The following is a 106,698-nucleotide window of genomic DNA, read 5'->3' on the forward strand; positions in this document are numbered from 1 at the left end:
CCTCCCCTGCAGAGCAGAAAATCCCCTCTCTTTGTGAGTCCATGTGAAGGCGAATGGAGCGCTTCTGTCATTAAAAGAGATTGAAAACATAGTAAACAACCGCAGACCACTGGCTTGTGACTTTCCCTGGCAGCAGAGGGACATCCCTCTGCACCAGGAATTCTGCTTCACTGGCTCATCATCAGATGTCCTTGAGAGCCACTCCATCACATACATCTCCTCAGGGCACAGTGTTTTAAGACAGTATGCAACAGTGCCTGCACTGATTGGATTCATCACATGTGGACCTCCAGTGTGTGCTGAGTGTTAGAGAGTGATTTTGAACAAATCCCACTTAGTTCCACTCACCTGCTAAGTTCACATTTTTAGTGTCACAAAACCTGGATCTTCTTTTTGTCGTTTTGGCCATAGTGTCATTCCTATTGGTGGTTTAAGGGGAATGTGCACACGCAATGACCTGCAGCTGCACCCTTGTGTTTGTGGGATCTGTTTGTTTGTACACTTCGTAGGATTTATTTTTGCCAGTTTTCATTGTTGTGTTTCTTTCTGAAATCATTCTGTTTCTCTCACTGTTAAACACAAAAATGTACCAAATAAGGTGGTAAATCACTGATAACAAAAAAAGTCTGTTCTGTATGAGAAACAGTTGAGAAAATATAATCCACGCCCTACTTCCAGAGTCTCAGATCTCATCATCTGGCTTCCTATTATCTTAAACTAAGATATAAAAACTCTGTTTTACCTTCTGCAGTCTATCTGCTGAACTCTGTGAGGAAAAGGTAACATGAGCTCACACAGTGTACCTGACCTATTTTCTTAAAGCAGCTGTGGTCAATGTTTTTGTAATAACGGGTGATAATGTTGTGCCGTAACTGTTGAACGTGTAAATAAGCATCTGTTATGAATGTAATGGTGTGTGTGGGCTGTTTTTTCTTAAGTAAGAATGCAGATGTTGCAATGAACAACCCCAATTATTATGATCTGTTTCCAGGATGACAATACCCACTTTTCAATTTTTTTTTTTGTGGAACATTACTCCACTGAAAATGCCTGAACTTATGTTTAGATTTAGCATACTAGCAGGGAATAAGACACATGAACCTCCATTTAATAGAGGCCAAAGGTAATAAGGGATTTAATTCAGTGGAGACTAAATCAATCGCTTTTAAATCACTTTCATCTTGAAGGGACTTTCATGTCTTCTGCCCGAGTCTCCCACACAGCACACTTTGTTACAGTAAGAAGTCGTAGTAGTAAGTAGGTAACGCTAACGCTCACTGATTTTGTTTATGCAGAGATATTTTTAATATCAGGAATCAGGATTTAAAGGGAGTTTTGTGATGGAGTTTGAGTCACCATAAATTTTGACACTGAAGTATAAATGGTTTTAAATATTAGTACTTATTAGTTAATTATTGTCTCCTTGATTACTAATAATCAGTATTGATTGAACCCTGTTGTGCCCACATCTTGTTTCTGCTGACCTCGAAATTCAGTTATTATTTCTCGCTTAATGCTTTATGGTTTCATATTTTTACTTGGTAATTTAACTTTTCTTTTGTGCTCACAGTTTGTCACTCATTTCTTCTTTCTCTGTATTTATATATGTGTTTATGTGCTTTGTGTTTTAACCTGTGTCACTGCTGCACAGTGGCCCTTTGGGGGACAAATAAAGTGACAGATGGATTAATAGATCTTGTACTCATGACGCTGAGATCTGGGACTTGACAGCATCATTAAAAAGTTAAACCTATTTAGAAGAGAAAACATCCCAAGTTTGTCTGTTGTAGACATTTATCACTGTCCCTGGTTCAACTTTTACCTACTGTACTTGCTGTAGCAGTTTTTTTGCACCATGAGGGATTAATACTGACATTTTTGGTGCTCTCACTTTTTGGTGCTGCCATAAAATAAAGTTTAGGCTCGTTTCCAACCTGTGTGAGCATCAGACTGCTCTTGTTTCTTACCCTGTCTGACTTTGTTTATGTGATGTCATGTTTCCGGATCTCAACAATTAACTTGTGTAACATGAGTAAAATGTTGTTACTACCAATTTGAAACTACATAGATAAGACCCAAGCTGTAATAAATCTGAATTTCCCTTTTTAGTCCCCCGAGCTTGCCCCTGAGGGACACAACTGGAATTTTTTTTGGCCATGTTGGAGGAATTTTCCAATTTGATTCTTTTTTTCTGTTTCAGATTTTAACGTATAAGAAAATGAGCTCCTGTCTTTACTTCTTCTTTTTCAACTGAGAACAGAATAATTTTTCACTAACTACTGTTTTCTATGGCTTAAACAATCCTATTCTTCCTGTCTCCTCTTCTTTCGTTCCCTCAATCTGTTATTGTATGAATGTCGTGCCAGCACACGATGCAGTAACCAGGTCTGCAGCTGCACCAACCTTCCACTGTTTGACATGAAGACAAATAGATGAAAACCCTACAGACACACATGTTGAGAGTTATATATATCTCCTGTGAGGTCAAACAAGGACTGCTGTGTGTCCATATAGTGCCTCTTACTTCATCATCCATCACATCTGAATTTACTTTGGTTTGTATCCAGCCAAATTCCTCATTGGAAGAGCCCTTTTTTTCTACTGTACAATCCAGATTGTTTTAACAGATAAATGAAGGGATAGAAAAATAATTTACTGTAAACTGTGGTGTTCGTATTCTGTTCGGTAAGTGTGAAATTATGTGATGATGTGATGTGGGGTGGATGATTATTTTCCGCAGTACAGTGCACTGGCATCCGTTGTGTTTTCACCTACTGCGCTGGGCTGTGCTAAATACACCCAGTTCTCTCCTGTCTTCCTCCGTTCTCTCTTCCAGGACCTGTCTTAGTTTGATCCCACGGTTTATTTGTCTTAATCACCCAGAGGAACAAAGACGGAGCTGAGACCCAAGAAGGCTTTAGTACAATCAATATCACCAAGCCAGGAAAACAAACTCACTTCAATCAGTGGTTTTGTCTCCTTTTTTGTTCTGTCTGTCTGCCTCTCTCCCAAGCGCTGAACCTCCTTCTGATAATTTATTTTCCCCGTCGTGTAGTGACAGGCATTACAAAATTTCAAGATGGCTCCGCACAAGCTTCACATGGGGGGGCCATATGTCACTGAGATTGAAAGAAAACATTAAAAATACATTAAACTTACATTTTGCCGCCACAAGCATTCACTCATCATCCAAAATTTTTTTCTGGGTGAAACAACACATACTATAGCTGTTGTACTAACGTCATCTCGCAGTGTTTGTTTTATTTCTCAAGACAAAGGTGCAGCTTTAACTTTCACGGTAACACAAACGATGAAGTGCAGGTTAGCAATGAAGCGTGTGCGGCGTACAAACAGGTCTAAACTGTCTATCCGTTGGCTTCTGAAGGCCTCCTGTGTTTGCTCCGCCGTGTGTGTGCACACTGACCCACTCACAGGACTCATGTACAGTACAAGGCTGCCCTCTGATAGCCCGCCAATGTTCCACCATGAAACATTATTTCATGAATGTGTCTGAACTTTAAAACTACAGTAAATATGGTGCCGGATTTTTACTCCAAAGAAGGCAGAGTTGAGTGTTTTTCAGTGTGTCAGGGTCTGAAAACGACTTTAGCATGATGTGCATCTGCTATGTGATTTTAGTCGTAAATGTGTTGCATAAAGCATCACTGTTTTAACTATTGTCAAGGATGCTCTCGCTTCCCTGTTTGACTAGCCTGTGTTTTGCATTTGGATGCTTAATGGACTGGTGGAATCGTGGAGAATGCAGTCCATATTATAATATATGATGGTTGAGTGGCTAATAACACACCTCATTGTTATGTTGGTTCTTCCTTTATGCATATTTTTCCTCTTATTCACAGAGAACCAATAGTTTTCTGCTTCAGCTTGAATAACCTTTGGTCCCTGTCAAATGAATAGTTAAAATTTTGGGGAAAAAGCTTCTTTGCTTTCTTGCCAAGAATTAGATTAAAACGTTTATACCGCTCTCATCTGTGTTAAATATGAAGCTGCAGCCAGTAGCCGGTTATCTTAGCTTAGCATAAACAGGGTAAATGGGGGAAACAAAGCTCCCTTCCAAGGGTAAAGGTAGGTTAGTACACACAATCAGAAAAAAACTTACCACAGGTGAAGTGAAGAGACTGCACACTGAACTTGCAAACATATACTCTATGATCTTTGTAGTTCAATGACAGGAATTTAGAGGTGCTCAGGTAGTGTACAGAGGGTTTATCAGAGCTTTTTTGCTCCCAACAGCTGCCTGCTGCATCTGAAAATGATTCTGGTCAGAGCAGTGAAGCTGCTCTGATCTGTAGAGCTGAGGGGAGCTGCAGAGAGATGATAATTCTCTGTGGATTCATCACCCTTTCATATGCAAGCAGTTATGTGATCCATTGTTGATTAGCTGCTTTAACACATAGACATGGAAGTGGTGTTATCCTCATTTCCCAAAAACTTTTTTTTTTTTTTTTGAATGAGGGAAAGAGAGAATGTGTACAGAGGACAAACTGCATCTACAGGACATGTGCAGTAGCAGAGAAAAAGGTTTGGGGCTTTTATAATGCCGACGTCCCTGTGCTGTTGTGTTGCCATATCAGAGCCAGATTCTTACTTTATGCCTGTGGATTTGTCTAGTATTCTATCTGCTGTCAGCCCTAAGCTGCAGGCCTGATCCTCCCATGTAATGTGGTTATTTATCTTTCAGATGGAGGATCCATCCTGACAAGCGCACTCACATACGTCACGTATGCACACTTGCACAGGCACAGTGAGTGTGCGCATGTATACACACAAACAAAGGCACACAAAATGAGAACCACATTGAGCTTTTGGTCTCTCTCTTCTGCTCTCTGAGACAAATTTAGAGTGGATGAATTATATTTGTCTCTTTTCTCTGTCCTCTAGTCCCCCTAAATCCTTCTGCTTCATCATCCCCATCATTGTTGTCCCCCATGGCTTTCCAGAAAAAAAGATTTACTGATTGCCACATGGCAGTTGGCAATAACACTAGACTGTCTATCAAACGTCATCACATTGTGGTTGCGGGTCTCATTTTCAGAAATGCTCTGGCCTGTGGTGTAAATGTGAACGTTTTGAACATACCGATCAAGAATTGCCTGTTATGTAGGTTTTTGAGTTTTGAGAGATCTTCGACAGATGTGGGAAGACACACATATGTTGTTCACCTGTTTTCCTTGTGAGTGTTTGTGTGTGTGTGTGGGAGTATGTGAAGTTTTAACACTGAGTAGTTGTTGAGCAACAACCACAACTGTTACAGTAATCAGCAATGAAGTAATTCTCCGCGTGGGTCCAGGTACTGCTGTGATTTTGAAATTTATGACTTAATATTATTATCAGCAACATGACGGCGTGATCTGATAGACTGCTGTTATCTACACATACAGAAAGAGTGTGTGTGTCTGTGTGCGCGCACACATACTGTATGCATAAGTGAAAGCGAATGAGGCTTTGACCTCTGAGGAACTGCGAATAGTCGGAAGAATATTCCATACATCATATTTTCCACTTTGCTACAGAATGCAGAGCGGAGCCCATTTCGTTTATCTGGCAGGAAAACCAGACTTACTGCGCTACCACACATCCTGACAGGAGCATACTAAAATTACAAAAATGGAGCGGGGTCAGAAGTCAGGGGCATTCTGTCAATAAGTTTATTGATATAGAGGTTATGATATATAGAGACGTGGTGAAATAATGACGGCAGGAAAGTCAGATTTCCGTGGTGTGGCATGAAGTGGAGTATGAGAAGTATGAATGTGTATCTTATAATGTCTGCAGCATTTTCAGCCTCAAACTGCTCTGACCTGGTATGGAACGCTGTAACTTAATAAGGGACTCCAGTCATGGCATCAGCAGATCGGAAAAAGTGAGTGGAAAAAAAAAATCTAAATTATTGTCTTTTTCCATACTCAAAATCACAACCAGTCCAAGTGAGGAAACTTGCACACTCGACTGAGCTGTGAAAGACCTTCTGCTCTTGGCCACGGCAGCAAACATTTTCCAATCGGCTGCACCTACTGGAACGAAGAAATTGAGGAGGATGCAGAAAAGGAAAAAAAAAAAAAAGTCATGATCTTAAAATTTCAACATGTCAGTTTTGTAATGGGACGGATTTTGGTGAGGCCTTCGCTGAGTGGTTTTCCACCTGAGTAAAGGTAATTCCTCTTCAGGGAGCATGGTGGCTATTATCTTCTGGATGAGAAGGAGAAAATCCTACTCTTTCTATCAGTTTCATCAGCCTTATGGAAACTGATGTACACATAAGCTAAGGTGCGAGTGTGTTTTTGGTACCCATCCCTGACACACTTTTGCGGCTGCGTGGCGCACGTTGGCAGGTGGGGCTGATGATGTGTTGAAAAGCTGTAAAATGAAGAAAAGGAATGACAAATCTGTGATGACAAAAGCAGAGCGAGGACAGAATGCCTGACCCATTCTCCTCTATCCTTGGCATCCTTCACAAACCCCAAGGGAAGAAAGAAGAGCCGGAAAAGGAATATGGTCGCAAAAAGAGAATAAAAGATAGCAGAGTAAGAAAAGGAGGATGACATTGATTAATGACAAAGTGAGTGAGAGACAGATTTAATGATTTCCAAAAAATTTGTGGTTCTTCATGGCATGATAAATTGTTTTTTTTTTTTTTTTTTTTTTTTTTAAACAAAGTGTTGAAAAGAACTGTAACATTAAAGTATCTTAGATTATCTTAAATCACTATATAAAAATAAGAAATGTACATTAAAAGTTAGTAAAGTTATAAACACACAATATTCTCCTCTCCTTCAGTCGAAGAGCAAAGCAAGGCTGCACTCTGGTAAGAAGTAGTACTAGACCAATAAATAGGCCAAGCTTATATATCGACTGATATCAGGTTATATCAGCATAGGTGTACATGTTGGCCTACGAGTACCGAGAAATTGCAATACAGAAATTTGCAAAGATTTTTTTTTTTAACTGTAAAATGTCCCTCCCTCTACTAAAAAAGAAAAAACAATCTAAGGGATCTGCATCGAGATCATTTGTTATTGTTTGTGATAAAGAAGAAAAGATTAAAACATGCTGCGCCGTTTTCTGCCCATTCACCTCAAAGTCCCCCGTCTGATCTGCTGATGGCGTATCAGCGTTCCTTGCTACCTGAGATGGTTTCTTTTGTGAGACAACCACTAGGAAGCATGAGTGTTGGAAATTTTCAAACCCTACATGTTGTGGTTTTAATTTAAATTTTTTTTGTACACGTGAGCCTTTTTGTCTTGAAATAAATCTGCAAGAGTTTCTGTCTCACCTATATGACTGTTTCTTTCTCTTTGTACAGGTAACTATTTTAGTAAAACAGAAGAGAGGGAGTAAAACAGTTATGTGGTACAAACACGGTGGACAGGTTCAAAGGAAAATGAAATCGTGAATTCCTGTACACTGTCACCGCTGATTTTATTAGGGACACAACGTTTCGGCCATGGCCCTTCGTCAGGCAAGTGTCTGACAGTGTTTGGGGATTGAAACCTTCTTTTTTTTTTTTTGTACAAATTAAAACAGACTGTCACAATATTCAGACTGAGTGATGGATCATCTGGCTGTAGAAGAGGGCCAAAAGGCAAGAGGCAGAAGGCTGAAGGCTGAAATACAGTTTCAATAAACTATCCAAACTACACAAGCATCAGAGAACATTCTTTCTAAATCTGTTAATAATTGATTTTGGATTACAAAACTGACAAACAGCAATAAAATCCTGTTCATTAGGGGGGAAATCAAAGTGGACCTTTGGCTGCTAAAAATATTACTTCCTGCCACAATAAGACACAAGCGGGAACATATCCTAACAAAAATTAAATTTAACCTCATAGAAAGACTGGGAGAGGGAGATAGGGACTGAGAGACAGCATTCAGAGGGCATCACACCTGGTAACACAAATTAGGTCGATCGGAGCGGTAGAGGACAATTATGTGAACAAGTAGATTCTACTATTGATAGAAACCAGGCTGCATTCCACAGGGAGAGAGAGTGAGATCCAAGAGGAGGAGGTGGCAGTACAGGCAAGTGACAGCAGGGGTGACAAGGTGAGGATGGTGGTGGTGGAGAAGGAAAAAGATACAAAGGAAAGGAACAGTTTTGTCAATGATGAAAAAACACTGGTTGAAAGTAACGAGGTACATTTATTCAAGTACTGTACTCTAAGTACAGTTTTGAGATACTTGAGTGTTTCTATTTTATGATACTTTGTTCTTCTACTCCACTAAATTTTAGGGGGAAATATTATCCTTCTCACTCCATTATATTTATCTGACAAATATCAGTACTAGTTACAAAATAATATTTTAACAACATCTTGTTTGCTTGTGTCTAGGGCAGAGGTGTCAAACCTGTTCCACAAAGGGCCGGTGTGGCTGCAGGTTTTTGTTCCAACCAAGCAGCAGCACACCAGACTTGACTCATTTAATCAACTGATCTCAGTCTTCAGACAGTTGATTGGTCAAACTGTGTGCTCTTCATTGGTTGGAACAAAAACCTGCAGCCACACCGGGCCTTTGTGGAACAGTTTGACACCCCTGGTCTAGGGCTTCTTGTTACACTAATGAGACATTTACCCTCTGAGCTGTGTGAGGCCCAGTGAACGAAAACTGTCAAATATTTTACAAAAAACCAAAGATTAGAGAAAAGTGTGAATAAGTACTATAAATCTTGTAGCAGAATTTGTTTTGTCATCTCTGGACACCTGACCCCAACCCCAGTGTTGGGAACCACTGGACTAATGGTCACAGCTGGCCCCATCTCAAGCAACTACAACAGTATGTATGCATTGATGGAGCAGTTTTAAACTACTAATATAATATTGAATTTAATATTTAGTATGGTCTTTGGCTAGACCATTTTATAGCCGAAAGAGCCGGTACTTTTACTGCTGATACCTTAGTATCACTGGCTATAACCAATCTGCAGCTCTTCTCTGCTTCATGGAGTTTTATAACGATGTTCAGCCGTTTGATCCCTAGATTCACTGGTCATTTTCTGCCGCACATGGCAGCTATTTTCAATAGGAAAGGCTCTGAAAACCCACTGTGCACCACCTGCTCAACACGAAACAGCAGACAGACACAGTTCACAACTAGCTGGTGAACTTAGTGGAGGATTTAGCAGCCAAAGAGCCAGATATTTCCCTAAGGAGTTGATAAACAAAGCTAAGAAACAGTGATTATTGAACTTGCTTGAGCCAAGTGGCCAAAACATGACTCCAAATGGATCCTAATCTTACTTCATAACTGCTACTAGATGTATAAATAAGCAACTGTTTGCTAACAGGTTTGCCTTAGTAACCTAAAAGGTGTTAATATGCCAATGCTGTGTTCCCAACTTGAATCTGCTGCCTCCAAGTGGCCAAAAACGTGACTGCAGATTTAAATAGATTTTGCATATTTACACTTAAGTTCTTTTACCATTTTGAATGCAGGCATTTTATTTTTAATGGAAATAATGGCTTTTTAAATGAATGTATTGGTACTTCTGCTAAGTCAAGGATCTGAGTACTTTATCCACAATGGAAAAAGAAAGATTGGGCGTTGTTTATGTGGTTGTCTTTATCTGCCATGCTTTCCTGCAGTCCAGTGTTATTGTGACCTCATAGACAAACAGATCCCATCAGTGAAATAGGATAAGTCAAAGTGGTTACGGCTCTTTTATCATTTTCATTCTGTGCACTGATTCATGCCGTGTTTATTGGGTTCTGGCGTGATGAAAGCTGGGGTTCCACTGCAACAGTCTGTTGGGGGACTTCCTCGGGAGGCACACCTCCTCTGACGCACGACATCATTTCCTGTCTCGTGTGATGACATGTGGGACATAATCAGCTGCACTGGAGGGTGGAGATGTTGAAATACGCACACTAACACACATACACGTGTGAGCGGACATGTGTGAGCCTTGCACAAACACACACACTCCTTGTCCTTGAGGCCCAGTTCTGGCAGAAAGTCTTGGCTGACCAGGATTAAAATTGGCTCGAAGAAACCCACAAACAGGTTCAAAAACTGAACTCAGTGGCTGTAAACAATGATATACTGTGAGTTTGACTTCAAAGAAAGCTCCTAATGCTACGCTGTCATCGTGTGTTTGTGATGGTCCAGAAAGTCTTGTCTGAATGTGTGGCACATGGCTGCAAATGACATGTTTTTATCAGCTGGACTGTGGCGCATGTGATGTTAATGTGTTTTCTGTTATTGGCAGAAAATATATTTATAGATAGGATGATGAGAGACATTGTTTCCATGGAATATAATGGCTTCTTTTTGGATACACACGGCTTTTGTGACTCGTCCAATTGCCGTTCAAAATATCTTGACTGAAGTGAGTGTCTTCCTTTCAGGGATTAGGCTTGGTTGAAGGGTTGAGGCTAGGGTCAGGTTTAACTTGATGCTGAGGTATACAACAGCGCACACTTTAGGCTTGCATTACAGTTAGTAAAGCAGTGCAATATGTTTTAACTACAGCAGTACCTACAGCAGTGTCCAAAGTCAGAAAGTTCAGAAAAGAGAAAGTTGTTGACATGTCAAGTAACAGTTTTTCATGTTATTATCTGTGTCCAATGCCAGCACTGGCACACCCAGTACATTTTGAGGCGGAAAGTAAGAGTGAAAGTCAGGGTGATGGGTGAGCTATATCTGTGGCGCTGTAACTGTAGAGAAGTAGTATGTCTGATATTCATTCTGACTTTTTGGTTGTAATATTTAAAAGTATTACCTTTCAAAGGAAACTAGGGTTGTGGCCAAATAACCTTTTTATTGTGAGTACATTGTTTTCGGGCTTGTGCACAGAAATGTGGTTGTTGGGGTAACGGGTTGAGTATTTTAGTTGCCTAACCCCTAACCATAAACATATTGTATTTGCCATCATCACAATATCTTCCTAACATCAACCATATCATGTTATGTGTAGCAGAATCGTCCATTATTGATGCATTGTGTAGAGCCACGCATACATGGATAATTCTCAAGATCCATGCAAACATCATATTCTGATGATGATAGAAACCAGTATATTAGAGTGCTTGTAAACTCCTTTTCTTAGAGAAACAAAGAAAAGGAGAGAGAGTGAGTGAAAAGGAACAAATAAAAGTGTCAAAGGCCTCTGCAGATGGAAAGCAGGATTGGTGGGGACACACCAGACTGAGCAGAGAAAAAAAAGGGAACAGGAAAAAAAAAAAGGTTGAGGAGGGCGGGAAGCTTGGAGCAAAAATTTCAGTCCTTTTCCAGAGAAATAGGGTGTGAGATGGAGAGTGAAAGCAAAGGAGAAATGGGGGAGGAAAAGGAGAGTGGGTGTGTCTGACTCTGTGTGTCCCCTCCCTCCATTATAGAGGTATAGATGGTGCAGGAGCAGCTTGCTGCGTCCAGAAGTTCAGTCCAGTGTGCTGCACTAGTCCTGAGAGCCACCCGCTCAGAGAAGTAGTCCAGCCACTCCACAAACATCCAGTCTGACTCCTGCAGCTGCAGCACACACTACACTCAACCTGTTACCAAAGATTTACTCAATCAGCGACGTAACGCTTAGTGACCGCTTAGTATTTTTGTGTCTGTGTTATTGTGAGATCAGATCACAGCAGCGTGTTGCACCTGAGGCTCCGAGCCGGCCACAGCAGAGATGATGATGAAGATGCAGCAGCACTCGCGCAGCTTTCTGGTCCTTCTCCTCGTGGTCTCCATCGCTGGGATTGTTCTGTCTGGTCCCTCGACTCCCCGCAGGAGCAGAGGTAGGTGATACTGCATTCTGTACTGAAACATCCCCATCACGAAACATTTTTATCACATGTGAAGCGATGCATTTGTTGCGTTTGGTCATCATGGTCTTCTCTGTTTGTGGGTGCCCTCTCACAAGATCCATGCAAGTGGAAGTGAACATCAGTGTGACTGTCCTAAGCTCTGTGATGCTCTGATTGCTTTTCCATTGTCCGTTCTCTACCTTCTGCCACATGCATGCTGAGATAGGCCTGGATAAACAATATGTCACAGTTAGTATGATGAATATTTGTTTCAAAGATAAATGGCCTGAGTGACAAGAGTAAGGGCTTTTTAGCCATTTACCATTTAGCAGTTTATTGCAATGTATACTGAGTGATGGATGCTACTTAACAAATTTTATTTCTAGCATCATAAAGAAAGTTGGAAGTGCCTTGCTTGCGAAAATGAAAATGTTTTTAGCAATTCTTGATTTCCTGAAATCCCCAAATGCACAAGCGGAACAAAAGTGGATGAAATTTTCAGATAAATCAATGCAACAGGTTTTGAGCTGAGTGCTCTTCCTCAGCCAACATTCTTCCTCCTTTTATACTGATATCTGCTGACATACCATTATTACTAGATGAAACTCTGATTACCACATTTGGATTTAATGTAGCTCTACCCTGTGTTTTCTGCACAGGCACAATCTTGTTCTCTCTTTGTCCAGAAAACAAAGAAAGCTGTGCCTTATTGTTGTGGAACACAAACATCTTTAATGTTGTGCACCTGTATATTGAAACTGAGGGCTCAAGGGGTGTAGAGCTAATTCCTGATTTCATTGTGGATCCTTCATTTTAATTTGTTGAATCTCAAGTGTAGAGTCATAGTTGTGAAATATAAAGTTATTCTTACATTTTATGATGTGGTTGTTGGAATTATTTAGCTACTGGACTGAGAGAATAAAGATAACACATGTCTCACCAAAACAAGACACTTAAATGGACTCATTTGGGGATTTGAAAGGATTCACATACAGTAAGTGGTTTTGATACAGGCTTCTGTTTCAGTAAAATGCCGTTGAACCCCAACTTAAAAAGGGAAAAATCAGCTTTCCTCTCTTGAACCACCTGTAAGACTTTCAAACAGCCTTGATTAGAAACTGTGAGCACTGTTTTTACAGCCCCTGCGTTTTGGTTCAAACTTTCCCTGAAATGAGGAGAGCAGGCAGACACAGTGAAATAGGTCAGTTAGTGCTCACGGGTTTTTAATAAAAACTGTTTCCAGGTTGGGGGTCAGAGGTTAGGCTTGTAGACAACCTGATGGGATGGCTTTCCTGGAACTGTGCCCATCAAGCAGCAGACAGTGTGATGAGTTTATAAGTTTGGAAATTGTTTTCATCCGTTGCTTCAGGCAAAAGATTATTTTATTGTTTAAAACATATTACAGCTCTCATTAATCATTTTTATCAAACCACTTGAAGAGAGTCTTTAAAATTAAACACAGGCTGTGCAGTAGACATCAGATCTGGCCAGGTCAAAGTGGATGTTGTCACATTTTCTTTGCATTATATAAAGACCAAATCACTAGGTGTTTTTTTTTTTTAATAAATACATTTTTTCTCTTCCAACATGCCATAGACAGGAAAGGAGAAAAACAAGACTCATTTAAATAAGTAGATTACAGTGTATTCAGTCTCCTCTGTCTAATTAGGATTCTCACGACATTCTTGGAAAACAGCAAATGTTCCATAAACATTTTCCATATTTTCTCATTATCCCACTGCTGTGTCAGTGCATACACACACACACACACACACACACACACACACACACACACACACACACACACACACACACACACACACACACACACACACACACACACACACACACACACACACAAACACTCTTCTGCTTTCCATCTCTGAGTCTATGCTTTGCAGCCATGCTCTGTTTTGGGAGTTACACTTAGACACCCTTTGAAGACTTTGATGGCAGTAAAAGTGATTTGAGGTGAGCAGACTGGAGTCAGTATAAAGAGGTAAGCACAGTGGAAAAGGCTGATTCCACTGCATAACTTGCTGGCTGAAGTTGGCTTGCAGACAAATCACAATGTGCAGCTTTGGGAGCTAGATGAAAGAGGCTGTGTGTGTTTTTGTTTTGGGAGGAGAGTTAAAAGTCCGTGACTCTGTTCTGCTTGGATCATTCCCATGGTTTTAGAATGAAACGTGATGCAAAAAGGTTTCTGGAGGTGTCAGAGTTGACAGGTCTGTGCAGTGTTAGATTAGTTGGGTGTATTGTAAGGCTGTTAATGTGTTTGTGCTCTAAAACATTTTAAAACATTTAAACTAAGACAAGTAAATATATATGGGACTGTATGAGAATGTATATCTATATACAAATTAGTTGAATCTCTTGTAATTTCAAGAAATTATTTGCCACAACTTACTTCAGGACAACATAGGGGCTGGAAACTTCAGCTGAGCCAGACAGAACATGGCCTCATGTCATGTACACATTAATGAAAGGGAAATATGGAAGGAAAGAGCAAAGTAGATTAGATTAGAAGACAAGACAGATGAATTCAAAGCACTTTAGGACACTGAAAGAAGATCTGGTTGATGGAAAGGTGGCCGCTGACACATATAGGACGACAAAGATGGAATGAAGGGGAAGAAGGATGGGATGGAGCAATGCCACGGGGGAAGGGAAAACAGCTGTTGCTCCGTTGAATCTGTCAGGGGGGATATATAGTGTGAGACCGGCGAGACCTGCATCGAAGCAGCCAAGGTGGGTGGGGAGGGGATGTGGGAGTACTATCCCAGGCACAGCTCTTTCCTGCTAGGCCACAAGGTGAGGCCTCTTGTGAGCTCAAGAGATGTGATTGTTCGAGAGAAGGCTGGGATCAAAGAGGCCCCGGGTGGATTATAGTAGATATTCACAAGGGTGAGTTACCCCATCCTCCAGTTAGAGCCAATATAGGTCACCACCTAAATTATTTCAGTCCCTCGTTGCTCAGGCTGGCACGAGGCTCAGAGAGATTTTCACACCTCATTGACTTAAATGAAGGTGACTATTTTACCAAGGGCCATAAAACATCTGTCCCTGTCTCTGTGATGCAGGAAGCCAGGTCCGTCTCTCCTCTCTTCCAGGATAGTAACCTGAGAGGCTGAAATACTGTACGCCAGAGCTGTGTAAAATGACTCTGAGACTCAGGGCACACATTATGTGTGAATGTAAGTGTGGTGGGAAGGGTGTCTGCAGTCAATTTAATTAATTCTATGGGTTTGTAGAGCAATATATTGCACCAGTATAAAGTATTTATACCCTCATCTGGTCAGGGGGATTTACAGTCTGTAGAGCTCTGCTGTGATGTTTAGCTGCTCAAGACAAACTGTCATGACTTCATTACTCTGTCACTTCCATCCACCAAAATTACCAGATTTAATTTCAACAAAGAGCGGAAAAATTCTTTTCCATTGCATATCGTGAAAACAAAACAAGCCTCGTAGTTCGATGCCAAGTTTTTTTTTTGGTTGTTTCTTTTTTTTGAGGTTTTGCTTTGGATATTTATAGTTCATTAGTTCACACATCAGCCTCAACGGAAAAGTCTTGTGATGATCTCAGAGCGTTTGCTCTGCAGTGCTCCTCCTCATCTGAACCAGGAGAGGGGAGAGAGCTGCCAGTGGTAAAAGTCTGTGGTTTGATAATGTCAGACAGTAAATCAGGACATGTTGATGCCAAAACTACACATACTGTGCACATGCACGGTTGAATATTTATTTTCAAACACCAAACACATATAAAAATATCGTGTTGCACTGCAGTTGAAAGTGAAGAGAGTGTGTTATTCTGACAACCCCATTAACCTAGTCCCTTTCCCGGAGGATCATCCATCACTGCTGATGATCCGAGATAGCCCCTGTGCTGAGCCAAGACTGAGTTTCCAGTTTCAGGGTGTTTCTGTTTTGCAGGCCAGGAAGATTACATTGTCTGGCTATTTGTTTAACAACAGGATGAATACAATGGTGAAAAGTTTCCTGGATGATGTGGCATTAATTATTGCATAATGTGATGTGTTGATTGGTCGACTCCCAGCATTATGATGGATTTGCTTGTACCATAATTATTTAGGCATTGGTTATAGTCTCTGCACGAGGGGGACAGACAGACTGTGTATTTCATGATGTTTTAATTGAAGAGATTAGTTTTCACTTTGAGATTTACAGTATATTATATAATAGATTGTCACCCTCATCATGAGTGCTAATGTTTTTGTGATTCTGTCTCCACAATCTGTCACACAGACTCACACACAGATTTATTGTTGTCTTTATGGCATAGTAACATTTTTTTCTGCTGCTTTAAATATTTCCTAATGATACATGATGATAGTTATTAACCTGGGTAGATTGTGAGGCTATGGGCACCTGGGCAGAGACATGTAAAAGGCCCCCCTATCCCTTCTATATGAGAGCATGACACTAGATTGAGACAGGCGCGAAAGGACTACAAACCTTTTTGTGTCTCTTTGTAGCTGTTTTGTGTTACTTAGTAGTTGTTTGAGTCTCTGTGTTGTTGTTTTAAGGCTTTTTTCAGGCGTTTTGCATCTCTGTGCTCAGCGTGCATCTGTTTGTGTCTTTGATGTCTCTTTGTGTTTGCTTTGTGTGTATGTTGTGTGTGTTTATGGTAGTTTTGCGTCTCCTTTTGCTTCCCGTTTTGTGTATCTTTGTTTTGTGTTTTTTGTGTCTTTGTTGTTTTGCATCTCTTTCCAATAAGAAACCTTAACAGTCACTTCAAACGAAGGCTTGGCGCTGCCTAGTCTGTTTGGTCATCCATCCATTGCTATTGAGGGTAAGGTTGTGGATTTAATTATACTGTAGTTACATGTTTTTCAGTGAGGTTGTAAATCTTCAGTGATCTTGTGTTTGACAGGGTCAGAGTCACCAGCAGAGCTGCCCTCAGGAGAAATTTAAATTCAAATACTACTGTTATTATTTTCTTCACATTTCATCCACACAAACACACACAACGTGACTTTGTGGCTTAGCAGTTTTTTCCTGGTTAGCTAAACGGCAGTCATTTTCCTTTGTTACTGTAGTTGATTGATTACCAGGACTGTGACTGGATCTGTTCCTGAAGTTATATTCATTAAACTGATAAGTCTTAACAGTCTTTTAAGTGGTGTGTGGGCCAAATGGCCGGGCTTTGGATGCGCTGTTGTGGGGACCGAGCCAGTGTTTGCTTGTACTGGAGTTTTAAAACGTGTTGCCAAAAGTTTCCTAATGTTACATACACTCTGAGCCCCTCTCCCTCCGAGCCAGTCTCACTTGTGTTTTATCGGAAATATTGATGAGGGAATCAAAACAAATTCAGTTTTGATAGGAAACACACAGCTGGAAAAGCATGAGGGTATTTTTCAAATCCAGGGCTTCCCCCTCTTTCACTGTCAGTGTCTGTTTTGGCATCTGGCAGCTGCTGGCATCATTCCTTCTGCAAAGCTCCCGTATTTCATTTAAATCTATGAAGCGTTAATATGAGCCAAGGACATGTGGTGTGGAGAAATGTAGTACAAGTCATAATCCAGGCAGAAAGTCCATTGTTCTAAGCCTTGATGACTATGAGAGGTAGAGGTTTAAGCCCCCATAGACTCATTTTCAATTTCCACTGTGGAATAAAAATGATTGAAACAGGGGAGATGGAAATATAATTGAGTTTATTGATGTGCTCTTAATTCTAAAAGACAGAATCACAACTGAGTAAAAACAGGCCTCATTTGACAAACCTGTATATCTTTCTATCACTAATGCTCATCATTCATCATTCAAGCCCTCGCTGGTCTTTTTTTTTTCTTTTCTTTTTTAACACGTGCACCAGCCAACTCTCTGTGACTCTTTTGACCCAGCTGCACTCATCTGACTTTTCTAATACATGCATGCCTGTTACAAATTGGCTAATTGTTAGCATGCCCAATTCTTGGCTAGTTTCAGGGGCCACATGGCAGGGGCAAGTAACAAGAGAAAAAAATAAACAGATTCGTTCATGCACAGTGCTTCCAGAGACTTAGTGTTGCTTGTCTGTTCACCAGTTCATGGTGTGCTTCACTATCATGCATACTGACTTTACGTATATATGAAAAAGATGAATTCAGTTTAGCTATAAATACTGGCAAGAATGTTTGAGTTTGTTTGGTTGGCAACAACTGAAGTGCATCACTTAAATGGCAAACATAGCTGCGATGAAGACTGTCATCCCCCAGCCCGCCCTCTGCAGAGATACTGCAGAACTTGAGTAATGAGAGAAATGTTTAAATCCAAACTTCACCAAAATCTTAACATGCTGTGTGCTCCCACCATGAGAGACTGCGAGCTGATATCCCTACGGTTTCACTAACTTACCTACCTCTTCTTTTACTGAATTAAAAAAAAATATCAATCAATACTTTTCAGGATTACAAAGCCAGTATGTAAGCCAGAAATGACTGTTGTTTGTTTGTTTAATAAAAAATGTTCAGTCACTCTTGAGCTGTTTTGAGCTTCAGAGTGAGTTCATCAGTGCAATTGGATTTGTGAGCTGATCACTTACAGAAGACATTACAACCCGCCCTTTGACGCCTGGCCTCATCTGGTCTCTGTCCCCAAGCTCTGCTGATTAGCACTGTATTCTGTAGAAGTCACTTCTGGCAGAAAATGTGCAGTTTCCTGTAAAGTGACGTCAGTGTGTGTGTGTGCGAGAGAGAAAAAAACTGACTGTGTGCATGTGTATTATCTCATACCTTTTTCTTGTGAACTCAACACTAGCTCAACCTTGCCTTACTGACCACAAGTTTTAATAACACGTGTTCACAGATTCTAATTTACAATAACAGGACATCCATTTCAAAAGCCACTTCAGAGAACTGACACATATCTCGCACCCACTAACAGCTCATATAGAAGCTGCAATGTATGCAGTTTATGGTGCTTGTAAGTGGCAGATCCTTAATGTTTGGACTCTCTATAAAAGCCATATTCTGTCCCAGAACATAGAAACCTCTCCATAAAAAGTGCTATTATGTACTTCTCTTTATGTTGTGCTTGCTTAATAAAACCACCATTATTAGCTTTCCAGTAAAACCTACACCTCAGCAACTTAAACCAGCAGTAAATCCACTTTTACTGAACGACTGCCAGTGAAGTGATGAAGAACAGACTGAGAAGTGATGAATCTTCTGTAACTTAGGAACAACAATATTAAACTGTGTTTCCCATGTATACTTGGATGGAAAAGCACAGGTGTGCTGTATTTGATGTCATTAGAAGCTTTGAGACTTCTCCTGACACACATTTGCACCCATGAAGGCCTGCAACCACTGAAAACTCGGTTTTATCATTGAATTCTTGTGCTGGACCTCAGTGGGCAGAGCCTCCTTTTCTCCAAAAACAAAACAAGACTATCAGAACATATTTGGACATGAATTACAACAGCTGTGTCTTCTTGTGCCTCTCCAGTGCGACGTCAGAACATGAAAGTTCGCATCAGCACTACAGGAGACACCATAGTGATGAGGTTTTTGCGTCCCAACGCTGACACCAAGCTTGAGGGCTACATCCTGGGCTACGGCAGCAGCATGTTCTCCAAACAATTTATTCAGCTGCCTGAGAATGGGCAGCCGTATGAGACTGAATTTGGTAAGAAAGGTTATTGATTTGTGAGTTTTGCATTTTTTCAACGCGGATGACAGACGAGGAACATGTGAACTGTATTTTGATCTTTTCAGTCATGGCTAAAAGCGAGACAGGTGTGTGCAGGCTCCCAATATAACTTACCTCTTTTACGTTCCTCTGTTTTTAGATGCCGAGCCCAAGTACCTTATCGCTGTCCAGCCCATCCCGACCAATGAGGTGAAAAAGCAGTGCACAGGTAATGTACAATTTTACAGGGAAAAAAATTTGCTATCAAGGTAACATGGTGAAAGTGACATTCATTTGCATGGACATACGTTAAAGTAAGATGTGTTCATTTGTTCTCAGGTAAAGTGGAATTGGAGAAGCCACTACACTTAGTCATTGGGTCGGTAACACCCACTTCAGTGCTCCTGTCCTGGGGTACGCTGCTGAAAACCCCTTATGAAGGCAACGTTATGAATGACTGTCTCGAGGATGGGTGAGCTTACACACACACACACACACACACACACACACACACACACACACACACACACACACACACACACACACACACACACATTCAGCCGTTTTACTTCACTGGCTGTATATTAAATTTGTAAAGCACACAAACAGATGGTGAAAAGGTGAAGTCTCTCTCTCTCTCTTTCTCTCTCTCTCTCTCTCTCTCTCTCTCTCTCTCTCTCTCTCTCTCTCTCTCTCTCTCTCTGTCACTGTCTCTCTGTTTTCCTTCTCTGAAATAAATCGCTGTCTTAAAACTTTACACAATAAAACGTTTTGGAAGCATTTGATGCAAAACTTGGTCCCACTCCTCCTTGCGGAATAAATCTCTTCTTGGTTTTATGTCTAACATAGTTTCATATATGTTCTCTGAATGAAGAAACAGAAGGATTCACTGCTCCTTTTGTGGGGAAAAAAATCATTATACAGTAACTGGGGTTCACATTGTGGCAGTAATTTACACTGCACAACACAAAAACATTAGATATTTTGTCTTCAAAACAAAAACAGCAAACCTGTTTTCCTTTTACCTCTTGTACTTCCAGATGTTCTGCCATCGCAATGACTGAGCTTCTTCATAGACATAGTATTTAAGGTTTATGTACATCAGTATGTTCTGTTGTCCTTTGTCTTTCTCTCAGACACTATACAGTGCGTTATCGTGAGAGGAACAGGAAGTGGAACTACCAGACCTGCCCAACCACTGACACGGTCATTGACAATCTGAAGCCCAACACAGTCTATGAGTTTGGCGTCCAGTCCAATTCTAAGGATGTCACTGGAGTGTGGAGCAAGCCGGTCAAGCACAACATCAGCATGGCAGGCACTGAGGATATGTTTTATGTCACTTGCCTGCAGACAAAAAATATTTTGCATTTTTTTTGCATGTTTCAATGTGAAAACCCTAAACTTTCTCGTTGACTGTTACAGTCAATGAGAAAGTTGTCTAGTTTTGACCATCTAAACATTTCTGCATCATTTTTTCTGTGTATTTGTTCAGTCATTTAGGGAACAGCCTTTTTGCTCATTTAGTTTGCTTTTCATCTGAATACATAATGGCAAAAGCCAACTAAGTGTCCACCGATTAACTGTGAGTGACCATGGTGACGTAATGCAGTATGCTGTATAATGCAGGAGACACTGAGATACTGGACGGTGTTACAGAATCAAAACCACCTTGTGGTTTATAATCAAACCACTGCTAAGGAGCTCTCTCTTTCAATTACCTAAGATTAAACACATCTTGAGCAAAGCATGTTTGAAATGTGGTTTTATTTAGTTCCCTTGCTCTCTGTTCCACTTTGCTGACTTCTTTACTTATTTTTCTCTCGTGTTTCTAGAGGAGGCCATCCCAAGAATCTTTAACCGGCCCGTCAGTTCTCCGGTATGTATTGGACATGCTTTCTAAAATATCTCGGTAAAGCATTACTACTAATATTATAACATTTTGTCATGTTAGAATCTCATTGTATCAATATGTGAATACAGGGAGTGAAAGTTGGTGAATATGATAAGTGAAGTAACTGTAAGAAGTGAGAGAAGTGAGAGTGCACAGGGACACTTCCTCAAAATAAATATTTTTGGGGACAGGGTGTGTATTTGGAACAGGCTATATACTTCTGTGTCTGTGTTGTGCACTTAAGGGTAAGTTTATGCTATTCTCAGGGTTGTTTGCCTCATTAATTTTCCATCCAACTTCTCAGTGGAAACAGCATCAGTGCAGCCAGGGCCAACCAAGCCAAGAGAGCAGTGTGTAGCTAGCTAACTTCTGGAGTAGAATAAAAGAGAGAGAAAAAAAGAAAGGGAGGTTAGATGGAGGGGCAGGGGAGGCAGGATAACGGTGTGGAAATGAGTTGAGAGTGGAAAGGTGGTATTGATTTTCTGACAGTGCAGGGCTGCAGTGTCATTAGCTCTTGGCCCTGAATCCATAAAACATCACAGCTGTTGAGAATCAGCTCCGACACTTGCTCTTCTAGAGGGAAACTTTGAATAACAAGCCTCTCAACAGGGACTTTACCAATTTGACATGGAGTAGAGGGCCTTAGATTTAGGCAACAGGCTACAGAGAAAAAAGGCAGAAAAAGAGATGGCGTTGGGGGTAAATGCTGATGCTTGCTGTGATCATTACAAAGACTAATGACCAGTTCTTCCCCTTGTCTCCTTGTCTTTCACCCACCAGAAACCTTTTACACCAGGTCCACACTCCTTCCCTTTTGCTCCTCGCCATGGTAAGCCAATAGAGACATGCTGCTTTTGGTCAAACCCACTGAACCCTTTTTAATACAGCAGCAGAATTTTTATAACATACTATGATTTATCGCTGTTCAGAAATGTCTGTTTCAGCCCTTCTTACTGACCCCTGCTTTAAGACTCAGCACTGGAAGAATTTTAACTAGAACTTTGATTTATTGTTTTACAGACAGAGTCTCATCTCATTTTCACTTCTCACTTTTTTAAATTTACAGTTTTATGTTGTGGGTTTATTGCAGATGCTAAGTACAGTAAAGCTGTTTTTAAAATGTGTGTCCATGATGGCAGACTTAGCATAAAATATCATGTTAAAAAAAATCAAGATTTGTTTCATGTAGAATTATTAAATGAAGGCCAGTATGCAAACATAAAGTATATAACCAATAAACATAACCCAGTCAACCCAGGCCAAATCCAAATCCAGTTTTGGAGTCATTGTAGGGCTACAGATGTCCTCCGTGGTCACAGAGGGCTCATCTTTGGTGGGGTGTATTTCCAGGAGCTTCATGTTGTTGTGCTGTCGTAGTAGGTGTTTTAGGAGGTTTGAGGTCAGGTTTTTTGAAATGGAAAGAGCCTTACCTACACACTATTTACATTTAACAATGATGTCATCTTTCCTCCCTGACAAAATCAAAAATAATGGAAATATTTCCAGCCACTGAATGGAAACCTTTCCATCTTGAAAACTTGGCTATGTGCAGCGATTACAAAAATGAATCCAGGGATGTGATTGGATTGTTGGATTTCTACATTGCTCCATAACTGCTGGATGTATTAATAGGCAACTCCGATCATGTACTGGACCATTTTTGGAGTTGTTTTAACAGCTTGTTTCTGCTGCCCCGAAGTGGCAGATTATTGCAGATTTAACCCCATTGTTCCTTAGGTGCCTGATGTGGTTATGGTAAGAATAAACAGTTGATAAACCCTGGCAGTGAATATGTTGAAGTAAACATTGCCACCCTGATAATATTGAAGAAAACTATTGTCCGAATGATATAATGTTTTGTCCAAAACACATTTTGTTATTGTGAAATGCATACTTGAACATAATTTCTGTACATACTCTTTTTTTTTTTAGGTCTATGAGGGCATCTTAAGTGTTGACTCCTTGACTGTAATCTCTCCTCCTTTGTCCTTGTCAGTTCAGGATAGCAAGACCCAGGGCAGACTGCCCCTCTCCCAGAACATAGCCTCAAAGACAACTCTTGGTAATGACTTTTCTGGCCTAAAACGGAGTTCAGTGGTCAGAAAAAAAAACCACTTGACCTTACGTCTGACCATTCTACTTGACTTTTCTATCACTGTCCTACTGTACATACACCATTTTTTTGTACATTTTACAGGACTTGCAGTAATAACTTTTCTCCAAGGTCTACTAATACACACTATATTTCTCAGCTCCAACTACAACTACTAGGCAGGAATCTCTGTCGACCCCGGGACCCACACTGCCTGTGGTCACCAATCGGCCAATCGGTAAACAGTGAATAATAGTTCTCTTTGAAAAAGCTTCATGGCTCTTATCCCTGCTGCAGTCAGACTTGGCGAACTGTAACTGAGAGGCTTTCTGCGCTTTACAGTGTTCTTTGTAGTTAGCTGCATGGGCAAGAGAGGCATGTTGTGAGTAAGTAAGTACAGTAGCTCAGCCCTCCCTGTGGAAAAAAGCTGATAAGGTCAGCTGTAATTGGGTTGCAATCAGCATAAGGTAGGTGGCCTTGGCTGCATGGCATTTTAGTAAAACAGCAAAGCGTGAAAGGATTCTTAGTGATATTTTAAGGATCTTCATGAAATTTTACCATGACTGATGATGCATGATGCATTCTTCACAATTTAACCACAGGACATGACTTGGATTGGAAATTTGTTGGACAGGCCAGTGCTGAAGAGCACCGTTGATTCCCAGTCCTTTCAGACAGTCATATCTCAAATATACCCATTGTATTTCTTAATTTTCCTTTGCCACTTCTAAATACATCGTATTTCTTTTAGTATTTACAGTATGATTATTCTTCATGATTTTTGCTGATCACAAACCTGAGGCTTTTGCTTTCAATGCAACGCAGGTGATGGAGTCTGCATGACAAAACTGCATGTACCAGACATTCCTCTCTCTCCAACAGGAACTTCAGCACAATATTTATTATCTTCTTCTTTTCTTGAACTTGTTTTACCCGGTTGTCCTGTGTCCCCTTCTCCAACAGTTTTCTGTTATTATATTTGCAAGTAACATCAGTTCTTATCAAACAGTGCAAGAGTTTTGCCATAAAAATGCTATGTCCTGATCCAGGGCCTGGATACAGCTGATTGTAACTAAACAGGCCTGTTCAATTCCAAAGCCTCCTTCAAATACAGCCTGACTTTGAAGGACGCAACTATTTTATTCTTTGCAACCCTTATTATCCCACAGTCCAAATTGGACTGGTGATGGTGGACAGGTGATCTTTGTCAACTCATTATGAAAAAAATATATATAATTGGTTCAGACGTTTACCAGGCATTTAGATTCAGGCAGTCCATCTTGTGTTGAGATGAAATACCAATTTGGTATTTTGTGGTGCTTTTTTGGGCCCTTGAGGGTGACTCCCTTGCGATGGAGTTGAAAATTATTGACTTGAGAATGAAGAAGGATTACCTCCACCATGGTTTTGTCTTAATTTTGGAAGAGCCTCAGGCACGGTCTGGCCCTCAGGTTCTCTGAAGGACCCATTTAACAGTGTTTGCAGGATCCAGTCCCTGAATACAGACACAGCTTTAGTCTCCATTTTGTTTTAATATTAAAGGGGCAGTTCCAGGAAATATTCAGTTGGCCAGTATTGTGATCCCTGTTTTTGGTTTGTTGGCTAATTACACTAAATTAACCAACAACCCCAAAAACAGAGGTGTTTTAGGCATCAGATGTCAGGTGAGTCGAATAGAGGCACTAAATCCTTGGAATGTTATGTTATCTACAGCTTGCTTTGCCTTCTTACTGTATTTTTCTCTCTCTTTCTTATTTTTTGACTTCCTGTCTTTTTCCCTGTCATTCTCTCTCACTGAGGTGAAAACCTGATCAGATTGAACAGTCAGTTTAGAATGGTCCACAAAATTCCCACAGCAAGCAATCAATCAGCAACTATTAAACCCTCATGTGTCATAGCATCTTAGAGGCACAGCTAATGGATTTGGATGGCTGTCACTCACAGGCGTCCTGGCCCTGGTATCTGAGTCTGTCTGTAGTAACACGGCTGTTACATTGCAAATACCTCCATATGGTCTGTCTACCTTTGAAATTGGACCCCCTCTATCAGACTCTTGCCAGTCCCGAGTTATTGTGTAACCTGTGCTTTAGTCCAAGATCAGCTCTGTGAGTTCTTGGGCCAGTAGCCGTTGGCACTTCTGCTGATCTAAATTTCAGCTGTTCCCGAACTGTCTTTATGTCTTGCTTTCATCATTTTCTAGATAATAAAGTAATGTTTTGTTTTATTTCATTTCATAAAGGATCCTTTCCTACAGAGTATTATATTTGAAATTATATTTTACAGCGTGGTATTGTGGCTTGATGGCCATATGTTCTCTCCCTTAGACAACCCAGGAGAAGGAGAAGACCTCTCCAGATCTGTCTTGCCTTTCTTGGAAGTACCATTAGCCCCCAAGCTCCGTCCTCCACAACACATTACACCCACCATGGCATCTGTGACAGTATCTCAGACAAATGTGCATAAACATGGAGGGCAGCCTCTGATTCAGCCACAACAAAAGCCCCTCTCACAGCCTTTACCAAACCCACACCTCCAGCCGCAGTATCGACCAACACCACAACCAAAGGGCCAACCCCAACAACCTCAGCGAAAGCCCCATGCGAAAGCCCCATGCAAAAATTCAGCCTCTACTGAAACCCAGCCCCAGTCCACATCCCAGCCCACATCCCAGCCCACATCCCAGACTCATCCACAATCTGAACCAAAATCTCAGCCCATACCCAGGACCAAACCACTACTCAAACCAACATTTGAGCTCGTGCCCCAGACCCACCCACACCCACAACCCCAGTCAACATCTCAGCCAGCACCCCAGACCCAACCACAAACCAAACCAGCATCTCAACTTATACCCCAGTCCCAACCACAACTGCAACCAGCATCAAAGCTCATACCCAAGACTCAACCTCACCCACAACCCCATCCAACATCTCAGCCCATACCACACACACTAAGTCAAACACAACCACAGCCCAAACTCCACACCCAGCCTCAATCACAATCTCAGCCAAATCCACATTTCAAATCACAGCCTCAAACCACAACCCAGCTCCAGGTAGATCTACAACCTCAACCAACACCCTCACCCAAACACCAGGCCCAGCATCAAATACAACCTCAACTAAAGACCCAGTCCCAGCTTCAACCGCAAGTTCAACCAAATCCTCAGTCCACACCTGTGGCACATCCTCACACACCTCAATTAACACCCCAGCACATACTTCATACCCAACAAGCACTACCAAAGATTCACACCCAGCGCAGACCTCAAGCACAGTCTCAATCTACAGCTCAGCCACAAACCCAAACACAACTTCAACCAAAGACCAGCTCACGGCCTCAGATGAACACTGCGCAGCAGTCTAAGGCCCAGGTGACCGCTAAACCAAAGATCAGTTTTTTACAACCCAAGGCCAAGACACAGCCTCAACCAAAGAGCAAACCTAAGCCACTGCCATCACCTCAGCCAAAAATGCAGCCAAAGTCTCAACCAAAACCTCACCCAAAGCCCCAAACCATGGACCAACAACAAACCCAGCCAAAAATACAGCTACAACCCCAATCACAACCTCCAGCAAAGACCCAGACACAACCTAGACCTCTTTCTCAACCCATTCCCCAGCCACATTCTCCTCTTAAGACTAAGACTCAGCCCCAACCTGAATCTCTACCCAAGCCACACCCTGCATCTAGGCCCCAACCACAACCTCAACCTGGGCCTCCGATTCAGCCTCAGACCAGGACCTACTCTGATCTCACCAAGGTTACCCCAAGGCAGACAGTCCCTACGGGTAAAGATCCCACTTTCTGCCATTAGTAAAACACAATTAAGAATTAAGACCTTATCTCAAGTTGTATTTTAAAAGGGGCATATTGATTGAAATTTTAGTTGTATTTGTACTGAGTTTTTAGAGAAAACAACAACATACATACATTGAATACATATTATCATAGATAAAAAAGTGAGTTCTCTTTCATACAGCTCCTAGTCCACCAGAAGAGGGCAAACCTCTACCAAGACCTGCCCTGGCTACAGAGAAAGCCGGTAGTTACAATCATGGTAAACACCATGACATGTTTGTTGCATCACCATCTCTGCTTTTTCGTCAAGCCACGTGGAACCCAGTGCTTTCAGTTGTATTTCAACCCACTGGATGATGTCACTGCTTCCCCATCTCCATCTCCATCCTGCCACCCAACACACCCCATGCCATCATTATCCCTGCCTCCATGTGTGCCTCCATTTTCAGTCCAGCACAGTCACCTCACCCCTGTCCACTCTCAACCAGAGCAGTCTGGCTAGCTTTTGATCTCATTTATGCCTCTCTGTCATTTCATTCATTGTCTACTCCTCTACATTCTTTTTCACTGATGTGCTCTATCATTTATTCCATTTAGGTAAGGCTGGCAAGCTCAGAGGTGGATCATCTCTAACTTCCCCAATTGCCTTTCTCCACATGTAGGTCTTGGCATCCTCAGATCATCTGTTGCTGAAGTCCCTCGTTCTCCCATTAGCTCATCAGTTCCTACAGCAAGAAGAAACACCACGCTGCTTCGCAACCGGGTTTCTTCTCACTCCACTCGCACTGGTGTCAGACAAATATCTTCATCCAAGACATTCACCTCTTCTCACAGCTCCAGCACACCTAGGGGTAATGGAGTACTCACTTCCCTTCCTCTTATTCCCTCTTCCCAAGCAACTACCTCAGGTTATCCTCTGCTGTCAACACTCTCTCACGCTCTCTTCTGCAGCTGTGCATCTACAGGAGAAGACAAAATCATGGCTCTTGATTTAGCACATAATCCATGTTTGATTACATACAATAGACATTTGAATGCTTGTTCCTTTTTCTATCTCTAGCTCTATCTTCTGCTTCACTTCTTCTCACAGTCCATGTGTTCGCCATGTTGTGGCACGGTGTCTATTTCACACCTTCACCATGAGCAGTAGTGGTGTCTCTGGGGTCAGGATCGTTAACATGATTTACAGTCCCCTCATGTTGGCCGGGTGGGAAGTTTGGCCACAGCACTGGCCAGGACACACCACATTTTACACCAACCATGCCAAGCCAAGCACTGTGCCAAAAGTACAGCCGCCACAGCCAGTCTCTTCTCTTTCTTTCTCTCACTGTGGCTTTCCCTCTCTCAAATGCACTCGCAAACTCCCCAAAGACTTATAAAAGAACAGAAAGCGGGAAATGTCAAGAGATAAGTTCCATTTGTATTTCCAGAACATCTGTAAAGCCACGTTGAAAACACAAACAAGCCTCAAGCTGTATTGTCACTAACACTGGAGAGTAAGAAAAGTAAGAAAAGGCTTTCTTTCTCACATGGTGAGAAAGAAAGACAAAAAAACATTTTTTTTCTTTCTGATTTTCTTCTGACACCAAACATTTTATAACAGACCTTTTTCTCCCTCCAGCACCTGATGGAGTGCATCATAGGGACAATGCTCTCCCTAAACCTGTGGTGAGGTCCAAAGAAAACCCTGGTAACGACAAACCAAGATGATCACCTTTCAGTGTTCCTCATTCACTAACCTAAGAGGCACTGTTTTGTCCTGTCCCACACAGTCACATTGATGTGTGCTTTTGTCACAATCCTCTGATGCTCTCTGATTTTCAACTTGTCTGTCACTGTGACGTTTTGTGTCTGTTGTGGTTTGTGCTGTCCAACACGTTTTGTCCCAGTAGCTTATACTTGACTGAGACTGAAGCCATATATGATTCTAATTAAGGTATATACCTGCCCTCTCCATGTTATTTAGTCTACTGCACATACAGACCTGTAATCAGGAAATGGTTTGAAGTAGTTTGAGAATAGCTTTAGCCTGAACGTGGTTTGCCCCTTTTTTGGTCAATCACATTGTTTCCATTCTGCCAGGCAGGCTCGGTTAATTAGAGTAATCAAATCCATCTCAAGTCATAATGCAAACCACCACATGTATTAATTGTGGCGCTCCACTCGTTCCTTGTTGTTTGGAGTTGTGAAGACAGGTTGTGCTTCAGTCCCATGTCACAGCTGGTGTGTGTTATTTCTGGAAACTTGGATAGTTTCAGAGGTCTTCAAGGAGTCGCAAGGCTCTCTGGAAGCAGCTCTACAGAAAAAGAATAGTTGTTTTGCCTGCCGCCCCGCACACACATGCAAGTACAAAGCTCCAAGTGACTGTTACCTTTTTAAAAAGATGTAATCGTCACGTAGGTCACTTACTACCTCCACGAAGTAAATGACGTGCAACAAAATTATTACTTCTCATCCCAAACAGACTTTATATTGTACACAAAAGGTGGTACGGAGTGTGCTTTTGGCGAAATTGTGGATCACAACGTGTCCCCAACAGTTTTATAGACCTCTGCTTCACACTGTCATTTCAACTTGAAATTGTTTCAAAGCTCTTGCAGTGGACTGCAGGTGTGAAATGTACAGTGTTCAGCTCTGAAATCTCAGTGCATTTTGCAAATGCAGCAGCCATAGTGTTGTGAGACAGTGGTATGTATTCAGTGGGAATATTTTTCTAGACTGAACATAAATCTCTGTTTTGAGTCTGAGGCCTTTGGCACAGCAGAGGCCTGACCTGCAGTTTGAGTTGTTTATTGTGAGAAACGCAACCTCTGTAGAAACTGTAGAACACTGACCACATTGTATTATGTACACTGTAGCCACATATTGTTGATATTGCATCGACCGGTAATCAAATTAGTATGTTTTCTTTGACCATGACACCACCATTTTGAGCTGTCAGTTTTCCATACTTCACCTTGTCTTATGTGTTTGAATCATTTGTGACTGGTGCATCAACGTATTGTATGACTTTATGTGTGAGCATATGTTTGCCATTAGCTGTCAGTTATGCCATGTGTGAGTCAGAGGCTCTACTTGAGTGGAGATCAGTGAGACTTGTTGGCAGATGTTGTTTCGGTTTATCTTGATAGCCTCATCTCTTTTCTGTCTTTTCTGTATGGAGGAGATGCCAGAGATGGCTGATTTATGCAGACCAGGGGGAGGTCAGCTCCAGGGAGGAGGAAACAAATCCAAGAGAAATGTTTTTGGGGTGTTTCGGCCCTGACAATCGGACAATTACAGAATCTTGTCAACAGAATGACCATTGATGAATCTCTGAGATAAGAAAATGACAAATGTTGAAGGGAGCAGATGCTTTGGAAATGAACTTTGCTAGAATGGTCTCTAAGCAATGAAACGTGTATCAGTAATTTCATGTGTCAAGTCTTCCAGAGCTTCTCCAGCTCCTCTAAGATATCACAAACAAAGATTTAGGAAGATTATGCTTGTTTAACAAGATTAAATCATGGCAGATCTCACATTAATAAATATGAGTTTTATGGTTTGTAGCAAAGGTGTTTTCATCACAAAAGTCCTGCTCTTTCTTATGACTGCTTATCAAGTTGACTAAAGCCAATTCATTTCTCATGTTCATTCTAGCAGTTTAGAGTGAAAGTGATCTGGTCTTTATTTCCTAGCTTTATTTTATTGTATTTTCTGTGGTGGAAGGATTTTCTGGATAATTTGGTGGTGAAATTTCATCAAATCCAAAAGAAAGTTCATAGAAGGGAGTCAGAATCATACAAAAAGACTTACTGGACCTGATACCTCAGTTTCCTGATCAAGATTTACTAAGCATTTTTAAGTCCCTCAGTTTTTCTTCTGGGGATTTTAGAACGAGTGGCTAAAGCAGTGGTTTATTGTTTCAAGGTTATCAAATACTGACTGGCTTTCATTAGTTAAAGGCCATGGCAGTGCTTCACAAAGTGACTTCAGCATTTCACATGCAATCTGCCTGTTGTTATGTGCTTTATTGTCGCTTATGTTATGCCTGTGTTTGAACACTCATTTTTGTAGTGTTACTGCAGTCCTCTGCCCTGTGTTTCCCTCTTTGTGAATCTATAAATCTGACATCCTTTCATTATTATTGCTCCATTAAAATAACCAACAGCACTTGTTTTCAGTTTTTGTATTTGTTCTTCAGTGCCAACCGCCTGTTCTTCTGTTTCAGTTGGGATTTTTAATCTGAAATCTGAAACAAACTCTTGTTTCCCATGATCCCCTGCAGTTCTGCATTCCCCTATTCCTGTCAACAAGAGACTCAACCTGGTGGGGAAACCCAGTGACTATGGTGAGGGCAACAGTGATGGATGTACTGACCACTGAACACTGCTGCAGCTTGTCCTGTGCACTGTAATTATACACACAACAGCAAGCTTAGGGGGAGACTTGACTTAAGCTGCTTCTTGAGCTAGTGGCTCTCAAACTTCTTCTTTCATCCACACTAAACCAATTTAATTTTTGTCAACCATTTACCATCTTGGTGATAGAAGAAACAAGCCAAGCCAAGTTGTAACTTTATTGAAATAATATCAAGAACGTTATCAAGGATTTTTGATTGGTTTCACAGGTGGAAATTATGCAAGTTAAAGGGATAGCTTGACATTTTGGAAAATAACTTTATTTGCTTTCCTGCCAAGAGTTAGATGAGAAGATTGATACCACTTTCATGTCTGTTTGTTCAACTACAGCTAATAGCTGGTTAGCCCAGCTTAGAACAAAGACTGAAAACAGGGAGTGTGCCCCGGCCAATGAATAGACCTTTGTGACACCCACTTTTTATCACTTTGTATTTGTGCAGATTAACAAGTAAACATTTATTTGTTTAATTAGTGAGCTGTGGAGATGCTCATAGATGTACTTTGCTTTTTTATTTTCTTGAATTCTCTGACATGACTGCTTGATGAGCATCTCTGGCTCTCCTCTTTGTCGTCCAAATTAAACTCTTTCTACCTTTACAGCCTTGCTAGTGTGTAAGAGCCCTTGTTTATTAGTCCCACATGAATCCAATTTATTCAACTTTAGTTTCACCACACACTTTTCCATAAGTCTTATAAAAATAAAATCCTTCACAGTCTGAGAACCCCAGTCTTAAGTTGTTGTCTGCAAAAACAAACAAAAAAAAGCTTACAACTCTCTGAACAGCTTGCAATGTGTTCTAATGCACAAAACAACATTTTTTCTGAACAGTACGGCTCATCTTGGTGGCCTTGTTGCTAAAGCCTTTTTTTCTGGACTGTGCTTCACTCACTTTTGTTTTCACTTCACTTCACTCACTTTCACTGTTCATGTGCTTGAATATGTGCATGGTTCTGAGCATCTGGGCATCCTTGGTCTCAGCAGATGTATTCTGGCAGACCCTTTTCCCACCTTTAAAAAGCACAAGAGATATTACTCAAAAAACAATCTCTGATCTTTCAGCAGCCAGGAAAAGGCCACCGAGTTGCTCAGTGAAGTTGGCCAGAGCAGATGGACGACAACTGTGTGTGACTGTGAATCAGATGATGAGGGTGAAGAACTCATCTGTTCTCCTCTTTGTCCTCAGATAAATCCATGAAACAAGGAGACAAGGAGGCTATCTTCAAGCCATTCACTCTGGTCACAGCCAAGCCCAAACAAGAGCGCAGACAGCAGACAACCACCTCCGCCCCGGCAGTAAACAGTATGATTAACACAACTTTTTATGTGTCTTAGGAGGAGCAGCTTTGCTTGCGTACATCCATGAGTGTGAGAATATAAGTGACCGAAAAAGCTATGAGTCAGTCCATGCATGTTTATAATAATCGGGATATATTGGTGATGCAGCTTGCAGGTGCATTAAGCAAAAGAAAAAGAACATTTTTACTGTTAAGAGACAAAAAGCCTGGGTGGAGGCCATAGCAGGTGCTGAGCGGGCTGGTGGTTGCCCAGGGCCAGAGCTGTAAAAATGAGAACAGAGAGAGCTGCCAGGAACTACTGGCACATCTAACTAACCCTAACTCTTCTCTCCTGTTTCCTTTCAGGCAGCCATTTTGACATATATGAAAACTCCTCCATATTCAGGCCCCTGCCTGCGTCAGAGGTGGACATCATGGGCAAGAAGCGCTTTGTAGGTAAGAAATCCTCATCTTTACAGCTCCACTGCAGGTTTAAAGCCTTCATTGTTGAAATAATAAGCTCTTTAACAATGCTGCTCACTACTGAACAGTGAATAAATAAAATAGTAAAAAAGAAAAAGAAAAAGAAAAAAGAGCATGCATAAATCAATCACTGCTGTTTTTATTGTGCCTGTCTACAGCTCCCCATGTGATCTACAAGACAGATAAGAAGCCAGATGAGCCATGCTCTATCACCTCCTCCCTTGCTTATTTTCCTAGTGAGGAAGGCAGTGATCAGAATGTGACGGGCCCTCCCCGCATACCACCATCCAACCTCACTGTGGTTACTGTGGAGGGCTGCCCATCTTTTGTCATTCTTGACTGGCAGAAATCCGACAATGAGACCAAAGGTAGAGTATGGGCAAACAAAAGGCTAATATTTTTAAACGGTTCACGTTGCATTGGGGTGCTTGGATGATGTTATCCTTGCTTTCAAGTCTAGTTTTGTTTTCAAAATTGAGTACTTCCTTGCAGAGTCAGTTAATCTCTTGAAAAGATGTTTTTATGGGTGACAAAGTGATGGTCATGGATCACAGTTATCCATGTGTTATAAAGTGTTGTAATTAACCAATCGATTGGGAATTTTCGTTTTCATCACGTAACAAAATAACAAGGTTAAGTAATTTGCGGCTGCTCAAAGCTGAAAGGTAAAATTGTGTTATTAAAAGCACCCTCAAGATTCTTCTGCCTCCTTTTCTCAGAGTATGAAGTCAGTACCACCACTAAAGGGCCGAATGGACAGGAAGTGTCCATACTGACGACCAACCAGACACATACAGCCGTGGAGAATCTCAAACCGGAGAGCAGGTATGTGACATGTTGAACAAATCATGTCAAAGAAAAACAGGAAGGAGGCTGCCTTTACAGTTTCTTCCTTTAGTCTTCCAGTAGGTCAGGTACCCTAACTGCACACCTCAGGAACACCCACAAGGTTTACATTATTGTAAGTTTGTCTATATAAACCCTATGCTTAATAAATACTGCATGCTGGAACTACTGGCTGATCAGTATGGTTCACTGTAGCCCAAGAGAGACAAGTATTAAATTGCAGTGAAGGGCTGTTAGTGAGCTGCTTTTAGAAGTTTGGTCAGCTTCATTTATACTCTTGCAGCTCATGCAGTGAATCACGTTTGGTTTTGCAGACAGGAAATGGCCAAAGTGACACAAAAGCTGAGGAAATATGGGTGGAGTGGGTCTCTGAGTTTTTAATTAGATCTCAGCATCTGGAGTCTCAAAACTCACCAAAACCCACCCCTGGGCCGGGTTTGCTGTCCCCGATTTTGCCAGGACATCTGAATGCAGCACGTGGAATAACCATCAGCTTGTGTGTGTGTGTGTGTGTGTGTGTGTGTGTGTGTGTGTGTGTGTGTGTGTGTGTGTGTGTGTGTGAGTGTGAGTGTGAGAGTGAGAGAGAGCGTGTGACCCATACTTAGCTGTCAAAGGCATGAAAATGTGTGTCCCAGTTCTGGAGATGGGAAGGATTTGGATGAAAAAGTTTGGTTTATTTCTTTTTGTGTGTGTATATAACTCATATTTCTTGTTCTTAATATTTGTTTTGTTTCAGTTATGAATTCAAAGTAACACCAAAGAACGAGATGGGAACAGGACCCTCCACTGATCCTGTATCGTTTAGCACAGAATCAGGCAAGTTTTACAAACCATCTAATCCACTAGCGGAAAACTCAGATTTGTTTGCTCTGACAGAAGAGACTGATTTGTTGCATGTAAATGCCACTGTACATGTTGCTAACTATCAGGCAGCGATTAGCATTGCTTTGAATCTCTGAGTATGGGCTGTTTGGCAGTTGTTAGTCTAATGATTTCAACATGGCACTGAGGTGTGACTGATTAAGACTCTAGAGTCTTGTCAGCTCCGTAGATGTCTTGGAGGCTCATTTCTAACAGACATAAATTGTGCACCTGGTGATCAGAGTGCTATGAACAAAGTTAATTTTGCAGCAACCATAAAGTGAGTTGATCAAACGTGTTTTTAAACTCAGAATGACAGCACGCAAGGGGAATGCTTTTCTTAATTGGCCTCTTGCCCTGATGTGATCAAAGTCCAGCCTTTTGGATTTGAACATTGTAGATACTATGGCCAATTAGCTCTGATACAAGTCTGGCTTTGTCTAACACAATACTTCAAGAGGCCTCATGACTGTGTGTTACTGCTAAGTTGTTCTGATGTTCTTTATTGGAACTTTCTCTCACATTTGTAGCGGATCCACGTGTGAGTGAATATGCTTCAGGTGAATATTGTCTTTTTTCTTCCTCTCATTCGTGTGTTCCAGTAAAGTCAAGCTGTTTTATTGAACCTTGTATAGTTTTTGGATTGTTTACACAGATGACTTACAATAGATAAAGCCTTTTCTTCTAAATGATTTCCTCTCAGGCAAAGATGCCATCTGGACTCAGTTCCCATTTAAAGCTGATGCCTACTCTGAATGCAATGGAAAGCAGTATGTGAAGAGAACTTGGTACCGGAAATTTGTAGGGATCCAGCTCTGCAACTCGCTGAGATACAAGATCTACCTGAGTGACTCGCTCAATGGTAATTACACTGAAATGTAGGGTATCGAATTCAATACTTCCTAAGGTATCGACCGAATTGCCTTGATACTATTGGGTTTTCAAAAGTCATTTAGTTCGATAACCTAATGGGTTAATCTCATCAACGTCAGTGATTCAATAAGCTTGAGGCATGTTTGACGTGCCAAGCTCAAAAGTGCTGGTGATTGGCTGTGTCCAGTCATCCAGGAAAAACAAAATCGACAAAAAAAAGTAACACTTTTTTGTGGCCTAAAAATGTCATAAAAATAGTCAAACCGTCATAGTATAGTATGCCGTTTTTTTCGGGCAAAAAAAGTCAAAACTTTTTTTGATCTCAAAATGTCATAAAAAACGTCATACGGCCGTAAGGCGTCAAAAAATGACAAAAAAAGTCAAAATTTTTTTGACCTCAAAATGTCATGAAAAACGTCATAGTATACTAAGACGTCAAAAAATGACAAAAAAAAGTCAAAATTTTTTTTGACCTCAAAATGTCATAAAAAACGTCACACGGCCGTAAGGCATCAAAAAATGCCAAAAAAAGTCGAAATTTTTTTTTACCTCAAAATGTCATGAAAAACGTCATAGTATACTAAGACGTCAAAAAATGACAAAAAAAAGTCAAAAAATTTTTTGACCTCAAAATGTCATGAAAAACGTCATATAGCCATAAGGCATCAAAAAATGACAAAAAAAGTCAAAATTTTTTTTGACCTCAAAATGTCATGAAAAACGTCATAGTATACTAAGACGTAAAAAAATGACAAAAAAAGTCAAAAAAATTTTTGACATCAAAATGTCATGAAAAACGTCATAAGGCGTCAAAAAATGCCAAAAAAAGTTGAAATTTTTTTTTTACCTTAAAATGTCATGAAAAACGTCATAGTATAGTAAGGCGTCAAAAAAAGTCAAAAAATTTTTTGACCTCAAAATTTCATGAAAAATGTCATAGTATACTAAGACGTCAAAAAATGCCAAAAAAAGTTGAAATTTTTTTTGACCTCAAAATGTCATAAAAAACGTCATACAGCCGTAAGGCATCAAAAAAAGTCGAAATTTTTTCTGACCTCAAAATGTCATGAAAAACGTCATAGTATACTAAGACGTCAAAAAACGCCAAAAAAAGTCAAAAAATTTTTTTTGACCTCAAAATGTCATGAAAAACGTCATTGTATACTAAGACGTCAAAAAATGCCAAAAAAAGTCAAAAAATTTTTTGGACCTCAAAATGTCATAAAAAATGTCATACGGCCGTAAAGCCTGAAAAAATGCCAAAAAAGGTCAAAAATTTTTTTGGACCTCAAAATGTCATAAAAAATGTCATACGGCCGTAAGGCATCAAAAAAAGTCGAATTTTTTTTTTACCTCAAAATGTCATGAAAAGCGTAATAGTATAGTAAGGCGTCAAAATCGGCCAAAAAAAGTCGAAATTTTTTTTGACCTCAAAATGTCATGAAAAACGTCATAGTATACTAAGACGTCAAAAAACGCCAAAAAAAGTCAAAAAAATTTTTTTGACCTCAAAATGTCATGAAAAACGTCATTGTATACTAAGACGTCAAAAAATGCCAAAAAAAGTCAAAAATTTTTTTGGACCTCAAAATGTCATAAAAAACGTCATACGGCCGTAAGGCCTGAAAAAATGCCAAAAAAGGTCAAAAATTTTTTTGGACCTCAAAATGTCATAAAAAATGTCATACGGCCGTAAGGCATCAAAAAAAGTCGAATTTTTTTTTTACCTCAAAATGTCATGAAAAGCGTAATAGTATAGTAAGGCGTCAAAATCGGCCAAAAAAAGTCGAAATTTTTTTTGACCTCAAAATGTCATGAAAAACGTCATAGTATACTAAGACATCAAAAAATGACAAAAAAAAGTCAAAAAAATTTTTGACCTCAAAATGTCATGAAAAACGTCATAGTATAGTAAGGCGTCAAAATCGGCCAAAAAAAGTCGAAATTTTTTTTGACCTCAAAATGTCATGAAAGACGTCATAGTATAGTAAGGCGTGAAAAAATAACAAAAAAAGTCAAAAAAATTTTTGACCTCAAAATGTCATGAAAAACGTCATAGTATAGTAAGGCGTCAAAATCGGCCAAAAAAAGTCGAAATTTTTTTGGCCTCAAAATGTCATAAAAAACGTCATACGGCCGTAAGGCATCAAAAAATGACAAAAAAAATCAAAAATTTTTTTGACCTCAAAATGTCATGAAAAACGTCATAGTATAGTAAGGCGTCAAAATCGGCCAAAAAAAGTCGAAATTTTTTTCGACCTCAAAATGTCATAAAAAACGTCATAGTATAGTAAGACGTCAAAAAATGACAAAAAAAGTCGAAATTTTTTTTGACCTCAAAATGTCATGAAAGACGTCATAGTATAGTAAGGCGTGAAAAAATGACAAAAAAAAGTCAAAAATTTTTTTTACCTCAAAATGTCATGAAAAACGTCATACGGTCGTAAGGCATCAAAAAAAGACAAAAAAAGTCAAAAATTTTTTTGACCTCAAAATGTCATGAAAAACGTCATACGGCCGTAAGGCGTCAAAAAATGCCAAAAAAAGTCGAAATTTTTTTTGGACCTCAAAATGTCATAAAAAACGTCATACGGCCGTAAGGCCTGAAAAAATGCCAAAAAAGGTCAAAAATTTTTTTGGACCTCAAAATGTCATAAAAAATGTCATATGGCCGTAAGGCATCAAAAAAAGTCGAATTTTTTTTTTTACCTCAAAATGTCATGAAAAGCGTAATAGTATAGTAAGGCGTCAAAATCGGCCAAAAAAAGTCGAAATTTTTTTTGACCTCAAAATGTCATGAAAAACGTCATAGTATACTAAGGCGTCAAAAAATGACAAAAAAAGTCGAAATTTTTTTTGACCTCAAAATGTCATGAAAAACATCATAGTATAGTAAGGCGTCAAAATCGGCCAAAAAAAGTCGAAATTTTTTTCGACCTCAAAATGTCATAAAAAACGTCATAGTATAGTAAGACGTCAAAAAATGACAAAAAAAGTCGAAATTTTTTTTGACCTCAAAATGTCATGAAAGACGTCATACGGCCGTAAGGCATCAAAAAATGCCAAAAAAAGTCAAAAATTTTTTTTACCTCAAAATGTCATGAAAAACGTCATAGTATACTAAGACGTCAAAAAAATGCCAAAAAAAGTCAAATATTTTTTTGACCTCAAAATGTCATAAAAAACGTCATAGTATAGTAAGGCGTTTTTTTCAGGCAAAGAAAGTCAACATTTTTTTCGATCTCAAAATTTCATAAAAAACATCATAGTATAGTAAGGCGTTTTTTTCAGGCAAAAAAAGTCAACATTTTTTTCGACCTCAGAATGTCATAAAAAACGTCATAGTATAGTAAGGCTTCAAAATCGGACAAAAAAAGTCAAAATTTTTTTTGACCTCAAAATGTCATAAAAAACGTCATAGTATAGTAAGGCGTCAAAATCAGACGAAAAAAGTCAAAAAAATTTTCGACCTCAAAATGTCTTAAAAAATGTCATACGGCCGTAAGGCGTCAAAAAATGACAAAAAAAGTCAAAAATTTTTTTAACCTCAAAATGTCATTAAAAAACGTCATAGTATAGTAAGGCGTCAAAATCGGACAAAAAAAGTCAAAATTTTTTTTGACCTCAAAATTTTATAAAAAACGTCATAGTATAGTAAGGCGTTTTTTTCGGGCAAAAAAAGTCAAAAATTTTTTCGACCTCAGAATGTCATAAAAAACGTCATAGTATAGTAAGGCGTTTTTTTTCAGGCAAAAAAAGTCAAAAATTTTTTTGACCTCAAAATTTGATAAAAAACGTCATAGTATAGTATGGCGTTTTTTTCGGGCAAAAAAAGTCAAAATTTTTTTCGACCTCAAAATGTCATAAAAAACGTCATAGTATAGTATGCCGTTTTTTTCGGACAAAAAAAGTCAAAATTTTTTTCGACCTCAAAGTGTCATAAAAAACGTCATAGTATAGTAAGGCGTCAAAATCGGACAAAAAAAGTCAAAATTTTTTTTGACCTCAAAATGTCATAAAAAACGTCATACGGCCGTAAGGCGTCAAAAAATGACAAAAAAAGTCAACATTTTTTTTAACCTCAAAATGTCATAAAAAACGTCATAGTATAGTAAGGCGTCAAAATCGGACAAAAAAAGTCAAAATTTTTATTGACCTCAAAATTTGATAAAAAACGTCATAGTATAGTATGGCGTTTTTTTCGGGCAAAAAAAGTCAAAAATTTTTTCGACCTCAAAATGTCATAAAAAACGTCATAGTATAGTAAGGCGTTTTTTTCAGACAAAAAAAGTCAAAATTTTTTTTGACCTCAAAATTTTATAAAAAACGTCATAATATAGTAAGTCTTTCAAATCGGGCAAAAAAAGTCAAAATTTTTATTGACCTCAAAATTTGATAAAAAACGTCTTAGTATAGTATGGCGTTTTTTTCGGGCAAAAAAAGTCAAAATTTTTTTCGACCTCAAAATTTCATTAAAAACGTCATAGTATAGTAAGTCTTCAAAATCGGACAAAAAAAGTCAAAATTTTTTTTGACCTCAAAATGTCATAAAAAACGTCATACGGCCGTAAGGCGTCAAAAAATGACAAAAAAAGTCAAAATTTTTTTTAACCTCAAAATGTCATAAAAAACGTCATAGTATAGTAAGGCGTCAAAATCGGACAAAAAAAGTCAAAATTTTTATTGACCTCAAAATTTGATAAAAAACGTCATAGTATAGTATGGCGTTTTTTTCGGACAAAAAAAGTCAAAATTTTTATTGACCTCAAAATTTGATAAAAAACGTCTTAGTATAGTAAGGCGTTTTTTTCAGGCAAAAAAAGTCAAAATTTTTTTTGACCTCAAAATTTTATAAAAAACGTCATAGTATAGTAAGGCGTTTTTTTCAGGCAAAAAAAGTCAAAAATTTTTTCGACCTCAGAATGTCATAAAAAACGTCATAGTATAGTAAGGCGTCAAAATCGGACAAAAAAAGTCAAAATTTTTTTTGACCTCAAAATGTCATAAAAAATGTTATACGGCCGTAAGGCGTCAAAAAATGACAAAAAAAGTCAAAAATTTTTTTAACCTCAAAATGTCATAAAAAACGTCATAGTATAGTAAGGCGTCAAAATCGGACAAAAAAAGTCAAAATTTTTATTGACCTCAAAATTTGATAAAAACGTCATAGTATAGTATGCCGTTTTTTTCGGACAAAAAAAGTCAAAATTTTTTTCGACCTCAAAGTGTCATAAAAAACGTCATAGTATAGTAAGGCGTCAAAATCGGACAAAAAAAGTCAAAATTTTTTTTGACCTCAAAATGTCATAAAAAACGTCATACGGCCGTAAGGCGTCAAAAAATGACAAAAAAAGTCAACATTTTTTTTAACCTCAAAATGTCATAAAAAACGTCATAGTATAGTAAGGCGTCAAAATCGGACAAAAAAAGTCAAAATTTTTATTGACCTCAAAATTTGATAAAAAACGTCATAGTATAGTATGGCGTTTTTTTCGGGCAAAAAAAGTCAAAAAATTTTTCGACCTCAAAATGTCATAAAAAACGTCATAGTATAGTAAGGCGTTTTTTTCAGACAAAAAAAGTCAAAATTTTTTTTGACCTCAAAATTTTATAAAAAACGTCATAATATAGTAAGTCTTCAAAATCGGGCAAAAAAAGTCAAAATTTTTTTCGATCTGAAAATTTCATAAAAAACATCATAGTATAGTAAGGCGTTTTTTTCAGGCAAAAAAAGTCAAAAATTTTTTTGACCTCAAAATTTTATAAAAAACGTCATAGTATAGTAAGGCGTTTTTTTCGGGCAAAAAAAGTCAAAAAAATTTTCGACCTCAAAATGTCATTAAAAACGTCATAATATAGTAAGTCTTCAAAATCGGGCAAAAAAAGTCAAAATTTTTTTCGATCTGAAAATTTCATAAAAAACATCATAGTATAGTAAGGCGTTTTTTTCAGGCAAAAAAAGTCAAAATTTTTTTTGATCTCAAAATTTTATAAAAAACGTCATAGTATAGTAAGGCGTTTTTTTCGGGCAAAAAAAGTCAAAAAAATTTTCGACCTCAGAATGTCATAAAAAACGTCATAGTATAGTAAGGCGTTTTTTTCAGGCAAAAAAAGTCAAAATTTTTTTTGACCTCAAAATTTGATAAAAAACGTCATAGTATAGTATGGCCTTTTTTTCGGGCAAAAAAAGTCAAAAATTTTTTCGACCTCAAAATGTCATAAAAAACGTCAAAGTATAGTAAGGCGTTTTTTTCAGGCAAAAAAAGTCAAAAATTTTTTTGACCTCAAAATTTTATAAAAAAGGTCATAGTATAGTAAGGCGTTTTTTTCGGGCAAAAAAAGTAAAAAATTTTTTCGACCTCAGAATGTCATAAAAAACGTCATAGTATAGTAAGGCGTCAAAATCGGACAAAAAAAGTCAAAATTTTTTTTGACCTCAAAATGTCATAAAAAACGTTATACGGCCGTAAGGCGTCAAAAATGACAAAAAAAGTCAAAATTTTTTTTAACCTCAAAATGTCATAAAAAACGTCATAGTATAGTAAGGCGTCAAAATCGGACAAAAAAAGTCAAAATTTTTATTGACCTCAAAATTTGATAAAAAACGTCATAGTATAGTAAGGCGTTTTTTTCAGGCAAAAAAAGTCAAAATTTTTTTTGACCTCAAAATTTTATAAAAAACGTCATAGTATAGTAAGGCGTTTTTTTCGGGCAAAAAAAGTCAAAATTTTTTTTGACCTCAAAATTTGATAAAAAACGTCATAGTATAGTAAGGCGTTTTTTTCGGGCAAAAAAAGTCAAAAATTTTTTCGACCTCAAAATGTCATAAAAAACGTCATAGTATAGTAAGGCGTTTTTTTCAGGCAAAAAAAGTCAAAATTTTTTTCGACCTCAAAATGTCATAAAAACGTCATAGTTTAGTATGCCGTTTTTTTCGGGCAAAAAAAGTCAAAATTTTTTTCGACCTCAGAATGTCATAAAAAACGTCATAGTATAGTAAGGCGTCAAAATCAGACGAAAAAAGTCAAAAAAATTTTCGACCTCAAAATGTCATAGAAAATGTCATACGGCCGTAAGGCGTCAAAAAATGACAAAAAAAGTCAAAAAATTTTTTTAACCTCAAAATGTCATAAAAAACGTCATAGTATAGTAAGGCATCAAAACCCGGACAAAAAAAGTCAAAATTTTTATTGACCTCAAAATTTGATAAAAAACGTCTTAGTATAGTATGGCGTTTTTTTCGGGCAAAAAAAGTCAAAATTTTTTTCGACCTCAAAATTTCATTAAAAACGTCATAGTATAGTAAGTCTTCAAAATCGGACAAAAAAAGTCAAAATTTTTTTTGACCTCAAAATGTCATAAAAAACGTCATACGGCCGTAAGGCGTCAAAAAATGACAAAAAAAGTCAAAATTTTTTTTAACCTCAAAATGTCATAAAAAACGTCATAGTATAGTAAGGCGTCAAAATCGGACAAAAAAAGTCAAAATTTTTATTGACCTCAAAATTTGATAAAAAACGTCATAGTATAGTATGGCGTTTTTTTCGGACAAAAAAAGTCAAAATTTTTTTTGACCTCAAAATGTCATAAAAAACGTCATAGTATAGTAAGGCGTTTTTTTCAGGCAAAAAAAGTCAAAATTTTTTTTGACCTAAAAATTTTATAAAAAACGTCATAGTATAGTAAGGCGTTTTTTTCGGGCAAAAAAAGTCAAAAATTTTTTCGACCTCAGAATGTCATAAAAAACATCATAGTATAGTAAGGCGTCAAAATCGGACAAAAAAAGTCAAAATTTTTTTTGACCTCAAAATGTCATAAAAAACGTTATACGGCCGTAAGGCGTCAAAAAATGACAAAAAAAGTCAAAATTTTTTTTAACCTCAAAATGTCATAAAAAACGTCATAGTATAGTAAGGCGTCAAAATCGGACAAAAAAAGTAAAAATTTTTATTGACCTCAAAATTTGATAAAAACGTCATAGTATAGTATGCCGTTTTTTCGGACAAAAAAAGTCAAAATTTTTTTCGACCTCAAAGTGTCATAAAAAACGTCATAGTATAGTAAGGCGTCAAAATCGGACAAAAAAAGTCAAAATTTTTTTTGACCTCAAAATGTCATAAAAAACGTCATACGGCCGTAAGGCGTCAAAAAATGACAAAAAAAGTCAACATTTTTTTTAACCTCAAAATGTCATAAAAAACGTCATAGTATAGTAAGGCGTCAAAATCGGACAAAAAAAGTCAAAATTTTTATTGACCTCAAAATTTGATAAAAAACGTCATAGTATAGTATGGCGTTTTTTTTCGGGCAAAAAAAGTCAAAAATTTTTTCGACCTCAAAATGTCATAAAAAACGTCATAGTATAGTAAGGCGTTTTTTTCAGACAAAAAAAGTCAAAATTTTTTTTGACCTCAAAATTTTATAAAAAACGTCATAGTATAGTAAGGCGTTTTTTTCGGGCAAAAAAAGTAAAACATTTTTTCGACCTCAAAATGTCATAAAAAACATCATAGTATAGTAAGGGGTCAAAATCGGACAAAAAAAGTCAAAATTTTTTTTGACCTCAAAATGTCATAAAAAACGTCATACGGCCGTAAGGCGTCAAAAAATGACAAAAAAAGTCAAAAATTTTTTTAACCTCAAAATGTCATAAAAAACGTCATAGTATAGTAAGGCGTCAAAATCGGGAAAAAAAAGTCAAAATTTTTATTGACCTCAAAATTTTATAAAAAACGTCATAGTATAGTAAGGCGTTTTTTTCGGACAAAAAAAGTCAAAATTTTTTTTAACCTCAAAATGTCATAAAAAACGTCATAGTATAGTAAGGCGTCAAAATCGGACAAAAAAAGTCAAAATTTTTATTGACCTCAAAATTTTATGAAAAACGTCATAGTATAGTAAGGCGTTTTTTTCAGGCAAAAAAAGTCAAAATTTTTTTTGACCTCAAAATTTTATAAAAAACGTCATAGTATAGTAAGGCGTTTTTTTTCGGGCAAAAAAAGTCAAAAAAATTTTCGACCTCAGAATGTCATAAAAAACATCATAGTATAGTAAGGCGTTTTTTTCAGGCAAAAAAAGTCAAAATTTTTTTTGACCTCAAAATTTGATAAAAAACGTCATAGTATAGTATGGCGTTTTTTTCGGGCAAAAAAAGTCAAAATTTTTTTCGACCTCAGAATGTCATAAAAAACGTCATAGTATAGTAAGGCGTCAAAATCGGACAAAAAAGTCAAAATTTTTTTTGACCTCAAAATGTCATAAAAAACGTTATACGGCCGTAAGGCGTCAAAAAATGACAAAAAAAGTCAAAAATTTTTTTAACCTCAAAATGTCATAAAAAACGTCATAGTATAGTAAGGCGTTTTTTTCAGGCAAAAAAAGTCAAAAATTTTTTTGACCTCAAAATTTGATAAAAAATGTCATAGTATAGTAAGGCGTTTTTTCGGGCAAAAAAAGTAAAAAATTTTTTCGACCTCAGAATGTCATAAAAAACGTCATAGTATAGTAAGGCGTCAAAATCGGACAAAAAAAGTCAAAATTTTTTTTGACCTCAAAATGTCATAAAAAACGTTATACGGCCGTAAGGCGTCAAAAAATGACAAAAAAAGTCAAAATTTTTTTTAACCTCAAAATGTCATAAAAAACGTCATAGTATAGTAAGGCGTCAAAATCGGACAAAAAAAGTCTAAATTTTTTTTGACCTCAAAATGTCATAAAAAACGTCATAGTATAGTAAGGCGTCAAAATCGGACAAAAAAAGTCAAAATTTTTTTTGACCTCAAAATGTCATAAAAAACGTCATACGGCCGTAAGGCGTCAAAAAATGACAAAAAAAGTCAAAAATTTTTTTAACCTCAAAATGTCATAAAAAACGTCATAGTATAGTAAGGCGTCAAAACCCGGACAAAAAAAGTCAAAATTTTTATTGACCTCAAAATTTGATAAAAAACGTCTTAGTATAGTATGGCGTTTTTTTCGGGCAAAAAAAGTCAAAATTTTTTTCGACCTCAAAATGTCATTAAAAACGTCATAGTATAGTAAGTCTTCAAAATCGGGCAAAAAAAGTCAAAATTTTTTTCGATCTCAAAATTTCATAAAAAACATCATAGTATAGTAAGGCGTTTTTTTCAGGCAAAAAAAGTCAAAATTTTTTTCGACCTCAAAATGTCATAAAAAACGTCATAGTATAGTAAGGCGTTTTTTTCAGGCAAAAAAAGTCAAAATTTTTTTTGACCTCAAAATTTTATAAAAAACGTCATAGTATAGTAAGGCGTTTTTTTCGGGCAAAAAAAGTCAAAAATTTTTTCGACCTCAAAATGTCATAAAAAACGTCATAGTATAGTAAGGGGTCAAAATCGGACAAAAAAAGTCCAAATTTTTTTTGACCTCAAAATGTCATAGAAAATGTCATACGGCCGTAAGGCGTCAAAAAATGACAAAAAAAGTCAAAATTTTTTTTAACCTCAAAATGTCATAAAAAACGTCATAGTATAGTAAGGCGTCAAAATCGGACAAAAAAAGTCAAAAATTTTTTTGACCTCAAAATGTCATAAAAAACGTCATAGTATAGTAAGGCGTCAAAATCGGACAAAAAAAGTCAAAAAATTTTTCGACCTCAAAATGTCATAAAAAACGTCATAGTATAGTAAGGCGTCAAAATCGGACAAAAAAAGTCAAAATTTTTTTTGACCTCAAAATGTCATAAAAAACGTTATACGGCCGTAAGGCGTCAAAAAATGACAAAAAAAGTCAAAATTTTTTTTAACCTCAAAATGTCATAAAAAACGTCATAGTATAGTAAGGCGTCAAAATCGGACAAAAAAAGTCTAAATTTTTTTTGACCTCAAAATGTCATAAAAAACGTCATAGTATAGTAAGGCGTCAAAATCGGACAAAAAAAGTCAAAATTTTTTTTGACCTCAAAATGTCATAAAAAACGTCATACGGCCGTAAGGCGTCAAAAAATGACAAAAAAAGTCAAAAATTTTTTTAACCTCAAAATGTCATAAAAAACGTCATAGTATAGTAAGGCGTCAAAACCCGGACAAAAAAAGTCAAAATTTTTATTGACCTCAAAATTTGATAAAAAACGTCTTAGTATAGTATGGCGTTTTTTTCGGGCAAAAAAAGTCAAAATTTTTTTCGACCTCAAAATGTCATTAAAAACGTCATAGTATAGTAAGTCTTCAAAATCGGGCAAAAAAAGTCAAAATTTTTTTCGATCTCAAAATTTCATAAAAAACATCATAGTATAGTAAGGCGTTTTTTTCAGGCAAAAAAAGTCAAAATTTTTTTCGACCTCAAAATGTCATAAAAAACGTCATAGTATAGTAAGGCGTTTTTTTCAGGCAAAAAAAGTCAAAATTTTTTTTGACCTCAAAATTTTATAAAAAACGTCATAGTATAGTAAGGCGTTTTTTTCGGGCAAAAAAAGTCAAAAATTTTTTCGACCTCAAAATGTCATAAAAAACGTCATAGTATAGTAAGGGGTCAAAATCGGACAAAAAAAGTCCAAATTTTTTTTGACCTCAAAATGTCATAGAAAATGTCATACGGCCGTAAGGCGTCAAAAAATGACAAAAAAAGTCAAAATTTTTTTTAACCTCAAAATGTCATAAAAAACGTCATAGTATAGTAAGGCGTCAAAATCGGACAAAAAAAGTCAAAAATTTTTTTGACCTCAAAATGTCATAAAAAACGTCATAGTATAGTAAGGCGTCAAAATCGGACAAAAAAAGTCAAAAAATTTTTCGACCTCAAAATGTCATAAAAAACGTCATAGTATAGTAAGGCGTCAAAATCGGACAAAAAAAGTCAAAATTTTTTTTGACCTCAAAATTTTATAAAAAACGTCATAGTATAGTAAGGCGTTTTTTTCGGGCAAAAAAAGTCAAAAATTTTTTCGACCTCAAAATGTCATAAAAAACGTCATAGTATAGTAATGGGTCAAAATCGGACAAAAAAAGTCCAAATTTTTTTTGACCTCAAAATGTCATAGAAAATGTCATACGGCCGTAAGGCGTCAAAATCGGACAAAAAAAGTCAAAATTTTTTTTAACCTCAAAATGTCATAAAAAACGTCATAGTATAGTAAGGCGTCAAAATCGGACAAAAAAAGTCAAAATTTTTTTTAACCTCAAAATGTCATAAAAAACGTCATAGTTTAGTATGCCGTTTTTTTCGGACAAAAAAAGTCAAAATTTTTTTCGACCTCAAAATGTCATAAAAAACGTCATAGTATAGTAAGGCGTCAAAATCAGACGAAAAAAGTCAAAAAATTTTTCGACCTCAAAATGTCATAGAAAACGTCATACGACCGTAAGGCGTCAAAAAATGACAAAAAAAGTCAAAAAAATTTTTTAACCTCAAAATGTCATAAAAAACGTCATAGTATAGTAAGGCGTCAAAACCCGGACAAAAAAAGTCAAAATTTTTATTGACCTCAAAATTTGATAAAAAACGTCTTAGTATAGTATGGCGTTTTTTTCGGGCAAAAAAAGTCAAAATTTTTTTCGACCTCAAAATGTCATTAAAAACGTCATAGTATAGTAAGTCTTCAAAATCGGACAAAAAAAGTCAAAATTTTTTTTGACCTCAAAATGTCATAAAAAACGTCATACGGCCGTAAGGCGTCAAAAAATGACAAAAAAAGTCAAAATTTTTTTTAACCTCAAAATGTCATAAAAAACGTCATAGTATAGTAAGGCGTCAAAATCGGACAAAAAAAGTCAAAATTTTTATTGACCTCAAAATTTGATAAAAAACGTCATAGTATAGTATGGCGTTTTTTTCGGACAAAAAAAGTCAAAAAATTTTTCGACCTCAAAATGTCATAAAAAACGTCATAGTATAGTAAGGCGTTTTTTTCAGGCAAAAAAAGTCAAAATTTTTTTCGACCTCAAAATGTCATAAAAACGTCATAGTCTAGTATGCCGTTTTTTTCGGACAAAAAAAGTCAAAAATTTTTTCGACCTCAGAATGTCATAAAAAACGTCATAGTATAGTAAGGCGTCAAAATCAGACGAAAAAAGTCAAAAAAATTTTCGACCTCAAAATGTCATAGAAAACGTCATACGGCCGTAAGGCGTCAAAAAATGACAAAAAAAGTCAAAAAAATTTTTTAACCTCAAAATGTCATAAAAAACGTCATAGTATAGTAAGGCATCAAAACCCGGACAAAAAAAGTCAAAATTTTTATTGACCTCAAAATTTGATAAAAAACGTCTTAGTATAGTATGGCGTTTTTTTCGGGCAAAAAAAGTCAAAATTTTTTTCGACCTCAAAATTTCATTAAAAACGTCATAGTATAGTAAGTCTTCAAAATCGGACAAAAAAAGTCAAAATTTTTTTTGACCTCAAAATGTCATAAAAAACGTCATACGGCCGTAAGGCGTCAAAAAATGACAAAAAAAGTCAAAATTTTTTTTAACCTCAAAATGTCATAAAAAACGTCATAGTATAGTAAGGCGTCAAAATCGGACAAAAAAAGTCAAAATTTTTATTGACCTCAAAATTTGATAAAAAACGTCATAGTATAGTATGGCGTTTTTTTCGGACAAAAAAAGTCAAAATTTTTTTTGACCTCAAAATGTCATAAAAAACGTCATAGTATAGTAAGGCGTTTTTTTCAGGCAAAAAAAGTCAAAATTTTTTTTGACCTCAAAATTTTATAAAAAACGTCATAGTATAGTAAAGCGTTTTTTTCGGGCAAAAAAAGTCAAAAATTTTTTCGACCTCAGAATGTCATAAAAAACATCATAGTATAGTAAGGCGTCAAAATCGGACAAAAAAAGTCAAAATTTTTTTTGACCTCAAAATGTCATAAAAAACGTTATACGGCCGTAAGGCATCAAAAAATGACAAAAAAAGTCAACATTTTTTTTAACCTCAAAATGTCATAAAAAACGTCATAGTATAGTAAGGCGTCAAAATCGGACAAAAAAAGTCAAAATTTTTATTGACCTCAAAATTTGATAAAAACGTCATAGTATAGTATGCCGTTTTTTTCGGACAAAAAAAGTCAAAATTTTTTTCGACCTCAAAGTGTCATAAAAAACGTCATAGTATAGTAAGGCGTCAAAATCGGACAAAAAAAGTCAAAATTTTTTTTGACATCAAAATGTCATAAAAAACGTCATACGGCCGTAAGGCGTCAAAAAATGACAAAAAAAGTCAACATTTTTTTTAACCTCAAAATGTCATAAAAAACGTCATAGTATAGTAAGGCGTCAAAATCGGACAAAAAAAGTCAAAATTTTTATTGACCTCAAAATTTGATAAAAAACGTCATAGTATAGTATGGCGTTTTTTTCGGGCAAAAAAAGTCAAAAATTTTTTCGACCTCAAAATGTCATAAAAAACGTCATAGTATAGTAAGGCGTGTTTTTCAGACAAAAAAAGTCAAAATTTTTTTTGACCTCAAAATTTTATAAAAAACGTCATAGTATAGTAAGGCGTTTTTTTCGGGCAAAAAAAGTAAAAAATTTTTTCGACCTCAAAATGTCATAAAAAAACATCATAGTATAGTAAGGGGTCAAAATCGGACAAAAAAAGTCAAAATTTTTTTTGACCTCAAAATGTCATAGAAAATGTCATACGGCCGTAAGGCGTCAAAAAATGACAAAAAAAGTCAAAATTTTTTTCGACCTCAAAATGTCATAAAAAACGTCATAGTATAGTAAGGCGTCAAAATCGGACAAAAAAAGTCAAAATTTTTTTTTACCTCAAAATGTCATAAAAAACGTCATACGGCCGTAAGGCGTCAAAAAATGACAAAAAAAGTCAAAAATTTTTTTAACCTCAAAATGTCATAAAAAACGTCATAGTATAGTAAGGCGTCAAAATCGGGAAAAAAAAGTCAAAATTTTTATTGACCTCAAAATTTTATAAAAAACGTCATAGTATAGTAAGGCATTTTTTTCGGACAAAAAAAGTCAAAAATTTTTTCGACCTCAGAATGTCATAAAAAACGTCATAGTATAGTAAGGCGTCAAAATCGGACAAAAAAAGTCAAAAAATTTTTTAACCTCAAAATGTCATAAAAAACGTCATAGTATAGTAAGGCGTCAAAATCGGACAAAAAAAGTAAAAATTTTTATTGACCTCAAAATTTTATAAAAAACGTCATAGTATAGTAAGGCGTTTTTTTCAGGCAAAAAAAGTCAAAATTTTTTTTGACCTCAAAATTTTATAAAAAACGTCATAGTATAGTAAGGCGTTTTTTTTCGGGCAAAAAAAGTCAAAAAAATTTTCGACCTCAGAATGTCATAAAAAACGTCATAGTATAGTAAGGCGTTTTTTTCAGGCAAAAAAAGTCAAAATTTTTTTTGACCTCAAAATTTGATAAAAAACGTCATAGTATAGTATGGCGTTTTTTTCGGGCAAAAAAAGTCAAAATTTTTTTCGACCTCAGAATGTCATAAAAAACGTCATAGTATAGTAAGGCGTCAAAATCGGACAAAAAAAGTCAAAATTTTTTTTGACCTCAAAATGTCATAAAAAACGTTATACGGCCGTAAGGCGTCAAAAAATGACAAAAAAAGTCAAAAATTTTTTTAACCTCAAAATGTCATAAAAAACGTCATAGTATAGTAAGGCGTTTTTTTCAGGCAAAAAAAGTCAAAAATTTTTTTGACCTCAAAATTTGATAAAAAATGTCATAGTATAGTAAGGCGTTTTTTTCGGGCAAAAAAAGTAAAAAATTTTTTCGACCTCAGAATGTCATAAAAAACGTCATAGTATAGTAAGGCGTCAAAATCGGACAAAAAAAGTCAAAATTTTTTTTGACCTCAAAATGTCATAAAAAACGTTATACGGCCGTAAGGCGTCAAAAAATGACAAAAAAAGTCAAAATTTTTTTTAACCTCAAAATGTCATAAAAAACGTCATAGTATAGTAAGGCGTCAAAACCCGGACAAAAAAAGTCAAAATTTTTATTGACCTCAAAATTTGATAAAAAACGTCTTAGTATAGTATGGCGTTTTTTTCGGGCAAAAAAAGTCAAAATTTTTTTCGACCTCAAAATGTCATTAAAAACGTCATAATATAGTAAGTCTTCAAAATCGGGCAAAAAAAGTCAAAATTTTTTTCGATCTGAAAATTTCATAAAAAACATCATAGTATAGTAAGGCGTTTTTTTCAGGCAAAAAAAGTCAAAATTTTTTTTGACCTCAAAATTTTATAAAAAACGTCATAGTATAGTAAGGCGTTTTTTTCGGGCAAAAAAAGTCAAAAAAATTTTCGACCTCAGAATGTCATAAAAAACGTCATAGTATAGTAAGGCGTTTTTTTCAGGCAAAAAAAGTCAAAATTTTTTTTGACCTCAAAATTTGATAAAAAACGTCATAGTATAGTATGGCCTTTTTTTCGGGCAAAAAAAGTCAAAAATTTTTTCGACCTCAAAATGTCATAAAAAACGTCAAAGTATAGTAAGGCGTTTTTTTCAGGCAAAAAAAGTCAAAAATTTTTTTGACCTCAAAATTTTATAAAAAATGTCATAGTATAGTAAGGCGTTTTTTTCGGGCAAAAAAAAAGTAAAAAATTTTTTCGACCTCAGAATGTCATAAAAAACGTCATAGTATAGTAAGGCGTCAAAATCGGACAAAAAAAGTCAAAATTTTTTTTGACCTCAAAATGTCATAAAAAATGTTATACGGCCGTAAGGCGTCAAAAAATGACAAAAAAAGTCAAAATTTTTTTTAACCTCAAAATGTCATAAAAAACGTCATAGTATAGTAAGGCGTCAAAATCGGACAAAAAAAGTCAAAATTTTTATTGACCTCAAAATTTGATAAAAAACGTCATAGTATAGTAAGGCGTTTTTTTCAGGCAAAAAAAGTCAAAATTTTTTTTGACCTCAAAATTTTATAAAAAACGTCATAGTATAGTAAGGCGTTTTTTTCAGGCAAAAAAAGTCAAAATTTTTTTTGACCTCAAAATTTGATAAAAAACGTCATAGTATAGTAAGGCGTTTTTTTCGGGCAAAAAAAGTCAAAAATTTTTTCGACCTCAAAATGTCATAAAAAACGTCATAGTATAGTAAGGCGTTTTTTTCAGGCAAAAAAAGTCAAAATTTTTTTCGACCTCAAAATGTCATAAAAACGTCATAGTCTAGTATGCCGTTTTTTTCGGACAAAAAAAGTCAAAATTTTTTTCGACCTCAGAATGTCATAAAAAACGTCATAGTATAGTAAGGCGTCAAAATCGGACGAAAAAAGTCAAAAAAATTTTCGACCTCAAAATGTCATAGAAAACGTCATACGGCCGTAAGGCGTCAAAAAATGACAAAAAAAGTCAAAAAAATTTTTTAACCTCAAAATGTCATAAAAAACGTCATAGTATAGTAAGGCATCAAAACCCGGACAAAAAAAGTCAAAATTTTTATTGACCTCAAAATTTGATAAAAAACGTCTTAGTATAGTATGGCGTTTTTTTCGGGCAAAAAAAGTCAAAATTTTTTTCGACCTCAAAATTTCATTAAAAACGTCATAGTATAGTAAGTCTTCAAAATCGGACAAAAAAAGTCAAAATTTTTTTTGACCTCAAAATGTCATAAAAAACGTCATACGGCCGTAAGGCGTCAAAAAATGACAAAAAAAGTCAAAATTTTTTTTAACCTCAAAATGTCATAAAAAACGTCATAGTATAGTAAGGCGTCAAAATCGGACAAAAAAAGTCAAAATTTTTATTGACCTCAAAATTTGATAAAAAACGTCATAGTATAGTATGGCGTTTTTTTCGGACAAAAAAAGTCAAAATTTTTTTTGACCTCAAAATGTCATAAAAAACGTCATAGTATAGTAAGGCGTTTTTTTCAGGCAAAAAAAGTCAAAATTTTTTTTGACCTCAAAATTTTATAAAAAACGTCATAGTATAGTAAAGCGTTTTTTTCGGGCAAAAAAAGTCAAAAATTTTTTCGACCTCAGAATGTCATAAAAAACATCATAGTATAGTAAGGCGTCAAAATCGGACAAAAAAAGTCAAAATTTTTTTTGACCTCAAAATGTCATAAAAAACGTTATACGGCCGTAAGGCATCAAAAAATGACAAAAAAAGTCAACATTTTTTTTAACCTCAAAATGTCATAAAAAACGTCATAGTATAGTAAGGCGTCAAAATCGGACAAAAAAAGTCAAAATTTTTATTGACCTCAAAATTTGATAAAAACGTCATAGTATAGTATGCCGTTTTTTTCGGACAAAAAAAGTCAAAATTTTTTTCGACCTCAAAGTGTCATAAAAAACGTCATAGTATAGTAAGGCGTCAAAATCGGACAAAAAAAGTCAAAATTTTTTTTGACATCAAAATGTCATAAAAAACGTCATACGGCCGTAAGGCGTCAAAAAATGACAAAAAAAGTCAACATTTTTTTTAACCTCAAAATGTCATAAAAAACGTCATAGTATAGTAAGGCGTCAAAATCGGACAAAAAAAGTCAAAATTTTTATTGACCTCAAAATTTGATAAAAAACGTCATAGTATAGTATGGCGTTTTTTTCGGGCAAAAAAAGTCAAAAATTTTTTCGACCTCAAAATGTCATAAAAAACGTCATAGTATAGTAAGGCGTGTTTTTCAGACAAAAAAAGTCAAAATTTTTTTTGACCTCAAAATTTTATAAAAAACGTCATAGTATAGTAAGGCGTTTTTTTCGGGCAAAAAAAGTAAAAAATTTTTTCGACCTCAAAATGTCATAAAAAAACATCATAGTATAGTAAGGGGTCAAAATCGGACAAAAAAAGTCAAAAATTTTTTTGACCTCAAAATGTCATAGAAAATGTCATACGGCCGTAAGGCGTCAAAAAATGACAAAAAAAGTCAAAATTTTTTTCGACCTCAAAATGTCATAAAAAACGTCATAGTATAGTAAGGCGTCAAAATCGGACAAAAAAAGTCAAAATTTTTTTTTACCCCAAAATGTCATAAAAAACGTCATACGGCCGTAAGGCGTCAAAAAATGACAAAAAAAGTCAAAAATTTTTTTAACCTCAAAATGTCATAAAAAACGTCATAGTATAGTAAGGCGTCAAAATCGGGAAAAAAAAGTCAAAATTTTTATTGACCTCAAAATTTTATAAAAAACGTCATAGTATAGTAAGGCATTTTTTTCGGACAAAAAAAGTCAAAAATTTTTTCGACCTCAGAATGTCATAAAAAACGTCATAGTATAGTAAGGCGTCAAAATCGGACAAAAAAAGTCAAAAATTTTTTTAACCTCAAAATGTCATAAAAAACGTCATAGTATAGTAAGGCGTCAAAATCGGACAAAAAAAGTAAAAATTTTTATTGACCTCAAAATTTTATAAAAAACGTCATAGTATAGTAAGGCGTTTTTTTCAGGCAAAAAAAGTCAAAATTTTTTTTGACCTCAAAATTTTATAAAAAACGTCATAGTATAGTAAGGCGTTTTTTTTCGGGCAAAAAAAGTCAAAAAAATTTTCGACCTCAGAATGTCATAAAAAACGTCATAGTATAGTAAGGCGTTTTTTTCAGGCAAAAAAAGTCAAAATTTTTTTTGACCTCAAAATTTGATAAAAAACGTCATAGTATAGTATGGCGTTTTTTTCGGGCAAAAAAAGTCAAAATTTTTTTCGACCTCAGAATGTCATAAAAAACGTCATAGTATAGTAAGGCGTCAAAATCGGACAAAAAAAGTCAAAATTTTTTTTGACCTCAAAATGTCATAAAAAACGTTATACGGCCGTAAGGCGTCAAAAAATGACAAAAAAAGTCAAAAATTTTTTTAACCTCAAAATGTCATAAAAAACGTCATAGTATAGTAAGGCGTTTTTTTCAGGCAAAAAAAGTCAAAAATTTTTTTGACCTCAAAATTTGATAAAAAATGTCATAGTATAGTAAGGCGTTTTTTTCGGGCAAAAAAAGTAAAAAATTTTTTCGACCTCAGAATGTCATAAAAAACGTCATAGTATAGTAAGGCGTCAAAATCGGACAAAAAAAGTCAAAAATTTTTTTGACCTCAAAATGTCATAAAAAACGTTATACGGCCGTAAGGCGTCAAAAAATGACAAAAAAAGTCAAAATTTTTTTTAACCTCAAAATGTCATAAAAAACGTCATAGTATAGTAAGGCGTCAAAATCCGGACAAAAAAAGTCAAAATTTTTATTGACCTCAAAATTTGATAAAAAACGTCTTAGTATAGTATGGCGTTTTTTTCGGGCAAAAAAAGTCAAAATTTTTTTCGACCTCAAAATTTCATTAAAAACGTCATAGTATAGTAAGTCTTCAAAATCGGACAAAAAAAGTCAAAATTTTTTTTGACCTCAAAATGTCATAAAAAACGTCATACGGCCGTAAGGCGTCAAAAAATGACAAAAAAAGTCAAAATTTTTTTTAACCTCAAAATGTCATAAAAAACGTCATAGTATAGTAAGGCGTCAAAATCGGACAAAAAAAGTCAAAATTTTTATTGACCTCAAAATTTGATAAAAAACGTCATAGTATAGTATGGCGTTTTTTTCGGACAAAAAAAGTCAAAATTTTTTTTAACCTCAAAATGTCATAAAAAACGTCATAGTATAGTAAGGCGTCAAAATCGGACAAAAAAAGTCTAAATTTTTTTTGACCTCAAAATGTCATAAAAAACGTCATAGTTTAGTATGCCGTTTTTTTCGGACAAAAAAAGTCAAAATTTTTTTTAACCTCAAAATGTCATAAAAAACGTCATAGTATAGTAAGGCGTCAAAATCGGACAAAAAAAGTCAAAATTTTTTTTGACCTCAAAATGTCATAAAAAACGTCATACGGCCGTAAGGCGTCAAAAAATGACAAAAAAAGTCAAAAATTTTTTTAACCTCAAAATGTCATAAAAAACGTCATAGTATAGTAAGGCGTCAAAACCCGGACAAAAAAAGTCAAAATTTTTATTGACCTCAAAATTTGATAAAAAACGTCTTAGTATAGTATGGCGTTTTTTTCGGGCAAAAAAAGTCAAAATTTTTTTCGACCTCAAAATGTCATTAAAAACGTCATAGTATAGTAAGTCTTCAAAATCGGGCAAAAAAAGTCAAAATTTTTTTCGATCTCAAAATTTCATAAAAAACATCATAGTATAGTAAGGCGTTTTTTTCAGGCAAAAAAAGTCAAAATTTTTTTCGACCTCAAAATGTCATAAAAAACGTCATAGTATAGTAAGGCGTTTTTTTCAGGCAAAAAAAGTCAAAATTTTTTTTGACCTCAAAATTTTATAAAAAACGTCATAGTATAGTAAGGCGTTTTTTTCGGGCAAAAAAAGTCAAAAATTTTTTCGACCTCAAAATGTCATAAAAAACGTCATAGTATAGTAAGGGGTCAAAATCGGACAAAAAAAGTCCAAATTTTTTTTGACCTCAAAATGTCATAGAAAATGTCATACGGCCGTAAGGCGTCAAAAAATGACAAAAAAAGTCAAAATTTTTTTTAACCTCAAAATGTCATAAAAAACGTCATAGTATAGTAAGGCGTCAAAATCGGACAAAAAAAGTCAAAAATTTTTTTGACCTCAAAATGTCATAAAAAACGTCATAGTATAGTAAGGCGTCAAAATCGGACAAAAAAAGTCAAAAAATTTTTCGACCTCAAAATGTCATAAAAAACGTCATAGTATAGTAAGGCGTCAAAATCGGACAAAAAAAGTCAAAATTTTTTTTGACCTCAAAATGTCATAAAAAACGTCATAGTATAGTAAGGCGTCAAAACCCGGACAAAAAAAGTCAAAATTTTTATTGACCTCAAAATTTGATAAAAAACGTCTTAGTATAGTATGGCGTTTTTTTCGGGCAAAAAAAGTCAAAATTTTTTTCGACCTCAAAATGTCATTAAAAACGTCATAGTATAGTAAGTCTTCAAAATCGGGCAAAAAAAGTCAAAATTTTTTTCGATCTCAAAATTTCATAAAAAACATCATAGTATAGTAAGGCGTTTTTTTCAGGCAAAAAAAGTCAAAATTTTTTTCGACCTCAAAATGTCATAAAAAACGTCATAGTATAGTAAGGCGTTTTTTTCAGGCAAAAAAAGTCAAAATTTTTTTTGACCTCAAAATTTTATAAAAAACGTCATAGTATAGTAAGGCGTTTTTTTCGGGCAAAAAAAGTCAAAAATTTTTTCGACCTCAAAATGTCATAAAAAACGTCATAGTATAGTAAGGGGTCAAAATCGGACAAAAAAAGTCCAAATTTTTTTTGACCTCAAAATGTCATAGAAAATGTCATACGGCCGTAAGGCGTCAAAAAATGACAAAAAAAGTCAAAATTTTTTTTAACCTCAAAATGTCATAAAAAACGTCATAGTATAGTAAGGCGTCAAAATCGGACAAAAAAAGTCAAAAATTTTTTTGACCTCAAAATGTCATAAAAAACGTCATAGTATAGTAAGGCGTCAAAATCGGACAAAAAAAGTCAAAAAATTTTTCGACCTCAAAATGTCATAAAAAACGTCATAGTATAGTAAGGCGTCAAAATCGGACAAAAAAAGTCAAAATTTTTTTTGACCTCAAAATTTTATAAAAAACGTCATAGTATAGTAAGGCGTTTTTTTCGGGCAAAAAAAGTCAAAAATTTTTTCGACCTCAAAATGTCATAAAAAACGTCATAGTATAGTAATGGGTCAAAATCGGACAAAAAAAGTCCAAATTTTTTTTGACCTCAAAATGTCATAGAAAATGTCATACGGCCGTAAGGCGTCAAAATCGGACAAAAAAAGTCAAAAATTTTTTTAACCTCAAAATGTCATAAAAAACGTCATAGTATAGTAAGGCGTCAAAATCGGACAAAAAAAGTCAAAATTTTTTTTAACCTCAAAATGTCATAAAAAACGTCATAGTTTAGTATGCCGTTTTTTTCGGACAAAAAAAGTCAAAATTTTTTTCGACCTCAAAATGTCATAAAAAACGTCATAGTATAGTAAGGCGTCAAAATCAGACGAAAAAAGTCAAAAAATTTTTCGACCTCAAAATGTCATAGAAAACGTCATACGACCGTAAGGCGTCAAAAAATGACAAAAAAAGTCAAAAAAATTTTTTAACCTCAAAATGTCATAAAAAACGTCATAGTATAGTAAGGCGTCAAAACCCGGACAAAAAAAGTCAAAATTTTTATTGACCTCAAAATTTGATAAAAAACGTCTTAGTATAGTATGGCGTTTTTTTCGGGCAAAAAAAGTCAAAATTTTTTTCGACCTCAAAATGTCATTAAAAACGTCATAGTATAGTAAGTCTTCAAAATCGGGCAAAAAAAGTCAAAATTTTTTTCGATCTCAAAATTTCATAAAAAACATCATAGTATAGTAAGGCGTCAAAATCGGACAAAAAAAGTCCAAATTTTTATTGACCTCAAAATTTGATAAAAAACGTCATAGTATAGTATAGCGTTTTTTTGGGCAAAAAAAGTCAAAAATTTTTTCGACCTCAAAATGTCATAAAAAACGTCATAGTATAGTAAGGCGTTTTTTTCGGGCAAAAAAAGTCAAAATTTTTTTTGACCTCAAAATTTTATAAAAAACGTCATAGTATAGTAAGGCGTTTTTTTCGGGCAAAAAAAGTCAAAAATTTTTTCGACCTCAGAATGTCATAAAAAACGTCATAGTATAGTAAGGCGTCAAAAAATGCCAAAAAAAGTCAAAATTTTTTGACCTCAAAATTTCATAAAAAACGTCATAGTATAGTAAGGCGTCAAAAAATGCCAAAAAAAGTCAAAAATTTTTTTGACCTCAAAATGTCATGAAAAACGTCATACGTCCGTAAGGCATCAAAAAATGCCAAAAAAAGTCGAACTTTTTCTGACCTCAAAATGTCATGAAAAATGTCATAGTATAGTAAGGCGTTAAAATCGGCCAAAAAAAGTTGAACTTTTTTTTGACCTCAAAATATATAAAAGTCAAAAAAAATTTTCGCCTCAAAATGTCATGCACGTATGAATGGAAAAAGTGCAGAAAGTGAAAAATAAAACTAAAGTTTTTCAAAGTTAAGTGTAATGTAGATTTTCTAGAGTAGATTTTTTTTATTTGGTATTGCAAAAAGTATCTGGAATCGATATCAGAGGCAAAGTATCAGTATCAGTATCAAAAAATTTTGAATGATACCTAGCCCTACTGAAATGTGAGCGAACCAAGCAGCTACTGAGGGGCCGCTAGCAAATTACAGGTCACTTTGGAAAGCGCTGCAAAAAATTGCAAAACGTCAGCTGTTCTGGAACTTTGTTGTTTCAGTTGCATAACAGTGCATTTTTGGCATCGATATCTAAAAGGTTTCCTGAATGGTTCAACTTGATATAACCGAGTGAGGAACATTTAAGTGACAAATATGGCAAATCAGTTTGAAATCAAAACCCATTTAGTATCTACTTTCAGCTGTATCATACAATATCCATCAGCAGATGGAGAATGCTTAAGGTCCTGCCTCTTCCATCTCTGTAGGGAAATTCTACAACATTGGAGATCAGACGGGGCACGGTGAGGATCACTGTCAATTTGTAGACTCCTTCCTGGATGGCCGGACCGGCACCCAGATGTTGCCTGACCAGCTACCAAGCAGGCCAGGTATTTTGGTTTGTACTAACAAGTGATACGATCATTTATCTTTTTTATTGTGTAGACTGCAATTGACAAAAATAAATAAATTAATAAATAAATAAACATATTGCAGCCTAAGCAGTCAGGATTTATATCATTCCACAGCAGTATTAAATTCTCAGGGACACTTCAGAGAGTACAACTTACTTTCCCTGTTCATACTCTTCAGGGTTTTCAAATTGAAACTGCTGAGTGTTATAAGTACTTGGGAATAATAATATATAGAATATAAAACAGACTCCTCTTTTCTTTGTACCAGGATTCTACAGAGCAATGAGACAGGAACCTGTCAGCTTTGGAGAACTTGGAGGAAAGTCACATGTTACCTATGTAGGCTGGTACGAGTGTGGCACACCCATACCTGGGAAGTGGTAAAGCCCCATAGAGCTGTCCAGGAGGAAGACTTCCTAGGTGGTGAGGAAGAAGAAGACACCTGTCTAGGCCTGAAGGGAGGTGGGCCTTTCTTTCATGTTACCATGGACACTGTGGATGGGTCTGTCTGTTTGAACTCAGCCTACTCTCCCAGGTGTGAACTATTAGGTGTCACAAAACTCTTTGTAACATTGGTCTTAATCTTTCTATTTATCAAAAAATGTCACGAGGGACAAAAGAATGCAGGAGTTTAAGTGACCCAAAATGTCGAATATACGGTAATCACAGAGAAAATGTTGGGAAGCTGGCTCCCAAAGTGTAATAACGTGTATGATATTATTTATCAAGGGTTTGTTTTTGAATATTCTGTGTGCTCGAGCTTTTGAGATAAGAAAGTAAAAAACTTGCACGTCAGTGAGCACACGCATCGGTCATTTGTATACAGAAAGGTGCCAACCATAATTTCATTGTACATTTGGACTATGTAAAACACAAGTACAAGCAGACATGCAGAATTGACCTTCTGCTGGCCCTAAGGGATTATTATTAGCAGATGCAGTTTGCACAGTATTAACTTTTTGTTCATATATGTATATGGTGTGAGATACAGTACGCATACCGCTGATCACAGAAAGTTTGATACATTGATCTGTTGTAAGAAAACCAAAAGTTTGAGCTCAGAGTTTCTATGGAGTTGGTTGGAAACAAAATAATTTTGTATTTTTAACACCTGTGCAGTCCTATATTTTATAAAAGAATAAAAAAAAAAAAAAAAAAAAAAAAAATATATATATATATATATATATATATATATATATATATATATATATATATGTAAAAATAGAAAACTGAGCTTCAATGTGGAATTGACATAAGCAAATGACATGATTTGTTTTTGTGTTCAAACTTGCTACAAAGTGTACATAAAACTTTAAATCATCGGAGAGAAATTGCAAGGGTTTTTAAACGTCATGACAGCAGTTGTTTTTTTGATGCACCATGTATGTTTCCAGCAATAAATCTTGTTTTTATATTTAGTAATATTCATTTTCCATTTGACCTCATTGTTTTTTATGGTAAAGGAAGGAAGGTTTTGCATTTTGGGAAATACCCTTATTTGCTTTCTTCCTAAGAGTTAGATGAGATGATGCGTTCTTTCGTGTCCCTAACATTGTGCAAACTGTATAGATAGTGCAGACCATTTACAGTCCACAACCTCATTGAAAAAGAGTGATTTCAATTTGGCACAGACGAGATGCAGAGTAACTAAACACATTTCTCTGAATTATCTTTAATAAACCCTGTGCACGTAATCCCTCGCACTCAGTGAGATGATTTGACATGAAAGACCAACCACATACTCCCATGCCACATGTCCCAGCCAACCACATCCCACAGGCAGGAAAAAAAAAACAAAATAGGAATACCAGCATTACCACAGTTTTCCAAATTCAAGTCACGGAGAAAGGAAGAGCGAAGCCAAACCTAACAGAGACATGAACTCAGAAACCACAAAGAGAGTGTGTTAAGAGGCAGACTGCAAGACAATAGTGCCAAGAGCAACACAAAACAAAATATAAGGGACTCCAGCTAGGTCTCAATTATTTATTAGGTTCAAGAAAAAAAATGTTACAGTTTATACATAAACAACTAATCTCACTTGAAGGTGGAATTTGATTTGATATATTAGTAAAAACCAGTGATAAGAGAAAAAGAGAGAGGAATAGCAAGCTTTACTGGAGGTGATATGACAAGCTAAACAAAAGAGGCCTTCTTCATTACACTGGGGATCTACACCTCCCACAAGCCATCACTTAGCTAGTGTTCCCAACACGGGGCAATACCGACATGGTGGTAAAATTGATCAAATAAAGACAAAAAAAACCTAAAAACAAAAAAGGGGTAGGACAAAGGGGTAACTTTTCATTTAGATAGTGTCTTATAACTGCATCTATGCTCAGTAAACTCAACACAATCGGTTGAGATTTTTGTCACTGACATGTAGACACAAATGCAGAATGTGGATGCTGATCTCACACGCAAAATGAAGTGTTACCATGGAAAGGGCGATAATCAGTTTGTGAAACAGCCTGTTTTGGTCTCCCTGGTGTGTGCATACAGACTGGTTACATGTTTAAAATGACAGGTACAAGAGGGCAGAGCGGAGAGTGGTGGCAACAGGGGAAGAAGAAGGAGATGTACAGCAGGGCCAGAACAGAATGGTGTGTTGAAGAGACAGCATACAAACACTAACCATCAGACTGGGGCGAGGGGGTTGCTTGTTTATTATTTGGGCTTAATATTTGTACGAGAGGGAGAGGGGTGGGTGATATAGAGCAGTAAAACAATGTTTCCTGCACCCACTCCAAATAGCTGGAGCCACACAGAGGGTAGGGGTTTGGGGGTGTATGAGGATCAGTAACATCAGCTGTCCTCCTCTTTTACCGGTATCCAGGGCCTGGCTGAGTGTAGCCCTGGCCGTAAGGGGGGCGGTTGCGGGCATATGGGTTAGCAGCTCCCGGTGGAGGGGTGACAGTGCTGCCTGGAGGCGGGGTGTATCCCGGGCGGGGCTGGTATGCTGGGCCGGGCTGGGAGCTGGGCGGCAGGCTGTAATTAGCGGGCTGGGAGGCCTGGGAGGTATAGTTTTGGGGCGGGAAGGCTCCTGGTGGATATTGCTGGGCTCCCTGAGGTGGATGGGCCTGCTGCTGGCCACCTTGGAAACCCGGAGCTGGGGTTGGGCCAGGGGCAGGAGCCTGGGAGGAGGGAGGTGCGTAGTTCTGGAACTGCTGCTGCTGTGGTTGTGGTGGGCCAGGCTGAGGGGCTCCAGGCTGAGGGCTGTATCCTGCTGAAAAAGGGATGGAGAGAGGGAGTCTCTTTAATTCACCGTAGTGAGGACAGAGGACCACCTTGCTTCACAGCACAGCAGCTACCTTTTTCCTTCTTAAACCCACTCATTTTTACTCTTACCAGGGTACTGCATACTGTACTGCTGCTGCGGTGGGGCACCTGGCTGCTGAGGCGGGTATCCACCTGGAGCCTGGTACTGCTGGTACACCTGACCTGAAGAGACAAGGACAAGCATTATCAGTACACAAGAACTGAAAATGCAATAAATAAAGGGGGTGGTGGTTGAAGCCTGAAGCTGTTTGGTAACTGCCATTAATACACCAGAAGAAAAAGTACTTGCATTTTGTTGTTGTTAAGTTACAATCAACAGTTAGCAATTAACAGCTACTTACTAACTTACCACTTATTAACATAGTTAGAGTTGGGAGTAAAGACTATGCATGTGTCTTGGAGAAACAGATCCCTTTACCCTATTTCAACATTTGACAGGAATGCAGTCGAATAGCAAATTCATCTTGAAAGCTTTTTGGTTGCATTTACTTAGCTCTTTTTGAGATCAGATAGCTATCCAGTCCACCCAGGACACATGAAGTGACAAAATGTAAAGCACGGTGTGTGTTTTCACAGAAACACCTGTGCATCTGGACAGAATAACACACAACTGCTTCAGTGAAAACAGCTGCAAGCGCTCTGATAAGACCATTTGTTGCCAATAGCCCCGTGCCAACAGAAATCTCTACGGCAAGTTACAGTAAGAATTGGCTCTGAGCTACCGAGCAGCATGCAGGTGCCTCAGCAGATGTAAACACACATATAAAGAGAAGGAGGCAATTCTCCTTACGCTGTGGCTGACAGATGGATCCACTATTGAGGTGATTTAGGCCGAGAGACAGTCGTAACTCAGGCAAATTTCCCTGCATCAGGACAAGAGCTTGACCTCTGCAGCACCAGACGTGTCTACATCTGCAGACAATGACTTCCTTTCGCACTGCTTTAACTATGATTTCACCAGTCCACTCTGCCTACGTGCTAATGTGAAGGACAATCATCATCTTCTCTACAACTTCAGTCATCTCAGTGATGTGCCTTAAACAGTATTTCTTTAAAAAAGGCCTGTGAATATCCAAAGAAGCCTGAAGTGCATGGTTAAACATGCTAACCACATCGTAACAGCATGACTGTAATCAATACTCTTTTGCTTGACTGATGCCATTGCACATCTATTTTTATGTCTCAGGAACACAGAACCTTATTTTCCTTATTTTCATTTGCTCATCAAGTTTTCCATTGAACGCCTGGATGTTCAGCAAACATGCAAAGACTTGGCAAACCGGTGTTCTTCCTTAACGAGGCCGAAATCTTACTCCCAAATCTCCTGCCTGGCAAATAAATTGGAGTGACGACACAGGAAAAGCACAAAGAGAGGAGGTATAATGAAAGAGGGCTGCACTGGGGTTCACTGGTTTTTCAAGTGCTGGTAAAACTGGTGCTGATTTTCCACTCTTTGGGAGGGCTGATATTGTGGCAACCTTCACTTCTTGAGTGTCTACAATTACGCAAAGCTGGAAGGAGACTATGAACTTATCTTAGATTATTCTGCCTTGTCACAGAGCCTCAAGAAGGACTCAAAAAACAATCCTTGTTCTGTATCAGATAATTCATTATTCAAATCATTCCTGCGGCACATACAAGAAAATTCACTTTATGTTGGCACATTTAAATAAATACACTCTGAAGTCACAGATGAAGAGAATAACGCTGACTATCTCATAGGAACAGTCCATGTCAAGGTCTGTGATATATTAGACCGTAGGGGAACAATTGGTTCTCATAGTCGATGTGTTGGATACGGTACAAATGAGCAGGTGCAAAGACCAAAGGTCAGCTCGTTATGGTCGAATGACTGGCTGGGAGCATCTCCGCAAGAACAAGGCTCATGGGGTGCTCCCGCTCAGAAGTGCTAACAATGATCCAAGGACAGACAAACTATGAATTGGCAACAGGGTGTTGAGGGATACGCTGCAGTCCATGGCAGCTCCACCTCGCAGCTTTCAGGACTTTAGGGATTTGCTGTCCCTGCCTTGATGGGTCAGAGCTGTTTTGGCAACACGCGAAGGACCAAGAGCCTATTACGCAGCGGTGGTCATAATATTTTGGCTCACCAGTGTATTTTCCGTATAGTCTGAGCAGCTAAGGCCCATTGTACTGACAGAAAACAAGTCATATTACTTTGCACTGGTCAGGGAAACACTTGACAACTAAATATAAAGCTAAAACAGCATACCTCTTTGGTGTCTTTTTATAAGCATTGAAGTGACGTGGCAAACATCTGTTATCTCACTGACAGCAGCTTTAACATGAACACCACATTCTTTAAGGCATGTGTGTGAAATTGGCTTCTTCTCCTGTTCTCCCCAGTCTGTAATCCATCATGACTGTTATGTAAGAGCAACAGAAGGATGCATGGTTGTTAGACACCTTTAGCCTGGGAGTTCATTTCACTCCAGTGTAGCCAAGAGGTCAGCTGTCAGGGACAAAAACATAACCGGCGGCTCGCTGAAGACAGCGCAGCGTTGCTTCAGGAGAAAAACCCCAAGTTAGGGAAAATTATTCTCACTGGAACAAAGAAGTGTTTGGCTGTAGTTCTGCTGATCTCCATGCATGCCTTGAGAAGGAGTCATGAGAACACAGGCCTATTTTTAAATAAACATTTCACACCAAACGCACATCGGCCCATCTGATAAAGAGCCTTGAGCAAATGTCTGACCCGCTGATGGATGTGCACGTTTACAGTTTTGTTCTTGCACAGATGTAAACTATTGCCAAGGGTCCATCAGCATCTGAGAGACAACAGGTTGAAATCTTTACCATCTGCTTATGGCTCTTGTTAGTGGGATTCTTACGGTAACAAGCAATCTAAGTTTGCTCTAAAAGCTTAAGGCTACCTTTAAAAGGCCACACATGCTCAGCTGAGGTATATAACAACCTGCCATAAGATTACAAGATGGACGTGTGCAGTAACAATACTTGACTGATGTCAGAGGGTATATTATCTTTTTACTTATCGCCCCAAAAAAGAGGTAAAAGTTCAGCTTTGGGTACAGAACAACTCCCCTGGAGATGGTAGGAAAACTGGCTGAACTTCATTGGGGTTATTACTTAACACTCAGGTGCTTCAGTAGAAGTTGGATGGTCAACAACAACAATGGTCAGCAACTTGAAACTATTACTCAACAATAACAATTCCACAAAAACATGCCCAGTCATTCCCTGCAGTAAGCTAAGCAGGGCTGCCAATTTTACACCCATGCAGAGCTTGGACCGATTGTCAGACCTCCATGATGACATCCCCGCATCACCACATCATATCAGAATCAAACATCAAATCAGCAAGAACAAGTCACTGATTAGATTATTATTATTATCATTATTAGTCTGTTATTTATCTGCCTGTCCTTGAGAAAAGGAAGGGAAAAATAACCTTGAGCAGCTTTCTGTTGAGCTGGCTGTTTGTATGGTGTGTCTCTGGCTAACCCTGTGACTGCGTAACTCTTCCTTCTGGATCAAAAACTCTTATTGAGCCCTATGGATAGACCCTGCAATGCTAACCAGGCCAAACCACAAACCACCAGTTAAATGGAAGTAGTCATGTTGCAGGTGTGACTGCTCTGAGAGCAAGTTACAGCTCTCACAGGGTGTAACATGAGGCGTCTTTTTTTGCTCCAGTGGCCTCCATGTTGATCTGTTCCAAACTATTGGCTGAAAACAATCCAATCTGCTCACTGCAAAGTGGTAAACAATACAAACTGCTTCACCTTAATGGCTGCACCTGCTTGAGCCTTTCTTCACAAGAAGAGGGGGAAAAAAAGCAAGAGAATCCCCTACAGTTAAGCAAGAAGCTGGGGTAAGGAGAAAAAAAAAACATGGGACACTGGCAAAGAAGATCATTAAGTAAAATAAGTCATTTGTTTTTTTCAACATACTGCATGATCCTTTGTTCATTTATCTTTATCTAAGGCTTTGGTCGGGATCCAACACATCCGTGTTAAAAATCGCACACAGGGGAGAGCTGTGATAAGGCCTCTTCTGAGCAAGATAAATGCTAATTTCATTGATACTCCTGTTTACATAATGTTGATTACAGCTCCACCACGGTGAGACTCAGGGACAATTTCTCACTCACTGAAACTTGTTGCGTCAGCTACACAATGGATTTGATTACCAAAAAAGGTAATAACCTTACAGTACATGCAACTGGGAATCTGCAGGCTACAAACAATCCATTAACAAAGACCCTGGATGTATATTGTTCATCCCATGAAAGATTTAACCTCAGTTTGTTCTTTTGTCCTTTTATTTGCCGCATTTGCTCAAGTTCTGTGTTAGTTCTTCTCACTTCAAATATAATTCCACTATCTGGTCTGTAAACCAAATAAGACCCACTAATAGTTATCATGGGATATTTTTCCAGGCTTCCTGCTCCAACTGCTCTTTTGGAAACCAAATAATCCTGGATGAGTATTTCAGAACATTCAGAATATTCAATATGTCTTGCTCAACAGGGGGTCATATTTAATGAGGCTACTTTGGAGGTAATGTTGGATAAACACCCCATGTAACAGCAAAACTGTAAAACATCTGTCACTGTTTAACCACCCACACTGCACAGTCTGTGACTCCCTGTGGTCATTAGGACATTACGCCATTTTACATACTTTCTTACAAACACATACCTGCTTCAGAGTGTGCGCAAGTTTTAAATATAAGGAGCACATGCAGGCTTTCTTGGGGGTATCTGTATGTGCATGTGTCTTACCATCCATGCCTGCTGGGTGTGCCTGCTGTACTCCAGAATAGGGAGCCTGCGGTTGGGGGGGCACTCCTGGCTGAGGGGCCGCAGATGAGGAGGAGGCAATGCTGTCAGGGGTTCCTGAGCGCTCCTCTGGTGCAACTGCTGGGGGGGCTACTCAGGTAGCACAGAGGGAAACAAACATGAAGTGTAGGTATGAGCACCTTACATGATAGCACCAACACAAAACAAATAGTCATGTGGAAAAAAACAAGTACATCCCATGGAAATGGTCTTTTTCAACATATCTACAGTACAGTATATACAGTGCCTACAGATAAAGGTGAAATGGTTCAAGAAAATCACAAGGAAATTTTGCTTTTTCAATCATTTATTCAACCAAAATATCAATAGCTGTAATTTTCTTCTGTGGACAAGGACACCGCTGGTGTCAGACGCTAGTATTTCCCCTTTTAGCAGAAATAACTTCTTGTTGGAATTTGGCATAACTGTCCACCAGTGTCTGACATCAGCTAGTTGGAATTTCTGTCCATGAAAATTTTTTTCAACTGCAAGATGGTTGAGGGTTTTCTTTCATGTAATGCCTGTTTCAAATCACTCCATCACGTTTCAATGGGATTTATTCATTGAATTGGCTGTTCCATAACCCTCCATTTCTTCTGTTTGAGCCATTCCTTATTAGTGTGCTTAGATCATTGTCCAGTTAAAAGGTTAATTTCTGGTTCAACCTCAGCTTTCAGACAGATGGCCTAACATTATCTTTAAGCACTCTTTGGCATGATGCAGATGTCAAAGCTCAATCGATGACTGTAACATTTCCCACCAACATACTTCACAGTTGGAATGATGTTCTTCTCCTGAAAAGCTGCCTTTGGTCTTCGCTAAACATGTCTGCTCCTATTGTGGCCAAACACCTCTGTCTTTGATTCGTCTGTCCAGAGAAAACATTATTCCAAATGTCCTGGTCTTTGCCTATATGTTCATTGGCAAACTGTAGTCTTGCTCTGATAGTCTTTTTGGACAGAAAAGCTTTTCCTGGCACACCTCCCATGCAGGTCAAATTTGTGCAACCTCTTTCTGATTGTAGAGAAACACACTTTGACACCAACAGTTGCAAGAGTTACCTGCAGATCCTGTAATGAAATTTTGAGGTTCTTAGTGACTTTATTTTGCATCAGTCTGCTCTTGGGCTCAATTTGCTAGGGCAGCCAGTCCTGGAAAAAAATGATGCTTTGAAATTTATGCCACTTGTAGATGATTTTCTTTACAGTGGAATGATTTATTTAAAATATTTTGGAGATGTTTTTAAATGCCTTGCCAGAATCATAGGCATCCACAACCTTTTTTCTGAAGGTCTTAAGAGAGTTCCTTAGATCTTGGCATGGTTACACCACACACTTCAACAGTAAAGAGAACACCGGGTCCTAGATGTCAGTGCTTTAAATAAGACAGGTCCCACCTGCACTCCCTGAGGAGGTTCTAATCATTGGCATCTAATCTGGAACACCTGGTTCTAATTTTATTTGAAGGTGTGATTAATGTATGGGTCTACTTACTTCTTCTTTGTGACTGATCTCTTTTTTGTTTATTTACATGACTGCAAAATGTTCTTGTTAAAATATGTTGAAAAAGCCACATACTTCCATGGGACGTACTTCATTTTTCACATGATTGTACTTTAAGTTAGCACCTTTAATTTCTGCTTTTAGATGGCGTGCAATACCTTGGACGTGGTCCTCGCTCAGGCCAAAAGCAGAGATGACATTCTTGTTGACCTCGTCCTGGTTTTTCAGTGGGTCGAAGGCTGACATGCTGGCTGCACTGACTGGAGTGGCCTGTTTCACTGTGGGATCTGCTGCCACAACCTTGCCTTCGCGTCCATCCACTGATTCTAAAAAAAAAAAAAACAAACATGTTTAAAGACCAAAGAAGAACAGAAAATGTGGCAATAATGAAATGCATATAAGAAAAAAAACAGCTTAATACAGTACCCTACAATCATGCTGTAATATGACGGCACATGTTCCTCATATAAATGCTTTGGTCAGTTACAATGACAAGGGAAGGGCGTATTTTTGCTTGAGCCATGCGTAAGTGTGTGGGTGAGAAACCACAATCAAACTGGACTGAACTGGTATTGTAAGCAGTAAATAATTAGTTACAAATGTAGAGTATAATTCCATACAAATCTTCATATGGAATAAAAAAAAGTTATTAAAACATGACAAACAATGACTGAGTCTTATAAACTGTCTCAGTCTAGTGCCAGTGTCCATTTGGGATACAGATCTTACGAGTATGGAAGTGAGCACGTGGAATATGAACAAGTGGTACTTGTTAATGAGGCCTGCAGTCCCCATCATCTGGATTAAGAGGCCTAACACAAGTTTTGTGATTAATAAGAAAAAGAAGAAAAAAAAAAGAAGTCAAATCATGTTTGGCTGTGTGTGTATACATCTGCCAGTGCCTAATGGAGTATAATGCTTGTTGTGGATCCAGCAGGTTTACCGTATCTGGTGTATTGCACATATGCAACTGTTAGGGCTATAAACTTGTTTTCTACATAAATCTTATTTTTATGCAAAAGTATTTTTGGGTGCCTCTCATCAATAGGCAGAAGCTGCGAGTTTTCATGTTAAAACAATTCAAAGAGCAGATGTGCACACACACACAGCAGAAAAGACTGTAAATAATGCAAGAAACTGCGGTGTGTTCTTCTAGAACAGTCCGACAGATACTGGATTTTGGTGGTTGATGCTGAAGTTAGACTTTTAATGGTTTTAAAAAATGAATATAAAATGTTTTTTTTAAATCACATATCAATATAATGGGCAATAGTAATTTGTTTTCACATAAAAGATTAACAAAAAACCAACATCTTGATATGAATCCCTTACATTTGTCTTTTAAGGAATTATGACCAAGACACAAGCTAACCAGGACAAAAAAATATCAACTTGTCAGTTCTCTCTGGTTGAAAAAACTATGTGATAGAGATACTGTTTCTAAATTTAAAAAAACCTAGTGTGGCATTGCTGTACTGTGGTTTCTTGTTATATACTGGTCAACTTATGCACTAATATTGATCTCTCTGCAATAAGCTGCGGTAGGCTGGTGTAGCACTAACTGTACAAGCAGTAATAAGTATGTGCGTTTGTATATCGGAGTACTTGCCACTGTCCAGTGCTGTAGCAGCCAGGCCAGGCTCTGTGGGGGGCTCCAGGCTATCCAGGAGGTTGTTGACTTTATTCCTGAGCTCAATGAGCTCCCTGCGCAGGTACTTCACCTGACTGGACTCCAAAGGCCGCGGCTGACCATTCACTGCAGACATTAAGAAGAAGAGAGAGGATGCAAGTGAGCAAATAAAAAAAAACAAACCTTGATTTCTATTTGGGAAACGTGGCTGAGCAAAGACGTCCAAAGACGAACATTTCTCCATCTCAGCACAGCCAATACTGACTTGGACCGCTCGTTGACATAGATTGTGGTCTCAAACTAATTTACAACCATAAGCTCCAAAGAATATCTGGGTCAGACTGTAAAGAAATGCGTCAACAGCCTAGCATATGGTAAACTAAAAAAAATGCGGCAAGAATATCAAGCAGCATAACCTCACACTCCAATAAACTCTTTGAGTACTGTACATATAAACTGATGATGCAGGTAAATTTTTTTATAAACAGTAAATTTGAAAATTCATTGGTCTGGAAAAGCTGTTAATTCTATATTAAGTATGTGCACATTGTGATTGACATTATGATCTGTCCAAATTCTGTTAGCTCCACATTCTGAGTGCCTGGGATTACAGGGATCATCTATCACACGGTTGATTTCACAAAGCCTTTCACAGCAGCAGCCAGAATGACAGAGGGACAGAGTGAACTTCATCATCATCATCATCACCACCAGCATGCCCTGCCAGCTAGGCATTTAACTAACAATGGAGCAGGGAACACTAGGCATGAGGATGCTGGTTTGTTGTCCAGCTTGTCTGTCAGCTTACAGTTTACAAGGAAACATACTTAAGTGCCTGTTTGAACTTTCTGTGTTTACTTAGTAAAATAAACTTAAAACAACCAAAACAAGACAAAGTTCTTCACAGTCTCCAGCCCAAGGTCACCTGCACCACATAGGTCGCTCTGACTACTGTGTACCTTTATTTTCCCATTCCAAATTGGCTGAGGAGTGAAATTACTATTGGTGAGGAATGAATGTAAGAGTAGAGATTGCCAGACATTCTTTTCTCACACAAGTTTCTCTGTTTGAGTGGACAATGCTCAACAGAGATGCATGGGGTCATGAGGTACTCGGCTGAAACACTGGCTTCCATGAGAACCCAGCTACTCTTGCTCTCTTTGAATCTCGACACATGTCTGATGGTATCATTTCCACGTGAGGTCATGCCATGTGATGACGAGCCAGGACTCATCTTTGTTAAAGTAAAATATTTTCTTAAGAAGAAGAAGAAACTAATATGTTTCAGCTCCCTGGCTAATAATAGCAGCAACAGGAGGCCAGACTGGCCTGAAGCTAAGCACAGGAAACAATATCATGTTGTCATTACAAATTAGATAATAAATTTGCATGATGCCATGGTGTGTTATGGTTTTCAGATATGTTTTTTTTTTTTATAGTTGACAGCAATATTCTGTAGACTCAAGTTAACTTAAAGTTTGACTTAATTTATGTATGTATTCCCATACTGGTAAATCTCTACAACAATTTCCTTTCCTGGCAGGAAGGAAAAAAACCCTGAAACACCATTTACCGTAGACTACCCAACAACTAAACACTGGGGCACATTACTGCCTTTAAATTAATGAACATTTACAGGAAAGAGAATAATTCATGAGCATTAGCAAAAACACATGCAATGTAGAAATGGCCTTCCAGAAGATGTCATCGGTGAAAACCTCAAGTTGTATTTTGACATGTACCGATTCCAGTCATGAGGTATATGGCTATGTATGAGCACATATTTTTACAGTGGCTGAAAGAAAACATTCCTAGATGGCATCTGATTAGTACAATTAAATTAATGAAAAGAAACACTACACTCCTCAACATTAACTTTGCATGAGTATCTGCCTTCTTTAATTTCATGCCCAAATTTTCAGTTAAAACTTTTCATCCTCGGATCAGCTTTTGACAAAACAGACTAATTCAGTAATAGCTTATATTCTAACATAACTGGCGTATGCCATATTGTTGCTGGGCTCCTGTTAACGATTAACAATCATAATCAGACATTATCGTACAAGTAATGTACTATATGTAGTCTGGTCCTGAATTTTCAAAACAATTTTATTCAACATGTTATTACTGATAAAAACAAGAAATGTAATTAATTCTTCTATGACATGAACCTGAAGTCACATTGCCACAGAATAAATGTGGACTTAGCTGGGCTGGCTCATATTTAAAAGATATTTAAAATTAAGACCTAGTATAACTTGCACAAAGGGCTTTTGTGAGTATATCTACCACCTGTCAGTGTTTGTTTGCTGAACCAGTGGTAAGAGACACACAAACATTCCACCCAAAATTAGTCAGAACGGAGTGCAGACAACTTTCACTTTGACAGTGGAGAGCTGAGGTTTGTTGTGTGAAACATTAACTGGACTGCCCTCCAGTGACTGGTTGCTGCAACAGCCGATGTGGTTTATAGTTTATCATGACAACATCATCATATGATCAAAGACTTTCTACATCAACAGACCAGAAGTTTGGACTCCTCATGGCAAAATTCACTTGCACAGTTGTGTTTGTCTATGAAGGGGCAACAGAAAGGAAATGATTTAATATGCTTACCAAACAAAGTCAGTTTGAGTATTCTACTGCACTGAATGGCGAAGGAGAGGTCAGAGCTGTCGAAGATAGTGATGAGGTCGTCATCTACAAAAAAACAGAAAAGAGAGACCAGATGATTCACTGAATGGCAAATATGTCTACCACAAAAAACAACAATTTAATTCCCTTATTGGACTTACATTGTCAAATGTTCACATAACCTGGTCAAGTATCATAAACTATACACTAGTTCACAATAAATAAGCTGGACAGTGGAAAACTAATTGTCAACTTTTACACTTGAGACCAATTAGAACAAAGGGCCTGTGTCCTAACTCACCTTCATCCTTGTATTTGATGGTAACCTCATCGTTACTCTGCAGCTTGCCCCTGAAGACACGCTGCATCATCAGCACCAGCTCATCGTAAGTGATGTCTTCATTGTGGATAGGTATACGTCTGATGTCGTCACCCAACTGGGCTTTGATAATCAGCTTCCCGCTCAGGTCCAGCTGGCCGTTCATGGTGCCGTCCGACCTGTTCTGCTCCCACCACTTAACAGAGTTAGAGGAGGGGTGATATTAAAAACATCGATCTAAACAAAAAGTCTATTGCCCCAGCTTCCCTTCTGTCTTTGTCAATGTCAGTTAGATGAAATTTCAGTTTTAGTGCTGAAGTATAACAACTACATTTCACTATATGCTGATTAACGCAGAAAAATTAAACAAATGAATGCAAATAGAAACCAGATGGTTATTAGTTAAAAAATTATTAAATTTTAAAATTTTCTACTTCTTCACCCCAAACATTGCAGGCTGCAATAACAGTGAAAAGCTGCATGACTTTTTACTGGCATTAGACTGAAAGATTATAAAATAAGAAAATGCCAATCACCCTGCTCGATACTGAAAGTTGTCAATTATTTACCATTATATGTACATCAACCTTTAAGAGTACAATACATTGTCATTGTGGTATTCTAATAATATCCAAGGCACAGGACAGGATGGCACAAAACAGCATTTACATTTACATTGCTGATGAACTATTCTTTAGGAAAAAGCAAGGAAAATGATACTGTATTGTTATATATTAAACTTTGAGATCATTAGGAAAAGTAACTGTAGATGCAGTATTACTTTACCCACAGCTGCTAATGAGTAGATATGTGGTTATCCTGGTCTGCCTTCATACTTTACATTGAAAAATAAGCCTACAGTTCATGCACTCTAAGAGCCAGGCTTATCCATCCAAGTGTGCTGCATCATCACACAATACTAAAATAATAACAACAACACATATTTGTCATTATAGCCAAATTGAAACTTGGTCTGTGCCAGTACATTAACAGGTGGGGGGAAGTGGTTACTGTGAGGGTCATCATTTATGACTAAAAGGTGGTTGTTTCTTTAACAAGGACAAGGTACACTTGACAATTACAAAGACAAGAGAGCTGCCCTTTAACTCTAAGGATTTGATCAGGCTTCCTCAGTAACAGCATCACACAGTTTCACTTTAACTGCCGAGTCTAAGGGTCAAACATCACTGGGTGAGGTGGCAAAGACTCTTCTGTGCTATTGTAAATGTCCTTACAGACTTTGACCCAAAATATCAGCAGGTTAGATAAGAGAATCAAAGCCTTCTACTGAGTTTAGTGGTTCTTTTAGAAAAATATAATGAAATAATTTGAATGCTAGATAAGTGAAACCCACAGGTTTTGTTTGATATTCAATCCTACACCTACATTATTAGTGTGTAATAAATGAACGTCTCTCACTGATTGTGTGTAGTCACTCCTGGATTAACTACCACGCTACCTACTCATGATCTAGGCAAGACAATTCACTACAGTGAATTTAATTCCAGAAATGCTGCGGCTTTGCCCGTCCTAGCCAGATGAATAATTAGCTGGATGCTAGGGATTTCGTGGTAGCTAACGTTTAGCATACATTTATATTAAATGAGGACAACAACAAACTAGTATATACCGATACTGACTCTAACACACCAAACGTTTAAAATGTCATTCAAGTGTCGCTTAACTAACCCTGATTGTAAAAGACGCTCAATCGCAGAGTCATCTGTCAGTGGCCCATTAACAGGAGTCCTCTACTAACTGCTAGCGTTTGCTAGGCCATTCTGCCACTACAGTGTCAACAGTCACAACATAAACCAGGTGCGCTGAGCAAAAAGCAATAATATTTTTAATATCTCATTGTGTGGTGACATGAAGCAGAGTAAAACTGTACGCCTTAATTTCACTTCTAAGAAATAGGTCGGCAAAAAGTGGTTTCCTGTATCAATTGTAACAGTAGCAGCTGCCTTTAATAGCCATTCAGAGCTAGGTAAGACAGCACATTCTTAACTAAGTAATGTTTAAACTTATCATTCCTTTAAGTAACAGCAGATTAGTTGGGGTTCTTTTTGAAAGTAACTTCACACAAATCCGTCTCGACACCTGTTTGGGCGAGCTAGCTTAGCTTTAGCTCACTACTTTAGCCAAGTAACGCTAGCTAGTTAGCTTGCTAGTTAGCAACATACCAGTCAAACAGTGATACCACATAAACTGATGTATGGTTAAAACTAAACTACAATACAAACTGGACCCCAAACCCAAGAAAGTCATTCACCTGAATCAGACGACTTGACCACGCTGTATTTCACAGGTTTCAGCAAACCGTGAAAATCAAATTTGTTAGTTAGCCTAGCAAGACCCGGGCCAGCATCAGGAAGCGTCTTCCACACTGTCAACGTCAGCCAGTACGTGGCATTCACTCTGCGCAGCCGCACACCATCTGGACATAGTGCATTGTGACTGAATTACCTCATTAAAAAGATAATAAAACATCAGATTTAAAGTTGAAGAGCATTCATTTATTTTTATTTGGTTTACAGTGCATATTGTATTCATGTGCACAGGCTGAATAGTATGAATAGCTGGCTTTTTGATGCTGAATGAAAATACCTGAAAATATGACGGTACAGGTAGCTACTGTTGTTACCACCCTTTTTAATGACTGAAATGCATTCTTGAAAAAAAAAAGAGCTATTGTAACAGGTAGACTAAATGAAGGAGAATCAGAGAACATTAGCACACCTGCAACTAAAACAAATGACTTCCTTTAACATATACAGCGGCATTTTCTATGCAAACTGTACAGAGCTGTGCAAGAACTTTAGGCATTAAAACTAAAGTTAGGATGCTTTCAAAACAACTTTGTAGACATGGTAGATGGTACTGCATGATGGATAAAAATCTAAAGATCTAAAGGGCTTAAAATTTTTGCAGAGGACTGTATATGGTGGAATAGTTCATGCCCTAACTCTGTTGTATGAGTATGAACACCTCTATAACTATTCTGTTCAAATCATGACAGCATTTTTATAGAGATGACAACAATGTCCTGATCTTCATCATCTTTCTCTGTTTGGGGCAAAGCAGCAGTCCAGACTCAGTGATGAAGAGGGTGCACTGTGATTGAATCTTATCATCAATAATGGTGACAAAATAAAAAGCAAAAAACAGGTTTCAGCATAAATTGTACATCATACTTTATCTTACATATCTTTTCTGTGTCAAACTCATCTGTAAATTAAGATAAAAACACAGTTTTGCCCAGTCACAACTTTTTTCCCTCCATTATTTCTTCTTCTTCTCCTCAGTGGCACTGAACCATGAGTCTAACAGTTTTTTCATGTAATATAACTGCCAGGCGTGCACCTGAACAGCAACTACCATTATGACGTACATAACAGTCACTGCAGAGAAGCCAAAAATGAAGCGGTAGGCCTTTCCATGGCGATAGAGCTGCTGTGCGACAGGAAACATCTCCATTCCACCATAAATAAGTGGGGCCACAGTGAACAGCCCTGCGCTGATCATGGATATAACCAGGTAACTGATATTGTTCTTTGGGAGTGACAGACCGCTGCAGACCAGAGGGAGGACGCTGAGCAGGTAGGGGTACTCCCACTGGTACGGCATGGACACCGTGTCATGTGACACCAAGTTGAAGTGGCTGACAATCACCTGTGCAGCAATCAGCAGCCAAATCAGAAGGTGGACCAAGTTCAACTTCCGCACCTCTGACTTCAGGGAAGCACTGCAAAATAGAAAGCAGAATATCAGGATATGTTAGAAATCCTTTTAGATATTATTGCTATTTGGAGATAACTTTGACATTTAATGGGCAACATCACAAATAGATATAGTAGAATCTACTTGCCTCATTTGGTAGTGTGGGGCAATCCTTTCTTTGTGTTTAAAGTCACTTCCATTGGTACCAGCACTTCTAGGACCTGTGCGTGATGTCATGTTGAGAGAAACCTGCTAACACGCAAAACACATCCTATTTCAGAAGCCAAAACCTGACAAAACTAGAGCTGCAACTAACAATTATTTTTATTTAATTGTCTTGTCTAAAAGATGTCAGGAAACTTGGTGCATTTATCATTTCTCAAAATAGTTGCCAGTTATTTTTATGTTTGTCAGTTCATTAATAGTTTCAGCTATAGACAAAACATTTGACACTTTTAACCTGCTCGTGTCACAAAATGAGAGCACGGACACAACCATGGATCAGGAGTAAGAACACCAAAAAGACGCAATCAGAGGCGAGAAAAAAAATCAAATAAACAATTGCATGAAATCAGCCATAATAAGCCAGAAACTGATTAAACCCGAAACCGAAAATGATTCATTTCAGGCAGACTATTTGGGCCGCTACATCGATTTTTAGGTTAGTGCGTTAGCTTTTGTTGCTAACTAACCTAATTTAGCATTACGTTTGACCAGATACGTTCTTTATATTAGGACTCGTTTAACATACAGAACGTATCGTCGTTTTATCATCGGCAATGACAACAGAGAGCAGCAGACACCGTGTAAAATTTAGCTTACAAACAACGCTTACCTCTGCTTAGTCCCTTGCGTCTGGTCGAGCTCGCTGTTCGTTAAATTTGCACCAACAAAAGATGGGTTTGGATGTATGTATGTTTGCAACAGCTGTGCGCATGCGCACAATCTCAGACTTCAACCGAAAGACCTCCCACCGCAGCATCAGCATCTGTCCTCTCATCACGATGTAAGCTGCGCACTGCAAGGTTTCCCGAATGTTCCTGTTCCACCCTTTCAGGTGCTTTTAACTGGCTGATCTTAACATTTCTGCCTTCATATATATAGTTGTATTTCTTCTGAACAGGTGTGAACACGCTATGGGACTCTATTATTCCACTATGTTTCTCACTCGGTGTACAGTGTGTAACGTTTTTCTGTGATTTGTCATTTGCCATATTTGCAGTGGGTGAGGGTGAGAGTATGTAGACAGCTGTGATAGCTCCACATATCCGCATCTCTGATAAACTCAGATGTGTTTACAGTGTTTCCCTCAAACACATATTGACCTCTGAAGACTTAAACAAGGTAAAAAAATTTTGTCATTTGCAACTTTGAGCAAACTTAAGGTTATAGAGCCCCCAGTGAATTAACGAAACTGGATTGAAAGTATGCAAGGTGTACACTACAGTGACAGTGCCCCTTGTTCTGTCAGTTAATATTGTGCTTCAGCTTTGCCAAACAAATTCTGAATTAAATTAGGACAAACCAGCAGACACATAGTAGGCCTGCAGTTGTCTGGGCCCCTTGAGTTATGTGGTCCTTGGCAGTTGCCTACTATGTCCATCTTTCTTGGAAGGTGAAAAATCAGCAACCGACCAGGTTACTTGAACATGAGAGTATCACTTTTCAGTGGAAGTGTGTGTCAGCCAGGACAGATGGAACCTGCCAATCCTACAATCAACAGTTTTTTTAATTAAACAATTTTTATTTAGAAAAAAACAACTTAGACAATAATAAACATTAAACTTTAAGACATAAATTCATTGGTTACACTGAAAATGTTAGCACCATAGTTAAATGGAGAAATATATATGTACTTTTCCTTTAAAACTGTGCATGCTTGATGTCCATTTCATAGCATGGAGGTGATCACCAGATAAAATAATAAATTATTGACATAATTCTTGTTATGAATTGCTGCAGCATTGAATACTTCAGTCTGTTAATTGTAATGCATATTTATATGTGTTCTCCACAAACCTCTCAGCACAACATACTGGATGGGGCACGCCAAGGATACTGTGGAACCTAATTTAGTCATCTCACTTCTAAACAAATCACACCAGAGGAACTGGTTAAATACAAAGTCCCACTGTTGAAGAGTTTCATTTCAAAAGTATAATCCATAAATTTTTTTCCACATATTACACCCTCTTATGTATTATTATATGCCATTACAAGTATAAAAGGATTATGTATGAAATTATTCTAATTTAAAATCATGGCTTACAAAAGAGTCACAGAATATTAACAGTTGAATTTTAAATTAAAATGAAAAAATGAAACTAGTCAAATGCAGAGTCATTAGAAAAATGTTCATTTGTTTACTTCAAACAACAGGACTGAGTGGAACACTGTTTGATCCCTGCTGAATATTAAATTGTAGTAATATCTGTATAATTTAACATCATTCAGAGATCTATGCTTTTCTCATTACCAGCTGCCACTCACACCTGCATAATACTATGGTTTAGTTGGGGACACAGAACTGCTGCATGGTGTTGTTTTTTTTTTTTCTTCTGTATATGGTGGTGTTAATAGAATGATAGGAGTGGTTTTCATAGTTCAGGGCAAAATGGTGTGTTTGTTTGACCTTTACATTTTTGCACAAACATTGTTTCTTTACAGAACTACACCTAGATGCAAATAAACCTATATGCAAACATTAAAACATAACATTAATTAATATTACATTCTTACACTTCTTTCTTACTCACTCATGGAAGCAATTGTCAGTCATCAACACGCTTGCTCAGGTAACATTACATGCGTGTGATTTTATAATTTTGACCATTTTTGTGTGCTCCCACAAATGAGCACATTAATTACCATGGCTGGTCAAACTCCAAAGACAGTTGTCCCTATTTTATGTAATGTCTTCACACACCTACAGTGAAAGTTACTTAGGTTGCTCCCACACTGTATTTTTCAAATTTATGTCTTTTGGTAATTCAGCACAGAGCTTGAGAGATTGATCCTTATCAGAATCCTTATCAAATATCAGAATTAAAGTCTATACAATTAACATTTTCCCAAAACTCAGTCATTTGCAGGTTACACAATGAAATGCATTTACCTCTGAAACATATACAAAATGATGTGATGCAAACCTTTTAATGCTCTGTGCTGTTGTTCTCAAGAGGTCGTTTTACATGCTTGCTGTCATCAGTTGAGAGACTGTATTTTTTCTTACAAAGGTTTGCATTCAAAAATAGAAATTTCTTACCAGAATGTCCTTGTGTTTTCTACTCTATTTCACATTCTTGCCACATGGGGTAGCTGCCAGTTTTGAGGTGCAGGGGCAAAATCTGACACTGTTTCAACAGTGCAACTAGAACTGTTCTGTTTACGGTTTCATTTTCTTTTGTATGCATAATTAATTATTAACACACTCTCTTCATGATTTTGTACCTAATAACAAATTGCACTCTTGTGGTTTTTGTCACTCACATGCAAGAAAATACACTTGGAACCATTTTAGGTGTCCTTTAAATGCCTTTTACTCCTTTCTTTTTGACTTCAATGCTGTAAAATAATAAATCTTTGCTCTCCCAGTTAAACAGCTACAAGGGTTTACAGTATAAAAGCTGCTGTATATACAGAGCATCATACTTAACTTTTTCCTTGAAATATTTTGTCTTGTCCTCTCATCTCTGTTGATGATCAACAGCTTGTTAACTTTACATTAAAAGACTGCTCAGTTTAAGGTAATATATAATCATGCTTTGTATTTTACAAAAATATGCTCCTATTTTGTTCTCACTAAAGCCTCTCTCACCCTGCAGTTTGTGGTTTTACATAGGATACAACAAGTACCCTGAAAAGGAGGAGTGCACATATTGCCCAGCATAAAGTCCTGAAGCCTGATCTGAGGGCAGCTGAATATACACAGTGTCTCCAGGTTGTAGAGGTAACACCGCACTCCCTGATGCTTGGTCTAGGAAACCCTTTTTGTATTCGTCATATGTATACATCACTGGCTCATTGTTTCTCATCAAAGCCACCCACACGTTGGCTCCTTTGCAGTGGATGTGGTAGGCAAAGTAATAAATGCCAGGGATGTCACAGGTGAAAATTCCGGTCTGGGGATTGTAGTTTTGGCGACCATTGTACAAGAGCTTGTCAAAGACAACTGGAGTGCCCACTGGTGGAAAGGGAGTTGTTACTAGAGCTGTGAATGCTGGCATTTCCAACCCACTGGCACCCATTACTTCTGCCCCATTGCCTCCATACTTGCCCTTCTTACCATAACTACCAGCCTTAACACCATCTAGTCCAGGGCCCATTTCAGAGAGTACTCCAGCCATGTCAGGAGACAGACCAGGTGCTCCAGGTGGGCCTGGTGGTCCAGGAGGGCCAGGCTGACCTGGTTGCCCTGTGGGTCCTGATGGGCCCTCTTTTCCTGGAGGTCCTATGGGACCAGGAAGACCTGGACTCCCCTCACCTGTATTACCTGGTAGACCAGGTGGGCCACTATCTCCTTTTGGCCCAGGAAGACCAGGAGGCCCAATTGGTCCTCCTGCACCATCCATGCCTGGGATTCCTTTAGGGCCCTGAGGTCCCACTTCACCAGGTAATCCACTTTGTCCTTTTGGCCCTGGAAGTCCTGGAGGACCAGGAATACCAGGCAAACCCTTATGTCCACCATCTCCTTTGGCACCACTCGGTCCTGGGAGACCTCTTGGCCCTGGGTCTCCACGGTCTCCAGGTAGACCATCCTTACCAGGTATTCCAGGAGGACCAGGGTCACCCTGGGCTCCATCAAGCCCTTTAGGTCCTCCTTCTCCACAGTCTCCTTTAGGACCAGGTGCACCTAAACCTCCTGGGGGTCCCATAACACCTGGAGGACCTGGTGGACCATTTGGTCCTGGGGGTCCAAGCATACCAGGCAGTCCTCTGTGGCCCTTATCTCCTTTTGGTCCTGGAGATCCAAGTGGCCCACCCATACCTTTGTCACCCTTTGGTCCTGGGAGCCCTGGTTTACCAAATCCAGGCAGTCCTGGCTTTCCTGGCAAACCTGGTGGTCCTGGATGACCTTTTGCACCTGGTGCGCCTGGCTGTCCTGGCAGGCCATTTTGACCTGGCTTTCCTTGACCAGGAAGTCCTGGTGGGCCAGGCTGTCCTCCTTCACCAGGTGGCCCAGCTGGTCCTTGCTCTCCAGGATGTCCTTTTTCTCCAGGTGGTCCTTGTGGGCCTGGTGTCCCATTCAACCCAGGTTTTGCAAAACCAGGAAGTCCTCTTGGGCCAGCTGGTCCTGGGGGTCCTGGGAGCCCTTTGTGACCAGGTTGTCCTGGTTGGCCCATTCCTTTATCTCCTTTGGGTCCTGGTAATCCAGGTAGTCCTGGCAGACCTTTGTGACCTGGCTCTCCTTTTGGCCCTGGTTGGCCTGGTAGTCCCTGCACCCCTGATTTACCTATTCCTGGCAGCCCAGGAGGTCCTGGAGGACCCTGAGGCCCTGGCTGTCCAGGTGGCCCTTGCTCACCCCTGGGACCCATTTCTCCTTGTGGCCCAGCCTCACCATTTCCTCCTGGCTTGCCTGGCAGTCCTGGCATACCTGGTTTGCCCACTCCAGGCAGTCCTGGTGGACCAGGAGGTCCAGGCCGTCCCACAGGTCCTGGCTGTCCATTCCCTGGAGGTCCAGGAGGCCCTGGAGGTCCCTCTGGTCCAGGTGGCCCAGCTGGGCCTGGCTCTCCTTGAGGAATTCCCTCAGCACCACTGGGGATTGTCTGACCTGTGAAGAATGAGAAACAGAACCAGAATCTATTACATTAAATTGACAAAATTTTGGTTATCAATTGCCAAAAGGAAGAGCACAAACATGGGCACACAACTGACACTCAGATGGGTGAATAAAATACTTTTTAAAATAAACAATTCTTTTCTGGCACTTGAAGAAACAACAAATGGAAACAAATTGTTTGCTTAACGCTGTTAAAAATAACAAAATGTTTGTGGCTTTGTCATGTTTTAGCAGGTCATGTAGCATTTGTGATCTGAATTTATGTGTTCTTGGAAGATTGCTGTTTAGTGTCTGTTGAAAATATTGAACTTTCTCACCTTTGTCTTGACCACCATTGTATCCACCCCCTTTACGAGCATTTTCTTTGCCCTTGACCATGGGCATCTGTGGTAGCTCCTTCCTGTAAGGGGGATACTGCATATAGGGCACCTCTTTGCCAAGGTACTGTTGCTGAGGAAAGCCTTCTTTGCCAATGCCCATGTGCTGGAGGTGCTGCACTGGCTGATATGGCTGAGGGTGTTGCTTGTGTCCATAGTATGCCCCACCACTCACATAAGTGAGTACTACAAGCTGTAGCAGTGTTGGGAACAGGGGGGCAGGGAGGGGAGGCATGGCCGAGGCCTGAATAGGTAGAAAAGAGAGGATATGAGACAGTGATGCATCTCTTTTTAAGTCCTGTATGTAAGTGAGCAGATCAATTGGATTGGTGTGGTAATGGGTTAGAACTTCTGGCAAAATCACAAGTGTCCTCAAATAAGTCCAGCAGACAACCCTGTTTGCAAAGTGCAGTTGCAGGCCATACTCTATCTCCCTCTGCTGGCTATACATTGGAACTACACATTGGTCTTGTGAACACTTGTGCTGTGCTCACAGTGTGTTTTTCACCTATGTAATATGGTTATAGAGAAGGATCAGAAAGTTGGTCATTTCTTTTTTATTTTTGCTCAGCTCTGTTCAGCATACATAAATACAAAAAGAAGAGATTAAAAGTGTAACTTGGGTGTTTAAGTGTATGCCATTTGCAACTGAGTGAATTTTAAATAATTATTCTATGGTTGTATAAAACCACTATAAATAGTATCACTTACTGGAAACCATTAACAATTTACATTAACCAAAACTGCTGTTAATGTTTCAAAGTCTAAATAACATTCATTTTTTTCAGGCCACTTGACTTCATTGTTGTTTCCCTAAGGTGAAATGTGTATACTGAGTGTCACTCTCACAGGCTGGACTTGGTGCACTTCCTTCAGTTGTCCACAGGAGGGTGCCACACCAAATGTCACAAAGATTATTATTTTCAATTTCCCACTGATGTTCACATGTTGGGCTGAAAGTTTTATTTCAAGCAAATGGATCATTGTTTTCAATCTGAACAGAAAAATCAATGCCTTTGGATAATCTTGTGCCATGTTCAATAATTTCTCACATTTGAGTTGCCAACAAGGGATTGCACCTTTACAGAGGTAAGGTGTACAGTCCTGTGGATGTAACATATTGATGTGCACATTATTAAAAGGTATACAGACACATTTGTCTAAAGACAGTGAGGGCAATGTACATGTTAAACAGGATATCCTTAGTCTGAATTTTAAATTAACAAATTGCATGGTGACATTAGAATGAGGACATTTGTATGAACATGCATTCATTGCTTGACACTTAAGCTTTTCTATTTTTTTTTTTTTTTAACAAGTGTGTGAAGCATTTCCACCACCTCCTAGCTAACTCACTGGTGTGTGCACCATTTCCACTGGTATTAATGAGAGCATTCTTGTCGTTCCTACAATACTGGAATGAATTTAATGAGCCAGAAAAAATATCTCAAGATAATGACAATCCTCATTAATGACATAAGTAAAGTGAGAAGATGATACAGGAAGGTGTACAGTGGGAGTGAGTATTTCAGTAAGAAAGTCAGAACTAGAAGTAACACACATCCACCCATAAACCTCAAAACAAGATTTTTTATCTTAGCTCAAAACTAGAGAGGAAGAACCCATTCATGTGAAGGTGCCTGCCTGACGTCCTTTTTCTCTTTTTGGCCAGCATTCAGAAATCTGCTCTAAAAAGTACATTTCTGAGAAAACAGAGGTGCCATCCTGCTGAGCAGTCAGACCTGCTATTCATTTCTCAGTGCCATCACTTAACCCCTGATCTTTCTGGTTTAAATGGTCAGAAATGGAGCAAGGCAATGTTTTCTTTGGCTCATGGATAAGACTCTCAGATACTCCTCTGAGTGTGTGCTACTCTTATTCAGCCATTCTTTACAACTACCATCTCCATCTCAGTCTTAGTTGACTCATCTCCTGCCATGCTCCCAGCCCAGGTTCAACTGCAATCCCAGTCCCAGATTTACTACAACCAATTCATCTGTAGCTTTCCTAATTCACATCCTAAACCACATGCTTATTGTCCACTCCATCACTGGCTCTTTGGATCTTTTCTGCCCCTTCACCTTTTCTCAGTCGACTGGTGATTTTGACATGGCCGTGCCACTGTCTCCCCCAATGAGAGCTAGCCTTTGAAGGGAGCCCACCTAGTTTCCACGGCGACAGAGGCCAGACATGCCAAAGACTCCAAAGGAATGCCACCGATTTTTCCCAACAAGAACTGGAGCCTATTTTTGACAACTGGGCGGAAGCTGTGGCCTGGGTCTCCTAATCAGCTCTATGAATCTGTGCGATTTGCAGCCAATACACAGAAGTGGAGGACTGGCCAATAAAGTTGATCTCTGACTGTGACACAGGCGAACCTGAGTATTGAGCTTTTCCTATTGTGTGTTTGTGAGGCTGCATTAAAATTCCCAGGCTGCTCAAATGGACACTATGCAGTGTCCATGTATGTGACACTGTGAAGCTGTATGCACTGTATATTGTAGGTTACAGTAAATGAAAGACTTCGAAGAGGCAGGGGCTGGATGTGTGGGTTAGAAGAAAGAGGTGCATTGATCCTGGGACATTTTTCAGGATAAAATAATCAGACTTTTGCCAACAAATTCTCAGAGTCAAGAACTCCAGAAGTGTTTCATCCAAGAGTTTTTTTTTTTAAGTTTTTGTGAACAACGTTCAAACTTTCATCCACTATCTAATGGCTAATGGCATGCCAGAAAAAAAGTTGCTCTTCTCTACTTCCCACAACAGAAGAGAGAAACTTTTTTGGCACAAAAAGCCAAACACAGCAGCATTATTTTTAATGCATCAAATCTTATAGTCTATATCTTAATAAGAGAATGACTTTATGATTTAAAAAAATATATATATTCATGGTAAATTAACAGCGTTAATAAAAGCCCAGGCTTGGTCACAGACATTTTACCCACTGACAGGAACTGTAGTTTATGTTTTTAAATGTCCTGTGGATATCATAGATGAAATTATGGCCATAAACTTAAGCAGCATCTTAATGAATTTTTAAGTCTGGAGAAATGAGATGACAAAACCAGCTCTGTGTGTTCACTGACTTACATAACACATTACAGACAGTGTAAATGATATTCAAATGTAATGTGATGACAGTTTATTGCATATTTTTTGATTTTAGCTAATTAAAGAGATGACAAGATTCTTAGTGTTGTGATTATTGTGATATACAAAGTATGATGAGATATATAATGTATTTGCCAAAAGGTGACCATGTAAATACACATAAAAAGGTTTAAGAAAATAAACGTGACAGTTTTACAACCTCTGAGGAACGTCCCAGCTCAGTGTTGGTATGTGTGTGTGTATAGGTGTTTTTAAAGGGGTGGAAACAGTCTAACAAAACTTGCAACTACAGATCAGAGGCAACCATACAGCGAGGGTCTGTTCGGCATCACATAGCAACACCATGACATTGTCATGGCAACCTCAGGGTGATGGAAACGCCTTCTGTCTTTACTTGGTGTGCTTTTCACCAACACATTATTCTACACAAGTGTTGCCTCCCGAGTGACTTGTTCATACAGTAGAGCCACTTTCAGACTCTGACATAAACATTAACCAGCAATTTCCACGTTTTAACTTGTTATTAAAGAAAACAGAAAAAGAGAAGGGTGCAGTCGATGTAAAGACGTGTATTATACCCATTGCATTTATTTTCAAGTGCTAGTGTTAGCCCTCCATCTGTAATCATGGCTGACATGAAGTCACATACAAATGTGCGACAGCTGTGAGAAGTTCTCACTTTTGTAAATTTCACAATTTAATTTTTCACACACTGGTGTAAAACAATTTGGCTCCCTCAATGATGACTTTCTGACAAGCAGTGATTTGTAACAGTGACTAAACAAGAAGAGCAACCATGTTCTACATTTTCATACCAGGCAGATTTCACCAGTGTGTCATTCAGTTCACACACTTTCCATACTAGTTTGTTTATGAGACAACAAAAGACACGCATGCAACTGTAGACAAATGCACAAACAAGCACAACAGCCTCAGCAATGGACACACGTTTTTGTAAAAACAGATCACAACTGGGATCATTTTAAAAACAAGCTGACGTGTGAAGTGTTCATGACTAATCAAGTGACTTTCCCTAAATTAATGGTACATTTGTCAATTTCTATTGTCAGATAATAACTTGTGCTGTGTAGGATTGCATGTTTTGTTGCACTGCAAATCTGACCCAGCACATTTAACATTTGACAACTGCCCCTAATTTTTTAACATCTGCTGCCAGAATCATGTGTGGCTGGTCATACACCACTGAGCTCTCAGCATGTCCTGCCCGGCCCAGACAGCCTCAAAAATAAGCAAACCTCAGAGTAGTCTGCATCGTATGTCTATGTGTCGCGTGTGTATGAATGTGTATGTGTGTGCCTCTGTTTCCTCAACTACTTCCAGATGTCCATCTTTTTGACATATTACATAAACAAAACACAGTAAATTGTCCATCAGGTGGGCGATGTGAGAGGACTCATAGGCATCATGTGTCTCTAAGCTGTTGTTTTTGCTGAGTCAACCTTCGCCCAGCGGAAGCTGAGGTGTTACTGCCGTTTATACGAGCTGCGATCTCCATAATGTCATTAAAACCGCAGCAGCTGTGCCACCCCCTGGACTAATGTGTAAAGAAAGAATAAGGCTATCAAAACTACAGTATGTCCAAATGAACACCAGCTTTCTTAGTCCTTGTGATTTACCACTACAGGAAGGTAGTTAGGATACACTGAAAACAGAAATTTCCATTAGGCAGCCTCAAACATCATGGAAGAGTGCATTTTTAAATTTAGCTCATCACAAAAAGAAAAAAACTATAACTGCATTGGTATTCAGGAAAGCAACTGAAGTAAAGTTTATTTGCTTTGGAATCACTTCTCAGTGCGTGTACTGTCAGGACAACCACTGAACACAATATTTGGGAGGTAATGACACTATATAGGTATGACTTCAAACTGTGTAATGTTGAGCTCTGTAGTGTAGCATCATAATAAAAAACTGAACAATTTCATCTATTTCTGTAAGAAACACTGAGAAAAAATAATAATTAAGCCTAGAATATTTACACTATAAGAGGCTTGTTATGCTTTAATGCTCTACATACTGTAAATAATGCAAATGCTGTTAATGTCTTTTTAACTTGGTGTAGTTTGCACAACACACGTCAGCTCCCAAAGATTTAGCTCAGGAAGGAGAGAGAAGATACAGATGATGATTGAGGGTGACTTCTGGCTGATTCTTCACTCAGGAAACACACCTGTGTCTGGTGTCCTGGATTTCTATTGCTCACACACACACACACACACACACACACACACACACACACACACACACACACACACACACACACACACACACACACACACACACACATGCAGTGACACATACAGTGACACAGCTCAGCTGTCAGGATAGGACTGCCAAATGCACACAGCTAAGCAGAGTGCCACATCCATCTTCAAAAGCACTTTTTAACCTCTCCTCCCATGCATTAGACCAAGAGAGAAATATTAGCTGTGTCAACCGTCCTCGTGTCTCCAGACACATCTGTCTATTCTCTCTGCTCTGTCACATACAGACAACTCTCTTCTCACCGTCTCCCTTTCTTCCTGTGTCTCTGTGTGAACAGAGCCATGTCTGTTCTTCACCATTTTCACCCTCTGCCTCATTTCTCTCCTCTCTGTGTCCATCTGTCTGTTTGCCCTCACTGGCCTTTTTTCTCGCTTTGGAAACACGCCGGTTCAGTGACCTGGAGCCACCCAGTGACCTTGCCAATTACCGTGGAGGTCGGAGGGCGAGGCAGTGTGTCTCTTTAAACCACCTTGTTAACAGAGCAAGGAAAAGATCTACAGAATAGTCTGGTGGAGGTGACCTATAGGTGGCATTGATCACATTTTGGGCAAAGATTTGAGTTTGAACAATGTTTATGTTATGTTTACTTAGATCTTACTTAAAGTTTCTCCTTGTGCATCTATGAAGCAGGCAGCCTGACCAAAAACTAGTGTTTAAATCCCACTGAACATCTTAAGCAAACCACTCTGACTTCCTCCCTGTACCACAGACCATTTACAAATTTATACTTAAGCCAGCAGTACCCTTGCACTCAATCTTGGTAAGTGCACAGACACTGTGGTTTCTCAGTGAAAGGGAAAAACATTTGCAGCTCCTCGGCTCTCTAAACGCAGCTTTTATCACAAAGCACACCTCATAAAATTAACACCTCTTCAAGTCACGCTGCAAACGTCCTTGTTCAAACGAACCTCGTACACACACATACACACACTGCCACAGCTGTGCAGCTGAATGACCAAAGTGTTTACTTCTTTCCCTCTCTTTTACCCTGCCATCATTCTTGGTTTTCATTGGGTCCTTTTGTGCTTTTGTCCTGCGCATTCCTGAAGTTTGTTGAATAATGTGTACAGGGAGGTACAATGTTGTATGCACACACACAAATACAAGCACACACGCCATTTGAAAGTTTACCTCTTGTGCTCAGGACCATCCATATTTACGGGTTTTCTTTCTAGTAATGCTTCTCACAATCTACAGTCAATGCAGGATCCATACATCAATGTTATGGTGTGAAGGCAGGAAAAAAAAATCAAATGTGCAGAAATAAGAGAGAAAGAAAGAATTCGTTATTCAGAGGAAAAGGAGCTCTGATCAAAAAAGGGAAGGCGCAGAACTCTAAAAACCCCTTCGAATCTTGTTTAATTGATTTTATTTGCATGCAGTATAATGTGTATTTTATTGTAGGTCCCTGAACATCATGCACACACATCCGGTGAGAGTAGATCAATGATAAAACTACGTTTCAAAAATCAAACAAGAGAAAAAGACCTCATGTTGAGCCAAACAAAGCACTGATAACATGAGAACCAAAAAAAACATTGTATTGTTATTTTTGTTTTTCTGAGGTATTCAGCAGATATCACGTGTTGATGCCACATATTGACAGCCAGTCCACGTAACCAAAACAGATCCAAATATTTTTCCCTACATTGTTGACTATATCTGTCAAAGGAGTCAGTTTAAATTTTTTTTTTAACCAATTAATACAAATCACATGTCAAATGCAGCCTGATAACAGGCCTGGAGACATAAATTTATCAATGCACGGGCTTTTGAGCCTCAGTTTGTACACTCCTCCTAAATATATGATCAGGAGGACACTGTGGCTTCTTGAATATAATCAAGTCATGAAGATTTGATCAATTAGCCAGAGAATCATTTAAAAGCTGCTGTGACTGATGAGGCACCAAACTGAAGAGCATCGTCAGAGAAAGACCATTACAAAGCAAATCAGGCCATAGAGACAGACCTGCTCAGAGCCAAAGACGGTGTTTGCTCTGCAGGCTCTTCTCACCAAACTGCTGCTCTTGCCCCCATCACATACATCTGACAGTTTGGCTTCAGCTTTCTGCATTCACACACTCATGCACACAAAACATTTGAATGTATATTTGCCTTCAGCACTGGCTCTCTCTCACAGAGGGATGTGCAGCACACACTTGGGCCTGGAGAAAGCAGCCTAACTATGGGAAATCTGTACATCCAGCTGCCTCAGAAACACAATGGCAGCTGTAGTATGTTCTCTGCAGAAATGATGCTAACTCTGCAGCTAAAGCCCATTTTTATGTGGCCCACAGCAGCTCAAAACTGACAATTTCATTTCTGGTGCAAAGAACACACACATGATTTTGGACTAAAAAGAATAGTCTAAAATAAATACATTAATGAATATTTACTTGTGCTGTATTTAATATTTATCTTGTTATGCTTAAATCAGTACTTCTGCTTGAAACCTTAATAATGAGCCTGAATTTGGACACATTGTGTTAAAGGAGTGGGGAAGGGGATATTTATAATGCTGTAATGAGTTGCTCTGTCATCTATAGTTAATCCAATCAATCTCAAATAATTTCAATATACGTTTCTGCCAAATTACAATTACAATGGGAGCAAACTAAGTTTACTGACAAGAACATCTATTGGATGCATAGCATATAAGGGAACAACACTAGAAACAAAACTCACAGAATGCACAATTTGTTAAAGGCAATAAAACAACTTTCATGTAGATGTACAAGGAAAGACTTGTACAAATCACAAATAAACCGCCCCTGATGAGAGAATAAAATCAAATGCATATGAAACACTGGATATGGTGAGAAAAGGGCAGTGCTTACCTTTTCGAATGGCCGTTTATGGGGAAATAATCACTGCAGTCAGGCTAACAGGCAGAATAGCAGGCAGACAGAGAACCACACAGAGGGAACCCTGGGATATGTGCTCATAACAGACGCACACCTTGTGGACACAGCTTATATCTGCTGGAGGGTGGAGCCACTCGGGTGGGTGGGAGAGCAAGTGAGAGACAGGAAGGGAGGAATGGAGGGATGGGGACTCGACTGAGAATAAATACAACCTCCCAAAACGTTATGCCATAATTTATAGTGGCAAAACATGCTCACATCCCCCTACTGAGCGCCCACAGTGGATGACAATGATGAAGAGGAATGTTTCCCTCATTAATGTTGTGATCTACTGGCCACTGAATGCAATAAAAAATCAGAGTAAATCATTACTCTTGTATATGAGCCCAGACACACTGGAGCTGGTTGTTTAAGATCACCTGTCCTGGCACACACCTGGGAAAAAAACCTGTGAAAGGATGCATACACACCACACACACACGCACGCACACACACACACACAAACTCAAAATCATAATTAGGCATTTACAGGGACTATTTATACTGCATGTGAGTGATTGTGTATAAAACACATTACAGCACTTGCACAATTAGAAAAATGTATGAGTGTTTACTCATACGTAGGGGAAATGTAACTAAATATATTTATTGTCACTTAATGACACCTTAAGTATTTCTTTTTATGAGTTTTATATTTAACCCACCAAACTGCATAAATCTGACAGCTGTGGTTCCCAGGTGCATTAGTAGCCTATTGAAAGAACGAGACAAAAAAAAAAAATGAAATAAACTGCTTTGCTGTACTTAAATTTAAATTAATTCACAAATCAAGGATTAAGCATTAAACATAGCCCACAAACCATCTAACAGTACAGTGTTAGTAGGTGCCACTTTGACCAATACAACCTCAAAGTTCAGATTATACATTAATATGCCAACAATTTAAATTTCAGTTTTTCATTTTTCAAGTACATTTACTTTAGATATTTGACCCTAATGTTAATTAAGCAAAATCTGAATACAAGACTTATAAGAACTTATACGAGTGTATTTTTTATTGTGACATTGGTACTTTCTATGAGCTTTCTATAAGTAAACTATATAAGCACTTCTTCCACCACTCCGCACAGTACACTGAAGCATACAAAAAGTCTCTTTTGCTAGTTTTTTTTTTTTTTTTGTTTCTATCATGTGAGGATCATCCTTAAGTTTTGTGTAAAGGCAGAAGGAAAAATAACATCCTTGCTTTTACACCTATCATAGCAGCACCGTGAAAAAGTGAGTCAGCATTAAATGTGGTGAAAAGCCGTCTTCAGCCACAGCCACAGACTAAAAATAATCTTTCTCTCAGAGGTTCTTTGTTGGTCTGTGACGACAGACACTTTCCAGGGCAGTTTTGACACCTGTGTACAACAGCCTAGTAACTCTGACGTGTCCAGCCGCCTAACTATACCGTACTGTGCCTCTGCTATGATTGTGCGTCTTCTCTTTTATTTCCTTTGCGTAAATCACTCTTTACTCTCCCAATTTTAGAGACAGAACAGAGGCCAGCAGTGTGTCCTGGCTGAGAGTCCTGGTTGAGGGTGGTTTAATGTGTGTGCGTATGAAGAATAGTGGATGCATGCAGTTTCAAAGTGACACAGTGGCGTAAAAGGGTGGATGTCCTGCTGCACCTCCAACAGCCAAGTGTCAGCTTAGTCAGCTTTCTGGTCTCTGGCATGATTTGATAGCTGAGACCTGTCAGTCTGTCACTGATGTTCTTAGCAGTATCAAACATTTTATTGCTGTATCGAGTTTATACAAGACAATAAAAAAAAACATAAGTGTGATAACTGTATTATATCTGTGTGAAAATGCTCTAATGACGTCATCTTTAATTAATGACGTAATCATTTTAAAGCTATCATGTCAGCGTCATTGCTGTGGTGTTTGTATATGTAATGTAACCCAAAAACCTAAAGTCCTCCAAAGCAATTTTCATCTCTAAGGAGCACAGCTTGTAATTGTTCTCCACCCACCCACTCAAACACAAAACTCATATAAATACAATAAATGCACCACACACACGGACACACAGGCACACACTTTGAGTTGCGGTGTGAAAGGTACACGATAGCCGGGGGTAATGAGTTGTGTGTGTTTGCCCTCGTGCTTCAAATCTCTTCCTGTTCCATTAATGAAGCCTCAATGGGCCTCACAACTGCCTCTCGCCATCCGGCCTGCACCTGTTGTACTGTATGCTGCAGTAGGCCCTGAGCACTGAGTGAGTGCTGTTCTTTCTTTACTGTAAAACCCTTCTCTTTGACTCATGTCATCTCAGCATTCAATTTGTTATTCTATTTTTATATTAACAATGGAAGATGTTACCGTGTGTAAGGTGAAAGGGCTACAAATAATCATCACACTACTGTAGTTCCTCTCAACTCTGCAGAGTTTTTTTTATAGCATTTTTAAGATAATTGTTTTGGTTTTACTACTTTGGTTTTCTCATTAAGCTTGTTTCCAGCAGCAGCAGGCAGCTGTTTTCAGAATAAAAGCTCTGATAAACCCGCACACAACCTGTCCCACACCAAACAGAAACCACATAAAGTAACAAACTAACTGCTGAACACAATGAAGCATTTAGCAGCTAAAGAGACACATATTTCCCTCAGAAATTGGTGGAGACCAAAACAGAGCTATAAGAAGAGTTCGTGTTGGACTTACATTCACCACACGACTCAATATGAATGCAAATGTTGCTCTGTGCCAACTCATTTGCCACATCAGTTTTGTCAGGTGATAATATACCAGTGTTATGTTTACAGCTTGTTGCACTGTGGTCAAAAAAAAAACAATCAGTGCAGGTTAAGTATGCATATACATATATATTTTTTCATCTTGCACAATTACTGTATACTGTACTGCACTGCATATAAATTAGATGTATAGCTTTGCTACATAGGGACATGGTAACTCACAGAAAGTGATCATGGACAACCCAAAATCCACACACATCCACATTCAACTACATATTTTGTGTGCACATGCCCAAACAAAGAATTGCATGCAGTATATAAGATAGAGTGTCTTTGTTTTCCCACTAGCTGGCACGCCTCCTCTGTGCCTTGAGAAAGTTTATGATGCGTATTACGCATGACATTGTCCAGAGCCCCTGATGAGAGCTACACTAGGTATTTGTGTTTTAGCCTTAGTGTTCCCGTGGAGCACCACTTAGAGGCTGAGCAAAAACACACATTTGGTCGTACTATAAAATACTGTTTATTAATAGTCCAAACAAGTAAATGGTGGATGGAATGGCAGTTAGACAGAAGACGTAGTATGCTTGTCAGTGTGGGGAAATCTGCTGAAGTGTTCGTGTTAGATGTATTTGTAACTTACAGAGCAATCTGTGCCCAGCCTGCCATTTATCACTGTCCATCTATCGCTCATGATCGCCAACTTTCACAGACTATTTTCTGTGACCTCTGCTCTTCAATTTGTGCATTGCTTGTGTTTTGTGAATGAATGCATGTGTTGTCCAAAGGCAACTCACTGTCCGCGCTTCAGCACAGCACAGCACAGCAACTCTAAATGCATATTTGCACTGCTTTGAGTTTACATTTTACAGTCATAAAGCAGGGACAATCAGCCCATCACCACAGAAACTCTCTGTTAAGAATCTGTTTTTAACAGTTTAAGAGCTGCCGTCCCATGGTCCTGTCACATTTTCAGATGAGTTTACGGCATCTGAGTTTGTAAGGCACCCACATTCCTTACTCCTTCCCTCTTCACCATGAGGCAATCTTGGAATTTGCAGTGCAAACAAAAGTAAACATCTGAAAGTGTCCATGTCACCTTACCCGTAGGGATAGAGAGCTGTGGAATTTGGCTCTGCTGCACAGACCCCAAGCATACTAGTTATCTATTAATCAGTCAGTGCCATCAACATGAGAATGACAATTTTTCTAAGACCTACCTTGTCAGCTTTCTTTTTTTGAAAAGTGTATCCCCTTACATAATTACTCAGACATAGTCTGAAAATATTTATGTCCCCTTTGCCAGATTCTGATCTCACACTGAGTTAATATTTACCTCTTCATGATGTCACCCAGGGGCATCCAGCTGCTGGGGGATTCTTTCAGAGGACAACAAGTAAATCAGGGTTATACTTACAATGCTTTTCAACAAGTGTGTGATCAGCTTCTTTCTTTTTAGACTTTTACTATTTTGAACTTTTGCCCCAGTGCCCAGAAAAGTGAACCTTGACCTTCCTTCTCTGACCCTAGGTCACACCGAACTAACCCTGCACATGAACAATGGAGGTGGTAAACTAAGAAGCTCCAAACTATGTCAGAAGTAATTACTATACTACACAAATCAAGTGTACTTGGACACTGACACAACAGCACGCCAAATTTCTTTTCCAAACTGAAATATCTCAACAACTATTGGATTGATTGCCATGAACTTTGGTTTATACATTTGTGGTCCCCAAAAGAATCAATCCAAATGACTCTGATAACTTTTCCTTTATTGCCGCCATCAGGTCAAAATTTCAATTTGTCTAATAGTTTGGTTTATCAAAAACACTATAAACTAACAAAAATCCCATCAGTCTCAGCTGATCTTTGTGTTAATCAGCTAATGACAGCTCAAATGAGTATGTAGTAGTAGTGTGAGAATATTTTTACCAGTTCTACCAGAAACCAAATTCTTTTGAGAATTTTAGAATTTGCACCAATCAAGGGTAATTTTTCATGATGCTAGCAGAACAATTTTCCTCATGTCTTAAGAAACCAATGCTACTTTCCTTTAGTATCCCCCCAACCCCACCCCCAACCAAATGGCAGTTGACAGAGAAGATTGCTGAGTGCTGAAAATCACAGCAGTTCATTAGCAGTTCTAGTTTTCTGTCAACCAGTCATATCTCTTAAATTATCCACAAAACCTTCCCACGTAGCTGGCTTGATAACAGATTTACTGTAGCGTATACAGTTGCCGTAAAGTCAGTTCAGTCCTCCCCTCTTCATCCCTAGCTTCATCACTGTTGCAGCCTTCTCCCAACACCTGCTTCACTCAGGGTCGGTAGTTTGAGTCACCACCACCACAGGTCTAGCCATAAATCATTGGGTTTAAGAGTCCCCTGTGTCACTTCAAAAATGCCACTCTCACCACCAACAGGGCCAGAGGTTTGTTATTCAGTTTTTTAAGAAAACAACCTCGTTGCTCATGTAGCGGGGCTCCCAGGACTTGTACTACCGCCTCCCTCTCTCACAGAGCTCCACCCCATGATCCAGAGGCACGCTGTGGGGTTTAAAAAGTAAGGCATTACAATAAGGTCAAAATCCCACAACCTTTACTTTATCTCTGAATGATCAGCCATTTGTCATATGTGCAGTATTTGTATACTCTAGAATTGTAAGAATAATAAGGTTAAGGATAACACAAACTACTTGATCACACATTTAAGGTAATTTTCTCCAAAAGTGGAACTAACTGTGTAATGTATCCTTTACTGGAGGCTCCCATGGTTCAGGCCCAACCACCGTGACCAGCCACTATGACCCCAAAGACCACAGTCTCCACTCTGTCTACCCAGGGAACCAGGAACAAATGCTGTGGCTATAGTTGCATTATCAGCTTACTATACTGTACATGTATTTGTGTCTCTAAGTGAGTAGTGGGCTTATTTAGCTTTGTGAGTTTGCTGTGAATGTACAGGCGGCCCACACACTCCCCCGCTCACAGCTGGCTGTACCTAGACAAGCCTTCACACAGCAGTGTCGCAGCAAGGCCCCCCATACATGCACACACTGTAGACGTACACATGCACAAACACATGCACAGTCTCTCTTCATACCACATGTTGAAAAAACACACATGCACAGCACCCAGCCCACAATCCTTTGCCTCAATCAACAGGCTGTAACATTCCTGTCTCTCACCTGGGGCTGTCCAACGATGACATCACTGCACGGAGAGAGACGGGTACAGGGTTTACAAGGTCTGAGCTGGATTGGGTTGGTTGAGTCTTATTCAAAGGGGTCTCTCTTTCTCATGGGTAGTTTATCCAAATGAAGTATTTAACAGAACATCAAAAACAAACAGAACTGAATCACGTTTGTCAGATGTTTCTCAAAGCCTTTGTTTGAGAGGAGTGTGAGAGGAGCACATTTTGGATAATACACTTATTTGCTTTCTTTCCAAGGATGAGATGAGCAGATGTTTGTGCACAGCACTTCTAAAGCTGATTAATTTCTACATAATCTTGTTTTTAAAGATTAACAGAAAGAGAAATGTAAAAATTAACAATTAAAATATTTTTGGGGGGACAACGGCTCAACATAGTAAATATGCACAGATTCCTGAAGGTCTGACAAGTTGCCATCTCCACTTCTGACAGCTAGTGATGTGAAAGTTACCTGAAAGCCATGATCAGTTATTCATCGCATATTTATCACATTACTTTACGACTATAATTACTTTGGTTTCTCAGCCGAACAACTCCAAATCATGAGAACTGTGAAATGTGAAAACTGTGAGCCTTGGCCTTGTGCGCAGGTTTTGTCAGTGGAGGAAATCTTTATGGGAAAGTAAAGTCACACCTACCAGATAATCCAAAACAGCCTACAGTCACACATATGTACAGAACCCCCCATACTCACACTATGGTACGACTGCCTCGTCTCTATATACACCTGCAGAAGGATGAGAGTGGTACACCGTGAGACATGACAGAAGGAGACAGACAGTCTGTAGATTCCTGTCATGTTTGATTTACTGGCCAGATTTTAGGTGTTTGAAAGAAACAAGTTAGTGACAGATAAAAATATTCAGAGGAGAGCATGCAGGCATAAAGTTGTACAGTACAGAGTCATACATAGCCTGTGTTTTTCCATCCTGCATAAAATAAAGATTCACTAAGTCACTCACCTGACCTTTAAAAATGTGCTTTTAATACCGTGAACCACAGGCTGTTTTCGTTGATTTGGGTTCACCAAGAACCCTGCAATTTCATACTAAATTAAATCATAGCAAGAGGTCAGACACACACAGACACACTCACAAAAACACATGGACTTCACAAGTCTTTTTTTTTTTTTATGTTTGCCTTAGCGTGATAAATAGTCTTCATAGCTTTGTGCCAATTTTTGCACATCATGTGCAAGTGAGAGTTGATTTCAGCTCTTCAAATCAGCACTGATTTATGAACTATTTGCCTAAGTACATCTCTCGCCCTGTACGGAGAATTTAAAGGCAAGAGGATGTTCCACCTCTGAGATCCCCCGGGCAACACTTCCCGCCATGCTGTGTACAAATCCCACCTACCCTGCTAAGATTAACAGACCCTTTCTAACCCCAACTACACTCCTTGATTCGATGGCCACTGGTAAAGCCAGGCTGAACACAGCGAGCAAGGAAAAGCCGCTTCCTCCCATTTATTTTCTGTGAGGAGAAGCACATCTCTCAGCTAATTGGTGATAAGAGACCTGGAAGTGGTGGGAGGGCACAGCACAGTAATCACTCACATCCTAAATCTGTCACATTTTTGCTGTAAATACTAAAAAAAATGCTGAAATAAAGCTACAGTCAGACACAGCCCCCACAGCAACATCTTACACTAAGAAATAAAACTACTACTACAACCATGGAAGCCACTAAAAAACTGTACTTGCACAACAAGACTGCAGAATTTAGGTGCTGAAAGGTCAGAGGTTACATGACAATTTTACCTTTCCATATCATAGATATCAGAGATGGAGCTGCCCACATATATAAATTTCCACATGCGCGTTAGAGTCTGGTGCAGCACACACTCACATTCACTGAGGTTGATCCTAACATTAAAAAAAAAAATCATATGAAGCTGAATCCCCTCACGTTGCCTTTGTTCCCTGTTACCTGCTGTTTTTAACTAAAGAAAAAAAAAACATGCTCTTCACTAGGTGAAAGGGTAAGGTATTGGGCTATAAACACAGGTGTTTGCTGAGAGGCATCGTGGGTAGAGTATTCTGCAATGAGGTGTTAGTATGTGTGGAATGCTCATGGGACTCAGTGTTGACCTGGGACAAACAGATAGCGTGCTGGGATGCAGCATATGGGGACAAGACAGCTCTGGCTTCTGCAGTTTGCCAGGCCTCCTAAGGGTTAATCGCTGGTAAAATTAAAGTCAGGAAAAAAACACATTTAAACATTTGTTGCACTCAAAAGCAGTCAAATATCCTGCAAGAGACAAAACAACAACAAGATATTACATGAAAACAAGATGACAATGATTTAATCTGGATGACAGATCCAAGAAAACAGAGCAATAGAGCAAGTTCTCTACCCCAGAAGTCTTTCTTCCTCTTTTCTCTGCCATGGTATCAAGTCAGAAATGTGCCACAAGCTGACAGTTCAACTAATAAGTAACACACATAAGTGAATTTACAGTCTGTTTCACTGTACTCCATGCATTTTATATTCTGAAACCAACTCACCCAGCATGGTTTGTGTCAACCGGTGCTCAGCTTACACAAAAGCACTATTTAATGTCTACCTTGTGACTGAAAGCACATTGAAATAATCTGTATAATGACTGTAAATGCTGGCACTCCTCATAGCTGGGGAGCACAGCTAATGTACAGACCATAGTCCCAAATGGCCCATATATTAGGCAGCCCACTGCACTACCCTGTTTTATTTAACTCTACACAGACTGTTACCATCATTAAACCACGGGCTCTGACATGGCAGGCGGGCATGCCAGATATAATTTGTTTGAAAGAAATGCAGCCTCAAAATTTATTTGAAAAACTGAGATTTTGTTTGTGCCAATTTGTTTGTTTAAATTTTTGCAGAGATTTACCAACACTAACTTCATATGAAGTGTATTTTATAAAAGGAAAAGAGCTGTCCATGAATTTAAAGAATGATATCATCTGCAAATTTTAACTCCACAGGTCCATGTATGAACTATCTCAGACAAATTATTCTACATTCACAGACCTGAATGAAGCGCGTAAGTAACATATATGTTTGGTTTTATTACATTAGGTCTAAAACAGGATGGCAACAACAGCAATGAGCTAACAATAATAAGTTGTTAATGAGGCGGCAAAACTGTTTAGCGGTTTCTTTAGTAGCAGTGCTAACAGCAGTAATATATAGATTAGAGTAATTAATTAATCCCAAAGGTAAATTGCATTTAAATAGCAGTAGAAAACACACAAAATGACGTAGCCAAAACAAATTTAACACAAAGTGGTAGTAGAAGTAGCAGGTAGCAGCAGTAAAAGTAGTAGCATAAGTAGCACTAGCAGCAGTAACTTTTGCAGTAGTTGCAGTAGCAGCAGCACCAGTAGTGATAGTAGCTGTGACAGTAGTTGTAGCAGTAATAGCTATGGCCAGATTAACCTCCTATGGGACCTCTACTCTACCCCTAATGACCCCTACTCTACATGGTAGTTTCCTGATTTCCTAAGGCACCAAGTAACAAACTAGTACTCTAGAGCTAAAAATGAGGTTCTGAGGGCCTCTAGGCAGTTGCCTGCTTTGCCCAGTTGGTAATCCAGCCTTGGTAGTAACAACAGCAGTATTACCAGAAGTAGTAGCTCCAGTATGTAATGGCACAGCCCTCTTTTGTACTCTGTTCCTCTGTGTTTTTGTAAAACCCCACACACGTCTGGCGGTATCAGTTAAGTGCATGTCAAAACAGGCGTGAGATGAAACCAGTTTGAGATTAACTGAAATCTACGGCAGGTGCTGGGTATCATAATAAAAGAACACACAGAATAAAAGAGGTTTTAAGAAAACCAAACCAAGCCCATCTGTGCTAATGTTTCTGCCAAAAATCCTCTCTAGTTCTCAGGTTATGTAAATAGTTGTAAGTGAAACAAAGCCAAACCACCCGCTATGGTCACTATATTCATACAGAGGTAATATTTACCCAAGTTACAGAAATAGGTAATGGCCAAACTTACAAGTAAGTCATAGTAAAAAAAAAAAGTTTCTTTCTGTCTATCCCGAGAGATCAGAATCAGTAGTGGTAGGATGCCTCCCCACAGATGGCAAGCACTAATACAGCTCCACTCAGAAGGACACACCATTCATTACGAGGTCTATGGATTATCCTGCTTGATCCTTGAAGATGTTGCCATTGAGAACATAAAATCCTTCTGTCTATCTGCTGTTGCTTGAGCGCCACATACCAACTGTCATTCACTTCTAATATATTATGCTGGTGGCAGAAGTCTCAGTGATTGAGACTGGCTTACAATCAACTTACGATGTCTAAATAAAAGCAAATAAATCAAGAAATAAAGTTAAATACATTACACAGTGTTATGAATTTTGAGGTGTATTGCATTTCAGCATTGTCCAGCAGAGAGCAGCATATAACTGCCAACACTAAATGCAAAGAATTGCCATTAGTTTTCATCAGAGAGGTACAAGGAAGCTTCTCTTTTTGAAGAGGGAAAAGCATTATCTATGCCAAAATAAAAAAATATTTATTTTAAGTTAGGCATTTTAAGTCTTGTGTCTCAGTCAATTATCAACGTATTCTTGGGCTGCTTGCTGCTATTTGGGGGATTATACAATAAAACCTATATTATGAAAAATGTGTAGTGCCTCCCTGAAACACACAAAGCACATATGCAAACATTAGACTACGCACACACACACACAGAGTTGAGTGCGGGCAGACGGACCTCCTACGAGTTGACCTTTGAATCTCTGACAGGTATAGATATTGCAGTTTATTTATTCTGTCTTGGAAGATGAAACACCCATAAAATACGTCTCTCTTCCTCCATTAAAAACTGATACCGTAACAAACTATACCGCCTTAAAATGTTAGTGTGTGTTTGTGAGAGAAGTATGGCCTGCTGTCTTAGGGAACTGGAAAACTTTTTATTATTTGAGAGAAGAAATTTTATTTTTCTCTTAACTGATGTATCACATTCTCTTGGTTGTGTCATCTCCATCAAACCCATTTGGTTTGATGGAGATGACAGTCAGGCCAGAATATCTTAATAAACGTGAAGTCTTGGGCTGGCTGCCAGAGAGATGAAACCTTTTATTGTGTGTTTGAATAATAAATGAATTTGGCCTGGAAAAGTTTACACGGGGTGCTCATGCAGAATGAAAAAGAAAATACACAGCACCTGGACAAGGAATGTGTCCAGAAAGCCAAGAATGGATCCTGGGCAGTCAGAGAAAGCTAGTCCATGCTGCTCAGGTCCAAATATCTCAGCCACAAGAAAAGCTCTGGGCCTTGAACCAAGACTGGATATTGCCGAACGCTTTTCAAGACAGAAGAACCACAGTTTCAAAAAATATGTTCTAATATGTTTTAGAAGATTCAACATGAAATTCTGTCCCGGATTCAAACCAGAACCACAGCTTCTAAAACTCTTACATTAAAATACCACAATCACATACTGTAAACTGATGCATTACTGAAAACTGAGAGACCAGAAAAATAGAAACACATGCACACTTTAATACAATCTATTGTAACACCACAAACTACAGCCTCAAAGATTACTATAAAGACAAATCAACACCACTCAGTTAAAAACAACATTGACATTTACACATTAATAGTTGGTGGCTAGGGACACAATTAAGGGCTGCAACTAACAGTTATTTCCATAATAGATAATAATTATTTTTTTGATTTATCAAACAATCAGAGGTCAGGAGAGCAATTAAAGATGTAAGAGGGAGGAAGATCTTTTATAATGGATGATTGTGTGAATGCAGAGCATTTTATATGTGATTAAACTAGTGCAAAACGACAGCAGTACATCTTTCAACAGATGCTAAATTCAGGCCTTAAATGTGATCTTGAACACAAGTGAGTTTTGTGAATGTCATCACTGTGTATATACTTGCATGTGTGTGGCCTGTAAAGTTTATGAGGATGGTCCAGTGATCTCTCATCACCTCTGTGCACCACATCCTCTTTTTTTTTTTTGGTGGCTGATTGGCACATTTAGAAAATGTGCACTGTAATGCTAAATAAACTACAGAAACGTGCAGGTTGAACTTACACAAGATTTGTGTAGATTTTTGTGAATATGTGATGTCAGGATGTCAAGCGGTATGAAATCATTCAATCTAAATGTATTATCTAATAACCACCCTCTTTCTTTTGTCATGGTTTATGATATGGTACTGTCATGTAAAACTTGAACCAAGTTAAACATTTAAGTGCAAACCAACTCTATTTTATAGAAATTAATTTGTTTTTTCCAAATACATTTTGAAGGAAACACACAGTAATTGTTGCCTGGATAATTTTCAATGGCTAAGTTTTTTTTGTAATCATTGGATGCATTGGATGTATTGGATGCAAGTTGGACTGGGGTTTGCATCCTGAGTCCCAGTTAGTGCAAATACGGCAGCAGGAGATCACTAAACAATGGTCAACTCACTGTTTAATCCACGTGACCTCTGTCTTTGCTAACACAGAAGAGAACTGATGAACTTTTTCCTCTTCTTTTCAGCAGAAGAGGAAAGTTCTTCTCTTCATTCGATTTGCAAAGACGTCAGTGTGTATATGGCAAAAAACACATCAGAGGTCAGGAGAGCAATTAAAGAAGGAGAGAATAAGGGGGAGGAAGATATTTTATAATGGATCATTGTTGTTTTGTACCCTTTTTTTCTGACTGTATCATCTGCAGTGTGTCATTTAATATTATATAAAGTCTCTTTTGTTTTTTGTGGATATATTTTCGCATGCACATAATAGTGAATGGGATTCTTGTTCAGTTCTTTATTAATGTGTATTCTCAGTGAAGATGGGATCCTAGTTGAGGCAAAATGACACCCATCATTTACATTCAGTGGTTTTCTGATTATTTAGAAAACTACAGAAAATTCTCCAGGTTAAAAGACAACCATCTGTGCACTGGGTCTGATTACCTCAGTGAGTATGTCTTCCATAAACTGTCTATTTGTGTGAGGAGGTATGCAGGAAGCTGAATATGTGATGAATGTATGTCAACTGTCCCACTGGGGGGTGCTGTAGTGTGAACAGACAGTGTGGTTAATGGTTACACAGCGTTGGACCACCACCAACGATCTCCCATAAGTCCACAGGGAGGATCCTGAGACTGGCTCATCAAGTGACACGTTTATTTAAAGGAACACAAAATATATGAAACAAACCGGCAGCTAGAAAACCCCATTTCCTTCTACATTGCTAAAACCGCAGACAACCACACACCCTTAGATACTTAAACTGTACAGTTCCTCTGTCCGGTGTATATGATGATGGATGGAGGACGACACATAACTCACATGCATTCATGTATACACTCCGACACACACAAACAAAGGTCACATGCATGGAAAACACTTGCTGATTCAGTGACTGACTGAAACACACACACACACACGGCTTCTGCTGTCTGAATTATCAAAGCTACATTTATTATGTTGAGCATAAATCTAAGGGGGGAAAATCAAATACATTAATCAGTTGAAACATGGGTGTGCAACATAGCTATACAATGTCACACAAAATGCTTTTAAACATTTTGTCAAGTAGAGGTCTGCTTTTACTGTGCACGCTGTGGTAACTTCTGATCAGATTAATAGATTAACAAAAAATCACTTGATGTTCATATCAAATAAAGTCCATGTATCTAAAGTTAAGCTAACATAAATTTAATTTCTATCCCGTAACCATGAAATATCCTAGAATTTATTTTATTTTATTTTGCATACTGTATCTGTCAAACAAACAGCTAAGTGAGATCCATTTTTGTTGAGCAGTAACTCAAAACAGGCCTATTACATACACACAACTACAATCACCAAAAAATAACACAAACTCAAAGAACAACACAAACTCCCAGTCACAATCTCCCAAAGAAATGACAAAAAAAAGAAAGAAATTAGGTCCTTACTTTAATGTCACTGTATGACATTAACAGAC

At 38.1% G+C, this 106,698-nt stretch overlaps 4 protein-coding genes across 12 annotated transcripts; 1 reads left to right on the forward strand and 3 right to left on the reverse strand.

Annotated features, from left to right (window-relative positions):
* Positions 1-11,399: 11,399 nt before the first annotated feature.
* Positions 11,400-62,238, forward strand: LOC121194170 (target of Nesh-SH3). Of its 7 annotated transcripts, none has more exons than XM_041056823.1 (23): positions 11,400-11,747; positions 19,205-19,384; positions 19,548-19,616; positions 19,727-19,859; positions 20,524-20,705; positions 21,223-21,266; positions 22,062-22,110; positions 23,278-23,343; positions 23,534-23,611; positions 25,698-27,164; positions 27,356-27,433; positions 27,837-28,025; positions 28,796-28,864; positions 31,442-31,504; positions 32,759-32,875; positions 33,216-33,305; positions 33,491-33,700; positions 34,052-34,157; positions 34,915-34,994; positions 35,570-35,599; positions 35,743-35,901; positions 60,317-60,439; positions 60,732-62,238. In XM_041056823.1, exons 1-23 carry the CDS (start codon positions 11,639-11,641, stop codon positions 60,845-60,847), a joined length of 3,807 nt encoding a protein of 1,268 aa, XP_040912757.1. In that variant the 5' UTR covers positions 11,400-11,638; the 3' UTR covers positions 60,848-62,238. The 7 variants fall into 7 exon arrangements, with proteins under 7 accessions (XP_040912757.1, XP_040912758.1, XP_040912759.1 ...); XM_041056824.1 differs by having other exon boundaries at positions 27,356-27,418; positions 60,732-62,237; XM_041056825.1 differs by lacking the exon at positions 28,796-28,864.
* A 903-nt stretch (positions 62,239-63,141) lies between these two features.
* tfg (trafficking from ER to golgi regulator) lies at positions 63,142-77,051 on the reverse strand. Of its 3 annotated transcripts, none has more exons than XM_041056833.1 (8): positions 76,922-77,051; positions 74,632-74,845; positions 74,313-74,396; positions 71,676-71,822; positions 70,225-70,392; positions 68,508-68,654; positions 63,812-63,904; positions 63,142-63,689 (listed from the first exon to the last, which is right to left on the reverse strand). In XM_041056833.1, exons 2-8 carry the CDS (start codon positions 74,813-74,815, stop codon positions 63,286-63,288), a joined length of 1,227 nt encoding a protein of 408 aa, XP_040912767.1. In that variant the 5' UTR covers positions 74,816-74,845; positions 76,922-77,051; the 3' UTR covers positions 63,142-63,285. The 3 variants fall into 3 exon arrangements, with proteins under 3 accessions (XP_040912767.1, XP_040912766.1, XP_040912764.1); XM_041056832.1 differs by having other exon boundaries at positions 63,142-63,686; positions 70,192-70,392; XM_041056830.1 differs by having other exon boundaries at positions 70,192-70,392.
* Positions 77,052-77,353: 302 nt separating this feature from the next.
* On the reverse strand, positions 77,354-78,612 carry jagn1a (jagunal homolog 1a). Its single transcript, XM_041057609.1, has 2 exons — positions 78,518-78,612; positions 77,354-78,394 (listed from the first exon to the last, which is right to left on the reverse strand). The coding sequence occupies exons 1-2, from the start codon at positions 78,604-78,606 to the stop codon at positions 77,932-77,934; spliced, it is 552 nt and encodes a 183-aa protein (XP_040913543.1). The 5' UTR covers positions 78,607-78,612; the 3' UTR covers positions 77,354-77,931.
* Positions 78,613-82,202: 3,590 nt separating this feature from the next.
* Positions 82,203-84,760, reverse strand: col8a1a (collagen, type VIII, alpha 1a). The gene is made up of 2 exons (XM_041057528.1): positions 84,466-84,760; positions 82,203-84,139 (listed from the first exon to the last, which is right to left on the reverse strand). The coding sequence occupies exons 1-2, from the start codon at positions 84,758-84,760 to the stop codon at positions 82,203-82,205; spliced, it is 2,232 nt and encodes a 743-aa protein (XP_040913462.1).
* Between the last annotated feature and the right edge of the window lie 21,938 nt (positions 84,761-106,698).

The sequence above is a fragment of the Toxotes jaculatrix genome, chromosome 15, assembly GCF_017976425.1.
Source record: "Toxotes jaculatrix isolate fToxJac2 chromosome 15, fToxJac2.pri, whole genome shotgun sequence".
NCBI lineage: Eukaryota > Metazoa > Chordata > Actinopteri > Toxotidae > Toxotes > Toxotes jaculatrix.

Bases quoted from the DNA above. Each gene is read 5' to 3' on its own strand.
- tfg (XM_041056830.1), bottom strand. From the start codon at position 74,815: ATGAACGGCCAGCTGGACCTGAGCGGGAAGCTGATTATCAAAGCCCAG. The intron at 63,905-68,507 runs GTAAGACACATG...TTGTCTCTTCAG, and splicing joins ACACCCAGCAGGCATGGATG to GTCAGGTGTACCAGCAGTAC. The intron at 63,690-63,811 runs GTAAGAGTAAAA...TCCCTTTTTCAG, and splicing joins GTACAGTATGCAGTACCCTG to CAGGATACAGCCCTCAGCCT.
- LOC121194170 (XM_041056823.1), top strand. From the start codon at position 11,639: ATGATGATGAAGATGCAGCAGCACTCGCGCAGCTTTCTGGTCCTTCTC. The intron at 11,748-19,204 runs GTAGGTGATACT...GTGCCTCTCCAG, and splicing joins GACTCCCCGCAGGAGCAGAG to TGCGACGTCAGAACATGAAA. The intron at 20,706-21,222 runs GCACTGAGGATA...TCGTGTTTCTAG, and splicing joins GCACAACATCAGCATGGCAG to AGGAGGCCATCCCAAGAATC.
- col8a1a (XM_041057528.1), bottom strand. From the start codon at position 84,760: ATGCCTCCCCTCCCTGCCCCCCTGTTCCCAACACTGCTACAGCTTGTA. The intron at 84,140-84,465 runs GTGAGAAAGTTC...CATTCTTCACAG, and splicing joins CAATGGTGGTCAAGACAAAG to GTCAGACAATCCCCAGTGGT.
- jagn1a (XM_041057609.1), bottom strand. From the start codon at position 78,606: ATGACATCACGCACAGGTCCTAGAAGTGCTGGTACCAATGGAAGTGAC. The intron at 78,395-78,517 runs GCAAGTAGATTC...TCTATTTTGCAG, and splicing joins GCCCCACACTACCAAATGAG to TGCTTCCCTGAAGTCAGAGG.